Genomic DNA, 143,445 nt, shown 5'->3' with positions numbered 1-143,445 from the left:
AGGTATCTCCCTTGGAAATAAATCTATTCATTTTAGAAAGTGATACGCTTCACAGAAAAAAAAGTAGGTACATAATAATAAAAATTATACAAGGATCTCAAAAGCAATGAAGAAGGGACGCAGATGATAATAGCGGGTAACACAGGATTAAACTGGGCCGTTTGCTTCTTAGGATAAGGGACCTTGACTCCTCCCATCCTCACAGTGGTGAGTGGGAAATCTCACTGTTGGACTGGTTTTTGCCAGAACTCTGTGAGTTAAAGTGTGTCGGTCCATTTCATGGTCTGGGAGACTGAGGCCCCACCAGCCTTGCCCAATGCCAGGAAGGAGGCTGTGAAGACGAGCCATCACTCTCTGGTCTCTGCTTACCACAAACTTGGAGACTTTCCTCTCCTCGATGCGGGCAGAGGCGATCTCGAAGAGCAGTTTGACGTGCTTCCAGCAACATTTCTGGGTCCGCCAGTACTCCTGCAGCTCCCGCGTGGTCATGCTGGAGTTGGAGCTCGGGCTGCCCTGGGTGTCTGGAAGCATGAGCACTTAAGGACTAGTACAGGTTGGTGCGCTTTAGGGGCAAGGATTGGGGGAGGAGACTGGGTCTGCCTGGGATGAGCAGAAGGAGTCCAGAAGCGCTGTGAATATCCCCCTTCGTCATCCCAAGTCTGGCATCAGCCAGCTTCCTGCGCCCAACCCGGCTGAATTCATCCTACCACGGACAACCTGGAGCGGCCCATCATCCCAAGTGGCTTCTTGTTGTGAAACACAATGTGTCTGCGTTGTATCATCTCCTTCCAGCTGTCACGAGACCCCACGCTCCACATCCAGCAGGGATGTGGCTGGTTGGTTTCCATCCTCCCCACAGCCCTGGCTGACGCTGTGGTCCTTGCCAGCCTGCTGAGCACACCCCAGCAGATGGTGCGGGGAGCTGTGAGGCTGCCTGGCTCCAGGCTCAGCTTAGCTGACCCTCTCCCTCCTCTCTCATCTCATTTCCCACACTCCCTGCTTTTTCTTGCACTTGCCACTTCTTCTGCCGCAAATGCCATCCTCTTTCCCTGCCCGGGAAATAACGGTGTGTCTTAGATCTCACTTGAGCATTGGGCCATCCTGAGAATCTTGGGAAAGACTGGGATCCTTCCTCCCCGCTAAAAGCACAAGTCACTGTGCATTTTATTTCAAGGGGCACGTGTCCCAGGAGCCCTTTTCCAAACTGTGTCTTTCAAGACCCAGCCCAGGTGTTGCTTCAATGGCCCTTTGCTGTTAGAATAAGAGCTTCCCACCTTGTCCATGTAGCCTTTTTGGAGCATCTTAAATTATTTTCTACAGATCTATTTCCTTACTAAACTTGAAGGCCAGCGAGGTGTTTGACTGATCCTGTTTCCCTCGTGCCTGCATAGGGCCAGGAGCAGAGCTGGCATTCACTGGGCATGTGCTAAAGGGTTGCATGAATATGGCAGGTGTTTCCTCCAGGAGGTGGCGCTATAGCAGACACTGTCAGTGCCCGGCCACGCCCCCTTGGTACTCACTATTCAGGAACACTGCACTGGCTTCTATTGGAAGCACTTAGGATTTCCCCTGAGGGCTTCCTTGGGCCATTGCAGTGTGTTGTGGAGCATCGTTTGTCGATGAAGGATGGGGCCAGTGAACAGCAGCCTGGCCTCCTTGCCTCCAGGTGGGACAGCTCTGAGGTGTGCTCCATACGGTCTCCCAGATGACCCCCACTGGGAGTCACCCACAGTGGTAACCTTTTCACCATGCCATGTACTGGTTCCCTATACCCTTCCTCGCCTCCCCACTCCCCTGCCAACCTCCTGGATAAACCACTTGCACCAAATCCTTGTCTCAGGGGGTACTTCGTGATAACCCAAGTTAAGTGAGCTTCCCTGTTTCTTGTAGCCTCCACTGAAGTACCCACATTTGTATTTCAAATGTCTTCAAATGTCTATGCCCTCCAACAAGCCCCAAGCTTCAAGCTCACCTAAGTGGTCCTCAGGTCCTAGACGTGGGAAGTCTGGGTGGGTGGCTGATGCTTTCGGCGTGGTACCTGCCATGTCCTGGGATATGGGTCCTATCCACCCAGGGCTCCCAGGATGCTTGTGACTTGCCATGCTCCAAGGCTGCCAGGAAAACAAGAGAGAACAGTGAGTGCCCACTCCTGTTGGGGGTCCTTGTGTGTATTGGAGTGCCACTTCTGAGCCCTCCACTGCCCACCTAGCCCTCTGACCAACTGACAGGTGCTAAACCTAGGTCAGGCCTTTTCCTGGACAGATCAGTCCAAGGCTGAGCAGAACCTTCTTCTATTGTCCTTACACTATCAAGTTACTCTGAATTTTAAATGATGTGATTTCAAGCAAAGGTAATGGCTTTGATGACAAATCAAGAGAAAGACACTGGCTTGTCCAGAGAAATGTGCCAATACTCCATTTTATGTTACATGTACAAATGAAATCTGTGTCCAAAACAGGGAGACTGGCATATATCCTTCCCTTCTCTCTCTCTCTATTTTTAAGCAAACATTTACTAACAACTTGTTATACTTACTTCATACACACACAGGCTCTTCACATCCACTGTCTGATTTAATACCCACAATAATCTGTCATGGGGTTTCCCGGGTGGCTCTGATGGTAAAGAATCTGCCTGCAATGCAGGAGACCTAGGTTCGATCCCTGGGTTGGGACGATCCCCTGGAGAAGGGAACAACTACCCATTCCAGCATTCTTGCCTGGAGAAGCCCATGGACAGAGGAGCCTGGCAGCCTACAGTCCATGGGGTCACAAAGAGTCGGACACAACTGAGCGACTAACACAACACAAAATAATCTTGTCATGACTTCAGTAAGAGATGAGGAAACTGAGGTTTAGTCTAAGGTCATGTAGTTGGTAAGTGTGCCCAACCAGCAAAGCCTCATGCTTGTGACATGCAGGCTTCACACCCTGCACTCAATACCCACTCACTTCATCTGAATCTGTTCATGTTATGATTAAGGAACTGAGACTTAAGAGTTGCCAGAATCAAGGGCTGGTAAATGGTGGGCAGGATACCAATGCAGGCTGGTTTGCCATCAGAATCCTCTCCCTGGTACTCAGAGGAGTGTGGGCAGCGGGAGTCCTGGAGTTTAGTTTATGCATAACTCTTGTCTGGAACCCAGGTAAGTGAGCAAGATGAGCTGGTACCTGGAAGCTATTTAACTTTTCTGGGCCTCAGCTACCTATGAAAGGGGCATAATAACCTTCATGAGGCTGGTGTGAGGGCTAAGTCGGGCACACCATGCAAAGCTTCAGCTCGGGGCTGTGTGGGTCCCAGGCACCACATAACGGTCTCTCTTAGTGTCTGACATGTGATAGATGCTCTGGGAAATATTTGAGAAATAAAGGACTCTGAATTAAGATGTAAGTTGGAATAGAATTTAAAATGTCTGAGATGAATTAGAAAAGGGGACAATTAAAACATCAGCTCAGATGGAGTAGCTGGGGTACCACTTAGGCCACAGAAATTCCAAACAGAAGGGTGCAGGTGGCCTCATCGCTTGGATCCCTTAATACGCTCAGTGTCCCTTAACCCTCGGGCGTTCTCCAGCAAGGTCTGTGCTGGTGTCCAGTGAGTAGCTCTCTAGAACCCTCCATCCAGCCTCACCCTAAACAGACAGGAAACTGGAGCACAGAGAAGGGCACGGTTGACCCACGGCTGCACGTGTTTGAGTACCTTATAGTTTTTTCCCCTTAAGAAGTCTTGACCAACTGTGGATCCTTAGGTAAGTTATTTAACTCCAGGCCTCAGTTTCCCCATCTGAGAGGTATGACTACCACCCCTGTCTTTCTGACAAGATGGTGAAGAACAGGTTCTCTATATTCTGGTAGGTACCCAGGCAAGATAGCAGATGGTCCACACTCTCTCTTATCTAAGGAGCTTTTGGTACCCAGGACTCTGTGGGGCTCAGTGATTCCTGTGGGCACTCCTATGCACCTGCCTCAGTTAGCTCATCTGTAAAATGGGTGATGGCAAGGAAAACTGGCCTCAGTGGTCCCTGATCTAGCTCTGCTGTCTTGATCAAGGAGCTGGTGCCAGGTCAGAAGCACTGTTTGCCCAGAGACCCTGTGAGATCCCAGGAATGATGGCCTTGGCGGGGCATTCCGCAAAAGACCTGGGAAAGCTGAGCATGAACACAGGGCTTAGAATAAAAATCAAATTCAGCAGCCAAAGCCAACTCCTGGAGGTTTCCTTTTATGGGATGGGCTGAGACCGGAAAGTGGCAAGGAGAAAGTTGTCACTGCTGCACATGGAGGCTCTAGTCCTCAGTTCCCTCATCTGTGAAGTGGGGAAAGCAGTCCTGTCACTCCAAAAGCTCTTCGGGGGACAGCTGCACGTGGGGTTCTGTGGGCCCTTCCCTCCCATCTCCCCACCCCGCAGAGCAAAGATGTCTAGACTTTACAATAAAATATGACAAGTGTTGGTGCTCTTGGCTTGGGGGCCTGTCCATGGCCCAGCAGACAGCAGAGTCCCAGCCCCCTCCACCATCCAGCTCCAGGAGCGGTCTCCCTGCTCCTTCCCTCCCAGGCACCCTGAGCATCTCTTCTCCCTCCAAGGACCACCCGCCAGGCCGGGTCTTCTTCTGATGCTGATGGACACACAGGGCCCCCTTCAGAGCCCACACTGCCTCTCTGAGGGCCTGCAGGGGACTTCCTGTCAGGGTTGAGAGGTCAGCAGAGTAAAGCACCCTGGTCTGGCCCAGGAAGCAGAAGATCCTGGACCTTAGACGGGCACACTCACAAATGTGAGCATGCATCACAATCACAACTTCCTTGCGGGTGGGGATGGGGGTGGAGGTGTCAAGCGCTTGTAAAAAGCAGACTTCCTGTCCCCTGTGTCAGAGAGTCCCATCTAGCAGGTCCTGGGGTGCGCCCTGGATTCTGCATTTTGATCCAGATCTGATGGCTGTGCTGAGACAGGGGTTCCCTGGCACCACATTTTGAGAAACACAGGTGTGGTGGGGTATTCCCCAGGCTCAAGAAGGGGTGCAGAGGCACCTGGCACTTTTAAAGGAATTGAGGCGATGGAGGGTCGAGGAGTTGCTCCAGTATGCTAAGGGGAGCCCCTCATATCTGAGGGGAGCCCCGTGTATCTGTCACTAGCCCTTCTCCCTCCCACCCTGCCCCCCAGAGGTACCGAGGGCTGGTCACGGGGGAAGGGGCTCAGGTCACAAGCAGGCAGAGGCCCGCTGAACTTGGGATCAGACACTGACCTGAGGCGTCTGGTCCTGTGCGTGTCCAGGGGTCCTGGAGACGTGTCACACGGCCCCCTTCAGCTCTCCATTCCAAGCTCGGGGTGAGCAGGTCAGTGGCTGCCGCTCTGCTAAGTTCCCCCGTCTGAAAACAGGAAATAGGCTGTGTGACCCGCTCCCGGTCGCCACAGCTGATTGGCTGATGAGAGCCGGTAGGTAATGAACTTGGCTGATAGACAGAGCTGCCCCTCTGGGCAGGATCTGGGAGGGCGCGGTGGGCCTGCATCTCAGTTCCCACAGCCTTGCAGCAGCTTGGCAGACCCTCAGGGTCCTCGACAACCTCTACCATTTGGACAGAAGCTCTTTAATGTTCATTATCCTACCCTAGTGGAGAAGGAAATGGCGAGCCACTCCAGTATTCTTGCCTGGAGAATCCCACTGACCGAGGAGCCTGGCGGACTGCAGTCCATGGGGTTGCTGCACAGAGTCAGATACAACTGAAGCAACTTAGCACTTAGCACATCCTACCCTAGTGAGCTAGGCACGGCGCGGGCCATCCTCCTTCACGGACAGATGGGGAAACTGAGGCTTGGAGCAGAGAACTGGTGGGGCGTGGAGCAGGGCCAGATGAAGGGCGTGGGGGGTTAGATTCAGAGTGCCTGTCTCGGGCAGAAGATGCATCCCACATACCAGACGGAAAGTACCAGGGAGGCCAAACCTCTGGGCAGTGGTGTGATTTATGGCCACAGTGCTGTGGCCAGAGGGCAGGAGGCTGGGGCCAGACAAAAAAAAAATAAAGGCTTTCCAGCACCTCCCCCAGCCTCTAAGTCCACCATGGGTCTCTTCCTCCCCCTCCCCGGTCCTGATTCTGATGGGGGTAAATTTCTTGCTTTTCTTTGTAATTTATCACCTACCAACAGATCCCCAAACAATAAAGTTTCATTTTACTCATTTTATTTATATATCACCTGTGCTTGGTTTTCACTGCTGCGCGGGCTTCTCACTGCTGTGGCTTCTCTTGTTGCAGAGCACGGGCTCTAGGGTGCACAGGCTTCAGTAGTTGTGGTTACCAGGCTCTAGAGCACAGGCTCAAATAGTTATAACACACGGGCTTCGTTGCTCCGCAGCAGGTGGGATCTTCCCAGACTAGGGATCAAACCTGTGTCCCCTGCATTGGCTGCTGCTGCTGCTGCTAAGTCACTTCAGTCGTGTCCGACTCTGTGTGACCCCGTAGACGGCAGCCCACCAGGCTCCGCCATCCCTGGGGTTCTCCAGGCAAGAATACTGGAATGGGTTGCCATTTCCTTCTCCAGTGCATGAATAGGAAAAGTGAAAGTGAAGTCGCTCAGTCGTGTCCGACTCTTAGCGACCCCATGGACCGTAGCCTACAGGGGGATTCTTGATCACCAACACACTAGACAAGTCCCCATTTTACTAATTTTTTGAGTTAAAAACTGAACCACACATACTGTTTATAGGCTTTGGTGCCTTGCTTCTTTCATTCAGCATTTCTGTGGATAAGATTCATTAGCCTGTGTGTGTTTAGCTGAAGGTTTTTTTTTTTTTTTTCATTTTCCCTGCTATATTGCTACGTTATTTGACTACCTCAGTATTTATCCTTTTTTTTTTTTCCTGCAGATGCACATTTGAGTGGTTGCTAGTTTAGCCCATCATGATCAGTGCTACTGGGAATATCCTTGCACATTCATCCAAGTGCAGGTTTATCTAAATTGAAGTTACTGGGTCTCAGAGTATAAATGGCTTCAAGTGTACGCAGTTATACCAAACCCTTTTCCTGAGTGGTTGCGTCATTCTGCAGTCACACCAGCAGTGTAGGAATATTCTAGAAGTTTCACATCCTCACCTACACTTAGTGTGGTCAGTTTTGGGTTTTTTTCCCAGTCATTCCAGTGGGTGTGCAGTGGTATCTCATCATGGTTTTCCCTTAATGACTGGTGAGTGTGAGCATCTTTTCATGGGCTAATTTGCCATCTTTCCATTGTCTTTGGTGAAAGGCCTGTTCAAGTCCATTGCTCATTTTTTTGATTGGATTGTTTTCCTCGTGGTCCCTGATATTCTTTATGTGATGATTAGGTGCATGTGCTTCTCAGTATCTTTTCCCATCCTAAGGTTGGCATTTGTACTCTCTATAATGAGGTCTCTTGAGAAATAGAAATTGCAAACTTTAAAGCGTTCAACCATATCAATCTTTTGTTTCAATGTTATACCTTGGATGTTGTTCAAGCAGCGGACTTGAACAGACCTTGGACATTGCTCTTTTATTGTTCTTTATGGTTATTTCTGCCACAACTGTGAAGCTTAAGATGACCTACTTAAGATGCACAACGCACTTAGGACAATGCTGGTACCTAGCAAGTAATATACAAATACAAGCAATTCTTGTTATTCTACAAACATTTCTAGTTCACCTTTCTCGTTTAGCGCTGTTTAATACCCTTAGAGCAAGTAGATTTTGTGTGTGTGGTGTGAGGTAGGAGGTCCAATGTGGTTTTTTTTCCCCCTCATGTTCACCTGCTGGCCTTGTTTATTGAAATAAACTGCTCTGCAGCGCCATCCCTGTTATACAAAGAGTATCCACACATGGCAGGGTCTCAGGAGTTGGGTCATCAATAGTGTGCCTCTGGCCTGCTAGCTGGCGAGCCCCATGGGTGCAGGGGCCATTTCTCCCTCACCTGCACCATGCACTGCCCCATGGAATGCCTGGTGTGTCATGGCCATGCAGGCTCTGTATAGAACGAGGCTGGAACTCCATCTCTTCTCCTCTCTGAGTCCAGTTCTAGGCCTGGGATCTTTGAGATGCCAGGGTAGACTCTGAGCCCTTCTCTACAGCACTGTGAGCCTCCCACCCAGCAACCAGCAACCATGGGGAGAAGTGTGTAGAAGCCATTGCTTCCTCTTCTGGGGGCGGAGGATGCTCTTTGGAAACCACAAGCCATGCAGGGGTGTCTGACCTGTGTAGGAAGGACCTAGGTGGATCAGAGTGACCAGGAGAGGCCATGCCTGGCCACCTGCCAGGGGTTGGCTTTTCTTTGAAGGACAGGGCTCTACAAGGTAGAGGACCTCTGTGTGTCTACAAGGACAGACAAGATCCCACTGTCATGAGGGTGGGAGGGGCGGCAGGAATTGGCATCCCCCCACCGCAGTTCTGCAACCAGATGGTGAAGAGGGAACACGGAGAGGCCCTGGGGACTCAGGAAGGGAAGTGCTGGTATCTCAGGGTCTAGGTGTCTCTGCCAGAATTCACACTGCTTGGACCTTTCACTTGTGTCTCCCACCACATCCCCCCCTAAACCAGGACCCTCTGTGATCTGCTGGCTGCTCCCTTCTTGACCTCATTCACAACCCCACCCCCCAGCATTACATACCACATGGCTACCCGGACTGCTTTCTGTTCCTCAAACGTGTTGCACAGCCTCTGTCCTTGCAATTCCTTTAGCCAGCAATGCCTGCTCTCAGTTCCTTCCATGATGGGCTCTTCTCTTTTTCATCTCCAGGGGGCAGCTCCATTGTCTCTCCTTTGTGCAGTCCTCCTTGGCTCCTCTGTCTAGACCCATCATTGCTTGGCTTACTTGTTTAGTGCGCATCTCGAATGCTTTGATTGTGGTGACTTGGTCTGTGTCAGCATTCTGTCCCTAGTACCCACCGCAGCATCTGCCACTTAATGGGTGCTCAGTAATTGTGTGAATGAATGAATGAGTGGGCAGAGATTGGTCTGTGACTCCTGACTCATTGTGAAACCTGGGCAGGCCACTGACCTCTCTGAATGTCAGTTGCTCTAACTGCAACATGAGATTAAATTAATGATCTCTCAGCACCAAAGCATTCCACATTGGGCAAATAATTGAGCACTGTAACCTACTACTCACTGCTGCTCTGGGTGTGTGACAAGCTTGGGACTCCCAACACAGAAACACTGATCTCAGAGAAGCAGCAATGAGCTGTGGCCTGAAGCAAGATCTTAGTTCCTTGCCCCGGAATTGAACCTGGGTAGCCTGGATGAGAACCAGCCCAGCAAGTGCTAGAGGCTGGAAGCAAATTTTCCCTGGCTGTTGCCTCCATTTGAAAGCAAGAATATTTCAAGGAAGCAAAAACTGTAAAAACAGGTGCAAAGTTAATTAGTGGCAAGCACAACAAGTGGGAGAGCACACAGAGAAACAGTTTGTTAAGAAACAAGCAAGGCAGAGATACATACCCGGAGAGAAAGGTTGTGGCTGTCCCCCGAAATGAGGAAGAGTGCAGTGAAGAGACTGTTAAACCATTTATATAAGACAGTTCTTCCAGGTCTTGGCTTATCTTTGGCCAATTATCTGGTTTCTTTTTCCACACCTGCCCTGCCCTAGGACCCTTCCCAACATGTGTGTGCAACATTTTTCCAAAATGGATTCCAGCACAGAGGCCTATGGGGGTTAGGGTTGGAGTATCTCCTATTAATGGAGAAGGAACTGGCAACCTACTCCAGTATTCTTGCCTGGAGAATCCCAGGGACAGAGGAGCCAGGTGAGCTACCGTCTGTGGGGTCGCACAGAGTCGGACACGACTGAAGAGACTTAGCAGCAGCAGCAGCAGCAGCATCACCGATTAAAAGGCTTCCCTGATGGGTCAATGGTAAAGAATCTGCCTGTCTATGCAGGAGACATAGGAGGCGCAGGTTTGATCCCTAAGTTAGGAAGATCTCTGGAGAAGGAAATGTAAAACCCCTCCAGTATGCTTCCTGGGAAATACTTGCCATGGACAGAGGAGCCTGGCGAGTTACAATCCACAGGGTTGCAAAAGAGTCAGACAGGATTTAGTGACTTAACAACAGAAACGGTCATGTATTACGGCCTGGTGCCCTCTCCTGTTTGACTCCCAAAGAGCCTTTGTGCGCATGTGCAGTGTCTCCTTTGCCCCAGGGATGGGAAATATGTGACCTCTTGATCTTTTAATCAAACAGGGTTTAGCCCCTCTTTCTCCCTGCCATAACTGTTATCTTAAAGGGTCCGCAGGAGACAAAGTCCAGCCATTTATGCTGTTCCTGTTGCTATTTCCATCTCGAAGTGCAAACAGGAGACTGGTTGTAAATATCTAGCCTAGAGTTCACATGCCTCCTTCCTCAGGAAACGTAAACAGGAGGCTAGTTGTAACGTCTAGCCAGGAGCCCATCTATCTCCTGCCTCAACACCACTTTTGAGAAATTCAATAGGAATTGATCCATCACAGGCATAACTTCACGTGTTTGGCAATGAACACCCAAACTGGTGAGGTGTTTGTTCATAGGTGATGAAAAACCTGGTCATGTCAATCTTGTTTTTTTCCATAGCTAGGTATACATGCATTAGCCTTTACAAAATCTCAAAAGTTCTTAATATTGCTGCTGCTGCTGCTAAGTCACCTCAGTCGTGTCCGACTCTGTGCGATCCCATAGATGGCAGCCCAGCAGGCTCCGCTGTCCCTGGGATTCTCCAGGCAAAAACACTGGAGTGGGTTGCCATTTCCTTCTCCAATGCATGAAAGTGAAAAGTGAAAGTGAAGTCGCTCAGTCGTGTCCGACTCTCGCGACTTCATGGACTGCAGCCTACCAGGCTCCTCCGTCCATGGGATTTTCCAGGCAAGAGTACTGGAGTGGGGTGCCATTGCCTTCTCCGCTTAATATTGCAGAGTTTTTAAATAAGGCCACAGACAGAGTGGGCTGTGGGGCACCACTATGGTTATACGAAGACATAGCATGGTGGGGGCTGGGGTGTGGGCACCAGTTAGTTGTAAGGGAAACTGAGGCCAAGGTTAAATAACTGATCAAAGGACATAGAGTTGGGATTCAAAGCCATGTTCACTTGAGTCCAATGTCTATGCTGTTCAACCTGTTGCCTCCCACTGGGGCAGAGAGTGAGCAAAACTCTAGTGTGAGAACCAAACTATTAATGTAAGGACATTAGTGCCTCATTTGGGCCTGATTGTAGAAAAGTTTGGATGCTGGCAGATGGGTGGCTGCTTGGAACAGCAGACTGAAATGGAGACTGGGGTTCAGTGTGAGGCTGGGATGGAAGAGAGACTAACTGGAATCGTGGGGAATGGCTGGGCACTCTTGCCATAACCCAGGTGAGAATTACAGTAATTTGGACTCAAGTGGTCATGGTGGATATAGTAAGAAGTGGTTGTATTCTGAATATGTTTTGAAGGTCAAGTTGACAAATTTGATCCCAGGATGGGTATGGGACATGAGATAAGATAAATCAGGTAAGTTTTCCAGGTTCAGTTGCTCTGTCACTTTTCTTTATAACTGGGCATTTAGGAGGCTTCTGGTTTTTGACTGTTACAGATAAGATGGTGACAAACATCCTTGGAGGGTTTTCCAGGGGGCACAGTGGTAAAAAATCCACCTGCCAATGCAAGAGACACGGGAGACTTATGTTTAATCCATGGGTCGGGAAGATCCTCTGGAAATGGCAACCCACTCCAGTATTCTTGCCTGTAAAATCCCATGGACAGAGGACCCTGGTGGGCTACAGTTCAAGGGGTTGCACAGAGTCAGACACAACTGAACTACTGAACACAGGCACGAACATCCTTGTAGGTGGATCTGTACACCATCTGGAAGGATTTTCCTGGGGGTAGATTCAGTCCTAACTCAGCCAACTGTGTACCACCTGTGCAGGCATTTACCTGGAGGCAGAGTGGGGTGGTGGTTTGAGCATGAACTTTGATGTCAGACATTTGGGAGCAAATCTGGGCTCTGCTGTCAGGACTTGGATCAATTGATCAACTCTTCTGTGTCTCAGTTTCTTCCTTTATGGATCAGAGTAATGATAGCCAATATCCTACATCATGCGAAATGCTGGGCTGCATGAAGCACAAGCTGGAATCAAGATTGCTGGAAGAAATATCAATAACCTCAGATATGCAGATGACACCATCCTGATGGCAGAAAGTGAAGAAGAACTAAAGAGCCTCCTGATGACAGTGAAAGAGGAGAGTGAAAAGATTGGCTTAAAACTCAACATTCAGAAAACTAAGATCATGGCATCCAGTCCCATTGCTTCACGGCAAATAGATGGGGAAACAATGGAAACAGAGACAGACTTTATTTTCTTGGGCTCCGAAATCACTGCAGATAGTGACTGCAGCCATGAAATTAAAAGACAATTGCTCCTTGGAAGAAAAGCTATGAGCAACCTATACAGCATATTAAAAAGCAAAGACATTACTTTACCAACAAAGGTCCGTCTAGTCAAGGCTATGGTTTTTCCAGTGGTCATGTATGGATGTGAGAGTTGGACTATAAAGAAAGCTGAGCACTGAAGAATTGATGCTTTTGAATTGTGGTGTTAGAGAAGACTCTTGAGAGTCTCTTGGACTGCAAGGAGATCCAACAAGTCCATCCTAAAGGAAATCAGTCCTGAATATTCATTGCAAGGACTGATGCTGAAGCTGAAACTCCAATACTTTGGCCACCTGATGCGAAGACCCAACTCACTGGAAAAGACCCTGATGCTGGAAAAGATTCAAGGCAGGAGGAGAAGGGGAGAACGGAGAATGAGATGGTTGAATGGCATCACTGACTCAATGGACGTGAATTTGAGTAAACTCTGGGAGCTGGTGATGGACAGGAAAGCCTGGCGTGCTGCAATCCACGGGGTCACAAAGAGGTGGACACGAGTGACTGAACTGAACTGAGCCAATATCCTGTAGGTAGGATTAACTCAATGTCTGTAAAGCACTACTTCAGTGTCAGTTTGTTTTCCCTTGAAATTGACTTCACATTTAAAAATTTCCAAGTACAAATGTTTTAAAGGGACCGTTTATACTAATTGTTGTTGTTGTTTAGTCACGTCCAATTCTTTTCTGACCCTGTGGACTGTAGCCGGCCACTCTACTCTGTCCATGGGATTTCTCTGGCAAGAATACTGGAGTGTGTTGCCATTTCCTTCTCTAAGGGATCTTCCTGACCCAGGAATTGAACCCACATCTCCTTCACTGCCAGGCAAGTTATTTGCCATTGAGCCACCTGGGTGAAGCAATACGTTCAATGAAAAAGCAGAAATCACTTCCCAGAAATAAGAAATCATAAAATAAAATAAATTTAATGTAAAAAAGAGTTCTGGTAAATTCTAGTTAGGTAACGTCACAGAGCCAACTCAACCAGGCAGTGTTAGGGAGGTGTTCAAGCCCTGTTATTACTAAACTGAGATGGTTTGTCTCAACTTGGAAGAATTGAAAGAAAAATGTAAAAAGAGGAAGTTTAAATGCCCTGTCCACTGTTACCTAACATGTAACCATCATACTCGGGAGAACTCTGTCCTGGGACTTCACAATAGGAAGGCTTTAGATGACTAAACCTCAGATAGGCAGATGACACAACCCTTAGTGCAGGAAGCAAAGAGGAACTAAAGAGCTTCTTGATGAAGGTGAAAGAGGAGAGTGAAAAAGCTAGCTTAAAACTCAGCATTCATAAAGCTAAGATCATGGCATCCAGTCCCATTGCTTCACGGCAAATAGATGGGGAAACAATGGAAACAGAAAGATTTTATTTCTTGGGCTCCAAAATCACTGTGGGCAGTGACTGTAGCCATTAAATTAAAAGACACTTGCTCCTTGGAAGAAAAGCTATGAGAAACCTATACAGCATATTAAAAAGCAAAGACATTACTTTGCCAACAAAGTTCCATGTAGTCAAAGCTATGGTTTTTTCAGTAGTCATGTATGGTTGTGAGAATTGGATCATAAAGAAGTCTGAGCCGAAGTATTGATGCTTTTGAACTGTGGTGTTGGAGAAGACTCTTGAGAGTCTCTTGGACTGCAAGGAGATCCAACAAGTCCATCCTAAAGGAAATCAGTCCTGAATATTCATTGCAAGGACTGATGCTGAAGCTGAAACTCCAGTATTTTGGCTACCTGATGCGAAGACTCGACTCATTGGAAAAGACCCTGATGCTGGGAAAGATTCAAGGCGGGAGGAGAAGGGAAGGACAGAGGATGAGATGGTTGGATGGCATCACCGACTTGATGGACATGAGTTTGAGCAAGATCCGGAAGATGGTGAAAGACAGGGAAGCCTGGCGTGCTGCAGTCCAAGCGGTGGCAGAGTCGGACGCCACTGAGCGACTGAACAAAAACAACAAGACGACTATCGACTTACTGACCCGCAAAGCGGAGGCAGGTAATACTGACCCCAACAGCTTACCTAGCTTTTCAATTCATAGTATATCTCTGCGTGTGTATGTGTGTGCCTTATGTGCTCAGGCCGCCTGAGGTCCCTCTGGCTCTGGACTTCCAGGATGTGGGGGGCGGGGCCGGGAGCTGTGGGGCTGCCGGGCAGAGGGGGCGGGGCAAGTCGGGGGCGTGGCGGGGAGGGGCGTTCCCGGGTGGGGCGGGGCCTGAATGGGGGCGGGGCCGAACGCCAGCGCGACCTAGTCTCGCCGGTGCGGAGCAGGCGGGTGGAGACTCAAGCTGCACTGAGGAACCCGGTTGCCAGGGGTGAGTGCTCCTGAGCCCAGCGCAAGGGACAGCGGGCGCCGAGGGTCCCGTTCCTGGGATTGGGACACCTGACTGCCGTCCAGTCCGCCAGGCTCGCGAGGAAGCTGCCTCGGTTTCCCCTTCGGGAGTCCCGGGGTCTAGAAGGAAAGGGGCCGTCTGGAGGTTGAGGAGCCTCCTGGCGGACTGTGACTACGAACGTGAGGAGGCTAGAGGGGGAGCGGCGTGGGTAGAACTTCCTTCCCGGAGCCTCTGAGTTCTATAGAGAGGTGTGATTTGGGGGTCGAGGTTGTGTGTAGGGAGAACGTCCACCATGAAGTTGTGAGACGCCGGCCGGCCAGGCTTCAGGTTTCTGAACGGGACCTACTTTCTGTCCAGCCTCCTCCTCTCTCCCTCAGTTTCCCCAATTTCACCTTGCTTGTGAGTGGATGGGTATAAATGAGAGTGTCCGGATGCTCTCTAACCCTGCCTGTGGCCTGGTAACTGTCGTGGGAATCTCCTGCCTCCACCTCCCCACTGGTGGGTGTAGGGAGCCCTGCCCATCCCCAATCCTATCTCTGCCCAGACCCACCCACACCGGGGCCTGCCAGCGCCACATCTTTTGTGCTGTTCATCCTCTCCTTTTCTCCTCCTGTTGAGGAACAGCCATCTGGTCCTCCTTGCTTTGCAACAAACTCAAACGCCTCCTCCATCTCCTCCAGGAGAGCTCCCCCAGCTGAACCCTTGGCTCCAAGTCTGTTCTTGCTTCTCTCCCTCTGTTTCAAGCTCTTGGGCTTCTCCCAGTGGTGGCCTCCATCTCCCCACAGGCTGTTCTCTGGGCACAGGGTCCTTGTTCCATAGAGGGGAGATGACCCCATTGGTGAAGACCAGAGTGACATTCCCGTTGCTTCACTCTCCTAATCACTCTGCTCCTAAGTTGACTGGTTACTCAGATCCCCTTCACCAATCAGCATTCTGAGATCTGAGGCCAGAAGGGACCCCATCTAGCCTGCTAACCTCCTACCCAGTGCACGATGCCTCAACTACATATGCTCAGTGTTGAGGAGCTCATTTCTTAAGAAAAGCTGTTCAGTGTCCTGCAGCTCAGGCTTCATTTAGTCAAAAATCTGTGGCTTGCAGATTCTACCCCTTGGCTCCACTTCTGCCTCCTAGAACCATGCAGAGGAAATCCATTTTTCTTCATTCATTCACACAGTCTTGATCACTTCACTGGATGAGACACTAGGGGTACAGCAAAGAAAACATCAGATAAAATTCCCTGCCCTCATGGGGTTCGTTTTCTGGAAGGGAGTTGGACAGCAGTCAATAAGTAAATATGACATGTCAGGTAGTAAGAAGTGCTATAGAGAGAAAGAAAGCAGGCAAGAGGGATGAGGTATGGGGCCAGGTGGCGCTAGTGGTAAAGAACTCGCCTGCCAATGCAGAAGAGCTGGGTCTCCAGGAAGATCCCCTGGAGGAGGGCACGACAACCCACCCCAGTATTCTTGTCTGGAGAACCCCATGGACAGAGGAGCTGGCAGGCTACAGCCCATAGAGTTGCAAAGAGTCAGACGCGACTTAGCACTCATGCATTGTGGTTTTATACAGCTTAGTCAAGGAGGGCCTTTCAGAGAGTGACAACTGAGCAAAGCCTTACAGGAGGTGAGGAGGAAGCTATGTGAATAACTGGGGGAAAGGACAGTGTGCCCACAGAGGGAAGAGCATATGCAAAAGCCCTTGGGCAGAAGTATGAGAGGTGGAAGCAGGTCTGGCTTGTTCTAGGAACAAGGTCAGTGTAGCTGGAGCAGGGTAGGTGAGGAGCCAGTGAAGTATGAGTAGGAAATGAGTGCAGAGAGGTAAGGAGTGGGGAGGTGGGGATCCTTACTTAGGGTGGGGTCTTGAAGGCCACCTTGAAGGCTTTGGTTTTCTCTCTGAGTGCACTGGGAACCACTGGAGGTCTTTGTGCAGAGCATCACCTGCTCTGACTTAGGGATTGGCAGGTTCATCTGGCTGTGGGCAGGAGAGAGGCTGTAGAGTGGTGAAGGCAGAAGGGTAGCGAGACCACTGAGGAGACCACTGTTGTCATTCTGGGGAGAGACCATGGGGGGCTTGTACCCATGGCAGAAAAGTGGTGAAAAATATCAAATTTTCAGATATGGAATATATTTGAAGGTAGGGGGTGATAGAATTTGGGATTTGAGAGAAAGGGGGAGTCTAAGGTGGCTGGGAGAGTTGGGGGCTGAGCATAGACTGAAATAGGGTTTCCCTGGAAACAATGTGGGAGACCGAGGTTTGATCCCTGGGTCAGGAAGATCCCCTGGAGAAGAAAATGGCTACCCACTCCAGTATCCTTGCCTGGAGAATTCTATGGACAGAGGAGCCTGGCAGGCTATAGTCCATGGGGTCACAAAGAGTCAGTTGGACACGACTGAGTGACTAACACTTTCTTTTCTTTTTCATAAACTGAAATGGGACCTGTTTAGGGGGAAGATCTGGAGTTTGGTTCTGTGCTTATAAAGTTTGAGATGCCCATCGGACATACCATTAGGCAGTTGGAAAAACTTAGTGGGGAGGTTGGAGCTGGAAATAAAATTTAGAGCATCATCACCAGATAGCTGGTGTTTAAAGCCACAAGCTCACTTAGGGAGAGAGTCATTCAGAGAAAAGAGGTCCCACCAGGGAGTTCTGTGGCTCGCAGCCTTAGCAATTACCCAAGGAGACAAAAGAACAGCCAGTGAGGTGGGAGGAAAAATCAGAGAGTGGGGGTGTTCTGGAGGGAACACAGAAGATGCTTTAGGGAGAAGAGAGGGAGTGATGATGACGAATGCCTTTGACAGAGCCAGCAAGGTGAGGGTTGAGAATCCGGCAACCTGGAGGTCACCAGTGACCATGACAAAAGCAGCTGGGGGCCAAAGGGGACAGGAGGGGAGAACTTGAGGATAGCAGTACAGAAGAAGGCTCAGGAGTCCTGCTGTGAAGGGGGCAGAGGAATGGGGTTAGGTGGAGAAATTACACTATGTCTATGTGCTGCTGAGAACAGCTCTCCCGGTGAGAAGCTTGGTGAAGGGGGCAAGAATGGAGCATGCTGCAGTAAGTGAGGGGGCGATAGGTCCAGTGCCCCAGGGGAGGCATGGCCCCTGATGAGAGCTGGACAGCTCAGAAATTGAATTTCTGGGGCAGAGGAGCCAGACTGGCTGTGTCTCAGAAAGGGAGGAGGGCTTGCCCTCGGCTTGGGGATAAGCAGGGGCCCCGTGTAGGTTGCCCCTTCCACTTGCCCCTCTGTTTCAGCAAGGAAGTGCCTCTTTCTTTGCATAGACCATACCTTCCTCGAGAAAAGACTGTAATGACCTCAAAGTTGCAGTAATTGAAGTGGAGAAGAAAAGGTAACGGAGAGAGGCTGATTGATTTAGTCTGAAGAAGGGAAGTCTGGGCAGGGAATAAAGGGGCAAGAGGTAGGATTTTAGGGACAGTTTTTATGAAATAGGTGTTGAGTGGACATCTGTTTTCCATCGTTCACAATTTAAACTGATGCAGGAAAGATTTTGGTTAGACAAGATGAGGAACTTTCTGTGCTGGTTAGTGAGGACAGAAACGGGCCAGGTCTTTTGCCCTGGATGTTTAGGATGAGAAAGGACAATACCTTCTTAGACACAGAGTGCTGGCCAGATTGATCCTTGGAGTTTCTCCCAGCTCTGAGGTTTCTGGAAGAAGGCCAGGACAGAGATGGGACTTTCCAGCTCTTCGTGGGAGGATAGACTGCCAAACCTTCTGGCTAGGGCCTGCCTCCTTCTCCGGGTACTCTGACATCACAAGTCTGACATACATGCCTGAAGCATCTGTCGGCTGATCCAGACTTGGAGTGCTTGCTGAGGGCGCCGGCCTAGCTGTAGCTTGTCCCCTTGTGGGTGAAAGTATTTGTGGGTGTGTCAAAGATCATTAGGCTTGGTGAGGTCTCTCTGTGCAGGTCATGGTGGAGGCCGAAAGCTTTGTGCCAGAACTGCTGAGAATTACGTAATTCTTCACATCTGCTTGGCCAACTCTGACCTCTGCCCATCTTGTAGGGGGTTTCCCCAGGAAAGACGTGGAGTCTGTGGACAAATCGAGACCTGCCAGTCCTGTGCCACTTAAGGCCCGCCTGCAGATGACTTGGCCATGCCTACTGTAAGCCATGGACTGAGGAGCCTGGAGGGCTACAATCTATAGGGTCGCAAAGAGTGGAACATGACTGAAGTGACTGAGCATGCACTCTAAGCCTAATGATCTTTGGGGGTTGGGGGTTGTGGGTTGAGTGATCCAGATTCTCCCGATGCAGAGGAGAGAGTCACTGTTCCTCCTTAGGCCTCCTCGGGTTGAGAGCGGCAGGCAATGTCCTTTCTCATCTGAACTCTTCAGCTTCCTTAATTCCAGGCTGCACACACATCTTCTAGGCATTGGGTCCAAGGTGAAGTGCTGACCCCATTTCTGGGCTGTTTCCGGAGGACCTGGGCAGGCATGATGATGGAGCTGGTGTTTTCATAGCCGAGAACCACTCCAGCGTCAAGCCCAGAGTTCATCCTATGCCATCCTGTTCTCTCCTCTCCCTTCTCCCCACTTCCACCTTCTTGACTCCTCTGCTTGGCACGGGATACTGGGAGGAGGCCTGCTTGGCCAGAGACGACTGTGTTCCTTTCTGGTTTACAGTGGCCTCCGCATTGGGGATTCACAGCCCCCGAAGCTGCCAGACATGTGGGCCACCTGGCTGCCTCAGTTTCCTCATCTGGCCAGCACAGGAATTCCAGCCTACATGTTGGCAGGATTCTGAGCTGCAATCTCTCCTTTCCCTTCCTTTGGCTGGCATATGAGGACGGGTACAGAATGTTCCAGCCCCACCCCTTCCCTCAGTGGATTTTTGATTCATGAACATTCCCACTGTACTTCCCCATGGCCCAGCTCCATGCCAAGCTTGGAGATGCCAGGATGAGTAAAACCCAGTCTTCCACTTGGGCCAAGAAGGGAGTTAGGCACATTAAGAACCAATAGGGAAGAGGCAGACTTTCCAAGCCCCTTGGCGTCTGCTCCCTTGAGTCTCCTGGAATGTCCCTGTTTTGTAGACAGACGCTGGAGTTCCTCTTCGGTTCCCATGCCTACGTCCTTTCACTTTCACTTTCTGTGGGCACTGCACCAGCCCGCATCCCTGGACTCAGTGACCATCACAGAAGGGAACCTGCTGAGAGATTTTCTCTGCTGCATGGGGACCCTGCCAGAGCTTGGAGCTCTGTGAGATCACTCCCCACGGATTCCCAGGACTCAGAGTCTGAAGGCTGAGCCCAGAGTCAGACATCGACAGAGGTGACAGCACACACTGTGTGTGGGGGGAGGAGAGGGCCTGGGCATTTGGGGAGGGGGCAGTAGACTGGCGTCAGTGCATCCACAGGCTTTGAAATGTACCACGAGTTTCACTTCACCTGGGTTGGCATCTTTACAGCAGTGTTCTGGGTCTGCCCCTGAGGGTCGCCGTGGGTTATGTACACAGGCCTGGGCTCTGGCCTCTGTAGGGAACTCAAATACAAGGGAATGAAAGGCATGCCTTCTAGAGTTGCTCTGCTTGGGTTCAGATCCTCGCTATACCTCATCTGGCTTTCAACCCTCGTGCAAGTCACCAAGCTTCTCTGTGACTCAGTTTCTTCACCTGTAAAGTGGGGCTGATCCTAATACTAAATTCAGAGTGGTTGGCAGGGTTAATCAAAAGCACTTAGAATGGTGTGTGACACGTCATATGTGGTTAATTAATAAACATTAGCCATTATTGAAGAGAGAGATATGGTGGTGTGAATCCAACCAACATAGAAGGGACCTCTCGTTGAGAAGTGATTCCCTGATTCCTCGGGAGACATTGCTCCTAATATTAACTGAATCTTTTTAAAATTTTTTTAAAAAATTTTATTTATTTTTGGCAGAGCACCAAAAATTCTTCACTACTGCCCATGGGGTTTCTCTGGTTGTGGTGAGTGGGGGCTATTTTGTATGGGCTTCTCAGTGCAGTGGCTTCTCTTGTTAAAGAGCACAGGCTTTATTTAGGGCACATGGTCTTCAGTAGTTGCAGCATGCGGGCTCTATGGTGCGGGCTCAGTAATTGTGGCACACAGGCTTAGTTGCCCTGCAGCATTTGGAATCTTCCCGCACCAGGGTTCAAACCATGTCCTTTGCATTGGCAGGCGGATTCTAAACCACTGAACCACCAGGGAAGTCGTAAACTTCTTAAACCAGGGATGAAGCATAGATGTGGGAGCCAGGGGCCTTAATTTAACTTCTGGCTGCTTCAGACCCTCTGTGAGACCACAAGCCAGTTTGCCTTCTCTGGGCCTCAGTTTGTACATCTGTACAATGGGGAGCTTGCCTTGGTAGTGTCCGAGGGTACAGCTGTGGTTGGCTTGGCCTCAGGGTGGGGCAGACTTGCCCTCTCCACTACCCTCCGCCTGCTTTCTGAGAAGCCCTGCACTGACCTCATTCTCCTCCCAGATTGTGAAATGTGCGCACAAGATGCTTTTCAGTCACAGAGAAGCCGACTGGTGGAACTGCTGGTCTCGGGGTCTCTGGAGTGCTTTGAGAGCATTCTGGACCGGCTGCTTTCCCGGGAAGTCCTCTCCTGGGAGGATTATGAGGGGCTCAGCCTCGTGGGCCAGCCCATCTCCCACTTGGCCAGGCGCCTCCTGGACACCATCTGGAATAAGGGTGCTTGGGGCTGTGAACAACTGACTGCAGCTGTGCGGGAGGCCCAGGCCAACAGCCAGCCCCCCGAGCTTCCCAGCTCCTGGGACCTCCACTCACCCCACCCAGCCCGTGACCTGCAGAGTCACCGACCAGCCATTGTCAGGAGACTTTATGGCCACGTGGAGGGTGTGCTGGACCTGACACAGCAGCGGGGTTTCATCACCCAGTACGAAACTGATGAAATCAGGCGACCCATCTTCACATCATCCCAGCGGGTAAGCACTTCCCTCTTGGCTCATCAGAATTCAGAGAAAAAGTGTGCTTAGTTATTGAGACTAGTTCGTGAAATCAGGCCTATGGAGACATGTGGGTCATAGTCCTCCTCCTTTAAAGGTGCGTGTGTGTGTGCACGCGTGTGTGTGTGTGTGTGTGTGCTCAGTTTTGTCCAGACTCTTTGTGACCCCATGGACTGTAGCCCACCAGGCTTTTCTGTCCGTGGGATTTTTCAGGCAGGAATACTGGAGCAGGTTGCCATTTCCTTCTCCAGGGGATCTTCCCAACCCAAGAATCGAACCCAAGTCTCCTTTGTCTCCTGCACTAACGTACGGATTCTTTACCGCTGTGCCACCTGGGAGCCAGCAGTCCTCCTGGCCGTTCAGCGGCTAAGACTCCACATTTCCACTGCAGGCTGCACCAATTTGATCCCTGGTCAGAGAACCAAGATCCCACATGTTGCATGATATGGCAAAAGTTAATCAATAAAAATAAATAAATAAAGGTAGCTGGGAAGGTAAAAGTTGCTGTGGATTTTTGGTATCATGCCACTTCTGATGCGAGATGCTGTTATGTGGTGGCAAGCATCTTGGATTCTGAAGTCAGGATGATGCAGGCTCAAGGCCTGTGACTTCAGATTTCTCTGTGGAAACTCTCATTCCTTAATCTCTCCTGTCTCAGATTCCTCATCTGGGAAACATTAGTAAGGTCTTGGGAGAATTCAATGAGGTGAGCTACATAACTCTTAGAATAGTACCTAGCACATAGTAAGCACTCATTGTGGAGAAGGAAATGGCAACCTACTCCAGTATTCTTGCCTGGGAAATCCCATGGACAGAGGAGCCTGGCGGGCTACAGTCCATGGGGTCACAGGAGTTGGACATGACTTAGCAACTAAACCATCACCAGACACTCATTAGCTTGCTGTTTTCTACTATCAGTTCTATAACTGGTAATGTTCTGTACTTGTTCACTTTTAGCGCTGTCTGCTTTAAATTAACAGCTCAACAGATCACAAACGTCTATTAAGTTAAATCTGTGTCTAATAATTAATACAACACACTATGCACTTATGTAGTTTAAATGCCCACATAGGACTTCTATATGAAATTGCATTAGATCATAAACATTCGGCGTTATGATAACTGCCTCTGAAAATGCCATTCCACAAGAACAGAAAAATGTCTTTGGGGTATTTCTGAAGCTCTTTGTTTTCCCCCAAAGAGTGATGCAGATGGAACAGTCATTAACAGCCCACTTTATGGATTGGGAAATTGAGTTTCAGAAAAGTGAGAAAAAGCTCACAGTAGTTAATGAGAGGGCCAGTGCTAAACCCAGGGCTTTGACTAATTAATTGAATTAATTAATTAGAATTGGATTAATTAATTAATTAGAATCATATGAATCTATTTTGATGCCTACTATGTACCAGTTTCTGTCTCAAAGCTTATTGTGCTGAGAACCTTGTACATAGTAGGCACTCAAGAAATATTTGTTGATGAAATAATGAATTATTGAGTGAATGAATGAACTGGAATACATTGCAGTGTTAGGATGGAGTGGGTTTGTTTCATTTTTTATTATGTAATAATGTTATTTTAAAAGCTTTATTGGAGTATAGTTCATTTACAATGTTGTCTGCTTTCTCATTTGAATTTTAAACATTTGCTTGAAAAATTATTTCACATCAATTTTTGCTTCTTTGGGAAAGCTTTTGTGTGTAATTTATTGATAGCAGCTCTGAAGAGCAAAATCATTGATGATGTTTGAGCAATGTTTCAGATGATGGAGGAGCCATAAGATTGCTCTAAGTGAAGGAATGTGTATGGTCTCAAAATGTCAAGGGGACTTTCTGGTGTTTATTTTTGTCTGCTTTTGAAGTATGTGTTTGGTGTCCAAGTGAGTTTAGGTAAAGCTGATTGAGACGGCTGGAATAAGCCTGCTCAAGGCTGCTTTAAAGTGTTCAGAGTATCTATGTTCAAGTGTCTTAGAACAGCTGTGTTTGGTCCTCTATCACTGGTGCACCTGAAACCTACCATTGTACCTTGCACTGTAGTCCCTGTGCGGATTACAGAGACTCGAAGAAATCACCACTCATTCAAGTGATTTCCGTCTTCCAAGAGTTCTTTTTCCTATTCTTGTAGGTTTATAGATCTATGATTGGATGTGTGTTCAAGTGTTCACTTCACCACCTAACCCTGCATTGACTTCTTTAAACGCGTCTTATTGTACAGATGTTTTTCCGGCCTTTCATTGTGGTGGAAGACAGAGGCACATGGCATTGCCATAGTTGGTAGAGACCTTCTCACACCTCTCCATTTGCCTTTCTGGATAAATAATGACTTTTGCTTTCCCCACAGGCAAGAAGGCTCCTTGATCTCGCCACAGTGAAGGCGAATGGGTTGGCTGCCTTTCTTCTACAGTGTATTCAGGAATTACCGGTCCCATTGGCCCTGCCTTTTGAAGGTATTTATGTGTTTTCTCAGTTATCAGAAAGGGAAAGGAAGACTTTCAGATTCATGGTGAAGAGCAAAAACATCAGCATGAGACTTCTCAGCTAGAATCTCACTTACTGGCTGTGCAAACCTCCCTAAGACTCAGCGTCTCATTTTAAGGGTAACATCACCACTGTTTTGGGGCATCCGTGGTGGCCCAGTGGTAAAGAATCCACCTGCCAATGCAAGAGATGGAGGTTCGATCCCTGGGATGGGAAGATCTAAAGGAAATGGCTACCCACTCTAGTATTCTTGCCTGGGCGATCCCATGGACAGAGGAGCCTGGTGGGCTACAATCTATGGGGTTGCAAAAGAGTTAGACATGACTTAGTGATTAAACAACAATAACAACAACAACACTGTCTCATTGGGATGTTGGGAAGATTAATGTATGTACTATTAGGGTTTGCTTTTATTTCTTTTTATCCTGCAGAGTGATCACTGGAGCAACCTTGTCTTGAGGGCTAACACTGGCCTTTCTTACTGGCCCTTCTCTCGTTACTTGTATTGGAAAGATGCAGAAACACTTTTGATGGCTGGTATCTCTTGATCTCTGCAGTTTAGCTACTCATCATCAGAAACTTAGGAGCCAAATAGGTTTAGATAAGGTGATATCTCTCATCTCACATGGTCACCGACCCAACTCAGGAATGGGAGAGGCTTGGATAGCACAGGTCGAACATCCCAGGCATCCTGCCAAGTGCTTTATTTATGATGTCTGTCCTTGGCAACAACCCTGAGAAGTAGGTATTTTTTCCTCCACTTAGCAGATATGGAAACTGGGGCAGGGAGGTTGAGTGACAAGGTAGGGGAAGATGGATCTGGTTTTAGACCATCTGCACCTATACTTCCTCTTTTCTTGGGAGAAGAGCTCATTGGTTATAAAGAGAGGATGCAAGCCTCGTGTGTCTTATTCCCATATCACTGTCAGGAAAGCTCATTACCATCAAGGCCCCCTGACTTGTGCATGGTGCTGACAGATGGATTTATCACCTCGGGCTCCGCCCCGTGAAGGAAGGCTGCCCGGAAGCCTGTGCTTGGCACCTGGGTCTGCACCCTCTCACCTGAGAACAGAACGCGGACATCAGTACACGATAGGGGATGCACAGCTCCGAGCATGGTACTCTGCTTAGCTCTTGATTAATGTTTGCTATTGGTATCATCAACCTCAGCTGGCTGTTCACGCGTGGTTAACACTGTGCCATGGTGCAAGATTCCCAAAGGTGACGATTCCAAAGGTGACAATTGACAAGTGTTTGTTTTTAAAATGAGAAATATTTTTCCTCTGGAGAATTTTGATATGATCGTTGGCAGCTGGAAATCCTGCATGCGAAATCAGAGTATTAGGAAAATATATATATTTTACAGCCTCCATTCAGCGCTCCTAGTTTATCCAGGTGGCATTAAGGGCAAAGACAGTCATCAGCTTTGGGAACAGGAGAGGAAACAACAATCACAGGGCCTGTCTTTTGAATGACCATAAATACAGCTTCAATGTGCTCAGAGCGCTCTGTGAGAACTCCCTTTTAGCCTTTGAGTTGAGAACAAATGGGTCAGTACCTGGTTGGGGGCAGCGAGGCGGTGATACTCTAAGGCTCTACCACCTGGGGCTCTGGACCATCACTTCTCAATTTCCTATAAAAAGAACTAACCCCTGACCCTAGGAGTGGTTTGTTCATGTTGGTATAATATGAGGATGATGAAGGCAAAAGGCGAAGAGGCCAGCAGAGGATGAAATGCATCACCAACTCAATGGACATGACTATGAGCAAACTCTGGGAGATAGTGAAGGACAGGGAAGCCTGGCGTGTTGCAGTGCATGGGGTCCCCAAAAGTCGGATATAACTTAGCGACTGAACAACAACAAAAGGAAAAATAGCACCCCTGTGGACACATCCTAGACACAGAACTTGTGTTGCAGACGGTTGTATGAAGAGGATGGGGAAGTAGATCTTGATTAGGGAATATTGTCCAGGTCCTTGATCTGGGCACCCCAGTGGCCCAGATACCATCCACCACTGGCTCCACTCACCTAAACTAGGATAAGCTTCCCATCACAAGGTCTTTAGTTTGATCACATGTGTCTAGTCCCTTTTGCAAGTAAGTTAACATATTCACACATGCTGTGAATTAGAATGTGGGTGCCTTTAGAGGGGCCACTGATGTGCCTACTGCTTCCAGTAATCATAATGATAATAAACACCATTCTGTGAGAGTTAACTGTATGTTATCTCCTTTTTCTCCTTTCTTCCTAAAACAATCCTTCAAGGTGTGGATTTTTCCCAGTTTTAAAGATAAGAATGCTAAAGCCAGAAAGGATGAGATACTTGCCCAAGTTGATGGTAGACCCAGATTTCAAACTCAGGTATATCTGACTTCAAAGCCTTCTGTTTCCCTTTCGAAAGAACAGCCAAGGCTGAGTGGTGAGGGGACTTGTCTAAGTCTACCGAACCAATATGGTGGGACAGACATCAAAATACAGGCATTCTGATCCCAGCCCGGTGCTCCTGATCTTCTCTTCAGCTCTTTGCAATGTCAGTAATGATAATGGTGCTAGGCGATGTCTTTTGAGCACTTCGTGTTGGACACTGAACAAAGAACTGATGTGCATTATCTTCGGTGATCCATGAGTTTTTACATGGGTCCCTACCTGCGAAACGTAGGGACCAGCACTCCTCCTGTCCCGCAGAAGAGAAAACTGAGTCTCGGGAAGGTTACATGACCAACCTCAAAGTCCATGGCTTGTGAGTGGAGAGCCATGACGGGCACTGCCCATGCATCACATCCCATTTCCCCAAGGCAGCCCACCCCTCATCAGGTCCCATTCTCACCATGGTCCCAGCTCCTCTGTTTCTTCTTCTGTCTTCCAGATGCTGCCTGTAAAAAGTACATGTCCAAGCTGAGGACCGTTATATCAGCTCAGTCTCGCTTCCTGAGCACCTACGATGGAGCAGAGAATCTTTGCCTGGAAGAAGTGTATACAGAGAATGTTCTGGAAATCCAGATGGAGGGGGGCATGGCTGGACCTTCGCAGCAGAGCCCTACCACCCTAGGCCTGGAGGAACTCTTCAGCACCCACTACCATTTCAACAAAGAGGCAGACACTGTGCTGGTGGTGGGCGAGGCGGGCAGCGGCAAAAGCACGCTCTTGCAGCAGCTGCATCTGCTCTGGGCTTCAGGGCAGGCCTTCCAGGAATTTCTCTTCATCTTCCCGTTCAGCTGTCGGCAGCTGCAGTGCCTGGCGAAACCGCTGTCCATGCGGACGCTGCTCTTCGAACACTGCTGTTGGCCTGACCTTGGCCCCCAGGACGTCTTCCAGGTCCTCCTTGACCACCCCGAGCGCATCCTCTTAACCTTCGATGGCTTTGACGAGTTCAGGTTCAGGTTCACGGATCGGGAGCGTCACTGCTGTCCGACCGCCCCCACGTCAGTCCAGAGTCTGCTCTTCAACCTACTGCAGGGCAACTTGCTAAAGAATGCCCGCAAGGTGTTGACCAGCCGTCCAGGCGCGGTATCGGCGAGCCTCCGAAAGCACGTGTGCACGGAACTCAGCCTCAAGGGCTTCTCAGAAGAGGGCATCGAACTGTACCTGAGGAAGCGGCATCGTGAGCCTGGGGTGGCCGACCGCCTCCTCTGCCTGCTCAGAGCCACCTCAGCCCTGCATGGTCTGTGCCACCTGCCTGTCTTCTCCTGGATGGTGTCCAAGTGCCACGAGGAGCTGTTGCTGCAGGGCCGGGGGTCCCCAAAGACCACCACGGATATGTACCTGCTGATCCTGCGGCACTTTCTGCTGCATGCCTCCCCCCCGCCCTTAGCCGCCCATGGCCTGGGACCCAGCCTGATTCAGGGCAGGCTCCCCATGCTCCTACACCTCGGCCGCCTGGCTCTCTGGGGCCTGGGCACGTGCTGCTATGTGTTCTCAGCCAAACAGCTGCAGGTGGTACACATCGACGGGGAGGACCTTGCTCTTGGCTTCCTGGTGCGCGCCAAGAGGGTTGTACCCGGGAGTACGGCCCCCCTGGAATTCCTGCATATCACTTTCCAGTGCTTTTTCGCTGCATTCTACCTCGCCCTCAGTGCCGACACCCCGCCATCCTCGCTCAGACATCTCTTCCAAGGTCACAGGCCTGGAAGCTTGCCACTGGCCAGGGTGCTGCCCAAATTGTTCCTCCGGGGCTCCCGATGCAAAGAGGGCAGCGTGGCCACTTTGCTGCAGGGGGCCGAGCCGCACAACCTCCAGATCACAGGGGCCTTTCTGGCGGGCCTGTTGTCCCAGGAGCACCGGAACCTGTTGGCTGAATGCCAAGCATCTGAGACGGCCCTGCTCCGGCGCCGGGACTGTGTCCGGCGGTGTCTGACCTGCAGCCTCCACGAGCACTTCCGCTCCATCCCACCCGCCGTGCCGGGTGAGGCCAAGAGCATGCATGCCCTGCCCGGCTTCCTCTGGCTCATCCGGAGCCTGTATGAGATGCAGGAGGAGCGGCTGGCGCGGGAAGCCGTGCACAGGCTGAACGTCGGGCACCTCAAACTGACCTTCTGCCGTGTGGGCCCAGCTGAGTGTGCTGCCCTGGCCTTTGTGCTGCGCCACCTCCGGTGGCCTGTGGCCCTGCAGCTGGACCACAACTCTGTGGGTGACATCGGCGTGGAGCAGCTGCTGCCTTGCCTGGGCGTCTGCAAAGCTCTTTAGTGAGTGATGCTGGGTGATGCTGGCTGGGCTCTGTGGGAATGCTCCCATCCTGGTGTAGGTAGGGGAGCCCCCTTATGCTGGGAGCCAGGAGTCCAGGCCCAGCCCCTTTTGTGCAAAGACCCAGCCGAGACCCCTCCCCACTCTGCACCTTAGATTCAACTTATGATCACGATAGTCAAAATTCATGGAATGGCCCGTGTGCCAGGCACTGTATTACAGTTTCCCCAGAATTACCTCCTTTAATTTATTTTTAAATATTTTTTTTACTCTGTGAGGCATGTGGGATCTTAGTTCCCTGATCAGGGATCAAACCCACATCCCCTGCATAAAACGCATGGGGTCTTAACCACAGGACTGCCAGGGAAGTTCCAGAATTATCTCCTTTAACCCCTACAACCACCCTGGGCTCTAAGAAGGAATGTTATTATCCCCATGCTGTGCGTCCTTAGTTGCTTCAGTTGTATCTGATTCTATGACCCCATGAACTGTAGCCTGCCAGACTCCCCTGTCCATGGGATTCTCCAGGCAAGAATACTGGAGTGGGTTGCCATGCCCTCCTCCAGGGGATCTTCGCGACCCAGGGGTTGAACCCACATCTTATGTCTCCTGCATTGGCACTGATGCCACCTGGGAAGCCCTTATTATCCCCGGCATCCTTGATTTGAGGCTCTGAGAAGCAAGGTAACTTGTCCAAGACACAGGAAATGGCAGAACTGGGATTCACAGTTGACAGCTTTCTTGTTACCAGTCTCAGCTCCCTACAAGCAACCTGTGTTTGGATGGGCTTCAGAGGCACCGTGGCAGCCTTGAAGTCACAGGCAAAGATTGGTGTAATATGTGTCTGTATTAGGAACTACCTTCAAATCAGAGGTGACTACACCCCATGAGAGATTTCATTTTGATTTTTAAAAATTTATTTATTAATTTATTCTTAATTGAAGTATAGTTGATTTATAGTATTGTATTTGTTTTAGGTATACAGCAAAGTAATTACTTACATACACACACATATGTATATGTCTACATATTTTCCTGTTCTTTTCCATTCTAGTTTGTTACGAGATATTGAATATAGTTCTCTGTGGTATGCAGTAAATCCTTATTGTTTATTTTATATTTGGTAGGGTACTTCCCTGGTGGCTCAGATGGTAAAGAATCCGCCTAGAATGCAGGAAACCCAGGTTCGATCCCTGGGTTGGGAAGGTCCCCTGGAGGAGGGCATGGCAACCCACTCTAGTATTCCTGCCCGGAGAATCCCATGGACAGAGGAGCCTGGTGGGCTACGGTCCATGGAGTTGCAAAGAGTTGGGCACGACTGAGCGACTAAGCACAGCACACCTGTTAATCCCATACTCCCTTGAGAGTCTTCCAAATCCCAAGAGATGGAAATTTGGAGACCCAAGAGATAGACAGTGGCCACAGAGTTTCACTTGCTTTTTAATTCTTTATGTAGTGGAGAGATTTTAACCTGGCCCTACTGCTCTTAGCCCCCATCTGAAGTTGTGAGCTTTCCTGCTTAGGAACATCTGTGCCCTGCACCCGTGGGCCTCTCTCCACCCACGGGCCAGATGAGGGCAGAGAGGTGCCCAGGTCAGGTGGCCAGCATGCTGCAGGCTCCCAACTTCCCTTCCCGCCTTGAAAGGGGATTTCTGCTCCCTGTTTTAAACCTCTGAAAAAGCAGAAGTTGTAGCTTAAACTTAAAATCAACTCGCAGCCTCTCCAGGGCTTTATGTCTACTCTCGGGGACCTTATATTTACCCTGAGCAAGGAACAAACCTCTCCTTGACTATATTAGGGTGACATACCTTTCCCTGTACCAAAGCAGGGAGACTTTTTTCTCTGTGGAGCAAGTACATGGATATCTATTAGAAACTGTGTGGTGGCTTTTGTTATCAGGACATAGATTTCTAAATATAATAATAATGTAGCATATAACATATCACAGAGAGTTGATATGTATATGTGTGGTGCTGTCCTCAGTTGGTTCAGCTGTGTCTGACTCTTTTTGGCTCTCTGTAGCCCACCAGGCTCCTCTGTCCATGGGATTCTCCAGGCAAGAATACTGAAATGAGTTGTCATGCCCTCCTTCAGGGTATCTTCCCAACCCGGGGATTGAAGTCGCGTCTCTTAAGTCTCCTGCATTGGACAAGCAGGTTTTTTTTTTTTTTTTTTTTATCACTATCGCCACCTGGGAAGCCCCTAATATGTATATGATACAGAGTTAATATATGTGATAAATATGAATATATAGAGAGGAAGCTGTTGGGTGATTTGAGGAGAGTTTAATAAAGGGAAGCTTACAAAAGCCTGGGCAGGAGTTAGGAAGAGCAGAGAGGGATGATGCAGGCTCCTGGGGCTGGGGGTGAGGTAGGGACAGGGCTGTTAGACTCCTTAGGCCTGAATGCGAAGAGCCGACTCATTAGAAAAGACCCTGATGCTGGGAAAGATTGAGGGCAGGAGGAGAAGGGGATGACAGAGGATGAGATGGTTGGATGGCATCACCGACTTGATGGACATGAGTTTGAGCAAGGTCTGGGAGTTGGTGATGGACAGGGAGACCTGGCGTGCTGCAGTCCATGGGGTTGCAAAGAGTCGGACACGACTGAGCGACTGAGCAAACAACAAGGCCTGAAGGGGTGGGGGTGGGCGGGTGGTTATTAGCTGAGAGGCTGAGAGGCGGGCATGGAGAGGGCTGCCTGGAAGGATGGAGGCGGCAGCAGCCTGGAAGGGCGAGGGCTGGAGGTAAACGCTGGCCCTCCCTCTCCTCCTCACTCTTGCTTTAACCCACAGGGAGCCCCCAGTCAGGGTGTCTGTAGGAATCAGCCCCCAGGACTGACAGCCAGGTGGAGAAGGGGAGGGTGGGTCTGGCTGGGTAGACAGAACATGGCAGCACAGTTCTCTAGTTCCCCACGAAGGAGGAATCATAGTACTTTTCTTTTCACTCAGGAATTTTGAGACCTGTCTGTGGGAGCTGTTTTCTTGATAGAAATATGAACGAGCATTTTTATGGATAGTGGACCCATAGTTCTCGAAGGGCTCCTTGAACCGCAAGAGGTCAAGAACCCCTGGTCTGGATGATCCTCAGTAGATGGATCCCGAGAATGAATGGACCCCTTCTCCTTGGCTGGGAAACGTGACTCCCACATGGCCTGGAAGGGTTGGGTGGAGACTGGGGACCTGCCTCTATTTTCAGAGAAAGATGAGGATGGGCTGGTTCTAGTGCTCAGACCAGAGTGCGCAAAGGGGCCCTGGGGCAATGCAGGTTCTTGAGCCTGTTCCCAGAATTCCCACTCTGTAGGTCTGAGGTGGGGGCCCTGGCATTTAAGTTTTTCACAGAGTGATTCTGCTACAAGAGGCTCAGAGGCCACACTGTGAAGACTGCTGGCCTGTGGGAACCAGCTTGAATTTCCATTAACAGTGAAAGTCCCTGACCAAGTTCCACCTCGCTGTGCCCCGCTCACGCTCAAGTACTGAAACCGCCATTGCTACGGGGGAGGGGCGGGCAGCGCCTGTGAGCCTGCTGAGTGGGCATTTCCTGTGTGTTGAGGGACAGACAGACAGAGACAGAGAGGGACTGAGGGAGGGGGGCAGAGAGGGGGAAAGAGACAGAGACAGGAGGGAAGGAAGCAGGGAAGAGAGAGAAAGGGAGAGAGAGGGAGGTTTCTCTCCCACGGTGCCAAACTGTGTCTCTCCCTCTCCAAGTTGTTTCCATGCCAACCGACACCCTCAGGCTCCAAGAAGCCCCACACACAAGATGCCCCGCGTGTGAAGATTTCTTGAGACCCTGGTTCTGACTCTAGGGCCCTGGCTTTCAAAGTTTTTGGACCATGACCCCACGGTGAGGGAGAGTGTAAGCAAGCACCCAGATGTGTCAAACTGAAATTTCACAAAATGACTTTCTCTTACTAACCCTGGTACACGTTGCTCTCTTTTTCCTTCCTGTTCTGTTGCCAGTTTAAGAAGGCTGCTCCAGACCTTCAGAGTTGATCTCATGACCCACCCATGCATGAATCTGACCTTAGAGCCCCGAGCAGGCCATAAGGGAGAGGCCGTATGATGTTGTGGTTTACAGGAGACTGTGGAGCCAGAGCGACTGAACACACACACACACACACACACACACACACACACACACACACGCATGGAGCTGGAACACCTAGGCTCCAATCTTCTAGACCCTGTGCAACCTTGGTGAAGTCATGTTGCTTGCTGGGCCTCAGCAAGTTTTCTTCTCTCTCATGAGCATCATGATAGTACCTACTTCATCAGATTAAAGAGGATTAAACATCAGTACTATTGGGAAGTGCTCCCTATGTATGAGTGATCAGATTACAAGTAGCTTTTACCACGTGCCAGGTGATCACAGGGCTTTATGTGCACTGTCTCTTTAAACCCCCACCAGAGCCCAGTGAGGCTTGCTTTACCTTCCTTTTTCACAGGTGAAGACACCAGCAAATAGATAGTCAAGTGACTGTCCAGGATCAGAACTTTCTTTGAGGGACTCCAGAGAGTCTGAGGTGTTAACCTTTAAGTCAGGCCCCAAGCTGACCAAAAGATGCAGAATCATGGGCACAGTGAATAAAATACACAGGTCCCTGAGCCCTGCCCCACACTTGCAGACTCACCAGCTCTGGGGAAGGGGCCAGAGAGTCTATTTTAGGAGCACTATATGATTGATCTTGTGATTAGGTGAGCTTTGGGGAACACCGTTCCCAAAGAGAAATTTTGGAAGGGACTTGCCAGGCAGAGGCTGGCTTGCAGGAGTATTGACATAGGGTGCGTGCTCGTTTCCAAAGTTTTAGCTGCTCTTGTCCGATCTTCCATCTGGTCTCCTGGATGGTGGTAACCACCATGACCCCCAGCGGTGGCCTGTCTAGTTCCCTGTGCCTTCCCCATGCTCCTTCTCACCTTGGAACTTTCACGAGGCTCCTTTCTCTTTTACAGAGCTGGAAACAGCGCCTGCAATTAGGTAGTGCCTTCCTAAGGATTCCGGTATTCATTAGTAGAGACTCTGGGTCCCCACTTCCAAAGCCCTCCACCCCACCGAGTGCATGACACTAGCACCCTGGCCAGACACGGGGGAGTGTCCACTTTTCTGGGGTGCTCTCTCCTTGCGGCATTTCCCAGAAGCTCAGAGGCTGGCACTTCAGGGTTAAGCAAAAGTCTCTTTGGGGGTTTTGTTCATTTTTTTCCCTCTCTCATTGGCTCTGTGTTAAGATTTCTTTATTCTGTCTTTGTTTAGCTTGCGAGATAACAACATCTCAGACCGAGGCATCTGCAAGCTGGTTGAACATGCTCTTCGCTGTGAGCAGCTGCAGAAGTTAGCGTAAGTCAGGCTGTGGACGTTGCACCCCGTGTCCCCAGACTCAGCCCAAGCCGTGTTACCTGGGCAGCAGTTGTGAGCGAGTGACAGGCTGGGATGTTTGCGTGGCCAGAGGGCACAGGGGCCTCCCGAGGGAGCCAGCGACCCGGGGTTGGAGTGTCACTGTCCACTATGCTTTATCTCCTTGTCTTTTCTCTCTCGGAACTTTCTAGTCTGTTCAGCAACAAATTGACCGATGGCTGTGCACACTCCATGGCCAGGCTTCTTGCGTGCAAGCAGAACTTCTTGGCTTTGAGGTGAGCCTGGGGCTTCCCTACTCCTGGAGACTTTCGTCCCCATAGCTGAGTCAGTTTGGTCTGGTCTCACCCCATAATGGGCATATGACCTCAACCTCGCTGAAAACAAGGGCAGTGTCTCATTCTGAACAGGGCTTCACTGATGTTGTGACCTCCCCAGCAAACTCTGGACCAGTGGTTCTGAGGCTTCCTGCCCTTTGACCTTTAGCCCCCAGGACTGAAGAGGGTTTCCAGGACCTTTTTTCTTCCCCGTGTCTCAGTGTCACTGGTTCTTGGGGGTGACCATGTTCCCTGATGTACATTGAGCACGTTCTGGGTGGGGGAAGAAATGCAGCGGTCACTTGCTACCATAGAGGCAGCCAGTTGCCAAAAAGTTCTCAGAAAGTCCTTTTATTGGTGGGTCCAGTGCTGGGCTTCCTTGGTGGCTCACACAGTAAAGAATATGCCTGCACTGCAGGAGACATGGCTCCAGTCCCTGTGTTGGAAAGATCTCCTGGAGTAGGAAATGGCTATCCACTCCAGAATTCTTGCCTAGAAAATTCCGTGGACAGAGGAGTCTGGTGCTACAGTCTGTGGGACCACAAAGAGTTGGACAGGACTGAGCAACTAACACTTTCACTTTCTAGTCTATAAAGTCCAAGTTTCTGCTGCTCCCCACCCTCTCGGCCTCAACTGGAATCTCTTTCTCATCTGACACTGTTGCGTCATCCCCCCTAGCTGGTCCATGTGTTGGCCCAGCTTCTTTTTCTTTCTGAGATGTTCTTGCCTCCTGGGTTTATGAAGCAGGGTTATTGTTGTTCATTCGCTAAGCTGTGTCTGACTCTTTGTGACCCCATGGACTGCAGCACGCCAGGCTTCTCTGTCCTTCACTATCTCTCGGAGTTTGCTCAAACTCATGTCCATTGAGTCTGTGATGTCATCCAACCATCTCATCCTCTGTCACCCACTTCTCCTCCTGCCCTCAATCTTTCCCAGCATCAGGGTCTTTTCCAGTGAGTCAGCTCTTAACATCAAGTGGCCAAAGTATTGGAGTTGCAACTTCAAAGTGAAGAACTGCTTCATGCATTTGGGGATGAGCTGCCATTTTAAAATGGCACATTTTAAAATGGTTGACTCAGTCTCGGGCCGGGCTGCTGAGGCTAACACCAGAGGTGCCATTCTGTACTGAGGACTCTTCTGCCTCCACCACCTGCTACCCTCAGCTCAGGAAGCCGAGATTGGCTGTGGCCAGAGCTGGGCTGGTGCAACCTCCGGGGAGGGCTGTAGGGTAGCAAAAGCTGCTGCTCCTGGAACTTAAGAGATCTGTGTTTTGGGTTAATACAGAATCTCAGTTGAGAGCACCGGGCTCTGGAGCCAGACTGACCAAGGTTTGGATCCAGCATCTGTGAGATTTAAATCCTCATTAACACACAGTGACCTCTGTTTTCTCTTCTATAAAATGGAGAAAATAATTATAGCTCATAGCTCATGGGTAGTTGTGATGATTAGAAACTGAAAGTCACTCAGTCATGTCCAACTCTTTCCGACCCCATGGACTGTAGTCCATGGAATTCTCCAGGCCAGAATACTGGAGTGGGTAGCCTTTCCTTTCTCCAGTGGATCTTCCCAACCCAGGAATCGAACCGGAGTCTCCTGCGTTGCAGGCAAATTCTTTACCAGCTGGGCTACCAGGGAAGCCCTGTGATGATTAAGTAAGTTAATATACATAGAAAGCTGGCACAGTATCCCAGGTTCTTTCCATAGTGAGCTTAGTGCCTGAGAGATGGTGGATAAATCATATAAGTTCTCAGCATGTTGATCCTGTTTGTCCAGTCCTCCAAGGAGGGATTAGATACACAACAAATCTGCTGGGGGAAATGCCTATTGGGGGGGAAATTGGGGAAGGGAGCTGGAGGAGGAGGCTGGGAGAGCCTCGGGTCTGACCCTGAGGGAGGGAGAGAGGGAAGGAAGTGTTGTCAGGGGGAAGCATCTTAGACCCTAGTGCAGTTTGGAGAGAAGACAGAGGCTGCTGGGGAGTCCTCCAGCCAGTGTGCCCGACAGAGGGAGCTCAGGTCTCCCAGTCCTTGGCTGGGAGCAACCCGTGGGAAGCAGGCCTTGGGGCAGAGGGGGCACTGGACTTGCCAGCATAGCAACTGGGGCCCTTGGTTACCCAGGAAGGTCAGAGATCTGTCAGCTTAAAGTGAGCGAAACTTCTTTGAAAGATGAAACCCGGCGGTATTATTCCAGGAAGCCTGGAGCTGTGGGTGAGGGTTCTGGGGACCTCCCTGAAACTCTCTGAGGTGCCCGAATTTTGCTGAAATCCCCTCCTCCACCCCTGCCCCGAAGGCTTAGCAGGATCCCTTTCTTTCTTTCAGCCACCTGAGCCCCTGCCCCAGGCACTTTCAAAACAGGTAGATGCCACCTGCAGCCACCGTGGATGGGGCAGGCTGTGGGAGGAAAACAGGATCTAGCGCCTGCCCGCAGTCAGAGGAGAGGGTGGAAGAGTGAGTCTCTCTCCCTCCCTGGGGAAGCTGCCTTCCTGGACTGTTGTGGTTCTTGCTCCTACCTGTCACAGTGCTTTGCAAAACAAGCCCTTCCATGCCTCTCCCTTTGCTGGTGGAAAATGAAGTCGCAGGAGCATTCAGTGAGCCCCTGAGCATCTCCAGCTGGAGCTGGAGGACTGGTTCCTGCGCCCTTCAGAGAGGTCCCCCACCCTTTCTTCCCTGTTTCTCCGTCTGGGCTACACTCCCTGTGCACGCCCCTCCCCAGACCCGCGTCTGGGGGGGCAGTAAGGGTCCTCCTGTCCTGCTGTCTGTCTCAATCTCTCCTCTGTCTTCCCTTCCAGGCTGGGAAACAACCACATCACAGCCGCGGGAGCCGAGGTGCTCGCCCAGGGGCTCAGAAATAACAACTCTTTGCAGTTTTTGGGGTAGGTGGGATTCTGGGGCAGAGGGGCAGCACGCAGGGGTTGGGGGCTTGTGAGGATTTAGGAGCCGGTGAAACCAACTCTTCAGCCCCAAGATCTCCGAGACAACCTCCTCCACCCCCCCACCCCCCCACCCACCCCCACCCCGCCCAGGCTGCAGTGGGGAGGGAGAGCGTGGGTGGCCCTTGTTGCCTCTGCCTTGACTTTTGCTCAATAAACAGGAAGTTCAGGATGTCAGAGTTGGGGGAGGGCAGAGCCCACGAGCAGTGGCAGGAAGCCCTCTGGCCCTCCAGGGCGCTGGAGCTGTGTCTCTCACCTTGGTCTATACGCGGGAACCACTTGGGAGCTCCTGAGGAAGCCCACTATCTGCCCCAGGCTAATTACATGAATTATCTAGACTCACGGTCTGGAATCAGTAATGTAAAAAAGCTCCCCAGATGATGTGCAGACTGGGCTGAGAACCAAGGAAAGAGAAGGAAGTGTGGAAGTTTGGACCCTGGACCTTGGATGGGAGGAGGCTGCACCAGGTCCTACAGAGACCTGGCTTCCTGTGGGGTCATGCCAAGCAGGGGAGAGGAGTCAGACACCGGTGGGAAGGGCAGTCCGCAGATCTTAGGGGCCCCCAAGTGGGGCTTTCTCTGTTTGCTGGGCAGACAGGGTTGTACCTGTCCAGTCCCATGGAGCCTCTTTCCCGTCCTGTCTTGCCCTGGTGTAAACTAGGGTCTATTTGAAAACAAAACAAAACAAACAAGCAAACGAACAAACAAAAAATGGGGATTTTAGAACCCAAGACTGTAGGAAGAATGACTTTAGGGCCTGGGTGTTCCAACCCGTTTTACAAGCAGGCAAGTTGCCCACCACCTCTGTTTGAGCCCCGAGTGGGACTGTGTTGCTGGAGAGAGAAGACCGTGTCCAAAACGCATTAGTAGCATCACCGAGTCTAGGAGAGGGTGGCCTCAGCCCCAGTGAGCTCCTTCCTTCTTGAGATCACATCTAAGGTGTTTAGCTTTCAACACCTATTTATGAAGGTACCTGTCTGGGCTTGGTCTTGTGCTAAAACCCCCAAGCATTATCACATGATACAAACTGTTATGTAACTTGCTTTTTTATTTCCTCAACACTGTATTATTACAGGTGTTTTGTTCATATCACATGACCTCACTTTTAAAAAGAATAGCTGCTTAGTGTTCCAGTGGTTTGATGTCGTGATGTGTTTAGTTGGTTTCATGCACACTTTAGGTTGTGGGCAGGGTTTTTGCCATTACAGTGTCACACCCTGGAGTGCAGAGCAGTGCTGGCACCGGGCCAGAGCTCAGTAAATGTTCACCTAATGAGTGAAAGTGCAGTGAGCATCCCAGCCCTCTCTGCCCACGTGGGCACCTCCGGGTCCATCCTAACTTCCCACATGGGAAATGGCCGGGTGCCAAAGTATGAGGTGGGCTCTGTCTTTGAAGGGGGTGTTTCCCAATTAGGGAGGGTCTGAGGAGGAGGAGCCAGAAGGTGAAGGAGCTGGAGGCTGTGAAGGAACTGGGAATGTGACAAAGGAGCAAGAGATGAAGAACTGGTGTGTGGAAGAAGAGTTTGCCTTGTTCTGGGTGGTCCTAGAGGTAGCTAGGGACTCGTGGGTGGCAGTGAGCAGACACAGGTCTGGCCCAATGTCAGGCAAAATGTCACAACTGTGAACTGGCATTGAGAATGAGTTCCCCATCCCTGAGAATATGCACTGCGTGGGCCTTTAACTATTTTGAAAGTCTAATTTAAAGGAACTAAAAAGTCTAATTGAAGTTTGGCCATACCTCCAAAAAGATACAGGCAGGCTCACTTTGCTAGGATCTGAGTCCCCCTGAGACCTTTCTGGGACTGGGGAGTCCTGCCCTTTGCCTGGGACTGCAGAGAGGAGGGACACGTGTCTCGAACACAAAGCAGGTTCTCACTGACACTCTCTGTTGACTCTGTTGAACCTTTCAGGTTCTGGGGCAACCAGGTGGGTGACGAAGGGGCCCAGGCCTTGGCTGCAGCCTTGGGTGATCACCAGAGCTTGAAGTGGCTCAGGTAAGCCTCAGAGTTTGTCCTGCAGTTGATGAGGGAAGCCAGTGTGAGGAGGGAGGAGCTTGGGCCAGTTTTGAAGGTCTGTGAACTTCATTTTCACCTGCTGTGTTAAGACAATGGGATGAGAAAGAAAGAGCACTAAAGTTGAAGTCAGGACACCTGATGAGTCTTTCTGGGTGACTTTGGGTCCCTTTTCCTCTCCGAGGTCTTGATTCCCTGTCTGTACTCAGAAGATCTTGGGCTGAATCAGATAGTTTAGTTGCCCAGTCATGTCCGACTCTTTGTGATCCCATGGTCTGTAGTCTGCCAGGCTCCTCTGACCATGGGATTCTCCAGGCAAGAATACTGGAGTGGGTTGCCATTTCCTCCTCCAGGGAATCTTCCCAACCCAGGGATTGAACCTGGGTCTCCCACATCTCCTGTGTCTCCTGCATTGCAAGCGGATTCTTTACCCACTGAGCCACTGGGGAATCCCTGGATCAGATACACTTTTTAAAAATCACTTTTTTTTTTTACTTAAGCTGTGCTGGATCTTTGTTGCTTTGTTGCTTTTCTCTAGTTGTAAAGGGCAGGGGCTACTCTCTAGTTGCAGTATGTGGGCTTATTATGGTGGCTTCTCTTGCTGTGGAGCACGGGCTCTAGGGCACACGGGCTTCAGTAGTTGCAGCACGTGGACTCAGTGGTTGCGGCTCCCAGGCTCTAGAGCACAGCCTCAATAGTGGCACAAGGGCATATGGGATTTTCCTAGACCAGGCATTGAACCCGTGTCTCCTGCATTGGCTGGTGGATTCTTTACCACTGAACCACCAGGGAAGCCCTGGATCAGCTACACTTTATCTCAAGAGTCAACTCCAGTCTGTTAAGGGGAGCTGCTCAGTAAACCACGTTGGGAAGGATTCTAAAGCTGCTTCTGAACTTAATGAAAAAGAGCACTGTAATCGATTAGTCTGAACTGGAGCAGACCAGGACTTGTGGCAGTGTGTGCCAGGCATTTTGCCCTTCTTGAATTATCTTTGAAGTCTATCACTGCTCTGACATATTTTTGTTTTTTGACTACATCCAGCCTGGTGGGGAACAACATTGGCAGCGCGGGTGCTCAAGCCTTAGCATTGATGTTGGAAAAGAATATGGCCCTGGAAGAACTCTGGTGAGTTGAGGGGATTCATCTCTCTAGGGAGGCAGATATTAGCTTTTTTTCATTCTCTGGCCTCATCTGTGGAAGCTGATGTGTGTGTAAGACAAAGATGGGTGACTGAGTGATTGGGTGATTGTGTTTGTCTTTGTCCTAAGTGGCACGAGGCTTATAGAGCCTGGCTAATTCTTTTCATTGAATTTTTCAAACCAATATGATTGGTTTGTTGGTTTGTGTGCTTCCTCCATTGCACATAATAGTTCAGAGCACAGACTCTGGAATCCAGCAGGCTGAGCTTCAAGTCCTGCTATGATCTTAAGCAAGTTAAGTAACAGTCTCTGAATCTCAGGTTTCTTACCTGTAAAATGAGAGTATGGATGCTTTCAACCATTAAATACTTTTGGAAGAACTAAATGAGATAACACCTGTAAATAGTTTTGTACAGTGTCTGGTGTATGTGTAAGCGCTCCATAAATGTGAAATTGTAATAGGATACTGTCTTAATGGACATGAACTTGAGCAAGTTCCAGGAGATGATGAAGGACAGGGAAGCCTGGCATGCTGCAGTCCATAGGGTTGTAGAGAGTCAGACCCGACTTAGCAACTGAACAACAGCAAATGTTTCTACTACTCTTGCTGCTACTGCTAACAATGATTGCTGCTGCTGCTGCTGCTACTAGTGTTTTGTTATTTTAAGGTGAATGTGAGTGCCTAAGAACCCTGGATATGAGAGTCAGGGTCATGTGCAAGGTGGAGTAGTTTGGGGGAGGTTAATAGATGAACCATGAATCATATTTATCCTGATTCCAAGCTTTCCACCCTTTAGATGCTACTAGTCTAGCCTTCTTATGACATATTCTGGGCAGTTCCAAATTGTATCAAGGAGATAAAATGCTGAATGTTTGATTTTTTTTCCAGGAAGCATAAAGGTACTGAAACCTATTGAGCATTGCCACAAAATGGATATTGCTGATGGTCCTTGACTGTCAGTAGGGCTCACTAGCTTGGCCAATGTACCATTGAGTATATCCTGATTAGATTCCACAGCTTGGGAATCCTTGTTAGAGAATTGCCTCACTGTGAATGTATTGGTTATGACTACATTAGGCTGCAAGAGATGGAAAACCTTCATCTAAAGTGGCTTAAATCAGTAAAGAATTGACTATTTTTTATGTACATGCAGTTTGGACGTAGGCAGCATACAGCTGTTATGGCAGCTACATATGGCCAGCAGGAGTCTGGACTCTCTCTAATTTTGATCTACTACATCCTCAGCATGTGGCTTTGTTCTCGTGGTTGGTTGCCTCGTGGTTACAAGGTGGCTGCTGCAGCACCTGCAGCACTCCTGTATTTCAGTTTCAGCCTCTATATCTAGAAAGGACAAAAGCCTGGGTCTCTCCACTTTAAAGAGCATTCACAGAGCCCCCATCTGTCAACTTCTCCTTATGTGTTGATGGACATGTGGATGTCCCTTAGCCAACTCTGGCTGCAGTGGAGAGTGGGAAGTGTAGTTCTTCCACCAAGCACAGGGCTGCTCCAAATGAAATTAAGCTTCCATTAATAAGAAAGAAGCAGAAAATGGATCTTGAGTCACTAGGACATAAGGAAACTTCTGTGGAGGAGCCCTGGGGCAAATTCTCTCCCAGAGATGTCCCAGAAATTGAGGACCCTTACACTTTGCTTGACCTGTTTTTACTTTATTGGTAAATGTGGGTTTTCAGATGTTGGATATTCTTAATTGGCAGGGGTGGGGACATGGGTTCATCTTTATTGGCATCATCTTGTATAATAAACGTCGCCAGTCAACTGGGTTTTCTCCTTTATTCTTGCCAGCCTGGAGGAGAACCACGTCCAGGATGAAGGTGTGTGTTTCCTCGCCAAAGGACTTGCAAGAAACTCAAGTTTGAAAGTCCTGAAGTAAGGAATCTGTAAGCAGGAGCTAGACAGTAATGATCGGCCTTGAGAGGGGGTGTTTCTGAATATGAAATGTAGATGGCTTCCCAGCCTGGCTAATTCACATGAGGTGGCCCCCTAGAAAACAGTCTTTCGGGGTCCTCCCAAATGCAGGCACGGGGTAGTGAAGTGAAGCTGGGGAGGGAGAGTAACCAGAAAAGGGTGTCATCAAGCTGGTGATCACTGGGGACCAGTGGGGTGCAATCCTGTGGGCACGAGGCAGCAGGGGTATTTATCCACCAACTGTCTCTCCTTCATGTATTGAGGTGTACTTGTGGGGATATTTGTTTTCTGGTGCTTCTGGCTTGCCCTGACCATGGTTAAGCATGCTCCTGGGGTCTGCAGAAAGATCTCCTATATAGGGTGGAGGTCTCCCAAGCAAGCAGCCCTCAGAGTTAGAGGTGAGAGCTGAGGGAATATGGGTGGGTTGCCCACAGCATCTGCTCCGTGGCTTACAGGACAGGCCCTTTTCCCTCTCCAGGGGTCTTCTCTTACTCAGACAGGAGATTTCTGGTGGTCATCTCCAGTGGTTCCTCTTGGTGTGTGATTAATGTATAGACAGGCATTTTTGCTTTTACTCATATGTGCATGCATCCATTTATATATTGATCCAAGAAATGTTTCTGGAGCACCCACTCTATGCCAAGCTCTGTTTGAGGCACTGAGGATAGAGGGATAAAAAGGCCCTGCTAACACAGCTCTTAAATTTGAATAGGAGACACAGATAATGAGCAAGTAAACAAATACATGAGATCATTTCTGTTAGTAATATGTGCTCTCAAGAGAATCAAGAGAGAGATGACAGGAGAGGGCAAAGTAGCTGCTGCTGGGCAGGGCCTCTAAGAAGGTGACATAAGGCCAGAACCTGAATAATAAGAAGGGTCCTGCCATGCTGAGATCTTAGGGATGTGCATTCCAGGTGGGCAGAACAGCAAGTGCAAAGGCCCTGTGGCAGAAACAGGCTTGGTGGTTTTGAGAATAGAAGGAGGACCTGTGAGGTTGGACTATAGTGGCTGGCAGAGTGAGGTGGAGGTGGGAGGAGCCAGCCACAGCAGCCTTAGAACCCTGGGAAAGAGCTCAGAGTTTATTCTGAGGGTGTTGAGGAGCCTTCAGGGGGGTTTAATGAGGACAGTCATGTAATCTGATTCATATCATCCAAAGATCATGCTTGTTGCTTTGTGCAGAACAGGTGGAGGGAAGGTAAGATGGAGGCAGGGAGACCAGCCAGGAGACCCCTGCATTCTTCCAGGCCAGAGATGGAGACTGGGTCAGGGTGAGGGCAGTGAGAGAAGCAGGGCACAGGAGCTTGGGGAGGTCCCTTGGGGGACCGGGGAAGTGGTGGCAGGACCACTGGTGGTGGACTCGGTGGGCAGGGGTGCATGCCACAAGGAGAGGGATGGCAGATGTGAGCAGGAGCCCGGCCAGTGGTCACCACAGGCTCGTGGAACGCCACACCAGCCGTGCTGCCAAGGGTCTCATTTCTCAGGGACATCAGGGCACCAACAGATGGCTCCTTTCTGTAGAGGAGAGTGGCCTCTGCCCTGGCAGACATGGCCCGGGGGAAACACTCGCCTCCCGAGACAGGCAGACAGCTGCCTCTGGGAGGGCGGCTGCTTTGCTGCCAGCCCGCCATCCATTCTGGCAGCTCCTGTTTGTGTTGCTCCACAGGGGCTAAGATGTTGCCAAATGTTTGGGGAAAGCACTTCCACTCATCACGTGGGTGACGCTGGGGCTCGGGGGGCCCGGGTGAAGCCCGGGTTCATCTGAGCTGGGATGCCAGGCTTTGCACACGGCGAGGGGCCCTTGGAGATACCTGGTTGATTATTGACCAGGTGTGGATGAGGCAAACTTGTCCTCTGTCACTGTCACAGGCTTACCCCACTTGACCCCCACAGGTGCCAGGCAATGGCATCCGCCAGGCCCCACGCTGCCTCTGTGGGAGTCTTATACTTCAGCATCGCTGAACTGTATCCTCCTCCACTGTTTCCCCATAAAAATCGAGCTTCTCACCGATCTTAAAAAAGCAAAGCAAAGCCTACATCCTTCTTCTTCTAGGCGTAATTTCTGCCAAGCGTTGGTTAAGAGCACAGGTTCTGGAACCTAATGGCCGGGATTTGGCCCCAGCTACACCATTACCAGCTGTTCCTACTTGGACTGGTAACTCAGTTGCCTCAAGGGTAGACAGGGTAATAATTGAACCTTCCTCACAGGGTTCTGAGCATGCGCAGAGGTGATGTAGGTTATGAGCAGCACATAGTAAGAGCTCAACAGATATTGGCTGATGTTATTATTAACCCTGCCTTAGGTCAGCATCTCGGAAGTTCCTGACATTGTTGAGGGGGAAGCCATGTAGTGCAGATTATCCGGAAGGACAGCTATGAGCAAGAAGACAGGGCAGGGACCCTTGAGCTCTCTGTGTGATACAGCAGCATCCCACTAGCTATCTGTTTAGTTCCTGTACTCCACAGTTGCCTTAACAATGTTGTGTAAGTTTCTGCTGTACAACAATGTGAATCAGCTGTATGTATACACAGGGCTTCCTGGTAGCTCAGCTGGTAAAGAAGCCGCCTGCAATTCAGGAGACCTGGGTTCCATCCCTGGGTTGGGAAGATCCCCTGGAGGAGGGCATGGCAACCCACTCCTGTATTCTTGCCTGGAGAATCCCCATGGACAGAGGAGCCTGGTGGGCTGCAGTCCATGGGGTCGCAAAGAGTCAGACGAGACTGAACGGCTAGGTACAGCACAGCATGTGAAGTTGCTCAGTTGTCTCCAACTCTTTGCCACCCCATGGACTGTAGCCTGCTAGGCTCCTCCGTCCATGGGATTCTCCAGGCAAGAGTACTGGAGTGGGTTGCCATTTCCTACTCCAGGGGATCTTCCCAACACAGGGATCGAACCCAGGTCTCCCGCACTGCAGGCAGGCTTTTTACCATCTGAGCCACCAAGGGCTCCACAGCACAGCATATGTATACATATACTTCCCCTCCTCTTGAGCCTCACTCCACTCCCCCATCCCACCCTGTAGGTCATCACAGAGCCCTGAGCTGAGCTCCCTGTGCTATACTGCAGCTTCCCACTTAGCTATCTGTTTAATTCTTATACTTCATGAGGTGGGTACTCTTTTAGGTCCCTTTTACAGATGAGGAAATTGGGACTCATCTGCTTGAAATGAAAAAAAGAAATAGCGTAAGGTGGATTTGAACCCTGGCACTAAAATGCATGTATTTTTTATTACCGTGTTAGCTCCTTCCTAAGGGAGCAGCTACTTAATACTCATCTGGTGAATGGAGGAGAGAGGGGTACATTTCACTTTGTGGATGAATTCATTGGGAATCTCAAACAGGAAAGGGACGTGCTGAAAGGGCAGGTGGGCTTCAGGAGTCCAGCTCCCAAAGCCTCCTTTAACTGGATAGACTAGCCAAAAACCAAGCAACCTCAAAGTTCACCATTCTGTCTTCCTCTCTAGGCTGTCTAACAACCACATCACCTCCCTTGGGGCAGAGGCCCTCCTGCGGGCCCTTGAAAAGAATGACACCATTCTGGAAGTCTGGTAAGACCCCTGGCAGGCCTCTTTAACCTCTCTGAGCCTTGGTTTTCCAATGTACAAATTGAGATGAAGGGAGAGAGGAACTTTAGAATTTCTAAGATCCCTTATGACTCAGACCTTCAGTCCTGTTCTGCATGGGATGAATCTGGTTCCCTGGGAAAGATGTCTTGTTGTTTCTAAGCAGGGACCAACTGTCTCGGTTTTAAATTGTGTTTGTTCAGAAACGTCTCTGTTCTCGGCAATCGTGTGGGATTTGGGGTGTGGTTGAAAAGGGAAGCAGAGAAAGGAACTCCGTTCCTGCCCCTCACCGGCTATTACATCTGACTTCATGGGTCAGGGCTGCTGTATGATACCCTCTGCAGTTCTAAGTGGATGTTACACAGTGTTTCCAAGTCTTTATTTGTACCAAAAAGCCATGTTCCTTCATGTATTTGAAAAAAATTTTGCATCACAACTTCAAAGATTTCTCCTTCTTCTTCCCAGGGATCTATTTATCGCTCAGATAAGATTTCCCCTGGTTTAACATTTTATGAGTGAATGTGGCTATATATGTTTCAGGCACTGAGCTAGAAATCAATATTTAAAAATGAGGACATTTCCCTATAATCTGTCTTTCAGAGGTTTCTCAAAAGAGCTGGCAACTCTGGGCCCCGATTTAGAATGGCAGTAATTAAGCAGAGTAGAGACGAACTGACCCCATTCAGCCAGGCAGACCTTCTTAGGCTCACCCCCAACCCCATCAAGTTAATTGTCTCGGACCAGTCCCCTTTGGCTGCTGTGTATTATATGCCTCGTCCCTGAAAGCTCTTGAACCCTGCTTTAAATATGCAGATTTGTCCCTCTCTCAAAAAGCAGATCAAGGCAGTAGCAACTGTAGCTATCAAATGATGAAGTTAAAAATAAAGGCTTCTAAAAATCTGTCCTGCGATAGAGAAACTTTCTTTTCTGTGTGATTGTGTAATCCCTCTAGGCTGTGAGGTCCTCGATCTTGGGTAGAGAGTGGGTTGTTTTTTTTTTTTTAAACCATTGCACAATTCTGAGAAATGTCACATTCTGTGTCCAGGGGGAGCAAACTGACATGAGGTTGATATTTTAAGGGTTCTGATGTTACTGGCAGAGCTTGGGAGGACATTGGGACTTGCTCATTGCATTCTTGACAGCTTCTGCTGTTGCCTTAAAAAGAATGGCCGGCCTTGAAGAGTCAGGGCTGGCTGGGCCCAGTGTGGACTCTGCAGAGTCATAGAGGCTTGTTAAATCATGCACAGTGATTCATGAGCTGCCCTGGCTGACAGAGAGTAAAACCTGCACAGACAGCTCTCCCAGGAGAGCTGCAGCTGGGCGGTGGCAGGGGTAGCGGGTGGGGAGGGGCAGGCCATCCAGGCACAGGTTTACAGATTTACAAAGCAGCAGCTTCCTGATTGAAAGTACGGCTCTGGTCTGGTCCTCACTCAAACCTCTCTTGGCTTTATCCCCTTCAGGCTCCGAGGAAACACTTTCTCTCTGGAGGAAATTGAGAAACTCAGCCACCGGGATACCAGACTCTTGCTCTGATGTCTCCAGGCCAGCATTCAGCTCAGTGTGTTTGGGAGGAGGCCATGGGTTTGGATCCCAGGATGGGACGACATCTGAGAACAACAGCCCACTCAGATGGAACCTGGACCTGCCCACGGCCAACCCAATAGGTCACCTTTGTTCTCGCACAGGAAAGCGCATCAGTGCCCTGTGGAGTAGACTTCACTGAAGCCCACCTTTGCCATCAACTTCTTGCCAAGATTCAATCCTGGGATGTTGAAGAGGGGCAGCCCGCCTGTGAAGGATGGGGCTGGTCTCAAGTCAAGCTGACATGGGTCAGTGAGGCCCACAGATGCCGCTGAGTATTTATGGTTTAGAGAGCTCCCTGTGAGGAGGGATATTCAGGAATATTCAGGGATATTCACTATTCATTTTGTCTCAACTCATGGTCATCCATCAGGTTGTTCTCTACATCTGGTTTGTCCACTCATCCTGGACCCTACACATGGCACCTCCTCTGTGGTTGAGATTCAGAATATAGGCATTCTCACCTTTGATCTTTCCCTTGTACCCTGGCCCTGCCCCCACCCTCCCATCCCCGTCAACCCTCCCCCCATCCAAGGTGGGAGGGGCTACAACTTACCCTGGTACTTAAGACAGTATTGAGAGGGGACAGGTGACATGCATGTATTCCTCAAGACATTCTAGAGTTTCGAGAAAAATATGACTGCCCAACAACTGGACTTTTATTTCCGATGAAATCAGTTACTCTTCAGTTAAACCTTAGAGAACAACTCCTTATCCAAATGCAACTTCTAAAATTAACCTAGGCCACAATTTTGAACAGCCCCACCAGGTCTCCGATGCCTGTGCACTGATCTCTGGCAGCAGACTTCCAAAATATATTCATAAGAGATGGTTTGGTTTTGTTTGTGCCAGGCCGCTTTAGGATATAAAGTTATAGATCAAAAGTTTACAGGGAAAATCAAAGGCCTTTCCTTATAAAACAAATGTTTTTCTCTGAATGTTTCAGAAGCTTCTGTAAACTGTCAGGTGCTGTGCAAGTGTTATTATTTTCAACACTGTTATTTGTGAAAAACTGGTTAATATTTATAAACCACTTTGTTTTATTCTCCCTAGTTCATGATTTTGTAAAAAATAAAACACGACCATGAATGTTATGCTGTAAATAATCACAGAGGATAAAACTATTGAGTCACCAAAGCTATCTTCATTGTGACCAAACACAATGAAGTATTTAAAAATACTCTGAACATTATCACATATTAAAGCACAATTTTCTCCTTGAAGGGAGGAGACATGATGTTTCAACCAGATAATTGATTGCTTAAGGCACAAGCAATGTTTAGAAATAGCCTTGCAATCAAAACACATTTGGCTTCAGTTTAGAGAAGTCTAGCCCAGCATGGAGTTTTAAGCTATAGAGGAACCTCACAGTGTCCCAGCAGAAACACTAATGTGAGAGATGCAGGCAGGCCCCTGGGCCTCCCTCCATTCTCTCCAAGGGTCTCCAGGGGAGAGGGATGGAGAAGATTGGGGAACAGTTCTCCTCTGCAAGCAGCCTCGTGGGTAGGCCTTGGTGAAATAATTCTTAGCTGAATTTAATTAGCAAGGACTCAGGTGGCTGCTCATCAAGGTGAAATCGGCTTCCTTGAATGGTTTCCTGTGTGTCTGGTTGGTAAAATACTGTGGCATCTCCCTGGGCCCCTCCCCAGTAAGAGTATGTGTGTGGGTTCTCTTTGTTTGAATTTATTTTATTGAGGTATGTTTGATTTACAACATTGTGTCAATTTCTTTTGGAGAAGGAAATGGCAACCCACTCCAGTACTCTTGCCTGGAAAATCCAATGGACGGAGGAGCCTGGTAGTCTACAGTCCATGGGGTTGCAAAGAGTTGGACACGACTATACAGCTGAATGCTTCCCTTATACATATATGTGCATACTCTTTTTCCATTATGGTTTTTCACAGGATAAACTATTAATAGTTCCTTGTGCTATACATTAGGACTTTGTTATTTATCCATTCAACATATAATAGCTTACATTTGCTAACCTCAATCTCTCACTCCATCCCTACCCCACCCTCTTCCCCCTTGGCAACCACAATTCTGATCTCTGTGTCCATGAGTCTGTTTATGTTTCGTAGATATGTTCATTTGTATTATATTCCAGATTCCATTAATAAGTGATCTCATATGGTATTTGTCTTTCTCTTTCTGACTTACTATGATAATCTCTAGGTCCATCCATGTTGCTGCAAATGGCATTATTTCTTTTTTTGTGGCTAACATTCCACTGTGTATGCATGTGTATATATCACATTTTCTTTATCCATTCATCTGTCAATGGACATTGAGGTTGTTTCCACGTCTTGGCTATTGTAAACAGTGCTGCTGTGAACATAGAGGTGGGTTCTCTTTGTTGGTGGCGCCAGGTTTTGCCCAGACCATTCTTTCAAATAGAGAAGATCAGGAGGAAGATGGAGGGGTCCCGCTTTCTCAGAGGATTAGACAGAGCAGCCCGTTTGCATGTCACCATCTTGGGTTACAAATTCATCTGAACAAAACAGACAAACACCATGCCTATCCTCTAGGCACTGATGGGGAGGGGAAAGGGAGAGGCAGGCAGAAAACAAATAAGCTGGAAAATATATAAAATAAGGTCTACTGTGGCAAGTGCTAGGAAAGAGGTTCAGGATAGAGGGAACCCTTCAGATTGAGGGTTGGTCAGAGCCAGGTCCTGGGAGGAGGTGACAGGTAAGGTGACAGGCCCCCCGATAAGAAGAAACTGGCTATGCAAAGAGGGAGGGGGCCAGGGGGAGCATTCCAGCCACAGGGAACAAGCCGTGCAAAGACCCTGTCATGGGAGAGAGCTTGTTGCGTGGTAGGCTGAATAATGCCCCTCCTCCCAATAGCCAGGTCCTAATCCCTGGAACCTGAAAATGTTGCTTTATGTGGCAAAGGGACTTAAAAAATGTCATTAAGTTACAGAACTTGAGATAGGGAGATTATTCTAGATTATCCGGGTAGACCTTAAATGCAACCACAAGTGTCTTCATGTGAGATGCAAAGGCAGACTTGACCCAGAAGAAGGCAAGGTGACCACTGAAGTAAGATGCTATACTGCTGGCTTTGAAGATGGAGGAAAGGGCCTCTTGGGCCAAGGATTGCAGTTTGAGAAGCGGGAAAAGACAAGAGTGAGTGAGTGAAAGTGTTAGTCATTCAGTCGTGTCCAGCTCTTTGTGACCCTGTGGACGGTAGCCGGCCAGGCTCCTCTGTCCATGGAATTCTTCAAGCAAGAATACTGGAGTGGGTAGCCATTCCCTTCTCCAGGGGATCTTCCTGATCCAGGGATCAAACTCAGGTTTCCTGCTTTGCAGGCAGATTCTTTACCATCTGAGCCACCAGGGAAGCCCTTAGGAAAAGACAAGGACACACATTTCCCCCCAGAAACTCTGAAAGGAGTGTGGTCCTGCCGCTACCTTGGTTCTAGCCCCATTTTGAACTTCTGACCTCCAGGATTGGTGGTGGTGGTTTAGTTGCTAAGTTGTGTCCTCCTCTTGCTATCTTGTGGACTGTAGCCTGTCAGTCTCCTCTGTCCATGGGATTCTCCAGGCAAGAATACTGTAGTGGGTTGCCATTTCCTTCTCCAGGGGATCTTCCCGACCCAGGAATCGAACCCAGGTCTCCTGAATTGCAGGCAGATGATTTACCAACTGAGCTATGTGACCTCCAGGATGAAACAGAATTAATATGTGTCATCTTTTTAAAGATTGATAAATTTTTTTGCCGGTATGGGTCTTCATTGCTGCACATGGGCTTTCTCTAGTTGTGGCAAGCAGGGGTTATTCTTTGTTTTAGTGTGTGGGCTTTTCATTATGGTGGTTTCTCTTGTTGCAGAGCACAGGCTTTAGGGAGCATGGGCTCAGAACTTGTGGTATGCAGGCTTAGTTGCCCTGTGGCACATGGGATTCTCCACCAGGGTTTGAACCCGTGTCCCTGCATTGGAAAGCGAATTCTTAACCACTGGACCATGTATGTGTTAGTCACTCAGTCGTGTCTGACTCTTTGCGACCCTATGGACTGTAGTTTGCCAGGCTCCTCTGTCCATGGAATTCTCCGGGTAAGAATGCTGGAGTGGGTTGCCATTCCCTTCTCCAGGGAATCTTCCCAACCCAAGTGATCAAGAAAGCCAGATAAGGGTGGTACTGAGATCTTGACATGTGACTACTATCAAAGCTCAGAGTTGATGTTTCCTAACTTGCAAAAGGCCAGTAGATCCATCCAAAGCATTCTAGGCCAGACAACTTGCGAATTAGGACTCAAAATTCTCCAAAAGGGAGGTTACCTGAAAGATGTGTGCTTGTGGCCAGTGGCTTATTCTTGAGCAGACAGATTCCAGATTTATAGCTCAGAATATATAATTCTTCCATGCAGGAAAAAAAAAAAAAAAAGGTACCAGAGCAACAGAATTTTTTAAAGAGCTTGAGACTTTAATTAGATTCACTATCAACTTAGAAGAAAAAAAAAAACGTCAATCTGAGTGTTTTTTTTTTTCCCAAAACCTATAGTGCCAAAACCAGATGCTGAAATGAATACACCCCACAGAAATGTGGGAGGCGGAATCCCATTCCAAGAGGGCTGAGTTGAGATTACATACAGTATCATTATTGCACCAACATCTTCACGCCTCCTTTCCTGCTTGGGAGATTGGTGCAGCCAGTGTGTGAGGCACATGGTGGTCAGGCACATAGCTGGGTACAGCCTGCACCAGAGAGGACTCGGGGCCTCGGGCCCTGGGCGGCAGGTTACCAGTGAGCAGCAAGGTCGTTAACAAGGCTGGGGACTGACCTGAGCCGTTGCCCTCCAAGAATTACATGGCAGGAGACCGCAGTTGGGCACGCTGGCAATCCAAGCTCTTTGGAGTCCCCAAGATTTCCCTCTGTTTCTCTCTAAATTTAATCCTACTTATAATCACTTCCAGAACAATCCATAAATCCAAGCCCTAAGTGCTGCCTATCCCCCTGTCAATCATCTGAAAATCCTTTCTCGTGGGAAGGTTGCAATCCACCCCCTGGCAGTAGAAGCGGGGAGTCCTGACCACTGGACTGCCAGGGAATTCCCTGCATCTCTTCTTTATCTGGATCTTCTTTCTTGACACCTTTAGTTCTTCATCTTCCTCCTCCCCACCTGCTCTCTCCCACCCCTAGGAAGCAAGGGGCTTCTTTGGGGCCCACCTTTGCCTGATAACTCACTGGTCTCTCTGCTTTGACCCTTGTCCCTTGGAGTGAACCCATTAAAACATAAGTTAGAGGAGCCAGGGTTCTCATCTAAACTCCTCAGGATTTCCCACTGGGTGCCGGGTCAAAGTCAAGGTCTTCTGATGGCCTGGACCACCCCTGAGCTTTCTCTGGCCTCACCCCTGTTACTCACACCCCTATTCTCTGCACTCCAGCCACACTGGCCTCTCAACTGTTCCCTGACAACGCCAAGTGCACTGCGGCTCCCAGACCTTCACGCTTGCCTATTCCCCACTAAGGGAACATTCTTCCCTAGACAGCAGCATGGCTGGCTTCCTCATTTACTTCGGGTCTTTGTTCACATGCCACTTCATCAAGGGAGCTGTTCCCTGAACAATCTACCTAAAATAGCAGTCTCCGACCCCCTCATCTCCCCTGTTCTGCTTAACCCTGTCTTCTCAGCATCACCAGCTCATCACCCTGGTTTCTTCCTTCCTCTAGAATGTCAGCTCCGTGAGAACTCAGGCCATGTTCACTGCAGCGTCCTCAGAATCTAGAATGGTGCCTAGCACATTGTAGGTGCTCATATATTTCTTTTCATTTTTGGCTGTGCTATGTCTTGGTTGCTGTATTCAGGCTTTCTCTAGTTGCAGCGAGTGTGGGATACTCTCTAGTTGCAGTGCGAGGGTTTCTCATTGGGGTGGCTTCTCTTGTTGTGGAGCATGGGCTCGAGGGCGCTCAGGCTTCAGGAGTTGCGACTCTTGGGCTCTAGAGCACAGGCTCAATAGTTGTGGCACACGGGCTTAGCTGTTCTGTGGCCTGTGGGATCTTCTTGGCCCAGGGATGGAACCGTGTCTCCTTGGCAGGCGATTGGCAGGCGATTCTTTACCACTGAGCCACCAGGGAAGTCCTCAAATATTTGTTGAATGAGGGGAGAATTCATTTGCTTAAAAGAAGCAGAAATAGAAGGTAGATCATAATAATGAGTCACTTTTTCCCCCGACACTTCTAGTGTCTCCTTCCTAAGGCTGCCTGGGACCTGAGATTATTCCTGATGTGTCTGCTGCTCAAAATGAGATTCTAGATGCAGCACAAAGATCCCAGGGGAGAGCATGAAACTCTTTCACCCTCTGCGTGCAAATCACACAGAACTCATTTGTTATCGATAACAGCAAATAACTCTGACGGGAAGCATGGATTTATAGTTCGGTTGGATTTGTTTAAAGATGATTAAAGCATTTTAATCTCTTTTATCTTATGAGAGAGCTTTTAGGTGACTGGAGTAAAAGCCCCCAGACAGAATGTTCAGTTGCAGCGGTCCCCAACATTTTTGGCACCAGGGACTGGTTTTGTGGGAGATGATACTTCCACGGACTGGAATGGGGGGAGGGCTGGTTTCAGGATGATTCAAGAGCATTACGTTTATTGTGTACTTTATTATTATTACTGCATTGTGATATATAATGAAATAATGACATACCTCACCATACCGCAGAATCAGTGGGAAACTTGGGCTTGGTTTTCCTGCAACTAGATGGTCCCACCTGGGGAAGATGGGAGACAGTGACACACCCTAAGTGTGTTGCTTATGTCCAGACGAAGCTTTGCTTGCTCTCCCGCCGCTCATCTCCTGCTGTGCGGCCCAGTTCCTAACAGGCCACAGGCCTGTACTGGGGGTTGGGACCCCTGCTCAGGTGTGTCTAGAGTCTGCCCTCACTAAGAGAGAAGCACATCCCTGAGATGGAGGGCTCTCGACTCAGCCATGATTGCAACACCATGCTGGTCTATCACGGAGAAAGCACTGGTAGGGTGTCTTTGCTGTGGGGACACCTGGTCCCACTTAGCCTCATGGTTTGTTGCTGTTGCTGTTCCATCGCTCAGTCGTGTCTGACTCTTTGTGACCCCGTGGACTGCAGCACGCCAGGCTTTCCTGTCCTTCAGTATCTCCTGGGGTTTGCTCAAACTCATGTCCATTGAGTCGGTGATGCCATCCAACCATCTCATCCTCTGTTGCCCCCTTCTTCTCTTGCCCTAAATCTTTCCCAGCATCAGGATCTATTCCAATGAGTCTGCTCTTCGCATCAGGTGGCCAAAGTATTGGAGCGTCAGCTTCAGCATCAGTCCTTCCAATGAATACTCACGGTTGATTTCCTTTGGGATTGACTGCTTTGATCTCCTTTCTGTCCAAGGGACTCTCAAGAGTCTTCTCCAACACCACAGTTCAAAAGCATCAATTTTTCAGTGCTCAGCTTTCTTTATGGTCCAACTCTTACATCCATACATGACTACTGGAAAAACCATAGCTTTGACTAGGTGGACCTTTGTTGGCAAAGTGATGTCTCTTGCACATGTTCACAGGAGTGGTGGGGAAAGGACTGGACACATGGGAGGCTGGATGAAAAACTGGCAGTTTCCATTTACTGAGATGGGGGAGATGGAAGGATTACTGTGGGAGTGAGGAATATCAAGAGTTCGCCTTGGATTGTGCAAGTAGGCTGTAAAGTTTACACTGAATTTGATGAGGCTGGAAGTAGAGGGTAGCCTGTGGGCAGCAATTTGGGGCAAATCTCATGAATCACCATGACCAGTGCGTGAGAAGGTTTTGTTGAGTCCTGACTGGGTGTTACTCTTAGTCATAGGTCCCTGCCAGGTGACCAGGAGGGTCCCAGCTCCTGGGGGAGAGAGCTCCATTCAATCCAATGGCTTTTTGTTGGGTCCTGCTGGGTGCAATAGGGAATTGTGCAAGATAGTGTAGAATTACAGTTGTTGTTCAGTTGCTAAGTCATGTCCGACTCTTTGTGACTCCATAAACTGCAGCATGCCAGGCTTCCCTGTCCTTCACTATCTCTCGGAGCTTGCTCAAACTCATGTCCATTGAATCGATGATGCCATCCAACCATCTCATCCTCTGTCGTTCCCTTTTCCTGCCTTCAATCTTTCGCAGCATCAGGATCTTTTCAAGTTACAGTTACCACCCTGCTTAACACCCTTCCAAGGGCTCCCAATGCTCTTGAGTTAAAGACTAGCTACCCCTTGGTCATGGCTCACTAGGTCCTGCCTGACTGGCTCTTTCTTGTCCACACTTTCCGTGCTCTGCCCCTCCCAGTTCCTCTAATATGTCATGTAACATGGTCCCTTTGCTTGGGGTGCTTGCCTCACCTCGACTACTAGTCATCTTTCCTACTTTATCTTTTTAAATTTTTTAACTTATTTTTATTTTGGCTACACTGGTCTTTGTTGCGGTGTGGGGGCTTCTCATTGTGGGGGCTTCTCCTGCTGCAGAGCACAGGCTATAGGCCCGGGGGCTTCAGTAGTTGCGGCACACAGGCTCAGTAGTTGCAGCTCTTGGGCTCTAGAATGTGGGCTCACTAGTGCAGCACACGAGTTTAGTTGCTCTGCTCTCTGTGGAATCATCCTGGACCAGGGATCGAACCTGTGTCCGCTGCATTGGCAGGCAGAGTTTTACCCACTATGCCACCAGGAAAGTCCCCCACCTCGTCTTAAAAATGACTTCCTCAAACCGGTCTTCCCTGAGTGCCCAGTCACCTGTGATGTGTGCTTAGAGCAGTTCTCCTGAGGTTTCCTCTAGTCTCCCTAATTAAGTGATTGTGTAATTATTCCTTTAAGGTCTATCTTCCTTGCCAAAGGGCAAGTGAGGGTGGCATCTCTCTCTTACACTATTGTGTCTCCTGCTCCCGGCTCAGTAACTCAACCACCAGTTGCCTGAAGCCAGGGCCAGGCTGAGTGGAAGAGGCTGCAGGTGGTGGGTAGATGACAGAGGGGATCAGTGGGGTCTGGAGCCATTGGCAAAGACCCTGGGAAGCAGGTGGATTCTGACTAAGCCTTAAATGAAGGACGATTTGGAAGGCAGAGAGGATGGGCATGTCAGTTGGAGAATCTATTTAAATACAGAGAGAAAGAGCCCTGGCTTGCAATTAGGAGAATCAGGGTCCCAGCTCATCTCATGGGTGACTGTTGACATGTTGTTTTCTCCCATCTGCAAAATGTGAGGCTGGCTTATCAAGGACTGCAAATAATAGCACGATGACACCATTCTCCATTTCATCTCCTGGCAGGCCTTTCTCTTCCCTGTGAGCCTGAATACAGCTTAAGAATTATTTTCAACACAATATTCTAGAGGTCATTACCAATTGCTGGGAGACGGTAACTGGGATAAGCCCTGTTTATCTGGTCTGGCTTAGAAGACTGTCTCTTGGATGAATTTGAACTCTGCCAGTGTCTGATTCAGGGAATCTGTGATAGGAGGGCTGACCACTGCTGGTAGGGAAGAAAGCCTTCCTGAAGCTTCCTAGGGCTCAGCAGCATCAACTGCCATCATCAGGACGTGAAGGGCTTCCCTAATGGCTCAGTGGTTAAAGAATTAAGCTGCCAATTCAGGAGACATGAGTTCGATCCCTGGTATGGCATATCCCACATGTCTCAGAGCAACTAAACCCTTGAGCCACAACTACTGAGCCTGTGTTCTAGAGCCCGGGAGCTGCAACTACTGAGACTGGCATGCCCTAGAACCCATGCTCCACAACAAAAGAGGCCACCACAGTGAGAAACCCGTGCACTGCAAATAGAGAGTAGCCCCTGCTCTCCGAAACTAGAGAAAAGCCCACGCAGCAACGTAGACTTTGCACAGCCAAAAATAAATAAAATTTTTTAAATAAAAGGACACAAAAATGTTCTAGGCCAGGAGCAGCAAATCCAAATGCCTTTAGGAGCTGGCAGAAAATATAAGTGCCAGCAGGATCAAATAGGGAGTGGTGAGGAGTGTGGCAAACTGGAGAAAGGGTGAGTGCTTGCCCTGTCTAAAAGGATTCATCTTTCTTCACTGCCTCCACTGCCTCCTCCTCACTGTATGGATAAAGCAAAAACAGCCCCCAGGCTGTATTTTTTTCCCAGACAGCCAGACTGTGACTTCTGAGTGCTATTGACTTTTTTTTTTTTTGGAGAAACTCGATCTAGAAGGGAACAGTGTTGCCTGAAGCCACGCTTAAGAGTTAAACCTCTTGATTCCCGTTTTATTGCTTTTTCCTGCAGTGTGATCATGTGGATGTACAAGGATGGACCAAGGAGGGACAAGAGTGGATTGAGGTTTTCAAAAGATGTCCATTTCATTCTGGGTGCTTATGGCAAGAGATATGGGTCGCCTGTTTGCCAGTACTGTTAGTAATCACTCATGTGACTTCTTTTAGGGACTCACTGGTTTAAATTCCCCAGATCTTCAGAAATGTCACTTTCCACTGAGGAAATTTTCCCTCTCATGATTAAACACATAGACACACTCAAACACACACCCCACATGTCTTCCTTCCTCAATATTAATCACCTTCTCCTATAATTGCTACTTAAAATGTCAAAGGAGAAGAAATTAATTAACAGGAGTATCCAGTGCAGCAAGGCATGCTACAGAGCTCTGGGACTGATTATAAAAAGCACTTCCTTAAATATTTTGAGCACTTTTGGGATTCAGAAACCTCCCTTCTAATTGAAGGATTTTTAACTACACCCCAAGTCCTGGCTGATGGCCAGGGGTGCAGAGCCACAGGAGGCCGCGGGTGGAAATTCTTTCTTCATCACCTCGGGGAGACTTCCCTCCATATTAGGATAGGTGGCAACGTGGGTTCAGAAACAGCAGGGGCCGCAGGAGAATCTGAGAGGAAAAGGTTTAACATTACTGAGTTCCTGCTGTGTCAGGAACTTTACATACGATTTTTCACAACCATCCTGTAAGACAGGCAATCCAATTATCTCCATTTTACAGATGGGGAAATTGAGGCTCAGAGTGGTTGTGAGTTCCCCGTGTTAAGCGGCTACCAACTGAAAGCGCAAAGGATTCAAACTTAGGTCTCATTCTAAAGCTTTGCTTTTTCATGGAATCCTGAAATCCTATTCCTAGCTCGCTTCTGTGCTGCTTCCCACTCTGGTTACAAACTCTGAACCTATAACAGGAGTTTTGACAGCTAAGCCAAAGCCAAGACCCAGACCCGGGAGGTGGAGCCAGGAGATGCCCAGCGCCCCGCCCCGGATCCAGTGTCAGCCAATGGTGCTGCGGCCCCAGAAGTCTTTCGTCCAATCAGTCAGAGGTCCCCGCCCCCACCCCCCGCTTCTCTTCCCCTCCCCTCCACTTTCCCTTTGGCTCGACCGAGCTTGACGGAGCGGAAAGTCCCTTCAGTACGCTCCGGGCCGGCAGCCATTGGAGGAAGGTCTATCATAGGGCGGCCCAATCAGGGCGTGCGCAGGAATGCAGTTCGGGCTGCGATTGGCTGGAGCGGCTGTTGCCCCTCCGCCCCCGCTCCCTCCCTCCCTCCCTGGGCGGTTCAGAGGCGGGGCAAGTGGGGGCGGGCCCAGGTAGCAGGTTTGGCTGCGCGGGGGCTCTCGCGTCTGAGGTAAATACTAGGACGGTGGGTGTGGGACGGCAGGGCCAGCCGGGGAAGCGGGCTAGAGAGACTGGGGAAGGGGCGACGCCTCGCCCCGGGAGGTGAGTGAGTGACAGAGCGGCTGAGCGGGCGAGCGACGGGTGGGTGACCCGGCGCCTCGGGCGCCCCTCGCCGGCCTCTGGGCGCCTCGAGCTGCCGCCGCGGCCGTCGGGCCCTGGTCGCCGACCCGTTACCTGCCCCGGCCCTTAGTCGGCCAGGCCCGCGGGGTGCTGAGCCAGCTGACGTCAGCCTGGGCTTCCCCACCCCAGGGGCTTCCCCACCTCCCCAGGCCTTCCTGAAAGGGCTACTGAGTCGTGGGAGCGTGGTCACCGCCTCCGGGACCTCTCGAGAAGAGAGGACTTGGTGTGGGAGCAGCGCAGGAATCTCTCTGCCCTTTTGAGCCTCCCATTTACAGATCGGGAAACTGAGGCATCCGACGGCCCTGGTTGGCATCGAGAGCGCGGGGTTGTAATCTTACCATCGGTGCCTTGGGGGTGTATCGGTCGATCGGTTTTGGAGTGTTTGTGGCTCCCGTCCAGGAAGAGCAGTCGGGGTTCTGGCCTCGTTAATGGCGTGTTATGCTTTTTCTTTCAGTTTCCCCCTTTCCAGGGTGAGGATGCTTGTACACAACAACCTGGAGTTCTTTAGTTGAAAGGTGCGCTCAGTTGAAGCAAGGTATTCATTCTTTTCCTTCTTCTCCCGAGCCCCCCCCCCCCCATTGTCATATTAACGATCTCTGGGGAAATCGTGAAGTCCTGACGGAAGATGGTGTTCCTGGGTTTGGTTCTCAGCCGGGTCAGCTGCCCAGTTATTCATGTACTTGGCATCTTTTCTATTCCGCCCCGTGGCATTTGCATGTTTTAGGATGATTGTCGTCTTCCAGCCGCCAAGCCTTTCAGTCTCTCGGCCCCCATCCCTCCTGCCCCCATCCTCTCCCCATGTTCCCTGGAAAGTTATATGGTTAGCTTAACTAAGGGGCATTCCCTACCTTGCTTTTGATTTAGAGCTAATAGGGATCTTAATAAGATTGTTCCTTTTGCAGTCTTTGGCTCCTGGAGAAAAATCCAGGCCTTGAGAGAAGGTGTTCATTCAAGCGTTGGTTTTCTGCACACCCCCTCACGCCCCGAGGAGACTGAATGGTTTAAGAATTTAGCTTGCCAGTTCCCTACTGGGTAGTGGGTGGATTTGAACTAGCACAATATTAGGTGAAAATGATTTGCTGGAAATTCTTGTGGAAATTCATATACTGTGAATGTTGATAATACCCAGAACATTCTCTAATGTTCTGCTACAAAATTTTACAGTACTCTTTGGAAGAAGCCTTTCTTTGGAGGGTAACTTTTGTGAAGAGCTGGTAAGATCAGGGCGCTTGTTATATAAAACAACAGACATGCTACAGGAATGATTTCTTGTGATCTGACTGCTTGAACTGTGATTTTGTTTAAGAAAGTCTTTACATATGAAGACAGGAGTAGTTATCCTATTTATCAAACTTTCAGTATTTTGTTCCTTGTTTTCACTAGGTGATCTTAAATTTGTCAGCGTATTTTCTTTGGTTTTACAGAATTGTACAACCACATGTAGACATCAGACATGGTATGAAGATCTAGGAACCCAGTTTCATATGAACCTCAAAACAAGTTCTCCTATTTGTGGATTTTTCCTTATTTATTTCCACTTAAGTGTATAACAATGAAGTGGCATAAAGACTGACCATTCCTTCCTCGAGTCAGAGAATTAGAATTATTTATCTAGGAGATTAGGTAAAAACCATTAAATACTCAACTCCTGAGTCTTCTTTTAAAAGAAGCTTTTAATCACTTAAATGATTAAGATGAGGAAATGGAAATTTGGCTTTCACTATTATCACCTGAGTTAACCAAATCATTAATTCGTTTCTCCTGTACTGAATGTCTAACATACTGTCAGGCCTTTGTTTGGGCAGTGGAAATATAAAGATGAAGAACTTAGCGAATTCACAGTTTGGAAGTGCAGTGGCCAGGTTTAACTGTGGTGAGACCAGAGTGTTCCTGGTTCTTTTGACATGAATATGTAGATGTGGGAGGCAGACTTTGTTTTAAACCTCATAAATCCCACTTGTTTTAGGGACTGAATGTGTGTTCTTGGGTCACAAGTTAAACTATGAGGAAAACTGACTCTTTTTCTGGAATCTCTGCTGTTTAGGAATGTACAAACTTATTCTTTCAGTGAGAAAGATTCTCTTTTAAAGTGATAATTATTCTAGTTATCTAGAAGAATTTGGAAAAAGTCCTGTATATCTTCTTTTTTGGAGGGTATTCACACTAACCTCTATACTTCTTTGCCATTTATAATTATGGGCAGCTTTTGGTATTGCGATTTTTATTCTGATTTATATAGCCCTTTGTGGTTTTTAAAACAAGTCCAGGTATCTCAGGAGATGCAGAATGTTATTGAATTGTATGTTTTTGTTTTCTTTAGTGGAGTTCTTTGAACAGTAACCTGATAACTTGAGACTCAAAATGACATTGTTTCTTCTAGATAAATTTGCTGTTGTCAGTTTTATGTAGCTAACATTGTTCATCTGTGCTGTATATTATCTTTTAAGAAATAATTTGGACCTTTAATATTTTCATATAAAACTTATTTCTTGATCATCTTTTCATTGCGTTTGATAGGAAACTGATATTTGTGCCTTTTCACCATCATCTTGGTTTAATGACTTTATTGTAATGCAATTAAATGCTCCTCTATTCAAGATCCAGGCCCATCAACAAGCTTAGGTAACCACATATATTTTCAAATCTGTGTGACCTGAACCTCATCTGAAATGTCAAAAGAAAGTCCTATTCAGTATGGCGTCAGGGTTAAAAATATTACTGTATTACAACTCTTTGAGAATGTTCATTCAGCACTTATAGTATTTATCAGGATATTTGTAATTACTCAGTTTTCCAGCCTGAAATAAGTACGATGGTATTAAGATGAATTGTTTGTGGTATATCTACACTCAACGTGAAGTACAGTATATTGTTAGAGGTAATTTTTAAACAATTAGGCCTGAAAAGTAATAAGAGAACAAAAATGAGGGCAGCCGTCATATCTTAAATCTTCTGTATTTTTCAGTTTCGAACACTGTGCTGAGTGCATAAAAATACTAAGCTAACAAACCTTGATTGATAAAGAACTCACTGACAACGTGATTTAAATCTTATGTGGTCTTGAGTCAGTTTTTACTGCTTGGGGTTCTTAAGACTTAAGTGTTGTGCTTGTCCCAGTGAAAGAAGAATGTTGGCATCATATTCATTTCTATAGTGGGAGGACAGTCTCTATTAGCATGTTCTGCTATAATGCCAGTATCATGCTTGTGCTCAGCTATGTCTGACTCTTTGTGATACCCCATATACCGCAGTTGGCCAGACTCCTCTGTCCATGGGATTTCCCAGGAAAAAATACTGGAATGGGTTGCCATTTCCTTCTCCAGTTAGTGCCAGTTTACTGAGATATTAATGATCATTAAATTTGTCCTATATACCTCTAGTAGAGCCATAAAATTTCCTGTTTAACTTTATCAGTTACAATCAGGAGAATCAGTTTTTAGTATGATAGTTCCAAACTTATTCTTTCTTCATGTATTCTTTAAAAGAGGAAAAACCACATCCTTTTTATTTTTGGATAATGCTTTTTAAATATTTTATAACTTTCACTTTGGCTGGTCTGGTTGTCTAACATGACAACTACTATTAATGAGTTTAAGTTCACTCTTACTTGTGCTAATGCAAGTCAGAAAAAAGTTACTGCGCCTTGTGTAGTTCACTTTAAAATATGGTTCATAATAACTGTTGTTAAATTGCCCACAACCTTCTTATAAACCAAAGTAGTTGGTTTAACTGTCTACTGTCTCTGAAATGATTTGCAAAAGACCTTTTGTAATCAAATTGATTTGAAATATGGTGTCCTAATGCCTTCCATATAGTAATTTAGTTTTGTCTTGGAATATTCCATTAGCACTGGTAGTTTTTATTTTAAATTGTGACGTGGATTGTTAAGCTGGAGAATCAATCCAGCAGGACTTGTTGGTGTATACTAATAATTAAGATTCAAAGAATTTTTTAATTTTAATATCTGAAGGCATAATTTGTTGGAACTAAAAAAAAAATTCTTTTCAAAACAGAATTGCCATACTTTAAAAATAATTCTGACCAGAAATATTTAAATACATTTGAAAAAGAACAGTGCAACTTCACTTTTTTAGGAGTTGCTTTTTGACCATCTCATCCTACCTGGAGCAACAGAAATAATGCCTGTGAAATAAAGCCTATGTGCTTTACTCCTAAAGACCTGTTCAGAATTTATGTATGCCTCTTTTTGTTATTGTTTATCTTTTTAAACACACAACCATATTTCATCACCTGGCTTCTCCGAACTGATTAGAAATAATAAGCTGGAAAGCTGTAAAAGAAGTCAAGTGCATGTTGCAGGAAACCACAGAAAATGGCTGATGGCAAGGGAAAATGGTAGAGTGTAAATCTAGAGAAGACAGATGCAAGAACTCAGAAAAAGCATAATATAAAACCTCTTAGCAAAGAGACAAACATCTTTTCATAGTGACAGCCACATACAATGATTTACATTTATGTCGATAACTCAGTGCTCAAGATAAAAATAAGACTATTTCCTTGTTGAAAAATGCTGACATTTAAAAAGAATTTTAGTCTTCAATAACAAATACGGCATTTGGGAACTTTTAAGGAATAGAGCCAAATTAAGGTTTGGGTCACTGTTTGGGTAGCTCACCTCAGGAGTTTTGTTTATATGGTGCCAAGATAAGGGTTTCCACAGGTGTCTTATATAAGTGGCAAATGTAAATCGATACTGTTTCTGCTGAAGTAGTGCCCTCAAGTGGAATTAAGACAAACACATTATAGAAAAAGAGAGAACCACTTTATGCTACGTGCCCTCACTAAATGTTGTGCATATATTTCAGTGATGTTGATTTGAAGAACAGCAGAGCCCTTTACCCTGTCTTGGGCAGTCTTCATGCCTCATTCTAGCTTGTAGAGGGTCTTTTTATTAATAAAAACTTTACATTATAGAAAAATCTCATTAACTACTGATGTGTTATAAAAGAAATATTATTCTGTGTGCAGATTTGCCAGGTTATGTATTTAATCATTAAGTTAAATGGCTAAACTTAAAATTTGGTTCTTTAGTTTTAGAAATATTTATTTTTTAATGCCAAGAATAAAATAGATGAATATGATATTGCTGTCACCTGCTGCTGTTATCCTGAATAATGGAAATGGATATCACCTCCTCATGGGAGGATGGAATAAATACTGTATTTAGAAACCCAATAGCCACATGCATGTGACAGAGAATACCTAAGAACCATTGTTTTCAGTAAGATTAACATAATGAATTAAAGTCTTTACTTGAATTGATGAAATTGTATAGTTTTAAACCTGTGATTCAAGTAGGGTTGAGAAGGCTATTTTAATTGTGAAAGATGAGTATCCTTGTAAAAATTTCAAATGAAAATTTAAAAGTGAAAAAGAAACAATCTTTTCTTCCTAGTCTACATAGTTAAACTTGTGGTATAAAATCATTTTATGCTTGATACTATGCTGCAGTTATATTTCTTCCTTATGTAGTAGTGCAAGTTTTGATGGCTACAAAATTGATTTTTAAGACATTGTTAATATAAGCAGATTTGTAATATCTGATGTTTATGATTGAGAGAGATTAAATGATAACTATGATTAATATGATTAACATTTGCCTATTAAGGACAAAATGTGAAAGATTAAGAAAATGAAGCTGAGTTAGATAAAATGTTCCATTATCAAAATATGGCACACAGATAAATGAATTGTGGTTGAAGTTTCAGAATGTGATTTGATGATATTTTTATTGATAAAAATGTTCAGCATAATAATTGTGATGGGTAACTTTTTACTTAAACTACTTGTGTAGAAATAATAGCCTTTTTGATTTGTTTGTTTTGCCCATACAGCAGCTTATTCATTTAAGTTAGGCAGAGTCTATTAATTTTACTTTTTAAAGTTTAAAAATAACAATATTTATATAAGATTATATTTTACTAGAATCTGAGTTCATAAATTTCAGTACCTTGGAAACAAACACTATTGTATTGTCTTTGGAGATAATTTACAATCTAATCTCCTTTATTAAATATGCAAGATTACAGTAGATACAAGTAATATAATATGTCTTTTAACCTCTTAAGATATTTTTGAAAGTATATCATTATGTGTATGTGTGTGTTTTTAATAGCTGAATGAAGAATTTAAAAAGTCTTTGACCTTAATTTTAGGTCATGTAGAGTGAAGTGTAAAGTTTCTCTTTGCTTGTCCTCCAGGCATTTTGATTTGCTGTCTTTTTACAGCATGGACACCAAATTGCTAAAAACATGCTTTGGGACTGCCAATGAATTTATCTTTTGTGGTTTTACTACACACTTAGTAATTCCCTTTTTTTTGAGTTAATATTTTGGAGTTAATATCACAATGAGTTCGGGCTTATGGAGCCAAGAAAAAGTTACTTCACCCTACTGGGAAGACCGGATCTTTTATTTGCTTCTTCAAGAATGCAGTGTTACAGACAAACAAACACAAAAACTCCTTAAAGTACCAAAGGGAAGTATAGGACAGTATATCCAAGACCGTTCTGTGGGGCTTTCGAGGATTCCTTCTGCCAAAGGCAAGAAAAATCAGATTGGATTAAAAATTCTAGAGCAACCACATGCAGTTCTGTTTGTTGATGATAAGGATGTTGTAGAAATAAATGAGAAATTCACAGAGTTACTTTTGGCAATTACCAATTGTGAAGAGAGGTTCAGCTTGTTTAAAAACAGAAACAGACTAAGTAAAGGCCTCCAAATAGATGTGGGCTGCCCTGTGAAAGTCCAGCTGAGATCTGGGGAAGAAAAATTTCCTGGAGTTGTGCGCTTCAGAGGACCTTTATTAGCAGAGAGGACAGTATCGGGAATATTCTTTGGAGTAGAATTACTGGTAAGTTTGATAAGTCATTTCAGTGGGCTGTGTATTTATGTGTGTATGTGTCAGTGTCTGTGTGCACATACATTTTTCTTTTTCCTTTTTTGAATACAAAATAAGTTTTCCCAGAATTCTGTATTTTTTAATGTTGGTAATCCTAAGGATTTACTTTCTAATGGTAGACTGAGATGATACAAAGATGATGCTTTGAAAACTTTGAAAAACTACCTATAGTAGGAAATATACAAATAGATCATGTAGTTATTGAAGACTTTCATACCTTAGAGATTTTAACATTGAATGTTAAAAATGAACTCTTAGTAATTATAAACAAATTACTTAAAATTGTTAATTATCCTGTGTCATTATCATCTGTAGGTTTCTTAGCTTTTCTTAAAGTGTACTATTAAGTAACAAAATTTGGATATATAAGTTGCAGCAATTTCAACTGGGCTTATAGTTGTCCCTGATAATATATATGAAAATCACCTTGACATTTGTTTCCACTGAATTTCCACTGAGAAGAAAACCAAGAACTCTGTGATAATGTTTCCAAAATTAATATTCTCAAGAATTTAAATGTTAGTTACATTTTGACATTCTTGCAAATACAATTTCATGCCTCATTTGCTTTTTAAATATTTTAAGCAGCAATTGTAAAACAATTGGAGAATTGAATCCTAGCTGTGCTATTTACTAGCTGAGTTACTGGGTTATATAACCAAACTGCTTTCTAAATCTGCATCCTCATCTGTGAAATAGTGATATTAACACACAACTTGCAGTGTTTTTGTGATATATTGATTCAGGATTTAACATGGTGACTGGCACATAGTACGTGCTCAATAAATGGAGATAACATTACTGTTAAAGTAAGTTTTTCTTTTTATGACAAAATTTTTGTTAAAACCACAATGTGAAATCCAGCCCAAGCTCTCTCACAGTAGAGTTATGATTTAAAATTATCATGTAATTTTGTTTCAGCATCAGATACAGTTTCTTCCTTATTTTTTGAAGACCTATATTCAGTGGCAACTGCTAATAATTATATTTCTTATATGTGTCACTTAGAATTTGTTCAGTGATTTCTCTGAAGTCCACAGAGTGCATCTTTTTTCCTGGGGATCATCTTTCTCTATCAGTCACTTTTTTTTTCTCTCATTTAAAAACTAGGAAGAAGGTCGTGGCCAAGGTTTCACTGATGGGGTATATCAAGGGAAGCAGCTTTTTCAGTGTGATGAAGATTGCGGAGTATTTGTTGCGTTGGACAAGCTAGAACTCATAGAAGATGATGACACTGGATTGGAAAGTGATTATGCAGGTCCAGTGGACACAATGCAAGTTGAACCTCCCCCCCTGGAAATAAACTCCAGAGTTTCTTTGAAGCTTGGAGAAACTATAGAATCTGGAACGGTCATATTCTGTGATGTTTTGCCAGGCAAAGAAAGCTTAGGATATTTTGTTGGTGTGGACATGGTAAGACATTTTGAATTATATTGTCTTTGTTCTATATATCTGTTAGTTTTATAACCAATTTAGGTACGGATTAAACACTTTGAATACTTAATATGGACTAATTTGTAGTAATTAAAAGAGCATGTTCTAATTTATCTTTAGTAAAGGAATGTTGATATGGGACAGGAGTCTAGTTGTAGAATTATAGTTACTCATTTTTCCAGTCTGAATAAATGGAAGTAGTATTTTCAGTCTTTAAATTTGCTGTGTAATAAACAGAAAAAACCCCCACCAGAATATATTGCATTATGTCTTAGTTTTCTTTATTTTGAAAAGGCTTTTTTTGGTAATCTGTGTTTCTCTTTTTGTAATATTTTGCTGAATTTTATTGACTGATCTGATTTTAATGATTTATGTGTAAAAGTCACTTATGGAAAATGCCTGAATAGAGGAACAGCACATTGCTTTAGAGGAAAAGACAATTGAGTGCCTTCATAGGATATTTCACTCACCTTCATAGGGTGTATTTCACTCAAAAAAGTTTTTTTTTTTTAATTGTGGTAAAATTTATGTAACATAAAATTTACCAATTTAACCATTTAAAAATGACATTAAGTACATTCGCATTGTTGTGCACCCATCACCGCTATTCATCTCCAGAACATTTTCTTCAACCCAAAATGAAACTCTGTACCTATTAAACAATAACACTCTATTACTCACTCCTCTCAGCCAGTGTTCTTCTGACAACCAGACTTCTTTCTGTCTTTGTGTATTTGCTTATTCTCTGTGCCTCATATAAGTGGAATCATACAGTATTTGTCTTTTCATTTGTGTCACTCATTGTTAATGTTACCTTACAGTCATAATTGTTAATAATGAATACATCTGAATATGGCAAATTGGACAGTACCTGTGGGATTAAGAGAAGGAGAAGAAAAAGGCTTGAGAACATTTTTTATCATAGACTGAAAATATGGACAAGAATTTGTTAGGTATAATGAAGAAAATTCGTACGGAATTATTAAACACCAGCAAGAATTGGGAGAGGTTGTGAGTAACAGACTCTTGTACTCATGGTGCTTTTAGTGATTATTTTTATGTATTCAGTTATACTTTGGGTAGGATAGGAATGCTCTAGTGTAAGTTTCTCTTACACTTTGCTTGGAAATTCCATTTGATACCCATTAGTTAGACAAACCTCACTCTGTCGTTTAGACAAACACTTACTGAACATTTACCATGTGAAAAGTTAGAGCCAGAGTTAAATACATAGGTCCCTCGGGATAGCTAGAAATAAAACAGATTTTAAACCATTATTCTTTAAATATTCAGAACTTGTTGAGAAAAGAGAGTGTGGGCTGAGTAGGGGGAAGGTTGGAGAAAGAGGGCCACAGGTCATTAGAGTTAGTTTCCTTTTGCTTTAGGTCATTTAGGCCTAAAACTTGGAAAAAGCCATTTAGGCCTTCTTCTCCTTAGATGGCAGTCAAGGAAGCATCTTGTTTACTTGGGGCGTCTGCCGAGCCGTTGCACCACCAGCTTCTCCCCCTGCCTCTGTCTTCCAGTTGGCTTGTGTAAGCATTCGTTCCAAACCCCTCTAGTGCAGTCCTTGAAAGGAAAGTTCTAGCTAATGCAATAGTGTTCATCTCCTTCTATTTCCAATGCCATTTAGAATGCTGTCCACACTGGTGCTTAGGGCAGTTGTCTGACTGGACTGTCTTCTTAATCTAGCTCCATGAACAGCACTGGACAAGTTGGTGCTACACTGGAATATAAAGTAATTAATAGAAAGATCTCTATTTTTGGAGAGAATTCTTGCATACCCATAAAATGACAAAAGAACAATTGAAAAAACAGACTTTCTGTCTATAGAAAAGAATTCCTATCTATACAGGAATTCAAATTGAACATTTAAGTAAGTGCTCAGGGAATGTGAAGGAGTGATTAGAGCAAGCTAGGGTTAATTAGGGGCAGCTTTCTGGGTGAAACAGTGTATGATTATTGCATCTACCAGTGCAGATGTATGTTATATAGACTATTTATTGTCCAGCCAAGTATGATGAACACTTTTGATCCCTTGCTCACCAGGTGAGTTTCTATGGCTTGATTATTCTTGGATTTCATTTTTTAGAGGATCTTCTTGTGGAAAATATGCTTTCATATTTGTTTTATTTAGGAGGATTTTAAAGTTTATTCTGTTAATTTCTAGGATAATCCTATTGGCAACTGGGATGGAAGATTTGATGGAGTGCAGCTTTGTAGTTTTGCAAGTGTTGAAAGTACACTTCTCTTGCATATCAATGACATCATCCCAGGTATGTTTTCTTTGTGTTTTATATATTGTTAAGGCAGAGCTTCTAAGACATATTTAGTTATGAGGATATAAATATAAGCTTCAAGATGCATTTTTGGAACTTGACTTTTATGTTATGGAATTGTTATTACATAGGATATCTTTCCTTACCCCCAAATAAAAATACTTAAAGATTTTTGTTTCTAAAAGTATGTGAGTGTGGGGTACCTTTTATTTGTTATCATTCATTTTTTCATTACTTGTCTCTTTTAACCCTTTCTGATAATTGCAAAAGTCAGAAAATATAATAAACTGCTACCTGTTTGAGTGAGAGCCTGGTTTCAACTAGAAGCCTTTTAGTAGAAGTTGGTCATTTTAATATAATCTAATAACTTGTGGAGAGGATTCTTGCTGGACACCTCATGAGATCTCTTCCAGTTTCAAGGTGGTATAATTGATCTGACTTCATGACTCTGTAATCAGAAACAGATCACTCAACTTTTACATCTTAAAAATAATCTTGAGCAACCTTTATTTTACCTCAAACAAGTAGCACCTAATGGCTGCTGTCAACTAATTGATAAATTCTTATAGTTAGCAGCATCAGCATCACATTTTCCCTGCTCTTAGTAGAAGTCCAGTTAGAAGCTAGTCTACTGGTAGTATGTTAATGATGAAACATACAGAGGCAATCCAAGTTGGTGATTCTCATTGAACATTATGCAACTATGAATTGTTAGAAAGCCTGCATTCAATAGCCATAAATTATGAATTTCTTAATTAGATGACATGACTTCTACATTCTTGACAAAGTAGTAAGGTAGGTCTTAATTATCCCCATTTTGCTGATTGAAAAAAGCTGGGGCTTAGATAGGGCTAAGATTTTCTAGGATGAACTAAGATCCTACTTGATTTTGGTAGAGCCAGAATTCAAATCCAGGCTTGTCTAATTATAAAGCTCTGCCCTTTTCAGTACCTCCTCACCCCAAGTCCTGTGTGTTGACTTTGGATATGAAGATTTGTATAGAAGAACATACTTGTCAGCCTCACATGTATACTTGGGAATATTGTTTCTATGGAGATGTATTTTGTCTCTGAGTCTTAAAAGCTGACTTTTACTCTATCAAGAATCACAACTGAACAAAATGGTTTGGTTTTTTTTTGCTACCAGTGTTATTGCTGATTTTGACATAGGACACTTTTGAGTACCCCACAGGTCATTTCAGGTCCTCAGTTTCTTTTTTTGTAAAAATGAAAGGGTTAATTAATACTAGATGATTCTTGAGATTCCTTCTAGCCTGTATTCTTTGCCACTCCTAATTCCCTGTTGACTTGGCAAGTAATAAATGCTTGTTTTGCTGAGTTAGGAAATGCTTTCTACGTTAGATTTTAGCCTTGCAGCAAGAATATATTAATTTAGTTGGAGAAATGAGATTCAAATGATACCTTTGTTTCAGTTTTGCTTTGTAAAAGTCTGACATACTTTATTTTACTTGATTTCTTTAAAATCAGGTTTTAATTTCTTACACAAAGCTATTTCTTTGCCTCCCTTTGGGAATGAATGCTTTATATTCAAGGGGAAGCATACATGTGCTTGATAGTTTATCTAGTAATATTTAATTTACCTTTTCTTGCCTGCTTATAGAAAAACATAATTTGTGATATTATAAATTGAAATACCTTTTTATGTTTCAATAAATGTTTATTGTCTAAAATCAGTTTTCCAAAGGCTTATTCCTTCATCAAATATTATTAGACCCTTACTTAGGATTTTTTTTTTTTTTTTGATGTTGAGGATATAGTAGGAAACAAAACAGATAAAAGTTCTTCTGAAATGGAGCTTTTATTGTAGAGAGTGAAGACAGATAATGAATGAGATATATGGTCAATTAGGGGCTTCCCAAGTGGCTCAGTGGTAAAGAATCCACCTGCAAATGCAGGAGATGCTGGAGACGTGGGTTCCATTGCTGGGTCAGGAAGATCCCCTGGAGAAGGAAATGGCAACCCACTGCAGTATTCTTGTCTGGGAAATCCCATGGACAGAGGAGCCTGGCAGGCTACAGTCCATGGGGTCACAAAGTTTCAGACATGACTTAGCGACTAAATAACCACAGTGGTCAATTAGATGCTGAATGAGTGGAGAATAGTAAGCAAGGTAAGGAGAAAGGGTGTGCTGGGGTGTGAAGGGTGGGATTTTGTTTTTACTTTATATAGAATAATCCCTTGGAGGTGGGGTGTCTCTTCATGGCTGCTCCAGCAAAGGGCAGCCGCTGCTCCTTACCTTGGATGTGGGGTATCTCCTCAGGGCCTCCACTCCTGACCTTGGACCAAAGAAAAGCAAAAAGAGATAAGAAAGCCTTCCTCAGTGATCAGTGCAAAGAAATAGAGGAAAATAATAGAACGGGAAAGACTAGAAATCTCTTCAGGAAAATTAGAAGATACCAAAGGAACATTTCATGCGAAGATGGGCTCAATAAAGGACAGAAATGGTAGGGACCTAACAGAAGCAGAAGATATTAGGAAGAGGTGGCAAGAATACACAGAAGAACTGTACAAAAAAGATCTTCACGACCCAGATAATCACGATGGTGTGATCACTCACCTAGAGCCAGACATCCTGGAATGTGAAGTCAAGTGGGCCTTAGGAAGCATGACTATAAACAAAGCTAGTGGAGGTGATGGAATTCCAGTTGAGCTCTTTCAAATCCTCAAAGATGATGCTGTGAAAGTGCTGCACTCAATATGCCAGCAAATTTGGAAAACTCAGCAGTGGCCACAGGATTGGAAAAGGTCAGTTTTCATTCCAATCCCAAAGAAAGGCAATGCCAAAGAATGTTCAGACTTCCACACAATTGCACTCATCTTACACGCTAGCAAAGTAATGCTCAAAATTCTCCAAGCCAGGCTTTAACAGTACATGAACCATGAACTTCCAGATGTTCGAGCTGGTTTTAGAAAAGGCAGAGGAACCAGAGATCAAATTGCCAACATCTGCTGGATCATTGAAAAAGCAAGAGAGTTCCAGAAAAACATCTACTTCTGCTTTATTGACTATGCCAAAGCCTTTGACTGTGTGGATCACAATAAACTGGAAAATTCTTCAAGAGATGGAAATACCAGACCACCTGACCTGCCTCTTGAGAAATCTTTATGCAGGTCGGGAAGCAATAGTTAGAACTGAACATGGAACAACAGACTGGTTCCAAATAGGAAAAGGAGTACGTCAAGGCTGTATATTGTCACCTTGCTTATTTAACTTATATGCAGAGTATATCATGAGAAATGCTGGGCTGGATGAAGCACAAGCTGGAATCAAGATTGCCGGGAGAAATATCAATAACCTCAGATATGCAGATGACACCACCCTTATGGCAGAAAGTGAAGAACTAAAGAGCCTCTTGATGAAAGTGAAAGAGGAGAGTGAAAAAGTTGGCTTAAAGCTCAACATTCAGAAAATTAAGATCATGGCATCCGGTCCCATCACTTCATGGCCAATAGATAGGGAAACAGTGGAAACAGTGGCTGACTTTATTTTTCTGGACTCCAAAATCTCTGCAGATGGTGACTGCAGCCGTGAAATTAAAAGACGCTTACTCCTTGGAAGGAAAGTTATGACATATTAAAAAGCATATTAAAAAGCAGAGACATTACTTTGCCAACAAAGGTCCGTCTAGTCAAGGCTATGGTTTTTCCGTTGGTCATGTATGGATGTGAGAGTTGGACTATAAAGAAAGCTGAGCACCAAAGAATTGATGCTTTTGAACTGTGGTGCTGGAGAAGACTCTTGAGAGGGCCTTGGACAGCAAGGAGATCCAACCTGTCCATCCTAAAGGAGATCAGTCTTGGGTGTTCATTGGAAGGACTGATGTTGAAGCTGAAACTCCAATTCTTGGGCCACCTGATGTGACTCATTGGAAAAGACCCTGATGCTGGGAAAGATTGAGGGCAGGAGGAGAAGGGGATGACAGAGGATGAGATGGTTGGATGGCATCACCAACTCAACGGACATGAGTTTGAGTAAACTCTGGGAGTTGGTGATGAACAGGGAGGCCTGGCATGTTGCAGTCTATGGGTCGCAAAGAGTCGGACACGGCTGAGCGTCTAAACTGAACTGAACTGAGAGTAGTCCCAGTGAGCCTCTCTAATGTGTCGACATTTGAGCTCTTGACATGAAGGAGATTTGAGGGCTTGGCCAGCTTGAGGAATAGCAAGGGGTTCATTGTGGCTTGAATGAGGGACAGTGATAGGAGAGGTAGTGAAGCTGGACCATGCAGGGCCAAGTGGACTGGTGTATGGATTCTTGGCTTTACTCTAGGGAGTTGGGGAGCGAACGTGGATTTTGCGCGAAGGACATCTTACATAACTTCCATTTAAAAATGACCGCCCTGGCTGCAAATTAGAAGGCAGAAACAGGGAAATCAGGAGGGGGCTGTTGCAATTATCCGTATGAGAGACAGAAGACGGTGGCTTTGATTGGATTGGTGTGTAATAGCTTGTTTAGTTTAGCCTGTTTTTAAACTTAGAATAAATAGATCATAATGATTGTATTCTTTAATGATTGCATTATTTACTTAAAGTATGTTTTGAGATTCTTTCTGGTGAATGATGGTATTAGTAGACTGTTTACCCTTACTGCTTCATAGTATATTTCATTGTGTGAATACTTCATGATTTAATAACCCATTCTAATGCCAATGGTTGTTTGGGTTTTGAGTATTTCCATATCCTCTTTAACACTTGGTACCCATTAAAATTTTTGCCAATCTGATGCCTTTGAGAAATGGTATCTTAGGGTGGTTTTAATCGTAGTTCCCTCATCACAAGAAGGGTTGAATAATTTTCATGTTTATGGAAAATTTATGTCCTTTATTAAATACCTGGTTATGTCTTTCCTTAGTTTTCTGTTGATTTGTCTGTTTATTGATTTGTGAGTTCTTTATTTTAAAATTTTAATAAAATATTTTTTCAACATTTTATTATGAAATTTCAAACATAGAAAAGTTGGAAGAATTTTATACTGAACATCCCTATTCCTACCACCTAGTTTCTACAATTAACATTTGTTTAATGCTTGCTTTATCATATTTATGCATCCCTCTATCCATGCACTTCTCCATCTTTTTTTTGTAATGCATTGCAAAATAAGTTACAGACCTCAGTACACTTCATCCTGAATACTTCAGTATGCATATAATTAACTAGAGATAAGTATTTTTTTCCTTTTGAGATGAAAGACCATATGGTAATAAAATATACATTGTATCGTTGGAGTTTTGACCAATGCAAAAACCCTTGAGTTTAGTAACTATCAAGTTACTGAAATAATTTTTAATAAGAAATGCATTTGCATATCTCAATTCACAATAATGAAAGAGTATAGTAGGATGTCTCGTTTCCGTTCTGTCTCCTCTGCTCTAGTTGCCTGCTCAGTCCACTCCTTGCCACCCACCAGTAGCTATTTTTATTAGTTTCTTGTATATCTTTCAAGAGTTTCTTTATACAGTATAAATACATATTCTTCCTTCCCTTTTTAGGCGTGAAGGATAATATTTATTCTGCACGTGCTTTATTCTCTTTACTTTTTATCTTGGAAGTCTTTGTATATCTGAGGTTGTCATTATTTATAGTACATATTTCCCATTGGTATTGTGGTTCCCTAATTTATTGATTCTTATTGATAGATATTTGTATTGTTTCTAAACTTATACTATTATACACAATGCTGCACTAACCTCATACATATGTATTTTCTACATGTGCTAGCTTACCTGTAGGATAAGTTCCCAGAAATGGGTTTGTTTACTGAAAAGCTGCATTTGTATTGTTCTAGATACTGCTAAATTGCTTTTGGTAGTCGATGTAACTGTTGGTATTCCTGCCAACAGAGTGTAAGGGTGATTTATTTTTTATTTGCTTTTTACTTATTTATTTGTTACTGAATAGTTGATTTACAGTGTTATGTTTCTGGAATACAACAGAATGATTCAGTTTTACATATGTTTTTGTGTATGTGTGTGTGTACACACTCATATTCTTTTCATTATGTATTATTACAGGATAATGAATATAGTTCCCTGTGCTCTACAGTAGGACCTTGTTGTTTATCTGTTTTATATAGTAATGTGTATATGTTAATCCCAAACTCCTAATTTATCCCTTTCTCACCCCCTTTCCCCTTTGGTAACCATAAGTTTGTTTTCTATGTCTGGGGGTCTGTTTCTGTTTTGCATTTGTGTCATATTTTAGATTCTGTGTATAAGTGATACCATATCGTAGGTGTCTTTTTCTTTCTGATTTGTTAGGCTGATACAAACGTAATTGAGGTTTCAGACTGAATTTCAAATCATTACGCTGCTGCTAAGTCGCTTCAGTCGTGTCCAACTCTGTGCGACCCCATAGACCGAAGCCCACCAGCCACCCCCGTCCCTAGGATTCTCCAGGCAAGAACACTGGAGTGGGTTGTCATTTCTGTCTCCAATGCATGAAAGTGAAAAGTGAAAGTGAAGTCGCTCAGTCGTGTCCGACTCTTAGCGATCCCGTGGACTGCAGCCTACCAGGCTCCTCTGTCCGTGGGATTTTCCAGGCAAGAGTACTGGAGTCGGTTGCCACATTATAACTAGCTTCAAACACATCTCTTTTAATCAAAGTAGGAACCTTTACAATCAACACATTTTTGCCAACAAGAAGTAAGTTTGCTTACTCCTGTAGCATAAAAATCTGAGCTTCAGGATTTGAGGAACTCTTGAAAAGCATTTTCTGTCTCCTGCTGGCTGTGGAAGCATTTTGCCAGCAAAAAGTTGTCAACATGATTGAAAAAGTGGTAGTTGGTTGGCGAGAAGTCAGGTGAATATGGCAGATGAGGCAAAACTTTATAGCCCAATTGGTTCAACTTTTGAAGCACTGGTTGTGTGACATGCGGTCAGGCATTGTTGTGGAGAAGAACTGGGCCCTTTCTGTTGACCAATACTGGCTGCAGACATTGTATTTTTTGGTGCATCTCATTGATTTGCTGAGCATACTTCTCAGATGTAATGGTTTTGCTGGAATTCAGAAAGTTGTAGTGGATCAGATCCATAACAGACCACCAAACAGTGACCTTGACCTTTTTTCGTGCAATTTGGCTTTGCAAAGTGCTTTGAAGCTTTTTCTCGGTCTAACCACTGAGCTGTACTTTCTATTCTGTCTGTTAATGCTTCAGCACCACATTATTGTAATGATTCTTCACATTTTCATTGCTCTTCTCAGTTTTCTAGATTGTCTTCTAAAACTTTAATAATTTTTCTTTTCACCTTTAAGTTGATAATATACCTAGATATGATCTTGTGTAGGATATGAGGTTTGTATTCCTAATTTTCTCTACCGTGCTTGCTGAGTATAAATGAAGTTTATCATATATATACACACACACACACATATATATAGGGATCTTTCTGTGTCATAGCTTTAGAAGAAATCTAATAGCTGTTAAGAGTATATTTCCCTTTTTGTTCCTTTTCTTCGTGAGTGTCGTGGTTGTTTTTGGTCCTTGAGTCTTCAATGTATATTTAACAGTCAGCTTCTCAAATAGTACAAGAGAGTTCTGTTGGGATTTTGATTGGAGTTGCACTTAAACTGTGGAACAATTTGAGGAAAATTGACATTTCTGTTATATTGAAACTTTTGATACGTGAACATTGTATAGCCTTTCATTTATTTAATCTTTTTAGTAAAATTTTATAATTTTCTTCATTTCTTGCATGTATGCTGATACATTATCAAGTAAAACATATTTTCTAATAGTTTTTTGATGATATGTAGAAATTAGTTATAAAAACAGTTGTATTGAGATATAATTCACTAGTTTAAACCATACAACTCAGCGTATTTTAGTGTATTTACAGATGTGTGCAGTTATCATAGCAATCAACAGGGGAACATTTTATCAGCTTACAAAGAAACCTTGTACCTTTTAGCCATAACTACCTAATCTCTTCATCCTCCTCTGTCCTAAGCAACTGCCAGTCTACTTTTGTTTCTGTATGTTTGCCTATTGTAGACATTTCATATAAACAGAATAACATAAGATGTAACTTTGTTCACTTAGCATAATATTTTCAGCGTTCATCCATGTTATAGCATATATCAGGACTTCATTCTTCTTAATGCCTGAATAATATTCCATTGTATTAATATATCACAGTTTATCCATTCATCTGTCAATGGACATTTGGGTTCCCTCCATCTTTTGGCTATAATGTATTGGTATAATGCTGCTACACACATTCCTGTACAGGTTTTTGTGTGGATGTATGCTTTTATTTCTCCTGGGTATATATCTAGGAATGGAATTGCTGGGTCGTGTATAGCTCATGTTTAATCATGTATGTAATTGCCAGACTGTTTTCCAAAGCGGCCACACACCATTTTACAATTTATAGTGTTGTATGAGGATTCTGTATGACGACTTCCCTGATGGCTCAGTCAGTAAAGAATTTGCCTGCATGGGGGAGACCTGGGTTCAGTCCCTGGGTTGGGAACATCCCCTGGTGGAGGGCATGGTAACCCACTCCAGTATTCTTGCGTGAAGAATCCCTATGGACAGAGGAGCCTGGTGGGCTGCAGTCTGTGGGGTCTCAAAGAGTTGGACACAACTGAGTGACTAAACACAGCACACAGGAGGATTCTGATTTCTTCATGTCTTTGTTGTTATTTAACCTTTTGATTCTAGCCATCCCATTGGTTATGAAGTGGTATCTCAGGTGACTTTTGTGTGCTGAGTTTTGTTATAAACAATCTCATCAAGATCTTTTATTCACAGTTTATCTGTAGATTAATTTTTTAGTAGTAAGTTATCTGCAAATACTGTTTTACCTCTTCCTTTTAATCCTTATATCTTTCATATTTAAAATATAGTTTGTTATTCTAGTATCCCTGTCAGTACAGTATTGAATGGCATCTTCACCTTGCTCTTGATCTTAAAATGAATGCTTCCAGCATTTCACTGTGACGTATGATGCTTATCACAGGATTTTATTGTTGTTACAGTCGTTTATCAGGTTATAGAAGTTACCCACAATTCCCCAAGAGTTTTATCATGAGGGGATATTGAATTTTATCAAACTTTCTTCTTTATCTATTGAGATAGTCCTATGTTGCTTTTCTTTTAATCAGCTAATTTCCAGTTTGCTAATTTTTTCATGCTTTAAAATTTTAGAAATATTTGCATTGCATGTTTAAAACTTTTTTTACATGGTACCGTGGAATAGGCTTGTCCCAAGAAGGACCTGTTCCTTGGAAAGTGTTGGGGTAAAATTAAAAAAAAATTAAAAATGCACATTTAAATTAAAAAAATTTTGTTTGATAAAGTACATATAACATAAAATTACCATCTTAATCATTTTTACCTGTACAGCTGTTCGGTGGTATTAAATGCATTCATAATTTTGTGTAACAATTATCACTATCTGTCTCCTTAACACTTTTCATCTTGTAAAACTCTATACCCATTAAACAATAAACCCCCATCTCTCCCCTACCCTTAACCTCTGGCAGCCACTTTTCTCTTTCTGTCTCTATGATTTGGACTTCTTTAAGTACCTCTCATTTAAGTGGAATCATACAGTATTTGTCTTTTAATGATTGGTCACTCCACCTCCCACTCTGTGATAACTACCGCTCTACTCTCTGTTTTTCTTAGTTTGTCCTTTTCAGATTCCATATATAAATGAGAATCATACGGTATTTGCTTTTCTTTTCAAAAAGTTAAAAATAGAATTATCATGCAATCTAGCAAGCCCACTTCTAGAGGTATATCCGAAGGAAATGAAACAGAATCTCAAAAAGATAACTACACTTCCGTATTCATTACAACATTATTCACAGTAGCCAAGATTTGGAAGCAACCTAAATGTTCATCAGCAGATAAATGGATGAAGAAGATGTTGTGGAATATTATTTGGTCAGAAGAAGGAAGGAAACCCTGCCATTTAGAACAGTGCGAATGGACTGTGAGGGCATTATGCTAAGTGAAATAAGGCAGAGAAAAAAGTCTTAACAGGGGATTCTCACTATCATTTACTCAAAAAGCCATATTTTGCCAGACCCCCCAGCCGCTGCCACTCCCAAGTGGCCACTGTGGCAAGCGGCACAGCACGTGGGCAGAACCCCCCTCTCCCTCTCCTTGCAGGAGGGAGTGTACCCACACCGCACTGGGGCCAAGCGCGCTCTTTGGGGCTTCCCTGGTGGCTCACATGGTAGAGATTCTGCCAGCAATACAGGAGACCTGGGTTCAATCCCTGGGTTGAGAAGATCCTCTGGAGAAAAAAATGGCAACCCACTCCAGTATTCTTGCCTGAAGAATTCCATGGACAGAGGAGCCTGGCAGGCTACACAGTACATGGGGTCACAAAGAGTCGGACAAGACTGAGTGACTAACACTTTCACTTTCAACTCTTTCTAGATATATCGATTTTCCATTTTAGTAGTTTTAAAAATTATTTTTTCTTTGACTTTTTGTGGATTTATTCAGTTTTTTTAAACCATTACATTCAAATGCCTAGCTTATTAATTTTTAGTATAAAGCATCTAAGGCAATAGATTCTTTGTACTCAGCTACCTACATTCCATAAAATTTGATATGTAGTTATCTTGTTACCATTAAATTTGAAGTATTTTGTAATTTCCTTCATGATTTTTTAATGTAATTCATCAACTCTTTTAAAATGTACTTTAAAAATTTTCAGATGTCTTGCTTTTTGTTTTTGTTGTTATTCCTTTTCAATTTCATTGCATATGGTAAGAGCATATGATACTAATACTTTGACATTTGTTGAGGCTGACTTTATGGACTGGTACATGATCCCAAGTTTCAGAAATGTTCTCTGTATACTTGAAAAGAATGTGTTTTCTTCAATTGTAGTTGCATGTATTTCATGCATATTTTATGTGTACCTTAGGTCAAGCTAATTTATTATGCCATTCAAATTTTATGTATCATTACTGAGTTTTTAATTGTGAAGTCTAACAGTTACAGAACAAGGCATGTTAAAATGTCTAAATATGATGATGGATTTGTTAATTTCTTCTTAATTCTAAGTGTTTGCTTTAGTTTTGAAATTGTTATTAGCTGCATACCAGTTGAGGATTTATAGGTACCTAGAATTTACAATTGTTACACCTTCCAGGTAATTTGAGCTATTTCTCATTGTATGGTGACCATTTCCATTTCTAGTAAGTTTTTTCTTTTGCCTTAAATTCTGTTTTGTGTGATATAGATAGGTTTTCTTTTGGTGAGTGTTTTCCAGATACGTTTCTTTTTTTGGTATGTCTCTTATAACCACATATAGTTGATTCCTTAATATAGTTTGACAGTTTTTATATTTTAACTGAAGATTTTAATCTATTAATATTTATCATTATGACAATTGGATTTATTTCTACTGTCTTATGAGTTTTGTGTTGGTCCTACTTTATCTGCCTTATCCCTAACATGTTTTTTTGGATCAAGATGTTTCCCCCACCCCACCTTCTTTACTTCATTTTCCCACTCTATCCCACTTGGTTGGTTTTTATGCATGTCGTTTTTTTAAAAATCCAGTCTGATGATCTCTGTCTTTTCGTTGTTGTGTTTAATCTATTAACACTTAAAGTAATTATTGTTGTTATGGGTTTCAAACTCAATAATATTTTATTATCTGTTTTCTATTTGTCCCTCTGTTTTTCATTCTTCTTATAGTAATTTTCTACCTTTTTAGTAGATTATTTGAAAATTTTAAAGAATTATATGATAATTAATCTATTGGCCTTTAAGCTATATTTCATTGTAATATTGCTTTTAGTGGTTTCTCCAAGGATTGTAATATATATTCTTAATGTTTAAGTCTAGTTACAGGTAATATTGCATCACTTATATACACTTATATAAGATGTAGAAACCTTGTAACCATGTAAATCTAGTTACCTCTTATTCTTTGTGTTACTAATCATCATGTACACTATATCTATGTACTTAAAAAGTGCACAGGAAACAGTTTTTGTTGAAATAATCACTTATATTTTAAAGAATTAAAAGATCTGTATATCTGTTTGTCATTTTCATTCATCCTGAAGAACTTCCTTGTGGTGTTTGTTGAAGTGAAGTCTTGTAGAAATGAATTGTTCTTAATTTTCTTTTGTCTGAGAATGTCTTTATCTTGTCTTCATATTGAAGGATATTTTGGGTATATATAGAATTCTGCTTTAAATTTGACTTTCTAGCCTCCATAGTTTCTGATGAAAATCATCAATAGCTTGAATCATTGTGCCTCTGTATGTAATATAGTATGTTATTTTTCTCTGGGTATTCTGAAGACTTTATATTTGGTTTACAGTATTTAACTGTGATGTGCTTAGCATGGTTTTATTCATCTTTATTCTGGTTGGCATTTGCTAAATTTCTTAGATTTGTAAATTTATATTGTTTAACAAAGTGGGGAACATCTAGCCATTTTTCCTTCAAATGTTTTTTTCTGTTCCTTTGAATCCTCTCCCTTTCTGTACCTACCTTCAGTTAGATATATGTCATAATTTTTGATACTGACCCTTATGCTTGAGTTTCTGTTAACTTTTTTTTTTCAAATTTTAGTCCCTCTGTTCTTTAGACAGTTCTGTTGTTCTACTTTCAGTTTTATTCAGTTCCCCTTCTTTTATCCCCATTGTTTTCCAGCATATTCAATACATTATTTATTGAGACACTTGTATTTTTAAGTTTTTAAAAGTATTTTAAGAGTTTTCTATCCAGTTTCTTGTTTTGTTTCTCTGATGGGATATTCCTGTCTTCTCCTTCACTGTAAGCATATTTCTCTTTACTTCAATAGGCATGATTTTAATAGCCTCTTTAAAATTCTTTTCTACCAGTTCCAACATGAGAATCATCTATGGATTGGTATCCATTGTGGTTTTTTCTTTTGAGACTGTCATGGGTTCCTCCCTGCGCCCCCACCCCTGGTATGTTAAGTAATTTTTAAAGTTTTTTTGTTTTACTTTTAGTGTTAGTACAAAGCCTTCCTAAAGTCATTTTAGTTCTTCTAAGTCAGTAGTTCTCAACCTGGGGTGACTTTACCTCCAGAAGACATTTTGCTCTGTCTGGAGACATTTATGATCATCACATCTGGAGTAGGAATACTGCTTGAATCTAGAGAACAGAGACAGAGATGCTGCCAAACATCCTACGATGCAGAGAGCAGCACCTCTGATCTTCACAAAAAAGATCTGGTCCAAAAAGTCAGCTTTGCTCAGGTTGAGAAACCCTGTCCTAAACAAATTCTGTGAGTGATGCTAATTTTATAATGTTAGCTTGCTGAATAGCTAAGGGGAATCCCTTGTAAAATCAATTTTCTTTCATTGTTTATTCTTACAAGGATAACCAATTCTGTGCTAATACTGTTTTTCCAGAACCACATGGATAGGTGTAATTTAAACTTGTCTTACCAAATCAAATATCTCCATAGGTATTCTTTTTCTTTCTTTCTTCCTTTTTTTCTTTAATTTCCAAAGATTACATTTGAGAGCTAAAAATCCTATTAGTATAACCATCCTTTTTACCTACTTTATTGAGTTTCTTTGAATTTTACATTTTACAAGTAAATATAATCCGTTAAATCAAGTAAGTTGAGAGGCTGGGGAAATCATTAGGTTAGTATTATATTTTAAGAAAGAAAAAGTACCTGAAATATGACATTGGCTTATGTATAATTGATTGTGTTTTTCTGTTTGCTGTAGAATAACGATTTGAAATGCCCCCACCCCCCTTTTTTAAACTCTAGAGCTATATTTCTTTCTGTATACTTTTTCCATATCTCGATTTGGTTTGAAATGTAAATGAACTTGGGTTATATAGTAGCACTTAAGAAGAAAAGAAAAGAAAAAGCTACTATTTCTGTTTTTCATGTGATGGAATTATATATAACCTGACAAGGAATTCATCTTTAGTAGTATTTATCTTCAAAAGCATTTACAATTTTATTTTATATAATTAGTGACGTAGGATTAAAATAATCAAAATTACTTACATGAATCTCTTGGAAATCACTTGTCAGGCAAACTCTAATCTTACAGATCAGTGGCTATCATTGTCATTGTTACTGGCTCTCAGAGCAGTGACAAGCAAGGCAAATAATGCTTTTTTCCCCTTTTAAAGCTTGGTTTTCATGAACCCTGAATAGAAGATAATTAAGAATGATACCAGCTTTTATTACATAATACACCAATTATACTTTTTTGCCAACAAAATAAAGCTTGCAAATAGACTTTAGAAAGCAAAGTTGGCTAAATGAGAATTAGTTTCATTTATTTAACTAGGTCTTCATCTATATTTCATGTCATCATTAACACCCATTTCTTTAGAGAGAAAAAAATAGTCATAATGTCTCATTTAGTTCCTTATTTTTTTCTTGCCCAATTACCTTCATTTGTAGGACAAAGTTATTTTCAGCCTTAAAAAAAGTTTTTGGAAGTAGTTTAACAGTTGATGAGATTAGGAAAGAATTCATCCTATTCAATTGCTTGTTACAGTAGGCTTCTGAAAAATATCTTTGACTAAAAATGCAGGCATCTTCAACTTGTAGAGCTTTTCCTCTCTCTGTTACTGTTTTAAATGTTGAAAACCTCTAACATAATCTATACTCAACCCAAAAACGATACCCAACTGTGGATGTGACTGGTGATAGACGCAAAGTCCGATGCTGTAAAGAGCAATATTGCATAGGAACCTGGAATGTTAGGTCCATGAATCAAGGCAAACGGGAAGTGGTCAAACAGGAGATGGCAAGAGTGAACGTCGACATTCTAGGAATCAGCGAACTAAGATGGACTGGAATGGGTGAATTTAACTCAGATGACCATTATATCTACTACTGTGGGCAAGAATCCCTTAGAAGAAATGGAGTAGCCATCATGGTCAACAAAAGAGTCCAAAATGCAGTACTTGGATGCAATCTCAAAAACAACAGAATGATCTCTGTTCGTTTCCAAGGCAAACCATTCAATATCACGGTAATCCAAGTCTATGCCCCGACCAGTAACGCCGAAGAAGCTGAAGTTGAACGGTTCTATGAAGACCTACAAGACCTTCTAGAACTAACACCCAAAAAAGATGTCCTTTTCATTATAGGGGGCTGGAATGCAAAAGTAGGAAGTCAAGAAACACCTGGCGTAACAGGCAAGTTTGGCCTTGGAGTACAGAATGAAGCAGGGCAAAGGCTAATAGAGTTTTGCCACGAGAACGCACTGGTAATAGCAAACACCCTATTCCAACAACACAAGAGAAGACTCTACACATGGACATCACCAGATGGTCAACACCGAAATCAGATTGATTATATTCTTTGCAGCCAAAGATGGAGAAGCTCTATACAGTCAGCAAAAACAAGACCAGGAGCAGACTGTGGCTCAGATCATGAACTGCTTATTGCCAAATTCAGACTTAAATTGAAGAAAGTAGGGAAAACCACTAGACCATTCGGGTATGACCTAGATCAAATCCCTTATGAGTATACAGTGGAAGTGACAAATAGATTTAAGGGACTAGACCTGATAGACAGAGTGCCTGATGAACTATGGACAGAGGTTCGTGACATTGTACAGGAGACAGGGATCAAGAAAATCCCCATGGAAAAGAAATGCAAAAAAGCAAAATGGCTGTCTGAGGAGGCCTTACAGATAGCTGGGAAGAGAAGAGAAGCGAAAAGCAAAGGAGAAAAGGAAAGATATTCCCATCTGAATGCAGAGTTCCAAAGAATAGCAAGGAGAGATAAGAAAGCCTTCCTCAGCGATCAGTGCAAAGAAATAGAGGAAAACAACAGAATGGGAAAGACTAGAGATCTCTTCAAGAAAATTAGAGATACCAAAGGAACATTTCATGCAAAGATAGGCTCGATAAAGGACAGAAATGGTATGGACCTAACAGAAGCAGAAGATATTAAGAAGAGGTGGCAAGAATACACAGAAGAACTGTACAAAAAAGATCTTCACGACCCAGATAATCACGATGGTGTGATCACTCACCTAGAGCCAGACATCCTGGAATGTGAAGTCAAGTGGGCCTTAGAAAGCATCACTACGAACAAAGCTAGTGGAGGTGATGGAATTCCAGTTGAGCTATTTCAAATCCTCAAAGGTGATGCTGTGAAAGTGCTGCACTCGATATGCCAGCAAATTTGGAAAACTCAGCGGTGGCCACAGGACTGGAAAATGTCAGTTTTCATTCCAATCCCAAAGAAATGCAATGCCAAAGAATGCTCAAACTACCACACAATTGCACTCATCTCACATGCTAGTAAAGTAATGCTCAAAATTCTCCAAGCCAGGCTTCAGCAATACGTGAACTGTGAACTTCCAGATGTTCAAGCTGGTTTTGGAAAAGATAGAGGAACCAGAGATCAAATTGCCAATATCTGCTGGATCATCGAAAAAGCGAGAGAGTTCCAGAAAAACATCTATTTCTGCTTTATTGACTATGCCAAAGCCTTTGACTGTGTGGATCACAATAAACTGTGGAAAATTCTGAAAGAGTTGGGAATACCAGACCATCTGACCTGTCTCTTGAGAAACCTGTATGCAGATCAGGAAGCAACAGTTAGCACGGGACACAGAACAACAGACTGGTTCCAAATAGGAAAAGGAGTACGTCAAGGCTGTATATTGTCACCCTGCTTATTTAACTGATACGCAGAGTACATCATGAGAAACGCTGGGCTGGAAGAAACACAAGCTGGAATCAAGATTGCCAGGAGAAATATCAATAACCTCAGATATGCGGATGGTATGGCAGAAAGTGAAGAAGAACTAAAGAGCCTCTTGATGAAGGTGAAGGAGGAGAGTGAAAAAGTTGGCTTAAAGCTCAACATTCAGAAAACTAAGATCATGGCATCTGGTCCCATCACTCCATGGGAAATAGATGGGGAAACAGTGGAAACAGTGTCAGACTTTATTTTTTTGGGCTCCAGAATCACTGCTGATGGTGACTGCAGCCATGAAATTAAAAGACGCTTACTCCTTGGAAGGAAGGTTATGGCCAACCTAGATAGCATATTTTAAAGCAGAGACATTGCTTTGCCAACAAAAGTCCGTCTAGTCAAGGCTATGGTTTTTCCAGTGGTCATGTATGGATGTGAGAGTTGGACGGTGAAGAAAGCTGAGCGCCGCAGAATTGATGCTTTTGAACTGTGGTGTTGGAGAAGACTCTTGAGAGTCCCTTGGACTGCAAGGAGATCCAATCAATCCATCCTAAAAGAGATCAATCCTGGGTGTTCATTGGAAGGTCTGATGTTGAAGCTGAAACTCCAATACTTTGGTCACCTCATGCGAAGGGTTGACTCATTGGAAAAGACCCTAATGCTGGGTAGGATTGGGGGCGGGAGGAGAAGGGGACGACAGAGGATGAGATGGTTGGATGGCATCACTGACTTGATGAACATGGGTTTGGGTAGACTCCGGGAGTTGGTGATGGACAGAGAGGCCTGGCGTGCTGCAATTCATGGGGTCGCAGAGAGTCGGACACGACTGAGCGACTGAACTGAACTGAACTGAACATAATCTAATTTGATGTTATATTCAGGTTCTTAAATCTGTTGTGATGAAGCATATCAGTTAGTTCAGTTCAATCCAGTTGCTCAGTCATGTCTGACTCTTTGCGACCCCATGGACTGCAGCACGCCAGGCCTCCCTGTCCATCACCAACTCCCAGACTTTGCTCAAACTCATGTCCATCGAGTTGGTGCTGCCATCCATTTCATCCTCTGTTATCCCCTTCTCCTCCTGCCTTCAGTCTTTCCCAGCATCAGGGTCTTTTCCAGTGAGTCAGTTCTTCATATCAGGTGGCCAAAGTATTAGAGCTTCAGCTTCCACATCTGTCCTTCCAGTGACTATTCAGGACTGATTTCCTTTAGGATGGCCTGGTTGGATCTCCTTGCAGTCCAAGGGACTCTCAAGAGTCTTCCAACACCACAGTTCAAAAGCATCAATTTCTTCGGCGCTCAGCTTTACTTATGGTCCAACTCTCACATCCATACATGACTACTGGAAAAACCATAGTTTTGACTAGATGGACCTTTGTTGGCAAAGTAATGACTGCTTTTTAATATGCTGGCTAGGTTGATCATAACTTTTCTTCCAACGAGCAAGCGTCTTTTAATTTCGTGGCTGAAGTCACCATCTGCAGTGATTTTGGAGCTCCCCAAAATGAAGTCTGTCACTGTTTCCATTGTTTCCCCATCTATTTGCCATGAAATGATGGGACTGGTTGCCATGATCGTAGTTTTTTGAATGTTGAGTTTTAAGCCAGCTTTTTCACTCTCCTCTTTCACTTTCATCAAGAGGCTCTTAAGTTCTTTGCCTTCTGCCATAACGGTGGTGTCATCTGCATATCTGAGGTTATTGATATTTCCCTTGACAGTCTTGATTCCAGCTTGTGCTTCATCCAGCCCGGCATTTCGCATGATGTACTCTGCATATAAGTTAAATAAGCAGGGTGACAGTATACAGCCTTGATGTACTCCTTTCCCAATTTGGAAGCAGTCTGTTTTTCCATGTCCGGTTCTAAGTGTATCAGTCAGTTAGTGCCAATCAATATCAATTAGTGCCTCCCCTAAATTTATGCTTTTACTAGTCCATTCTGTGTTGTCTTTTTTAGTTTTGGGGGTTGGGAACGTAAGGCTAATTTTATTTTTTAGATTATGTAGTACATTCACATTTGCACAGCAGTTTCAAAGGGTATATGAAACTTCTTCCTCTTAACATTGCCCCCCTACTACCTATTTTTCTTCTGTATTTTTCTTGGTTAATTTGTTTCTTTGTTGTTCAGTATTTGCATATTTTATGCATTTTTGGGTACCTTGTTTTTATTATCTTAACAATTTTAATGAGTTTTAATTGACATTTACTGAAATGCACATATTTTAAGTATATAGTTTGATATGTTTTTCTCTATGTCTAGACCTGTGAGACCTTTACCACAATCAAGATAGTGAGCATGTCCATCACCCCAAGGTGCCCCTTTGCTTCCTTCCACCTCTGCCTGTTCCCTCCTCCAAAATCCATGTAATCATTGGATCTGTTTTCTGTCAGTATGCATTTGTCACATTTCCTAGAATTTTATGTAGATGGAGAATTCAGGATGTACTCTCTTTTTTTGGGGGGGTTTGGCTTATTTCATTCAGTGCAATTATTTATTGACTCATCCATATGTCTTTCTTGTTGCTGAGAAGTATTCCATTCTATGATGTAAAATAGTATATACACATCTTTCTGTGCCCCTGATTCTTGCTAATGTTTGGTCTTTGACCCAGGTTCCTTACACAGGGCTCCTAAAGCTCCTGTAATTTCCTGAATGGTAGGAGTGTCTGACACAGAGCTTCTAAAATCCTTTGGAATTTCCAGGGTGATAGAAGTGTCTTTGGTTCTTATGAAGTGATTTTTGGTGGGCTTCTAGATGGGGGACTGGTCACTGCAGACATGAAGCTGTATTTAGAACTTTCAGCTGGAATCCCATCCTCTGGAGAGGGGAGATGAGCTGGAAACTGAGTAAATAATCAAGCATGCCTATCTGATGAAGTCTCTACAAGCATCCCCATAGTATGGGGTTTTGAGAGCTTGCAGGTTACTGAACCCATAGAGGTCTGGGAGGGTGGCATGCCCAAAGAGGGCATGGAAGCTTTCTGCCTCTTCCCTATTTTTTGTCTGTGTGTATCTTCACCTGGCTCTTCACCTATATCATTTATTATACCCTTTATAGTAAACTGATGAATGTGTTTCCCAACCCAGGGATCAAACCCAGGTCTCCCACATTGTAGGTGGATTCTTTATTGACTAAGCCACCAGGGAATCCCAAGATTACTGGAGTGGATAGCCTATCCTTTCTCCAGGGGATCTTCCCAACTCAGGAATCAAACCAGGGTCTCCTGCATTGCAGGTGAATTCTTTACCAGCTGAGCTACCTGGGAAGCCATATCATTCATTAGATTCTTTTAAATAAACTGGTGAATGTATTTTCCTGAGTTCTGTGACCCCTTCTAGAAAATTGTTGAACTCAAGGAAGGGGTTATGGGAACCCTGATTTATAGCTGGTGGGTCAGTATTACTGGGGACAACCTGTTACTTGCAATTTGTGTCTAAATTGGGGGCAGTCTTCTGGGATTGAGTCCTTAACTTGTGGGGTTTGCCACTAATGTAAAGAATCTGCCTGCAGTGTGGGAGACCTGGGTCGATCCTTGGTTGGGTAGATACACTGGCGGAGGGCATGGCAACCCACTCCAGTATTCTTGCCTGGAGGATCCCTGTGGACCGGGGAGCCTGGCTGGCTACAGTTCATAGGGTCGCAAAGAGTCGGACACAACTGAGTGAGCACCAGGTGGATCGTGTCAGAACCAAATTGAATTGTAGGACACCCCGCTGGTGTCACAGCTTAGTGTGGGAAAACTCCTCACACAAAACTCCTCACACACTTTTTGGCCAAAAGTGTCAAAATTGTTGTGAGAGTGAGAGCAAAGGAAAAGATGATATATTTTCCCTAATAGCATAAGGATATACCAATTTGTTTCTTCATTCACTTGTTGACGGGTATTTGGCTTGTTTACAGTTTGTGGATATTGTAAATAATGCTGCTATGAAAATTCACATGTAAGTCTTTGTATGGACATAGGCATTCATTTCTCTTGGGTCAATATCCAGATGTGGAATGGCTGGTACTATCCTAGGTGATTGTTTAACTTTAAAAATAAAACAAAACAACAGCAACCTGCCAAGCCTTCTTTCCAAAGTGATTGTACTATTTTATATGCCTAGCAGAAGTGTATGAGAATTCCAGCTTTGGCATGTCCTTGCCAGCCCTTGGTATGGCCAGTCTGACAAATTTTAGCTATTCTAATATGCATGTAGTGGCACTAACTGTAGCTTTAATTTCCACTTTCCTGATGACCAGTGATGTTGAACTTCTTTTCATGTGCTTATTTGTCATTTGTTTATCTTCCTTGGTAGAATATCTGTGCAAATCTTTGACCAATTTCTTATTTATTTATTTTGGGGTTTTGAAAATTCTTATAAATCAGAATATAAACCCTTTGTTAGATATATGATTTGAAAATATTTCAGATTATTATAGATTTGCATTTCAGGTTATTACAGATTTGCATGCAATTTTAAGACATAATACAGAGGGATCTTGTGTATCCCTTACATAGTTTTCCCCAGAGGTAACATTTTATAGAATTAGAGATCACAACCAGGGTGTTGACATGGATATGGTCAAGATACAGAACATTTCCATTACCACAAGGATCCTTTATGTTGCTTTTTTATTGTCACTCTGCCTCTCTTGTCTCTACCCTCTCCTTAATTCTGGCATCTGCTAATTTGTTCTTCAGTTCTACAGTTTTGTCAATTCCAAGAATATTATATGAATAGAATTGTACAGTATTAACCTTGTGAGACTGTCTTTTTTCACTCAGCATAATTTTCTAGAGATTCAGCCATGTTGCGTGTATCACTGACTTACTCCTTTTTATTGCTGAGTTATATTCTGTTATGGCTATACCACTGTTTGTTTAACAATTTACCTATTGAAGAACATCTGATTTGTTTCCAGTTTTTAGCAGTTATAAATAATGCTTATAAATATTTGTGTAGAGGGAACACAAGTAAACATAAAGTCTTCATTTCTCTTGTATGATGTCCAGGTGTGCAACTACTGGCCATGTGGTATTTGCATGTTTTGTTTTTTTTTTTCAGCATGACTGTACCATTTCACATCCAACAATCTATGAGTGATCCAGTTTTTCATGAGCATTTGGTGTTGTCACTATTTTTTATTTTAGCAATTCTGAGATGTGTGTAATCATATCTCACTGTGGTTTTAATTGAATTTCCCTGGTGGCTTATGATTGTTGATTATCTACTTTCCTGTATCAGTTGCCATCTATGTATCTTTAGTGAATTGTGTTTTCATCTCTTGTCCATGTTTTCATTGAATTTTTGCTTTTCCACCGTTCAATTTTGAGATTATGTATATTCTAGATACTAGTTCTTTGTTGGATATGTGGTTTGCAAGTATATTTTTCCCCAATCTGTAGCTTATCTCTTCATCCTCTTAGTAGAGTCTTTCACAAAGCAAAAGATTTTGATTTCTGTGAAGTCTGCTGTTTCTGGCTGTTTTTTTTTTTAACTTCTTTCCTGTTCCCTTCTGCTTCTCTTGCTCTCTTCCTTTGTGGTTTGATGACTTGGCTTAGTGGTATGCTAATATTCCTTTCTCTTTATCATTTATATAAAGAGGTTTCTGTTTTTCATTTTTTTCCCAAGTGTGTTTGTAATTTCTTATTGAAGCATTTTTATCATGATTGCTTTACAGATCTTTGTCAGATGATCATCTGTCATCTCAGTGTTGGCTTTTATTGACTCTCTTTTCAAATTTTTCTTGGCATCTTCCTGGTTCTTGGTCGAGTGAATGATTTTTATTTGAAACTTGGACAGTTGGGTATTATATTCTGAGTGCCTAGATCATATTTAATCTTTGTTTTTGCTAATTCAGGGTACACGTGTCTCTTTATTATAGTCAAGCAGAGGCAGAAGTCCAGATTCCCCACTTGGCCTTTGTTGGAGTGGATGGGGCCACTGTATTTATTTGGCTGCAGTGCAGTGATTATTGTCTATAAGTTTCTGTCTTACTAGGATTTGTCTTTTCTCATTCTTTGACTAGTGGGAGTACATCTTTGTTGGGTTTTTTGTTTTTTTGTTTTTTTTGTCTGTGCCTGTTGGCGTTTCCAGGTTGCTAGCTTCTTCAGCTCTAAGTCTGAGTTGTATGAGGCAATAAGAAAACCCAGGGAAATCTTGTGTCATTTCTTAGGTCCTGTGCTGCCTAGCTGATCTGCCTTCTCTTCTTTGCCTTTCAGAAACTTCTCAGTTTTGCTTTATATGTTACATCCAGAGTTTTTTAGTTGTACTTATCAGGAGAAATAGAAAAAAGTCCATCTACTTATCTTTCCAGAGGAGTAAATTGCACCTTAAAAAAAAAGCTAACATTAGAATTTAGGGATTATTTCATATTAGTACATCACTTGCATGCTTAATAATTTGCTTAAATTATTGCATTGTATTTCATTTTTTAATCATAATTTTTTAACCAGTCCTCTCCTGATGGGCATTAATGCTGTTTTCAGTCTTTTGCTTATATAAATAGTGCTTCAGTGAATAATGTCATATGTATGTCACATATATGTATCAGTTTGCATGTATCCACTATAGTTGATCTATATCTATAGTTATCTTATAGATAACTCATCATCCATATCATCTTAGGGAGTTATGTGTTCATTTGATAGAAGAGTCACTTTGTCCTGGAAGGAATTAGAGTTTTTCATTTTAGACAGATCTGAGTGTGAAAAAGTCACTCCTTGAATGATACATGCTATATCTGTCTTCCTACAATTTCCCTTGTGAATTCTAGTTCTAACTGGGGATGAAGTTAGGACAAACCCAACTCCCTTTCCTTATAACAGCCCTCAGATATTCAAAGATGAATGTCTTTGACACCTACATCTTCTGTTCTCCAGCCTAAATTGAAGATACCCTCACACTTGGACACCTAGAGGTGAAAAAAAATACCATCATCTGTATGTGGATTAATCATTGCAATAGAACAGGACTTATGCAGAAAAGATTTGGGGACAGCCCTGTCATAGTTTGAATTATATTTTCAGAGATACCATACCTGGTATATTTTCAGGCATACCATGACTTCACTTTCACTTTTCCCATTCATGCACTGGAGAGGGAAATGGCAACCCACTCCAGTATTCTTGCCTGGAGAATCCCAGGGATGGCGGAGCCTGGTGGGCTGCCGTCTATGGGGTCGCACAGAGTTGGACACGACTGAAGCGACTTAGCAGCAGCAGCAGCAGCAGCATACCATGCCTTCCTTGCCTGGAGTTGGTAGTATTTCTTAACTGAATGAACATACTAGAAACAAATGAATTAATGATTCCTGAACTTATGCTTGACTTAAACCCCCAGTTTTGTTCACATTTACTTCTGCTTCTGATTCTATTATTTGTTTAATTTGGGGGACAGACGGCAGGACTTTACATTTGTCCCTATTTGACTTCATGTCGTTAGAGCTATCCAGTCTTCCAACATTTTCAGATCATTTAGGGTACTAATTCTGTCCTTTTGTGTTTTGTCTCTCAGTATCATATCATCTGTAGATTTTTCTCGTGTGCTGCCAATATGCTTATCTGAGTATTTAAATGGGATATGTTATATTTAGGTTTACATAAAAATATTCATAAAATCTTTAAAAAAGATAACTTCCTGGAAGTAAACTTGCCTGGATCCGAGGGTATATGTACTTTACATTTGATAGATTGCTAAGTGGCCTTTCGTAGAGATTGTCAGTCTGAATCATCCTGAATATTGTCTACACAGGCAGGACTCCTCTCATATGAGACAATTAGAGCCTGAAAGGTTATTTTGAAGCACTAGATCATAGCACGCAACTCTGATGTTATCTTACGGACCTTCCAGGATTTCAAGAACAGTTTTTTGTAAAAAATTATCTAAAATATAAGGAAAATATTTATTTTGATCAGTAATCTCACCTTAAGGAAGTTTTTTGTGTAGTTGCTGTGTATGGTATTAATATGTTTGTTAATTGGGTTTTATAATTCTTCATTCTACCCAAGTAAGCTTACATTTTCTTCAGTAGACTTTTCTGTCTATATTAAATTCTCATTTGGGTTTAAATTATGCTCTTGTGGCTGCTAGTGTTGAGCAGTACATCAGTTAAGCAGTTTTTCTCAATTTAGTGGGTCATTCAACTTCGCAGACATTTCTTGTGCTTTGGTTGTTATTGGTTAGTTGATTGTTATGATTTTCAACCCAAGTTTCCCCCAAGGGATTTTTCTTTTTCTGATAAATCAACAAGAGTGACAGGCAGGCTACTAATTTTATCATTCTGAATATACTCCTGCTGTGTGTATGTGTGTATACATGCATACACACCACACACACACACACACACATACACATATATAAAATGGATACTTTTGGCTTCATTTCTTTTCTCAACACAATGTCCGTGTTGTTGTGTATTCTTTTTTTATTGCTGTGTAATGTTCCATTGTGTGAACAGACTAGTTTATCTATTTTTCTGTAGAATGCACTGTTCCAGTTTTAGGTTATTATGAATAAGGCTCCTATGAACATTTTATACATGCCATTTGGTGAACATAGCATTCTATCTCTTAATCTCTTATAATCAAGATTATATTAATCTTGCAAATTGCCTGCCAAATGTATGCCTCACTTTATTTACCTTTTCATACTTATCTTTTCCTGAGATGATAATCTGTGAAAATTTATTTGAGGTAAATGGCTTTTATTTTGGATCATGAATATAAATGTGACAAAGAAATCAGAATTTGTCGTTTGTTGTTCATTTGCTCAGTTGTGTCCGACTCTTTGTGACCCCGTGGACTGCACCATGCCAGGCTTCCCTGTCTTTTACTATCCTTCAGAGTTTGCTCAAACTCACGTCCACTGAGTTGGTGTTGCCATCCAACCATCTCATCCTCTTGTTGCCCCCTTCTCCTCTGGTCTTCACTCTTTTCCAGCATAAGAGTCTTTTTAAGTGAGTCAGCTCCTCACATCAGGTAGCCAAAGTATTGGAGCTTCAGCTTCAGCATCAGACCTTCCAGTGAATATTCAGGGTTGATTTCCTTTAGGATTCACTGGTTTGATTTACTTGCTGTCCAAAAGACTCTCAAGAGTCCTCTCCAAAACCACAGTACGAAGGCATCAATTCTTTAGCACTCAGCCTTCTTTATGGTCCAACTCTCACATCCATACAAGACTACTAGAAGAACCTATAGCTTTGACCATATGGACCTTTGTTGGCAAAGTGATGTCTCTGCTTTTTAATATGCTGTCTAGGTTTGTCATAGCTTTTCTTCCAAGGAGCAAGCATCTTTTAGTTTCATGGCTTCAGTCAACATATGCAGTGATTTTGGAGCCCAGGAAAATAAAGTCTGTCACTGTTTCCATTGTTTCCCCATCTGTTTGTCATGAAGTGATGGGACTGGATGCCATGATCTTAGCTTTTTGAATGTTGAGTTTTAAGCCAACTTTTTCACTCTCCTCTTTTACCTTCATCGAGAGCCTCTTTAGTTCCTCTTCGCTTTCTGCCATAAGGGTGGTGTCATCTGCATATCTGAGGTTATTGATACTTCTGGCAATCTTCATTCTACCTTATGCATCATCTAGCCTAGCATTTTGCATGATGTTAGTTGATACGTAATTGCTGGAGGTCAGTTGTTAAATATGGCACGTACCGTTTATCTGCATAGAATTCTGTAGGATTGTCCTATTCCTCAAAATTGATATTTGAACTCCTCCCTCCCCCCAGACAAAGTCTTTGGCAGAAGATAACCACTGTTTCCAATTCCAGTGCCCTGCATATTCCTAATCTTTGGAGCCCTCCCCTAGCATCACCAGCAAAGTTGTCACAGTGGCTCTTCCATTTGGCCCTTCGGTACTGCCAGGTGGCCTTAGTTAAGACCATTTTCTGTCTTTGTTATAATCACTGCTAACTGTATATAGATTAGATAGATTATGGTATACATGTGAATATCTTTTTAAAATGAATTTGCATGTAGTTATTTAATAATTACAGTTAATATGAGTGTATCTTTATATATATCTGAGAAAAGAAGAGAAGCTAAAGGCAAAGGAGAAAAGGAAAGATATACCCATTTGAATGCAGAGTTCCAAAAAATAGTAAGGAGAGATAAGAAAACCTTCCTCAGTGATCAATGCAAAGAAATAGAGGAAAACAATAGAATAGGAAAGACTAGAGATCTCTTCAAGAAAATTAGAGATACCAAAGGAACATTTCATGCAAAGATGGGCACAATAAAGGACAGAAACAGTATGAATCTAACAGAAACAGAAGATATTAAGAAGAGGTGTCAAGAATACACAGAAGAACTATTCAAAAAAGATCTTCATGACCCAGATAACCACAATGGTGTGATCACTCACCTAGAGCCAGATATCCTGGAATATGAAGTCAGATGGGCCTTAGGAAGCATCCCTACGAACAAAGTTAGTGGAGGTGATGGAATTCCAGCTGAGCTCTTTCAAATCCTAAAAGATGATGCTGTGAAAGTGCTGCACTCAATATACCAACAAATTTGGAAAATTCAGCAGTGGCCACAGGACTGGAAAAGGTCAGTTTTCATTCCAATCTCAAAGAAAGGCAATGCCAAAGAATGTTCAAACCACCATGCAGTTGCACTCATCTCACACGGTAGCAAAGTAATGCTGAAAATTTTCCAAGCCAAACTTCAACAGTACGTGAACCATAAACTTGCAGATGTTCAAGCTGGATTTAGAAAAGGCAGAGGAACCAGAGATCAAATTGCCAACATCTACTGGATCATCGAAAAAGCGAGAGAGTTCCAGAAAAACATCTCCTTTTTCTTTACTGACTATGCCAAAGCCTTTGACTGTGTGGATCACAACAAACTGTGGAAAATTCTTAAAGAGATGGAAATGCCAGACCACCTTACCTACCTCCTGAGAAATCTGTGTGCAGTTCAAGAAGCAATAGTTAGAACCGAACATGGAACAACAGACTGGGTCCAAATTGGGAAAGGAGTTCGTTAAGGCTGTATATTATCACCTTGCTTATTTAACTTATTTGCAGAGAACATCATGCAGAATGCTGGGCTGGTTGAAGCACAAGCTGGAATCAAGATTGCCAGGAGATATACCAATAACCTCAGATATGCAGATGATACTACCCTTATGGTAGAAAGCGAAGAAGAACTAAAGAGGCTCTTGATGAAAGTGAAAGAAGAGAGTGAAAAAGTTGGCTTAAGGCTCAACATTCAGAAAACTAAGATCATGGCATCCGGTCCCATCACTTCATGGCAAATAGATGGGGAAACAATGAAACAGTGGCAGACTTTATTTTCTTGGGCTCCAAAATCACTGCAGATGGTGACTGCAGCCATGAAATCAAAAGATGCTTGGATGTCCCTTGGAAGAAAAACTATGACTAACCTAGACAGCATATTAAAAAGAAGAGACATTACTTAGCCGACAAAGGTCCATCTAGTCAAAGCTATGGTTTTCCCAGTAGTCATGTATGAATGTGAGAGTTGGACCATAAAGAAGGCTGAGTGCTAAAGAATTGATGCTTTTCAACTGTGGTGTTGGAGAAGACTCTTGAGAGTCCCTTGGACTGCAAGGAGATCCAACCAGTCCATCCTAAAGGAAAGCAGTCCTGAATATTCATTGGAAGGACTGATGCTGAAGGTGAAACTCCAATTCTTTAGCCACCTGATGCAAAGAACTGACTCGTTGGAAAAGACCCTGATGCTGGCAAAGATTGAAGGCAGGAGGAGAAGAGGACAACAGAGGATGAGATGGTTGGATGGCATTACTAACTCAATGGACATGAGTGAGCAAGCTCTGGGAGTTGGTGATGGACAGGGACGCCCGGCATGCTGCAGTCCACAGGGTCGCAAAGAGTCAGACACGACTGAGTGACCGAACTAAACTATTAATATTGGAATTAGTTTTCTGTAGTCAGTGTGTATGTTGTAGTTTGGAAACTTCTGCGAATGACTAAGAAATTTTACTTTTCACAGTAGCTCTCATATGTGGTATTTGAAGATATTTGAATGGCACCATAATAAAAATATTAGTAAGTAGCCTTTCTTTTACTATATCACTTGGTTAAACACATGGTTATTCAGTTTAATTTTTGAATTAAAATAATATTCCATTTGATCACATTATGAGACAGTTAAGATATAGTTTAATAATGCAGTCTTCTTCCTCTCCAACTGTGGAAAAAAGTTACAAAGCATCATTTATATATAATTAATTCAGTATTATTTCCTTTTTTCTTACAAAAAGAAAAAGACCCTTTCCTTGTGCATATAATGTAAAGCTTTTCTTATTTTCTACTTTCATTTCTCAAAAATCCACTCTGGGTTACATTGCTTTTGCTGATTCATAGCTTTATCGGGTAGGACTCCTGAGTGTCATGTTGGCCTCCACGGATACATTGAACTTTCCATGAAAACGCTTTCCAGCCTGACTTTCTACATTTGCTTGATCATTGTCTGTGAATATCTTATGAAAATCACTGACCTTAAGATTTAAAGTAGTCTTTGTATCAACAAGTATGCCAGAATTATTGCACTTATATTTCAAAAATGTTTTAAGTGTTTTCTTCAGTAATATTTTTGCTATTTATCTCTGGCTTTCTGCATTATTCATTTGTATATAGTTATCTCTGTTCTTTCTCTTTATGTGTATGTACTATATTAACATATATATGTTTTTAAAACTGATATATATACCTAACCAGACTTTTTCCAATCTGTGTTCCATGAAATATATTGATCTGGGATGCTAAGTAGAGTGATACAAAAGGTGTTATCCAGTAAGTTTACTGTATCTCTCTTTGAGAGATCACCCTGCATATTAGCATATTAAAGGTTCTGGGGTGATGCAGTAAATAAGTCTATTTCAACATCTTCTAGAGATAGTTGAATGTGGGACACTTCCCCACACACAGGGCTGTTCTGGGGATACCAATCTGGGAAATCCTGCAAAAAACTCAGTATTAAATTTTCTTGACATATGAAATAAAACTGATTAAAAGTGGTTAAATTTTCAAGAAGTTAAAGCACTGTACTTGAGAGTGTATTATTTTGCAGAGATTACATTTTGAAATAATAGCAATAATTTGTTTTTGGTATGATCTTTCTACTTTCTATCTGTTCAGTTGCTCAGTTGTGTCTGACTCTTTACAACCCCATGGACTGCAGCACGCCAGGCTTCCCTGTCCATCACCAACTCCCAGAGCTTGCTCAGATTCATGTCATCGAGTCAGTAATGCCATCCACCATCTGATTCTCTGTTACCCCTTCTCCTCCTGCCTTCAGTGTTTCCCAGCATCAGGGTCTTTTCCAATGAGTCAGTTCTTCGCATCAGGTGGCCAAAGTATTGGAGTTTCAGCTTCAGCATCAGTTCTTTCAATGAATATTCAGGGCTGATTTCCTTTAGGATGGACTGGTTGGATCTCCTTGCAGTCCAAGAGACTCTCAAGAGTCTTCTCCAACACCACAGTTGAAAAGCATCAATTCTTCGGTGCTCAGCTTTCTTTACAGTCCAACTCGCACATCCATACATGACTACTGAAAAAACCATAGCTTTGTCTGGACGGGCCTTTGTCGGCAGAGTAGTCTCTGCTTTTTAATATGCTGTCTAGGTTTTTCATAGCTTTTCTTCCAAGGAGCAAGTGTCTTTTAATTTCATGGCTGAAATCACCATCTGCAGTGATTTTGGAGCCCCCAAAATGAAGTCTGTCACTGTTTCTGTTATTTCTCCATCTATTTGCCATGAAGTGATGGGACTGGATGCCATGATCTTAGCTTTTTGAATGTTGAGTTTTAAGCCAGCTTTTTCACTCTGCTCTTTCACTTTCATCAAGAGGCTTTCTATTTTCTACTTTCTATGGCCTTAATGAATTTGTAAGACTACTGTGAAAATGCTACATTTTTGTTGGAAAGGGATTGTTGTTAAACTGTCATTGTTTGCTTGATTGTTATTCTTTTATAAGAATTTCCTTTTATCATTTTTAAAAGGTATGTTTAATGTTTCAGAGAGCGTGACACAGGAAAGGAGGCCTCCCAAACTTGCCTTTATGTCAAGAGGTGTTGGAGACAAAGGTTCATCCAGTCATAATAAACCAAAGCCTACAGGTATGGGTTGATAAAATACAGTTGTTAGTTATTTACATGATTTTTGATTTGCTGTAGATTAAAAAATGTTAAAAAGTATTACTCCTTAATGTATGTGTATACTTTCTTCTTTCAGATATCTTTAGTAGTTTACTAAACAAGTTTATAGATGGTGTTGCTTAAGCCAGAGTTCCCAACCTTTTTTAATTAATGAAAAATTTCCTGTGAGGACCTGTGTCTTTTTCTGGTCCATATAAGCTGATTTTTGGAATTCCTTACTTGTAACATTTGTATATATAGCTTATGTGTGTGCTCAGTCACTTAGTCATGTCTGACTCTTTGCAACACTATGGACTATAGCCCTCCAGGCTTCTCTGTCCATGGAATTCTTCAGGCAAGAATACATTCCCTTTTCCAGGGGATCTTTCTGACCCAGGGATCAAACTCAGGTCTCTTGCATTGCAGGTGGATTCTTTACTGTTTGAGCCATCAGGGACGCCCCTATATATAGTTTGTAGTTGCACTGTACAAAATAATCTTTTATGGGTAATGTTATATAGGATAAAGTATACTATGGATTATGTGGATTTTGCTAATAGAGGTGGCACAAGTTAAATTCCAAACTGCTAGGCAAAAATTTTTGTCTTTCTCCCAGAAACTCCCTCACAGTACATGTGGAGTTCTTAGTTGTTTTTTGTTTAGCTTCCACATAGGTCATAGATTTATTAGGTGATAATTATATAAGCCAAACATGTCATTTAAAAGCTGGCAAGAACTGTTCTAAACCCAGATATAGCTTAGGAAAAGAATATTTTTTCCTCGGTTTCAGTTCATTAAAAGGAAATTGTACTCTAAGAAGTATTTTATGTGGCATTAGACCCTGAGAGACTTTGAGTTAAATATAATATATAGGCCGTAGTATTTTTTATGTTAACCTATGAGTCTAGATAGGTAGTCCAACTTGCTGCTCTCACTTAAATATAAATAGCCTAAAGATTTTAAGACAAGTGTGCTACTTTTGTTGCAGCAGATTTTAGATACAGATATGAAGTATAGAGTTATCTGCTTTAAATTGAAAAAGAAATCAGATTTATATGGGTTCTAAAGACCCCACTGCTCTCAACTATAGCATGTCCTCTTAGTACTAGGACAGGGGAATGTCCTGCCCTGTCTGTAAATAGCTACACTAATGTTTTCTTACATTTAATAAGTCTAATGCATAAGAAATAATAGTGCTTTACTTTTCCAGAGACATGAAGAAACCCAGCAAGGGATTTGTTGAAAAACAATTCTAAAATAGTTAAACCTTAAATCTTTTAAACTTAATAAGTGCAACTGATTTATATACATTTGAATAACTTTTGAGGGCAGCTGTTTTAGAATAAGAGGTTAAATTTGTGAATGAAGAGATTTGTCAAATGAAACTGGGGAATGATGATTTTGACATTTGGAAAAAAGCCATAGTACATGAGGTGATTTTTTAAAGTAGTTTTTTTTTTTTTTTTTTAAGGTAGGCTTTTCTTTTATATTGCCTACTCTTATATTGTCTCTTGCACTGAAGAATCTTTTTGATGTTGCAAAAATGGTTACCAAATTTTTCAAAGCCGAAGACACTAATAAAATATATTGTGTTTGCATACATCTGTTGGTTGTATAATTGTGACACCATATGCATCTTGATTTCTCTTCTGGAAAAACTTTCAAACATATTGGCTTTATTTTTAAAAGAAGCTTTTCTTGTTCCATAGGATCTACCTCAGACCCTGGAACTAGAAACAGATCTGAATTATTTTATACCTTAAATGGGTCTTCTGTTGACTCACAACCACAATCCAAATCAAAAAATTCATGGTACATTGATGAAGGTAATCTGTAATTTTAGTTTTCTTTATAATGATTCTGTCCTTTTAACTCACCAGAGAAAAAATAGCTTTTCACCAATATATGTAGTTTTTGGAAACAAAGTGAGTAGACCATAAAACTTTCTTTATTAATAGCGCTGAATTAAAATATTGTACACGTTTGAATGACACTGCTGTTAAGGTTATTGCAATATTTAGAAAATGTATCAGCAGCTTCTTTTCTTCACTTCACTCGTCTGTTTAAGGTAGAAGATCTCTAGAATCAATTGAATTGTTTAAAGACTTCTTGCTATCTTGATATCCTTAAACACTGCTTTTAAAAATCCCTACTTTCCCGTGGTTCCAGGACATCACTTTCTTCTGGTTTATTCTTTTTGTTGTTGTTGTTGTGCATCTGTTCAACAAATATTTATTGAATGCTTTCTGTGTTCCAGAAACAGATATAGAATTTCAATCTTGATGAGCATAATAAAAACATATGATGCATCCTTAAATTAGAAAATAGAAATAATGTAGTTGTAAAGGAACATTGTTTCTATCATTGTTTTACTTATATAGTTTAAAAGCTATTCTCTGCAGCATTTGATTCGTTTATTCTCTTTTTTTTAAAAAAAATAGTATTTTCTTATCTTAGTGACTGTGAATCCAGCCATGGAAAAGACTAACAAAGTTCCCAGTTGTAGGCAGCTTATATTCTAGTTGGTATAATAGACGATAGATGTATAGACACATAAGGTAATAATCAACTGTGGTGTGTGCCATGAAGGAGACACACAAGGTGATAGCAGGTGATAGGAAGCCAGCTCCCAGAGGGTGGTTTGGAAAAGACTCTTTGAGGAAGATATTTATGTGAGATCTGGATGGTGTGAATGAACCTTCCAGAGAAAGAGCTTGAGAAGAGCATTCTAGGCAGAGGAAATAGCAGAGGACCTGAAGTGAGAAATTTTTATATCTGGGGAACAGGAAGTAGGGGTAGGCCAGAGTGGCTGCAGCAGGGTAAGCAAGGAGAAGAGGCATATGAAACGAATCTGGAGATGCAGGTAGGAGCCAGATCATGTAGAACCTATTAAGTATTGGTGAGAAGCTTAGTATTTATTGAAAGAATACTGGAAAGCCATTGAAGGTTTTAAACAGGGGAATAACACATGATCACGTAAGATCTTTAAATTTTAAAAAGATCTCACTAGTTGTTGTGTGGTAATTATATTGGCAAGTAGAGGGCGGAGAGACCAGGTAACACTGGCTGCAGCGTTAGAGATGATGGTGGCCTCGACTGTGGAGATGATGGTAGAGGGTAATAGTGTTGGACACATTGGAGATATATTTTGGAGACAGAAACAAGACTTTGCTTTATGGAACTGAGTGTTGGGCTTGGAGGGTTGAGAGTTTAGAAAAGAAAGGAATAACTTGAAAATAGGTTAAATATCATGAGTAAAGAATCTTAAATGAGTTTAAGTGTTAAGTATAGTAAACACCTTCGTAGTCACTACTCACTTTAAGAGAAAGAACACATTATCATTCCCTTTGAAATCTCCTTGCTACCTCTTCCTAGTGTCACCCCCTGCACTCTCCTCTGAGCTACCATCATCTTTAATTTAGTGGTTATCATTCTCTTGGTTTTCATGATCTCTTTATGAGTTTGTCTATCTAAATAGACATGTTCTGCATGGTTTTGAATTTTATATGCAAGGAATCAGACTGCATGGATATTATGTTATTGTCTTCCTCAACATTATGTTCTTAAGAGTCATCCAAGTTGTAGTATGTGATTATGATTTATTAATTTTCATTGCTGTATATCATTCCATTCCATTTCATTGCTGTGAAATATTTAAATATACCACAATGTAATTATCTATTCAGCCATCGATGGACATTTGAGTTGATTTTATTTTCTTGCTATTATTAACAACTCTGCTATTAAAACATTCTTATCCATGTCTAGGGTATGTTCCTAGGAATGGAATTACTATATGTGCATGGAATATGCACATCTTTCCTTTACTAAATAATGCCAAAGTGTTTCCCAGCATAGTTATGCCAATTCACACTCACGTAAGCTGTGTGTAAGGGTATCATTTACTCGTCATTCTCACCAACAGTTAATGTTCTAAGATCTTTGCCTTTTGAAATGATATCTCATGTTGGTTTTGACTTTCTTTTATTGTGTTTCCTAGTGAAGACAAAAGTCTTTTCATTGATTTGTTGGTGATTTAAGTTTCTTTTTCTGTGAGTTGCCTTTACGAGTCTTTCTTGAAAAGATAATTTTTTTCTGGTCTTTCTTAAAAAATTGATTTATAGACCCTTTACAAATACTAATCCTTTGTCAGAAATAAGGATTACAAATATTTTCTCCTTATTTGTGGCTCTTATTTTTATTCTTGCTACAATGCCTTTTAGTGAACAAGTAGCTCTTAATATTACTGTGGTCATGCTTGTCAGTCTTTTCCTTTATGATTTTGTATACTCACATTTAAGATATTTTTCTCTACCCTAAAGTCACAAAGAACATTCTTCTTTATTCTCTTCCAAAATTTGTAGTTTTGCCTTTGATGTCTTTAAGCCATTTGGACATGGTTTTTGTGTCGAGTATGACAGAGGAGTTTCAATTTAATTTTTTAAAAAATATGGATAATTGATTATCTCAGCACTGTTTATTAAGACGTTTGTTCTTTCAACACTGATTGGCAGTGCCTACTTGGCAATTGTGTTAGTTATTTTAATGAAGCAGCTTTTGACTTTGGTCTTTTAATTCATTGATTTCTGTTTTTGTGTTTATTCTTTCTCCTTGACTACTTTTTGGGAGGTTATTCTGTTGTTTTTCTAACTTCCTAAGTTCTATGCTGAGTTTATTAAAATTACCTCATCTTTTTGCTAAAATAAACTACTGAGTCTCTACATTTCATTTATAAGTATTACTTTAATTGTATTCTACCAGTGTTCATTTTTTCTCTTCCTTTTTTCCTTTATTTTAAAAACTTACTTTATTATTTCTTCTTTGATTCATTAGTTAGAAACATCTTTCTTAAATTTTTTGCTGTCTTTTTTATATTAGTTTTTGTAACTTGATTGTATTTTGGACAAAGAATGTAACTTATACAGTTCCAATCAATGATATACTTTTTTGGTTTGAGTAATTGGAAGCCATTCACTGAGGCAGAAAAATTTGGAGGTGGGGAAGGAGAATCAAGAGCGCTGACTTGGAGATAGTAAGTTCGCAATGCTTATGAGAATCATACTAGAAGAGGTCTGGGGGGCAGTTGGACTTATGTGTGTACATTTAAAGATGTAGGGCATATTTAATATTCTTGAATACATTTATCTAATTAAGACTATTTTTTATAGTTGCTGAAGACCCTGCAAAATCACTTACAGAGATTCCTCCAGACTTTGGACACGCTTCACCACCACTGCAACCTCCTTCCATGAATTCACTCTCCAGCGAGAACAGATTTCATTCTTTACCGTTTAGTCTGACAAAGATGCCCAACACCAATGGAAGTATTAGCCACAGTCCACTCTCTCTGTCAGTTCAATCTGTGATGGGCGAGCTGAACAATGCCCCTGTGCAGGAGAGTCCACCCTTGGCCGTATCTTCTGGTAACTCACATGGCCTGGAAGTGGGCTCGCTGGCTGAGGTCAAGGAGAATCCTCCTTTCTATGGGGTAATCCGCTGGATTGGTCAGCCACCAGGCCTCAATGAAGTACTAGCTGGACTGGAACTGGTAATTTAATTTGACCTAAAAATTATATTTCTTTTCCATCTGGGGTTTTGTACAGATTTTTCCATATTTTATATGTATATATATATATATATATATATATATTTGGTGAAATATTTTATTTGTCAAAAAGCCATCACTAGAGAAAAATTTTATTACCGAATTGCCTGACATCCTTTGCCCCCTGTTAAGCATCTGATCCTCTTGTTCCTGATAGTTTGATGTATGTTCAAGGAATGAAAATAGATTTTTACGCTAATGTGTTTAGGCTCATTATATTAAACAGAATATGGTAAGGAAAGCTAATTTTTATCAGTTTTTCTTTTTTTTTTCTTAGCCTTCCTTCTACAATCAGTTCCAATGTTTATATCATTGACTTTAAGATTAATCACCATTTTTAGTGACATTTTGAAATCTTTGGTTGTGGGAAAGATTTTGGAAATTAGAAAGAATATTGTTTGACATTTCATAATCAGGAAAGAGAATTTGAGTACACTTAGGTTTTATTTAAAAATATTTCTTATTTTTTAATTTGTTGGTTTGCAGGCTAGTGAATGCTAATTTTTCTTTTTTAGTGGTTAAAATAAATAGCTTCTTTTGCCTTTCTCTCCCCACTAGTTTTAATGCTTTTGGAAATGGTGCAGGAAAGTCAGTGAACCAGGGAAGGTTTAAGCATGTATTCAAAAGGGAAATACATTGAGGATTTTATGCTGGAATAAGGCATTAATTTCTCAAATTGTTAGTTGTGGGCTGAAACACTGATTAGTCAACCCCCTTTTTCTGATGAAGTTCTCAGGACAGGTGTGACAAGGGAGTTCTAAGGAAAGGTTAAATTAATTAACTCTAAGGTAAACAAGTCTTAGTTTTTTGTATACCATCTTTGCAAGATGCAGAATAATGCATGTCTAAGCTTTTTCTTTTTTTCAGGAAGATGAGTGTGCGGGTTGTACAGATGGAACCTTCAGGGGCACTCGCTATTTCACCTGTGCCCTTAAGAAGGCGCTGTTTGTTAAACTGAAGAGCTGCAGGCCCGACTCGAGGTTTGCATCCCTGCAGCCAGTTTCCAATCAGATCGAACGCTGTAACTCTTTAGGTATTTGCCTTTCATTTATTTACCAATCTGGAATGACTCTAGTTCTAATCTCATGTCATTTTGCAGTAGTTGGTAGTAACAGTGTTTCTTTCTTTCTTGCCAGTGTTCATCAGGCTTTTAAATCAGAAAAAAAAAAGATTATTTGGTCTATAAGAAAGTTACATTTATTCTAAGAGGGGCCATTTAAAAAAAGTAATAGCCAGGAAATTGTGCTTGAGACTTTAAAAACTGAGAAATAGTGGGATTTATTTTCCCTTTCTGTTTATTACAGACATTTAATTTTCAACAACCAGGAGGTAGAGATGGAAATGAGGCCTTTTGTATGGCACTGATTTTTGTCTCTCTGTATTGTTCAAGTACATTAGTCAGCATATCTTATCAAGAATGACTTTCTTCTCAGTGTATTGTCTAAATGTCTCAACAATCACATCAAGAAGTCAGTATTATTAGAAGAAGTAGTTTTGATTGCTTGATGAAGGGCTGATCCTCTCATCACTTATAGTAGTGGCAGTTTCCTGATACTAACCCTTTCCAGTTTTGTATCGTCATGGTGAAGCATCTTGAGGGTTAAACAAGTAAAAATAAGAAAACAATTTTTATGAAAAACATGTTTTCTTTCAGTAGAAATAGTGCTTTGAAATTTTTTGTTTTCTTTTCCAACTTGAAAAATGAAACATCTTCAGACAAAATATTTGGGAAACAAAATATTTTACTTGGCAAAGATGCTTTTTTACATTGCTTGATACTCTAAAGTGTTTTTTAAATTGTAGAAGAAGTAAGGTTGAAAATGAAGTTAGCATTTTTTATAAACCAGGCTGAATAACAATTAAACAAAACCTAACTTTAGCTTAGTTTTAAATTGGGTAATAAATTGTGTGTCAAAATACAAAAAGATACTTTAAAGTGAGGAAATATGTATGGAAGTATGTACTATATTAGCTTAAAAGAGTTGTTTTCATTTTTATCTTTGCAGCATTTGGAGGGTACTTAAGTGAAGTAGTAGAAGAAAATACTCCACCAAAAATGGAAAAAGAAGGTTTAGAGATAATGATTGGAAAGAAGAAAGGTATCCAGGGTCATTACAATTCTTGTTACTTAGACTCCACCTTATTCTGGTAAGTTTAAAATTAATACACTAGGAATATAAATGCCATGGGGGCAGGTATGTGTGTGTGTGAGAGAGAGAGGGAGGGAGAATGAGGGAGAGAGACAGAGGAACTGCCAGCTGGCTCTGAGTGGAGAAACTGGGGGCTGGGGTTCAGGAAAGAAAGGGAGATTTGCATTTCACTATACGCTCCTGAGAAACTACCGAGTATTGTCTTATGTGCCTGTATCCAAAATATGAGTACAAGAAGTCATGCAGTGAATGATGGATAAGAGGAAATGGTAGTGTTACAGGTGGAACAGATATTCTGAGTGTATGTGGGAAAGCAAAGGACTGAAGAGAATAAGTACAGGATCTTTGTGCACAAATCAAATAACAGGACTTGCCATAAGCCATTGACTGATTTGTGTGTTTGGTTTTACTAGGTAGAGGCAATCATAAATCTGCTTTAAAGAATTATTTTCAGTAGAAGCAGTTGCCCTTGTATATGTAGTTTATTCCAAAGTTGAACAATTTAACATGGCAAAAATTTATGCTCTGAGGATTGAACCAAGTGCACTGCTAGTTAAATTGAATATAACCTGCCAGCTTGGTACAGCCATGTTGTAAGAAGTAGGAAGTTAATAAGATGTTAAAATTTTAAAGGCAGGAAGAAGAATAAAAGTGGAGGGCCGTTTTGGGGGCAGAATATTTTCAATCTCTCTGAAGTGTTGACAAAAGCAAGAATTGATGTAATATTCTTCAGATTTTCTGATAAAACTCTGTGTTAGCCAAATTTTCTTTTTTCTTTGATGTTATCACGTAACTGCTATTAGTCCCAATTGATTTTGACATTTAAAGTAATTTAGGTCTCTGCAAAAGGGTGTGGCGAGAAAGAAGTATAATATCTTGAATGGGTTGTGTATTGGCGATGTTTTTACCTTGGGAGGTTAGTTTCTAGACTTTCTTCTCTGTTGTCTATTTGTTAACTCAGATTTGTAGGCTTTCTTTCAGTTTTTGCAAAGAACTTTTTCCCAGTAGGTATATTTTTATCTTTTAACATTGTCAATAAATAGTTACCTTCTTTTTTTTTTTTAAATAAATGAAGCAGCAGTATTTCTGTTTTAAAGGTTTATTTATTTTATATTTTGGCTGTGGTGGGTCTGTGTTGCTGCATGCAGACTTTCTCTAGTTGTGGCAAGCAGGGGCTCATTGTAGTGCATGGGTTTCTCATTGTGCTAGCTTCTTTTGTGGTGGAGTGCAGGCTGTAGGTGCACAGGCTTCTGTAGTTGTAGTGTGTGTGCTCAGTAGCGTTGGCTTGAGGGCTCCAGAGCACAGGCTCAGTAGTTGTGGCAGAGGGTCTTAGTTATTGCACCGCATGTGGGATCCTCCTAGACCACAGGTCAAACCGGCATCCTCTGCACTGCAAGGTGGGTTCTTAACTACTGGACCACCAGGGAAGCACTATAGTTGACCTTCTTGATATTAGTATTCTTATCCTGGGAGGATTTCTAGGCCGCAATGAGTGAGCCATAGGAAACCTGACAGGGGTTTTGGTTGCCTGTATTAATGAAAAACACTGATTTGTATGTTATATGTATTCTTTCTTGTGATTTTTCTCTTCATATTCTTTTTAGTATGTGTTTCTCAAAAAGGAGTACACTTCCAGCATGAGGAAAAGTATTCTTTTTTATTTTGCAGCTTATTTGCTTTCAGTTCTGTTCTGGATACTGTGTTACTTAGACCCAAAGAAAAGAATGATGTAGAATACTATAGTGAAACTCAAGAACTCCTGAGGACAGAAATTGTTAATCCTCTGAGAATGTAAGTAGTAGATACATAGTTATTTTTCCCTTTAGGTGGTGTCCTATTGGCTGCTTTTTGGTACAGTAATTAATTTATTCTCTGCTTTCATTTAATGAGAAATGGGAGAGAATTAGTTCTCTTGATGAAGTATTAACTTTTTAAAAAACTTTTGGCCCTTGTACTATACTTCTTTAACATCTGACCAAAGTGTGGCACATAGTACATGCCATGAAATGATGAAACCATTTGGTAGCATACACTCAGAAAAGCTGCTATAAGGTACTTGGGACTTTTACCTTCTCCAACACAATTCCTAAAAAGTTCCCTGATAGTTCAGCTGGTAAAGAATCTACCTGCAATGTAGGAGACCCCGGTTCGATTCCTGGGTTGGGAAGATCTCCTAGAGAAGGGATAGGCTTCCCACTCCAGTATTCATGGACTTTCCCGGTGGCTCAGATGGTAAAGAATCCGCGTGCAATGCAGGAGACATGGGTTTGATCCCTGGGTTGGGAAGATCCCCTGAAGGAGGGCATGGCAACCCACTCCAGTATTCTTGTCTGGAGAATCCCCACTGACAGAGGAGCCTCGTGGGCTACAGTCCATGGGATTGCACAGTCAGACACGACTGAGTGACTGAGCACAGTCATGCTTATTAGCTTAATTGGTATGATCTGGCTTCTTAAACTTAATGTTATCTAAATGAATAGCAGCAAGGGAAATTTTTTATTTATACAGTAGTGAATATTTAATAGTTTTATATTAGAAATAGATGAGATATATTTTACTGACATATTTCTCGGTTAAAGGAGAAAGAAATATCACCTTAAAAAGGTGATATTTTTGGTCATTTCCTAGTTTAAGAATTAAAAATATGTCTTTCTTTGGCCACAGAAAGCAATTTGTAATGGTAGAAGTACAAGACGTCTAGTAAGAGCTTTTGAAAGTAGTAGGAGGAATGTGGGATGATGTCACATTATAAAATTTAAACTATGAAGAATCAGGGCTGTAGATCACAAAATAAATCCGTTCTTTCAGGAATACAGAGAGAAAGCTTGTAAAGTCCATATTAAGGTAAACTTAAATTTTGTGACATTTTTCTTAACAATGGAAATTAATAAATATCTTGATATAAGATTGCAAAATGCAGAACACTGAAATATAATGAGCATTCAGAAAGACCTATTATATAACATGACTAGGAAAGTATATTTATAGGTGAATAATTTTTCCACTTGTATTTTTTGTTTACCTTAAATTCTATTATGATGAAAAAACTGTAGTTTTCACTTAAGATAATTATGTCTTGATTTTTACATCAATTATTTTGTATTATATTTGTATAAATACAAATTTTTAAAATACTATCTATTCCTCCCCCCAGTGATTGATACTAGAACAAGACAGATTAAATCCAAAACTAAGGCATGTGGCCACTTCCTTACTTCCTTCTAAAACACCATAAGTCCGTTAATAAACATTCTTCGAATATTGTTGTCCAACCAGTTAAGAATAATGGTTAATCAGACTTTGTCACCCTGTCCACAGCAAGAAACTTGTCAAATGCCCTGTTTTGATCAAGATTCTTTTTGTCTACAGCAGTCATATCTAGGTTATAGCTATTTTACTTGGGACTGAACCTGTGCCTTCTCTATTTCAAGCTTCTCACAGGCAGATACCCTGTTTTTTTTTCACCTTACTCATTTTTGTATTCCCGGTGACCAAAAGGTTAGATTACGGTGTAAGTGGTAGGTGCTCAATATATGTTGGCTGCAAAGAGCTAATGAGTGAGTGAATAGTAGATAGGAAAATGGCTATAAGATTATCTGGTACTGACTTACCTTTTATTAAGCCCATGGTCGCCTCTAAGGTGTCTTCTGAAGCCGTTTTTAGAATTAGAATTTTGTCAAAGATTGAGTTTCCTGTCTTCAGACAAAGATGAGAGAAAATGTAATTATGATAATTGGTTTGACTGCAGATTTTAGAATTTCAGTTTCTAATCAGTGCCCTTTTCCATTTCCCTTGGTAGCTATTTCATCCTTTAGTATTAAAAGGACTTTCTCTCAAAATTGTATATTCTATTTTGTAAAGTAAATGTTTTAATTCCTTAAGGACATAGAGAAAACGGTCATCATAAATTAAAATTATTTTTTATTTTATTACTGTATGATAGTTATATCAAAAAACTTTAAACCTCAAGAAGCTTATAATTGTATTTTTAAAAATACTTATAAGCATATTGATTTATGACACTAGAGTCATATAAGAAATACATGATTATCAAAATGTGTTATGCTCATTGTAAACCAACTATATACTTCAATAAAATGTTATATTAATTTAATATGTATGCTAGAATTAATTAATAGTTTTTTACTAACAGTTACGGATATGTATGTGCAACAAAGATTATGAAACTGAGGAAGATACTTGAAAAAGTTGAGGCTGCATCAGGATTTACCTCTGAAGAAAAAGGTGACTTTTAATTTATAGGATTTGCTTTAAAAATAACTTGAAGGCATAAATGCCAAATTATTGGCTGAAATGGTATGTCTATGTAGTTTTGGGGGTTTTGTTTTAAAATATTTTTTCTTTGTGATGTACAATTTTTTTGCAAATACTTTCTCTCTTCTAAAATGAGTGATATGTGGAATAATGAACCCCTTTAAGAAGCTGGCTGGTTTTAGTATGTTATGAATACATAAGGAGAGCTTTCCATCCAGCAACGATACTCGGAGTTGTTTTCTTTTCGGTAGTGAAGAGTTGCGCTGAATTACCCACAATTCCCACTTAGCTTTCCTTGTTATTAGGTGAGTTACAAATGACGGATTAGAACTAAGATTATGGTCAGAGACAATGTTTAATCTCTTCATTAGCTAATGAATTTCCTCAGAGGTTCAACTCCTGACTTTGAATGTGTTAACAGTATATTGTAACCAACTATAATATTTACAGTCTTGATAATTATTTAAATAGCAGAAAAAATAAAGTCATACTTAAGGTTAAGTTCCTCCCAAAGAAATTAAAATTATTTCCCTATATATGAATTTTTATTTGAAATGCAATAAAGTTATAACAAACTTGGCACATAATACTTTCTCATAACATTTAAATAGCCTTTGTATTTTTTTGTTAGGAAAACTTGAGAACTATTCTTTTAATTGAAATAATATTGATTATGAAATTGACTTCTGTATAGGAATATGACTGTTTCAAATAAAAATAGAATGGTTTAAAAATTTTGTCTGTGATTTGATTTTTTATCCTCTCCTAGATCCTGAAGAATTCCTGAATATCCTGTTTCATCATATTTTAAGAGTAGAACCATTGTTAAAAATCAGGTAATTTTAAATTGTTACGTAAGCATTGGAAAAAAAGACAATCCTCATTTCCACTGCCATCATTCAGTAGAATTGATTTTCTTAGTGATTACTTAATATTGTATTTGTTTAGTGATTCTAATATGTTAGGTTCCTACAATGCAAATTAATTTAAATCATTGTCTTCTGCATAGTATCATACTTAACTGGAAGATCAAATCCAATATAAATTTATGCTTTTAATTTTAACCCCAGTAATAAATGCTATTGTAAGTCCTTTTCTTATAAAACTGTATATAAATATGTTTGTAATTTAAATTAATGAATCCTTTAAGGAGAATCTTATTTGAATTCAGTCAAACATGATGGGCGCACTGTTTTTGGCTACACCACTCAATTAATTTATCCTTAAATTAGCTCATTTGTTTCCAGTTTTATAGCTTGGTCCTTTCCCCCGCATCTTGAATGAAAGTCTTGAATCTCATGCAGTGAAGTTCTTCATGAGATATTCTAAGTGGGTGAATTTTCCAGGTTGAATGCTGGACCTTTTTACATTTTAGCGTGGGTTAGTTTGTTGAAGAATCTTGCTAATATGCTATTTTGTTGTTCTTGTTCAGTTGCTAAGTCATGTCTGACTTTGCAACCCCATAACTGCAGCACACCAGGCTTCCCTGTCCACCACTATCTCCTGGAGTATGCTCAAATTCATGTCCATTGAGTTGGTGGTGCTGTCTAACCTTCTCATCCTCTGCTGGCCCCTTCTCCTTTTGCTTCAATCTTTCCCAGCCTCAGGGTCTTTTCCAGTGAGTCGGCTCTTCTCACCAGGTAGTCAAAATATTGGAGTTTTGACTTTAGCATTAGTCTTTCCAATGAATATTCAGGGTTGATTTCCTTTAGAATTGACTGTTTTGATCTCCTTGCTGTCCAGGGGACTCTTCAGGAGTCTTCTCAGCACCACAGTTCAAAATCAACTCAAAAGCATCAGTTCTTCAGTGCTCCGCCTTCTTTGTGGTCCAGTTTTCACATCCATACATGACTATTGGAAAAACCATAACTTTGACTGAATGGATCACTGTCAGCAAAGTGATGTCTCTGCTTTTCATTACACTGTCTAGGTTTGTCATAGCTTTCCTTCAGGGAACAAGCATCTTTTAATTTCGTGGTTGCAGTCACCATCTGCAGTGATTTTGGAGCCCAAGGAAAGAAAATCTATAACTGCTTCCACATTTCCCCCTTCTCTTTGCCATGAAGTTTTGGCAGATGCCATGATGTTAGTTTTTTGAATATTGAGTTTTAAGCCAGCTTTTTCAGTCTCCTCTTTCACCTTCATCAAGAGACCCTTTAGTTCCTCATTACTTTCGGTCAATAGACTGGTATTACCTGCATATCTGAGGTTGTTGATGATGCTTTTGAACTGTGGTATTGGAGAAGACTCTTGAGAGTCCCTTGGACTGTAAGGAGATCCAACCAGTCCATCCTAAAGGAAATCAGTCTTGAATATTTTTTGGAAGGACTCATGCTGAAGCTGGAACTCCAATACTTTGGCCATCTGATGCAAAGAATTGATTCATTTGAAAAGACCATGATGCTGGGAAAGATTGAAGGCAGGAGGAAAAGGGGGCAACAGAGAATGAGATGGTTGAATGGCATCACCGACTCAATGAACATGAGTTTGAGTAAGCTCTGGGAGTTGGTGATGGATAGGGAGGCCTGGCGTGCTACAATCCATGGGGTCACAGAGTCGGACACAACTGAGTGACTGAATTGAACTGAGCTTGTTGATATTTCTCCTGACAATCTTGATTCCAACTTGTGATTCATCCAGCTCAGTATTTCGCATAATGTACTCTGCATATAAGTTAAATAAGTGGGGGCAATATATAGCCTTGTCATACTCCTTTCTCTATTTTGAACCAGTCTGTTCCATATTCAGTTCTAACTATTGCTTCTTGACCTGCATACAGGTTTCTCAGGAGACTGGTAAGGTGGTCTTGTATATCCATCTGTTTGAGAATTTTTCACAGTTTATTGTGATCCACACAGTCACAGGCTTTAGCATGGTCAATGAAGCAGACATAAATGTTTTTGTGGAATTCCCCTGCTTTCTCTATGAGCCAACAAATGTTGGCATTTTGATCTCTGGTTCTTCTGCCTTTTCTGAATCCAGCTTGTACATATGAAAGTTCTTGGTTCACATACTGTTGAAACTGCTTGAAGGATTTTGAGCATACCTTACTAGCATGTGAAATGAGTGCAATTGTACAGTAGTGTGAACATTCTTTGGCATTGCCTTTCTTTGGGATTGGAATGAAAACTGACCTTTTCCAGTCCTGTGGCCACTGCTGAGTTTTCCAAATCTGCTGACATATTGAGTGCAGCACTTTAACAGCATCATCTTTTGGGATTTGAAATAGCTCAGCTGGAATTCCATCACCTCTATGAGCTTTGATCGTACAAACACTACCTAAGTCCCATGTAATTTCACACTCCAGATGTCTGGCTATAGGTGAGTGATCACACCATCTTGGTTGTCCAGGTCATTAAGACCTTTATGTATAGTTCTTCTTTGGGATGGTTTTGGTCACCGCCTCTTGTACAGTGTTACGAACTTCTGTCCGTAGTTCTTCAGGCACTCTGTTTACCAGATCTAATCCCTTGAATCTATTCGTCACCTCCAGTATATAATCATAATGGATTTGACTTAGGTCATACTTGAATGGCCTAGTGGTTTTCCCTACCTTTCTTCAGTTTAAGCCTGAATTTTGCAATAAGGAGCTGGTGATCAGAGCCATAGTCAGCTCCAGGTCTTGTTTTTGCTGACGGCATAGAGCTCCTCCATCTTCAGCTGCAAAAAATTTAATCAGTCTGATTTCGATATTGACCATCTGGTGATGTCCATGTGTAGAGTCGTCTCTTGTGTTGTTGGAAAAGGGTGTTTGCTATAACTAGTGTGTTCCCTTGACAAAACTCTGTTATCCTTTGCCCTGCTTCATCTTGTACCCCAATGCCAAACTTGCCTGTTAACTCTAAGATATCTCTTGACTTGCTCCTTTTGCATTTCAATTGCCTATGATAAAAAGGACATCTTTTTTTGGTGTTAGTTCTAGAAGGTCTTGTAGGTCTTCATAGAACCGTTTGACTTCAGCTTCTTTGGCATTACTGCTTGGGGCATAGACTTGGATTACTGTGATGTTAAACAGTTTGCTTTGGAAATGAGCTGAGATCATTCTGTCGTTTCTGAGGTTGCACTTCCTTAAAAGCTAACACAGACAAGGATTCTTACTCATCCCAATGTCTCAAGTGATTTTCTTTGATGCCAGTGTTGAGTTAATGAGTAAAAAGAAAGGAAGTAAGGGTGGATGACAATACTGAAGTTATAATTTGATAATGTTTTGGAAGTTCTAGCTAATGAAATAAGACAGGATACATTTATCATCTATTCAAATATGGTGATAGCTGTATGTATACCTGGGCTTCCCAGGTGGTGCTAGTGGTAAAGAACCTGCCTGCCAATGCAGAAGATACAAGAGATGCAGGTTTGATCCCTGGGTTGGGAGGATCCCCTGGAGGGGGGCATGGCAACCCACTCTAGTATTCTTGCCTGGAGAATCCCATGGACAGAGGAGCCTGTCAGGCTAGAGTCCATAAGGTCACAAGAGTTGGACATGATTGAAGTGACTTAGCATGCACATATGTATACCTAGAAAATCCTAGAGAATTGTTTACAAACTATAGTATTAATACAAAAATTTGCAATATGGCCATGTAGAATAAAATCATGGAGAAATCAGTTGTATTTGTTTATCACTAGCAGATATGAAGAAGGGATAATTTCATGCTTCATGAAAGTATAAAATCTAAGAAATCAATTTTATTGAGATAGGTTTTTAAAAAAGTTGTCCAGAGCTAAAAAGTGATTTGATTAATTAATGAGAAAGATTATATTTAAGTAGAAAGATTAAATAAGTTTAACATGTTAATTTTTACAAAATAATTTGTACATAATCAAGATCTTAACTTTTTGTCCCCCTTTGGAATGCTGTAAAACAATTTTAGAATTCTCTACAAGATGTGAAAACACGGTAGTTTTTTAAAAAAACAATTCTATTATAAGTTATAAAGATAGCACAACAGACATTAAAGCAGTGTGATACTGGTACACAATTAGAAACTGAATAGATAGAACTGAATACAAAGCCCAGATACAGAATTAACTGTATGTGGTATTTCAGTATGTCAGCCTTCAAATACAGATTAGGAAGGAAATATATGTTTAATACATAATGTAGGAAATTTAGCAAGCAATTTGGGAGGAAAAAAATCACTTCTGTTTTTCATCTTGAAGAGATAAATTTCAGATGATTAAAACAGTTGTCATTTTTTTTTTCCATAGCCCATCACACACACCTTGGGGAGGTAGTGGATTCCTGGTAATAACACAGGATGAACACTGCAGTGATTCTCAGAGTGAGTGAGGAGGGGTCAGGTACATACAGAAATATATCTCAGTGTCTAAGGTATTGTGGAGTTTCAAGAGGGCCCTGGGAAGCTCTGCCTCTCCTCCCCCTTCAGCAGCCTCTTCATATTGAGAATCACTAAAGATTATAAAAATATGAAAAAAGATACTTTAAAAGTTAGCAGTTTTCTCCCAAGTGTCCTTCTTCCCCTCCATGAACCCATCTTTCTGACTGAGGGAGAGTCAGCTGATGTAACAGATGAGTTACCTTAGAGACTATTCTAAAATGATATTCTTAGTATGAAATATTTTTAAATGGTGAAGAGAATAAAGAAGGAATTAGATATCTATAGAGGATAAGTATAGATTTGATGACAAAGAAAAATAAAAAAAGATAAAATTACCATAAATAGAATAAAAAACTATATGTATAGTTTATATGTGTGTGTATATATATGTGTGTGTGTACAGTTTATATATGTATAGTTTATATATGTGTGTGTGTGTGTGTGTGTGCGCTCAGTCATGTCTGACTCTTTGCAACTCCATGGACTATAGCTCACTAGACTCCTCTATCTGTGGAATTTTCCAGTCATGAAAACTAGAGTGGGTTGCCATTTCCTACTTTAGTATAGCCATATATATATGGCTGGGAGAGGATACCTCACTGAATGCAGTATGTACAGCTAAAGAGAGAATTGCTCATTTAGAAGATAGATCTGAAGAAATTACCTAGAATGTAGCCCAAAGGGACAGAGTTATAAAAAATAAAGGATAAAAAGGAAGAAGAGAGACATGAAAGACAAATTCCAATTGTAGTTCTCGGAGGAAGCACTAGAGAGATTACTGCTGCTGCTGCTAAGTCGCGGCAGTCGTGTCCAACTCTGTGCGACCCCATAGACGGCAGCCCTCCAGGCTCCTCCGTCCCTGGGATTCTCCAGGCAAGAATACTGGAGTGTGTTGCCATTTCCTCCTCCAGTGCATGAAAGTGAAAAGTGAAAGTGAAGTCGCTCAGTTGTGTCCGACTCTTCGCGACCTCATGGGCTGCAGCCTACCAGGCTCCTCCGTCCATGGGGTTTCCCAGGCAAGAGTACTGGAGTGGGGTGCCATTGCCTTCTCCGTAGAGAGATTAAGGAAGCAGCAATAGTTCGAGATAATAGCTGAAGATTTTACAGAACTTTTGACAGACTTAAATTCTAAGAAAAAAGATGCACAAAATTCCTAAGCAGGAAGAACCAGGACTAAATTACCAGTCAGAGACTTATTACAAAGTATACTTTAGTAACATAAAACCAAATTTAGAATAAAGGAATGTTATGCAAGAAACAAGGAAGTCAAGCAAGAAATTGGTAAATGTAGGTATTATCAAGCTTGCATACTTAAAAACAGTAGCAATGACTAATTGTGTGTGAGGTGCTAGAGTGAAACTGAAGTCATAGCCACCAAGGGGAGACGCTAGTGGATGGAGGTGAAGCACTCCAGGAAAAATAATGGAAAAAATCAGCATCAGGAAGCAGATATAAGGGAATATTCAGGTTGTACTACTGAGTACCTCTTGCTATATAGAACCATAGAACTGGGGATTCTTCTTTTATTTTTTAAATTTTTGATTGGAGTATAATTGCTTTACAGTGTTGTGTTGGTTTCTGCCATACAACGTGAATCAACTATGTGTGTGTGCTAAGTTACTTCAGTAATGTCTGACTCCTTGTGACCCTATTGACTGTGGCCTGCAGGCTCCTTTGTCCATGGGATTCTCCAGGCAAGAATACTGGAGTGGGTTGCCATGCCCTCCTCCAGTGGATCGTCCTATATAATCAACTATAGGTATACATATATCCCCTCCTTCCTGAGCCTCCCTCCGACCCCCTCCACCACCGCCCATCCCTCTAGGTCATCACAGAGCATCAGGTTGAGCTCCCTGTATTATACAGCAACTTCTGAACTGGGAATTCTTATTACATGGATATGTTATGTTCCATAGTACTAAATAATCCAGAATCTGTCAAAAATTTTAGTCGACTACCCACTATGGTCTGTGTTACAAAGACAGATCTACAAACCCATGAATACTTTTATCTCCTCCCTAGACATCTGCTTTCTTTTAAAGTTAATACATTTGTATCCTTCTACTCTTAGTTTTTTTTGGGGGGGAGTGATAAACAGAAATGTAAGGTGTGTGGTTTTGTACAATAGCATCAGTTTTGCTCTAATTCTTATATATGTGTGTCTCAGTGATGAGCTAATCATCCTAGGATATGATTAGCCTTTTAGAACTTCAGTTATGAGGTGTGAGTGGTTGCTGCTCCCCTCCCCCTCTCCAGTTTTCTGTCCAAATAACACAACGCTGTTGGTATTACATCCTCATTTTTGATTCCCATCTCATGTTTGCCGCTCTGTGCTCCCTCCAACCACCATCCCTCTCATCTATCACTATTAATACTTCTGAGTTTTGCAACTGCTCACCTCTACTACTTCTGCTTTTTTTGTTTCCAGTCTTATTTTTTCTGTTACCTGTTGATTCTTTTTAATGCTTTTTGACTTTCACAGAAAAATGCTGGCATTTTATTGTCATCAATAATAGATTAAAATATTGGTGCAATATAACCTTCAGGTTTTTTGGTTATCTTTTTTTTTTTTTTTTTGTCATGGGTTCTCAAGAATTTCTGCTTTGTTACCAAATAAGTTGTCTTTATTTCAGGGTATAAGTTGCTTTGGGAAACTGAGGGTTTCGGAGGTTAGTGTCTATGTTAATATTTTTCCCTAAAAATCTTGAAATCTACTTATAAATCTAATTATAAACTGCCTGATTCTATGCCCAGAAATTCTGCTAAAAAGGGTAAGTAGTAAATTTAAAGATTATTGATTCTTTTAGTACAGTTAGTCTTGAATTTTCATGCATTCTAGTAAAATATTTAGAAGGGAAAATATGTAAGGGTAACACTGAGATTTGCATACAATGGGTCCTGACTTGGTGCTTGTTGAATAAAAGAGTGACCATCTAAAGAGAACATGCTTGAGTTTAAAGAATAGTGAGCAGTTGTTAGAACACCTGGGTTTTACACCTGGCTCTGCTTTTGACTTGCTGGGAAGGGTGATCCTTCGCCAGATCTCAGGGCCTTCATTTTAGAAGTTAAAAGTTTCTAAAGGTCTGGAAGGTCTCTAAGGGTTTGTCCCATTCAGCCATGTATGAACTGACTTGCCTGTTAAAGGCATTAAATGCAATTTACTGTTTTTTAGCTTTGGACAGTAAAGTTGAACCAATGATATTAGCTTCTGGTTGTTATTATTCACAAGTGCTTTTTGATTGCAGATGTTATTGCATTATTTTTCTCCTAATCACTAAAGGAACTTTTAGTATGAAAACTAAAATAAGAAATCATTTGTAAGTTCTTATGCACAAGTACATTTAATTATTATATCCAAATGATTGTCTTTTGTCCCTGTTGTTCTGACTGTCAGAGTTGCAGATTTCTGTTCTCAATAGATTTTGTGTTCTCAAATGCCCCTAGAACCACTTCACTTTCTGATGCATTTCATAACTAAATTATCTGGCTTTTTCTGCATATTTTTAGATCAGCAGGTCAAAAAGTACAAGATTGTTACTTCTATCAAATTTTTATGGAAAAAAATGAGAAAGTTGGAGTTCCAACAATTCAGCAATTATTAGAATGGTCTTTTATCAACAGTAACCTGAAATTTGCTGAGGTACGTGATAATTACTTACTGTATTTTATATTCAAGTCCTTAGGGTTCGTAAGAAAACTATAACTTCAATAACGATTACTTTTAACCCACTGAGAACAGTTATAAATACAAACTGTTAACAAAACACAAATTTGAAAATTATGCCATGCTTCAACTTTGTCCTTCTAGAAAATACTTTAAATTGAACTTAGTAGAAAATACTAAGATTGAACCCTTTAGATTTTTGGTGCCAAAGAAAATATCAATCTGATTTGTAACTTGAAAACATTTAAGTAGCTTAGAGCAAAAAAGATTGTGAGGGTTTCTGTTGTCATTTCACCCAATTTCACATTTTATCCAATTTAAAAGTTTACCCAAGCATATCATCCAAAGGAATGTTTACTTTTCCTCCTTCAAGGAAAGACAAAACTCACTGTAAGTGAACAAGTGATATAAATGGCTTTTCTTTTACTGAGTATCTTCATGATCTTAGTAGCACATGCTGTGGCTCATTTTCATTGTATCCATTTTTAAAGGGATGTTCTGATAAAACCTTAATAGCTACCATTATTTATTTGTTGAAATATAAGGAATAGTGCCCTTCAGTGATGATTTCTTAATTATACTTGCAAAAACAATTTTTCTGAAACCTTTTGAAAAATATAAACCCAAAGTGGAATGTTACTTTGCACAGTCATCATATTCTTTGAGATCCCAGGTGGTTGAACTGCTTGACCTCTGTGTCCATGTGTCCATACATCTTGGACTACTTGGGCTTGTGGCTCTTTGGTGCTCTGCCTTCATACTCTGTGTTCACATGCAGATCCCATTTTACAGGCCATCCATGTTATGGTGGAACCACTGCTTGGTTTGACAACCATGACTATTTTGGGGAAATTTCAGGGAAATTTATCAGTGTTTTGATTTTAAAATTATATATCTTTTTTTTTTTAAAGGCACCGTCATGTCTGATTATTCAGATGCCTCGATTTGGAAAAGACTTTAAACTATTTAAAAAAATTTTTCCTTCTCTGGAACTAAATATAACAGATTTACTTGAAGACAGTAAGTATAAGATTTTTTAGTTTGTTTTTCAGCAATAGTCTATCAGGTCATTCACATTAATTGTGAATAAGAGTCTAACAGGATACAAGTTTTCTTAAAGACAATTTGCTGTCTGAAGAGCTTGGGAATATTACACTAGAAATTTATTCTGAAAAAAATCAGACATGTAAATCAAGATTTCATATGCAAATATGTTTATGAATAAGAAATCAGAAGCACTCTATATGTTAACTAGAGAGTAGTTAAGTGAATTATAGTGTATCTGTACAACATAAGTACTGCTATTCAAATTCATGTTTTTGAAGACCAGTGTTATATGAAAGTGGTCATGATGTAATGTTAAGTGAAAAGGTATGTTGATATTGTCTACAAGAGGAGCTACACACACACACACAGACACACACGCACACTGAGTTATGTTAAGTATGCAGATATAAAATTATAAGAGAAATTACAAGAGTGGTTATCTCTTGCTAACTGAAATTGTAGATGCTTTCAGTTTTCTTCTGTATGTTTTCTTATATCTTAGCACATTCATCAGTAGAAGTTTTATGATCAGGAGGAACACTCTAGAGTGTATTATTTTTTTAAAGTCACTTGGTCAGAGAAAATGTCTTTAAAGATATCCTGAATCCAAGGAAATTCAATTTAAACTATGGGGGTGGGGAGGGATAGACTTTATTGAGTCCATGAGCATTATCCTTTTTAAAACTTAATTTTTCTTTTTAATCTTTTTAAATAAAAGAATGCATTGTAAAAGACCCCTTAACTCCCCCACACCCCACTCTTTTCAGCCCCCAGGCAGTGCCGGATATGTGGAGGGCTTGCAATGTATGAGTGTAGAGAATGCTATGATGACCCTGACATCTCAGCTGGCAAAATCAAGCAGTTTTGTAAAACCTGCAATGCTCAAGTAAGTTTGACTTCACTTAATGGATATTCTCTTAATAAATAGTAAATCATTTGTAGTTGAACCAGATTTCAGGTTTTGAAAAATTTTCAAAATCATAATTAACTTAAAAAAATTCATAATTAAAGGGTATGCTTCTTCTGTTTATTTGATGGATTTCCATGGGGTACTCAATTGCTATTTATAGCGACATATTCCATTAGAGTAAGTGGAGTCCATTCCCTTCAAACATTGAGTTTGGCTCCTTAATGGCTTTCTCTTCATGTTCTGTTTTAGGTTCACCTTCATCCCAAGAGGCTGAATCATAAATACAACCCAGTGTCACTTCCCAAAGATCTGCCTGACTGGGACTGGAGACACGGCTGTATCCCCTGCCAGAAGATGGAGTTATTTGCTGTCCTCTGCATAGAAACAAGCCACTATGTCGCTTTTGTGAAGTACGGGAAAGACGACTCTGCCTGGCTCTTCTTTGACAGCATGGCTGATCGGGATGGTACTTTACAGACTTTTCTTCCACACGTGGTGATATTTGAGTTTGTAGTGGGATAGTTGTAGTGGGCTAGCCTGGTCTGAGTAACAAAACAGTGTTGGGAAAAGCTGTTCAGGAATATCTTAGTGATGCATTAACAGCCTTGCTACAAAACTAAGGAATAGTATTGTTGTGATTGTTTGACATGCATAGCGTCTTTAAAAAAAAAAAAAAAGAAATCAGATTTTTTTTCTCTAAGGCTGAGTGTTTTTATTTCTACTTTGTTGTCCTTGACTTTTGAGCTCCTCTCATTTTCTGTACTGTAGTCATCATTTCTTAAGTACTTCTGTGCCAAGCTCTCTGGGAGGGACTTTAAGTCATTTACCTAAATCTTTGCGAAATGGGAGTGGTTCCTATTTTTATCTTACTAAAGCTGAAATTTAAGGTGCCTAAGGTCTCAGAGCATGTATTTAATTCAGTCTTTCTAAATTCGGTGCTTATGTTCTTTTATATACTAAACCATGTGTCTTCTAAATGACAGCTAAGAATAGAAGTAAATGTCTTCTTTGGAAAAATAAGCTTATTCTATGTATAATGTCTTTCTTCCTGAACTGGGGAATATACTGCACCTTCTAGGCTGCTTTCTAGGATGTTTAGTCATTATTTAACAAATACCTAATGAGTGCATGTGAAGTGCTCAGGGCTCTAGTAGGTTTCAAAAATGAAGCAGTTGTCAAAACAGCTGTACTCCTGCCTGTATAGAGTTTACAGATTAGGATCAGACCTAGGCAAAGTTGTGGGAATATGACTTCCATATCCCTCCAGTTCTTCCATAACCCGTTTTTCCTTCAGCCATTCTCACACTCCAGGCCCCAGGTCTTCTGGTGTGGTCCCCTAGTGCCCTAGGACACCCCCTTGTGGCAGCCTCTTGATCAGATGCCCAAGCTCTGCCTCATGGGTTCTCAACATTTTCTCAGCATTCAGACATTTGATATAACACAGCTCTATCTGTAAATATGTCCCTAGCCCAGTTAAAATTTGCATTTAAGCATGAAATTCAAAAGCACAGGGGTGCCAAAAAAAATGGCTTTTTAGAAAAGCCAGTGGGACGCTAAAGCAGAAGAACCTTTCCTGGGGTCCCTAAGACCACACCTTATATCCTCATGCTGTCTAATGAAACGTAAAACAGAACCTTGTGCTGCTGCTGCTGCTGCTAAGTCGCTCCAGTCATGTCCGACTCTGTGCGACCCCATAGATGCAGCCCACCAGGCTCCCCCGTCCCTGGGATTCTCCAGGCAAGAACACCGGAGTGGGTTGCCATTTCCTTCTCCAATGCATGAAAGTGAAAAGTGAAAGTGAAGTCGCTCAGTCTGACTCTTCACGACCCCATGGACTGCAGCCTACCAGGCTCCTCTATCCATGGGATTTTCCAGTCGAGTACTGGAGTGGGGTGCCATTGCCTGCTCTGTTAAACTTAGGAGAATAAAATAGTATTCATTTTACTAGATCTACTTTAAACTACTAGATCTGCTCTAAACTGGACAGGTTCATGGTAAAGCAAACAGGAGTGCTTGTGTCCAGGAAGGGATTTGGGAATGTGAAGGGTTGAATGTGTGTGCACATGTGTATGTGACATTATTCCTTGACTGAATGCACCGAGAAACCTGGGAAGTAGATTTTGGACTTTGCTACGGATATATATCTTTTGACCAATTATATTCACTGTTGGTCCCAGAATCCTTTCAGAAACCAAGAAGTGAGACTGTCAAGAGTTAAACAGAGGACTTCTAGAAATCAGAAGTAAAATGACGTCTTTCTGATCCTGGAAATTAGCGTTAACTAAATTACGGAATTATAAAGTTACTTTGCTGGGGCAGGGCAGCAAAAGTGTTTATAATTTCACTGCCCTCAATACGGCTCTTCCTCTTCTCCACAGGTGGTCAGAATGGCTTCAACATTCCTCAAGTTACCCCATGCCCAGAAGTAGGAGAGTACTTGAAAATGTCTCTCGACGATCTGCATTCCTTGGACTCCAGAAGAATCCAAGGCTGTGCACGAAGACTTCTCTGTGATGCATACATGTGCATGTACCAGAGTCCAACCATGAGTCTGTACAAATAAACAGGATCGTCTGGATGGGTGCAGAAATCAAACGCACAGTTTTCATGTTGCATCTCACTTGAGCTGGCAGTTCTGTTCAGCGTCCATTGCCGGCAATGGATGTCTTTGTGGTGATGATCCTTCAACGCAGGATTCCTGCGTTTAAAAACAAATTGCTTTTGTGTTACTAAAGTATTTAATAAGCATTTTGCACTCTAGAAGGTATGTTTGTGTTGGTTTTTTAAGAAGTCTAAATGAAGTTATTAATACCTGAAGCTTTAAGTTAAGTGCATTGATCATAAGATATTTTTGGAAGCATAAAATTTTAATTGTGACAGTTTAAAACCTCTTTTAGTCCATTGAGAATGTAAATAAATGTGTCTTCTTTATGGACCAAGGATATGAAATCATTTTTCCTTTGTAGCTAATGGTTGCCTTGAGGAGGATATACTTTGGTTTTATTGAGTCTACTTTCAATCCAGTGGTTAAAGTTGTCTGAGTTTGATTTGTTAATTCTTCCCTCTTTAGTGCCGATTCCTGCATGTCTGCAATCTGCTGAGTTTCTGTGTTTCTGTGGTAGTGGTCACAAAAGTATTTAAATTTCTTCAATGGTGTTTTCTATTTGTTCTGGTTTTGAGATAAATGAGTGATTTTTGTCATGAAATGTCCATTTTTGATGTAATTTTCCTGGGGGATTCACATATACAGCAATTGAAGCTCTTCATTCATAGTAGTAACTGTCAGCTAACAGCTTTCTGTTCTTTTTTAAAGACTCTCTTATGCAGTGGGGCACAATAAATTTTATTAAAGAGTTGGGATGATAAATATATTCCTATACAAATATAAGGTTAATAGGAAAATGATTTGGTCATATAGAATCACTCATTGAAATTTCCCTCAAGAGATGTATTGGCTGTCTCAACCTCTACTGTCTTAGATAAGACCGTCTAGAACTTAGATCAGTCCCCGCATGAAGTTCAGTCTGATATCCCTTGAGATAATGACAGTTACGAACCAGATATTTTATTGAAATGTTAGCAGCAGCTTTGCCTTCCTCCTGATTCAATAAGTAGAAAATGGATGTTTTCGTAGCTAATACCTGTAGTGTGTGTCTGTTGTAGACTAGCAGCATAGGTTGTCCATGTCAGTGCTGTGGGACATGCTGTGTGCCGATGGTGTCTCTGTGGAATGACTTCCTAACTGCATGGAAAGGCAGAGGTTGTCATGTGTGTCTAGCATATGACTGCATAAAACACTGAATGTCCAAAAGAAGGGGAAGAATCTTTGCAAACCCTGCAATTATTTCTTTTTAAAGTCACATTTACCCTTTGGTTTTGTCATTCCGTTTTCCTAGTATTTATTAGCTAGGATTCATTATTATGGATCATAATGTACAGAAAATTATGTCATAATTTTTTCATTTTTGGAATGAAAAAAGTACATAACTTTGGCATGAAGTTTTGCTCAGTACCTGGGTGACTGGTGATCTGGATACTAGGTCCAGAGAGATTGATTGGGAGCAGCCCTGCCCCATCACCCTGGGGTTGATGAGGAGCCTGGGGGGCAAGATGCCTAAGGTTCCGTCTAGCCCTGACTTTCCACAAGTCCGGTCACCCCTTAATCAGTATGTGTTGGATGACTACATGGATGTAGGAGCTTATCAATGTGATTTTAAAAGTCTCTCTAGAGAAATGATTAGGACTCTATATCTAGGTAAGACTGGATTTAACAGTTAAAAAGAAAAAAGAGAAGACAGTTCCTTCCCTGTAAAAATTAAAACACAAGTTGAAGGTCAGTCCTGCTCAGCTCCTCGTGGCAGAAGACATGAAGAGGACTTATGGGGTCGTATGTTTATTTCCCATGGGTAGAGGGTGGAGGCGCTTTCTAGTGGGAGGGACCTCTTCCATAAACCATTTCTGGGACTGTTTCCTGAAGTAGAGCTTCCTGTTCTTTTAACACTAGCTGGGGAGGGAGCACCCAGTAGAGAGATGCAGGGCCCACTGTGATGGTTCCTCTAGAGGCAGGGTCCCTCCAGGCCCTCTCCAGCACCCCCCCACCCCATCAGCAGTCCTTTCTTGTTGCTGCTCCCGCAGAGCCCTGTGTGTCACGTGGGCACAGAGAGGGCTGGGCTGTGTGCACCAGTGACCCGTGTGCCTGTTGACTTACTTAATTTTTAGCCTTAAATTTTCTTTCATATTTTTCCATTGGTCTCTTAAATGTTTCTGTTATCCTTTCTTCCATATCATATGTACAATCAAGATGGCAATATAGTAAAATCATCTTATTTATAAAACAAGTCATGTTCCCCCACCTCCATTGAATACACACGTGTTTGTGTTTGTGTGTGAGAATTTATATATATGGGAGGGGAGGAGGGACAGCAACCATTTCATAATGCGTTTAGCGCATCGCTATCAGCTTTACAAAGGAGATTGACTCCATCCACGAAAGAAGGTTTTGTAAAACTGGAAATACACATTGCAAACCAAGAGAGACAGAAACAAACCTCAATAACATAAAACTGTTACAATTGCTTAAGGATAATTTCCTTAGAATAGTTTAGGATTCATATGTAATTCATATTTGCCAAAAGTTGTAGGTAAATAGCTTCTTTCTGTTCCATGGATTCACTTTTTTTTTTTCCTTTTCACCTAATTCACGTCATTCAGGAACAAGGGAAAGACGTGGCAATTATCTTATGGAACTTGCGTTGTCATTCAAATTCCTGTTGTGTGAACATGGCACCTTCATAAATTCAGAGATATTACCGCCCTCCTCAGATGGATCTCGATATCCAGCTAGATGACTTTGCATCTGTGTCGATGATTGTAGACAGAAGTGTGGGAGAAGACAGAATTAGGCCTTAGCTGAGGGACTGCCTGCCAACAAGTATTTCTTAGATACTTATTACCTAAGATTGTGTCAAAAGGAACATAAGACATGGCACCTGCCCTCAAGCAGCTTACCACCTACTTGTAACAACAGAATGTCTACTAAAGGCTTCTTAGCCTGAGTGTGAGGGCTCTGGGTTGGGAGAGGCAGTGAGATGTGACAGAAGAAGTGGTGGACGAGGGCACAAGACCTGGTCCAGCCCTTTCTCTGTTTCTTGCTTTATTAGTCTTGGGCAACGTCTTGACTTCTCTGGGCCTCAGTGTCTTCCCCTGTATAGCAAGAGGGTGGGGCTATTGAATCTTACAGGAAAGAAAGACAAATTTCAGGGTCCTCGGCCATGCCTGCTGGATCTGACTCTTCACAAATGGTAGACCCCATTTCCTAGACCCGAAGTGTCAATCCCCCTGACAGGTGACCCTGAGAGTGATCATCAGCCAGATTTGAAAAACACTGAACTGAAAGATCTCACAAATATCTTTTCTTTATGTGGTCGTGTGGTCATAGAATGTTATTGTGTTAATTACTCCACATACACGTGGATAATTGTACATTTGTCATATTGTTTCTCTGTGTTTACATGTGAATTCATATAAGAAATGCATTTTAGTATCTATGCCTCAGCCCACTGTTTCCTAGAGGTCTTAGCCATCTTAGGAACCCTCTTGAGACTGAAGAGGATGTTATTTACCTGGACATTTACCCTTCATTTAATTTCTGTAGGGGAAATTGAGGCTCTGGAAACCAAAGAAATGGAAAAAAAAAATGTTATGCAAAGTTAAAAAAAAGTAGACTGCTGCTACTTTATAATGAAAATTTTAACCCTAATTTGGGAAGATTTTTTTATCATAAAGTAAAATGTCCTTGTTCAAGTAGGGGGACTGTAGGTTCATAGTGAAGAATTAAGACTGCCTTTTCTAGGGGGTTGGTGATGTTAACACACTTACAGTTCTCCTTCAATGAAAATAATACTTGAATTCCCCAAGGCAAGTGAGGGTGGAGAAGGAGAGCATATTAAGATGGAAATATTCAGATGCATACCAAGATGCAAGAGAGGGAGGGTGGAGGATGGGAGGCCAACCTGAGAGCAGGTGTGGTGCCCACCAAGGGCTGTAAAGGTGGGTTCTCTGTACCTCCCAGGCTGTGTCACTGCTTGGAGACTGGGGCTTCAGAGAGCCAGGCTTCTTGCAGCAAGTCAGCGTTGCATTGTCTAGTTGCCTTTCAGAAGCTTTATTGGAGGAAAAAAAGAGGGGGAAAAACAAAGACTCTTCATCTTAGTCTAAATCCTGAGAGAGCCGAAGGGTCTCTCTTGAGTCTGAAAGTGGTGGTAAAAAGCTAACCACATATGGCCAAGGATAATGAAAAGGGGGAAAAGAAAGACATTCCTTCTTCCTGCTCACAATAAATGTCAGTATTTGGAGCAGGTCATTCAAGATATCCATTTGCTTTCCTGACTCTCTTTCTTGTCAGCGATGCCATTTTTGTTTACTATATCTGAAAGTCTTCCTATAACATAGGTTGCGGGGAAAGGCCAGGTCCAGAGCCATCCTCCTTTGGAGCTCCACGGCCTCAGATGTAATTCTCTTGCACTTTAAAATCCTCTCCACTTCCACTTTCTATTTTTCCAAGAGATTGTGTTGGAGACTCAACTGTTCTTGGTTTTATTTTAAAAAACAGCCTATAGTACTCCAGAAAGTCTTAGTATCCTGTCATAAACATTCATTAAAAAAAATAAATCCCATCTGGAACTTCCCGGGGAAGTCATGGTTGTTAGGAAGTTGGTATAAAGGAGCACATTTTATTTTGCATTTCCCATATTTGGTATCTTGTTTAACATTTTTTTTTTTTTGGCCTGATGAACATTCTATATTTATGAAGACATTCTTTAAAAGTAAAACCACATAAAATATCCCTTTATTATCAGATTGCTCTGATTTAGCCTTAATTTTGTTAAATTTTTTAGAGATGATTGAAGTGCTGCTGTGGAAAGAAATGTACTATATACTATTTCTGTATCATTAAAATTAAATTTTTATGGTTGTTTTTCCTTGATTTCTTTGGGAAAGGGTTTTGGGTTATGGGAAGACTGGAATTGAGGAAGATTGCTTTAGGAAAATGCGATACCAGGCACACCTGTGTCTTCATCAAGTCTCTGTCATCATTGTGCTTGTTTTAGAAAACATAGACTTTTCCTGGGATATGTGCCAGTGGTCTCTGGGTTCCCTCCTGGCATCATGATTTTGTGTAGTTTCTTGAAATAACTTGGCACCACCAAGCTCTGAGCCTAATTAAAGCTCAGTTCTCCCAGTCTCTCATCCAACCAAGAGCTGTTCATCTCTTAAATTGGGCCAAAGATGTTGACTATAGAATGGTGTGTCTTGATTCCTCACAGCTGCCAAGGAGGCAATTAAACACTTTACTTTTCTGTATAATCCAGAGAAATGATTACATGATGCTATATTAGGTAACTGATATAACAAGCTTTTTTCAGGAATTACTGCTTGTAGAGTTTCAGTCCCTTGTTATGCCATGGTAGGAAAGCTAGAATGGTCCGAGCTGGCAATATTTGTATTAATACAGTACATTCAAGAACTTTCCTACTTAGAAACCCACAGCCAAATGACATATTGGTGATAATGAAACTTGGCCATTTGAACATCACTCATTTTCCTTTGTTCAAACTCAAGGGTTGGCATGCGTTTTCATAGATCCCATCCTTTCTGATTCTCTGTGGGTGTGTTAGTGCAACAGTGAGCATTCATATACTTGTGCCCACCTGTGGATGTGGACAATCAAGACCAGACCTTGCTGGAGGTGGGGTGACAGGCTGGCAGAGGACCATTGCCTCTCCAGGCCTCTTCTCCTGGGGCCTGGTCCCTGCTCCTTTCCTGACTTGCTGAGGCCAGTTGTCACTTGTCTTCCTGAGGAAGGGATGTGTGGCCTACAGCAGCAGTTCTCAGTCCTGGCTGCACACTGAATTCACTCATGGATGGAGACTTTTCAGATGCCTCATGCCTGTGCCCACCCAAGCCACTGGGATCTGCAGATGGTGCTCCTGAACCCAATTTCCTGTGTCTGATGCCCAGTGAGGCCAAACAAACCGAAACACAGGAGTTTGGAGCAGAAAAAGGTTCATTGCAGGGCCATGCAAGGAGAATGGGTGGCTTGTGCCCCCACAAAACCCCAAACTCCTGGAAGTGTTTCAGCAAAGCAATTTTAAAAGCCATGTAAGAGAGGGGCAGGTCACAGGGTGTGCAATCAGCTCATGCACAATTCTCTTATTGGGTGATGGTGAGGTAACAGGGAGGGTAACATCATCAATCCTTAGGCACCAGAAGGTCTGGGGGCTATGTGCTCATGAGCATCAGGTAGTTAATTTTTTTCATTTGACAGTGGTTTTAGCACCTGAAAAACTCAGAAAGGAAGCATCAGATGCTGTTATCTGGGTACTTCATAGAGGAGCTAAAGCAGAGCATATGGGGAGGGGTCTGTCCCAGGAAGTTTCCACAGTGTCCTACTCAGTGACACCACCAGGCGCATGGTATTTTTCACCGCTCCTTATGTTAGTCCAACATGCCGCTGGGATCTGGAGCCACTTGTCAGGACCAGTGGAGGTCTCTGAGGAAACATAACCCACTTACCATTCTCCAATGAAACTTCTACTCTGATAAAGGGGATTATGGACGTGGACAAGCTCCAAAGGGGAAGGAGGAAATCTGTTCCAAAGCTCCTGACCCCGACTGTTGAGGAAGAGCCTTGGGAGTCTACGTGGGACGTATTCTGGAGGCCAGAGAAAGGATTCGGAAACAGGGTGAACCTCACTATACCTGAAGAGGGCTTGAATGAAGATATCCTTCAAGAGGCATAAGAAAGATGCCGTTCTGCTCAGGAAGTATTCCAAGGTGTCTATAAATGTAAATGTCATAAAAAAGAAAGCCCACCAGTCTGATTAGGTAAGAGGTTGAGTTCTTAGAAAGGGATTAATTTTTTTGGGGGGGATGGGGTTGGGTACTGCCTTCACACTGTGGACAGTCAGGTCTGTGTGAGTTCCGCTTTTGAAGGTTTGGATTTTATTGGAAGAGGGGAGTAGTTTGAGATCTAACTGAAATAATTCGGTGTGTGAATATTGAACTGGACATCATAAACATAGAGTAATTCACCTAGCAGTGACCTCCATCTTAAAAGCGCCACTGAAATTTGCAGGGTTGGTCCACTGCTTTACCTCTTGCCTAGGAGTTTATAAAAACTTAATTCTATACATCAAACCACTCCCTTAGAAACAGGACTCAGGTTTGTTTCAAATACTGCCTTTTCCAAAGCAATTTGAGGTTGAACTCAGGTTTTAGGAGTTGGATGGAAACTGACTTCCCCACGGAGGACTCCCAAGTTCCTCTCTGCCATCCTGCCCCACTTGTGAAACACTGAATGTGACCTCTGAGGTCAAACTTTGTGGGTCCTATTTGAGGCAGGCAGGGTCTCACCAGCATGTGGAATAACTGAGGCCAGGCCTTGGGCCATGATGTGTGGTTTTTAGCTATGTCTCCTACACACTTGAAGACAGACAGGCAAGGCTGCTCCATAGAGTGTGCCTTGATGGGGTTATTGATATTGGAATCTCTATATTTCATTTGTTTTAATTTAATTTTTAATTGGAGGATAATAACTTTACAATCCCAAAGAAAGGCAATGCCAAAGAATGTTCAAACTACCGCACAATTGCACTCATCTCACATGGTAGCAAAGTAATGTTCAAAATTCTCCAAGCCAGACTTCAACAGTACATGAACCATGAACTTCCAGATGTGCAAGCTGGATTTAGAAAAGGCAGAGGAACCAGAGATCAAATTGCCAACATCTACTGGATCATTGAAAAAGCAAGAGAATTCCAGAAAAACATCTATTTCTGCTTTATTGACTATGCCAAAGCCTTTGACTGTGTAGATCACAACAAACTGTGGAAAATTCTTAAAGAGATGGGAATACCAGACCACCTGACCTGCTTCCTGAGAAATCTGTATGCAGGTCAAGAAGCAACAGTTAGAACTAGACATGGAACAACAGACTGGTTCCAAATCGGGAAAGGAGTATGTCAAGGCTGTATATTGTCACCCTGCTTATTTAACTTATATGCAGAGTACATCATGAGAAACTCTGGCCTGGATGAAGCACAAGCTGGAATCAAGATTGTCGGGAGAAATATCAATAACCTCAGATATGCAGATGACACCATACTTGTAGCAGAAAGCGAAGAAGAACTAAAGTGCCTCTTGATGAAAGTGAAAGAGGAGAGTGAAAAAGTTGACTTAAAGCTCAACATTCAGAAAACTAAGATCATGGCACCCTGGTCCCATCACTTCATGGCAAATAGATGGGGAAACAGTGGAAACAGTGACAGACTTTGTTTTTCTGGGTTCCAAAATCACTGCAGATAATGACTGCAGCCATGAAATTAAAAGATGTCTGCTCCTTGAAAGAAAAGTTATGATCGACCTAGACAGCATATTAAAAAGCAGAGACTACTTTGCCGACAAAGGTCCGTCTAGTCAAGGCTATGTATGGTTTTTTCAGTAGTCATCTATGGGTGTTAGAGTTAGACTATAAAGAAGGCTGAGTGCCAAAGAATTGATGCTTTTCAACTGTGGTGTTGGAGAAGACTCTTGAGAGTCCCTTGGACTGCAAGGAGATCCAACCAGTCCATCCTAAAGGAGATCAGTCCTGAATATTCATTGGCAGGACTGATGCTGAAGCTGAAACTCCAATACTTTGGCCACCTGATGCGAAGAACTGATTCATTTGAAAAGACCCTAATGCTGGGAATGATTGAAGGCGGGAGGAGAAGAGGATGACAGAGGATGAGATGGTTGGATGGCATCACCGACTAAATGGACATGAGTTTGAGTAAACTCCAGGAGTTGGTGATGGACAGGGAAGCCTGGTGTGCTGCAGTTAATGGTGTCACAAAGAGTCGGACACGACTGAGGGACTGAACTGAACTGAATTTTACAATATTGTGATAGTTTCTGCCATACACTAACTTGAATCAGCCATAGGCATACATACGTCACTTCCCTCTTAAACCTCCCTCCCCATCCCATCTCTCTAGGTTGTCACAGAAAACACCTTTGGGTTCCCTGCATCATATAGCAAATTCCCACTGGCCATCTATTTTACATATGGTAATGTATACGCTTCAATACTACTCCTTCAAGCTATCCCACCCTCTCCCTCCCTCGTCTGTTCTTTATGTCCGTGTCTCTATTTGCTGCCCTGCAAATAGAATTATCAGCTGCCCTGCAAATAGAATTATCAGTACTACCTTTCTGGATTCCATGTATATGCATTAATATACAGTATTTGTCTTTCTCTTTCTGACTTACTTCACTCTGTATAATAGGCTCTAGGTTTATCCACCTCATTAGAACTGACTCAAATGTGTTCTTTTTTATAGCTGAGTAATGGAATCTCTGTATTTTAAACAAGTGTGTGTTTTTTTCTTTCTGACCTTCTCTGCGAACTTTAGACTGTTTTGTTGAGATCTGCTTCCAATCTACGCCCTGTATGTTACCCCTGGTGACTGGGATGGGCAGCCGCAGGACAGAAAGACTTTAGTCCAGTTTCAGGTTTCTGTGCAAGAGGTCATGTCCCCAGAGAGGCCTTCTCAGACCACACTGGCCTCTGGTGCGCTGGTAAGTGTTTAACAGCCAGCTCTCTAGGGAGAAAAAAACCCTGGATCTGTAGTGTTTGCCAATTTTGAGGTGTAAATACTCTCAGCGTGGCCGACTGCAAGCTGCCAGTGTGACATCCCTGAAGGTGGTGCTTAGAAGAGATGCAGCCAGGATTAGCACACAAGGATATAGCGCTTCCACCGTGTAAACAGAAATAGCTGAGCGCAGACCTCAGTACTGCTGAGTATGGCGGGGGGACAAAACCCAGCCCCCTGCTTGTTACTTTCTCCTGGCTGTGCTAGGTCTTTGTGGCTGCTCGGGCTTTTCTCTAGTTGCTGCACGTGGAGGCTGCTCCCTAGTTGTGGTGTGCTGGCTTCTCATTGCAGTGGCTTCTCTTGTTGTGGAGCATGGTCTCTAGGGTACTTGGATGTCAGCAGTTGCGGCACGTGGACTCAGCAGTTGTGGCTTCCAGGCTCCAGAGCACAGGCTCAGTAGTTGTGGCTCATGTGGTTAGTTGCAGGTGGGGTCTTCCTGGATGAGGGATCGGACCCATGTCTCCTGCACTGGCAGGCAGACTCTCACCGCTGAGCCACCAGGGAAGTTCCCATTGCCTGTTTCTGATAACATTTTATTGCAAGACAGTCATGCCCATTCATATGACATACCTGTGGCTGCGTTCATGCTCCAGTGGTAGAGTTCAGTAGTTACGACAGGCCCTGTATGCCTCGCACGGTCTAAAGTATGTACTATCTGGTCCTTTAGGAAAGTATGTACTTATCAATAGATAACTGTAACATGTAAAATAATTAGGAAGGAATGAGTTTTAAATATGACTTAATTAATGGTAACTTTAAAATATAACTTAGTTGTAAGTTAATATAATTTAACACTAATAATGGGTGTGTTAGGAGAGAGTGAGATGTATGGAGAGAGTAACATGGAAACTTACAATACCATGTGTAAAATAGATAGCCAACGGGAAATGACTCAGGGAACTCAAACAGGGGCTCTGTATCAACCTAGAGAGCTGGTATGGGGAGGGAAATAGGAGGGAATTTCAAGAGGGAGGGGACATTTATATCCCTATGGCTGATTCACGTTGATGTTCGACAGGAAATAAAATTCTGTAAAGCAACTATCCTTCAATTAAAAAATAAATTAAAAAAAAAAAAGAACTGACTCATGGAATTCCTGAAAATTGAATGACTGGTTCCATGGGCCGGTGGGACCCAGGTCCAGCTCAGCACCAACATCCTCTAAAATGCCCCTGCAGGCACTTTTTGGCCCTTGAGGCACCTCTCCTGGGACCTAGTGGTTTGTCAAAGTCTGTTTTTGCACTAGAAGCAGGGTTTTTTCTCCAGTTTCTTCAGTTCTCTTTCCTTAGCACCTTGAATAGGGCATGGCACGAGCAGGTACTCAGCTATTTGCTCAATGAAAGAAGGAACTTTCAGCCTTTTATGCATAGAAGCCATTCCATTCACTATTGTTGATGTGGCCAGAATCAGATCAGTGTCTTCGTCTCTTTTGAGAAAATACAAGAGGTCTCGGCTTCTGGTTCCCCACATAATGCTTCCTCTCAGAAGTGGAGACATCGTGAAACTTCCCTCATAAGGCTTGATGAACTCGAAACTGTGTCTACATGCAGAGCGCCTATCACAGCCTGGTAGCGGTAACCCCTCAGTAAACGGCAGCCGCTGGAAGCAGCAGCTGTAGTGAGGATTATCATAATAGTGAACTTGAGAGACAAGTTGCAATCTAACCAACATGTCTCTTCCTCTCTTTTCCCTCCACGATCTTATTTTCACGACATATTCTCAGGTCTTCATTGCCTTGTAAGATTTAACTGTTCCTATGCATCTGGGCCTCCTGGCGCGGCACCGCCATCTTGTGGTCATAGTAGGTTATGTCAACGTCCTGGATCTTAACTCCCAGCTAACTCCGCAGCCAGCTCCCAGGTTTGGGAAGCAGCAGGTGATGTTTTGTTTGTTTGTTTAAACAAATGTGCCAGTCAAGGCTACACACCAGATTACAAATTACATCCAGGAGGCTCTAAGCTCTCTCTTTGATGTTTCTTCTTGTGACTGTCCTCTGTCTCTGTCTTGCCTTTACTCTGCCTCTCCATCTATCTTGAGCGTTCAGTCTCCTTTTACAAACGGTATTTAAAATGAGTTAGTGCCATCTGCTGGGGGAACGACGTAAGGTCTGGTGTGAGCGCTTCTCTCGGGGACCTGCCGAGAAATAGCCTACCAATCCCCTGCTTTATGGAAAGAAAGTAAGTAAATCATAGGGTCCTGGTGTCAAGCCCCTAGATTGGTATGCGTTTCTCTTTTTGTTAGAAACATTCTTCTGTGGGGGTTCGGGGTGCGGGGAAAGACTGTCAGGGTGAGCCGCACAGCTACTGAACTAGCTTTGCGACAGTGGAAATTCTCAGGGTCTCAGCATGAAAATCAACCACACTCTCATCAGTGTTTCCTAAAAGTGGTCTGTGGACCACCTGCATCCGAGTCATCGGGGGACTTAAGAATGCAGGTGCAGAGGCCCCGCACAGAACTACAGGATCACACTCTCAGCGGGCGGCCCTGGAATCTGCACTTTGAACACTTCCCCCTCAGCCCCACTAAGTGAGTCTTGTACTCACTAGATTCCGCCCCCGTGGAAAAGACTTTTCTTTTCCCAGCAAAATCCAGAAAGGGTTTGCATTTAGATGACGTCTTGCATAAACTGCTTTTTGTGTGAGCGAGAGGGGAAATCGCTGGCAAAACTGTAGCTCCTTCCTCACTCAGTTTGTCATGTGGATTTACTGATCACAGACCCAAAGGCCTGAACCACCTCCTCGCGTGTTGCTGTAAGTCTCATCTCTCAAGCTGGCACCCACCGTCTCTGCAACTCTGCTTGGCAGGTGGGATAAGACCAGTCCACACTCCCTCACTCAGGCACAGCCTCATCACCTTGATGTGCCCTTCCCCAGCAGGGTCACTTTACAGAAAGCACAGGGCTGTGTTGGAAAGATTCCAGAACCGGGGTCGCCACCTCTCTGGTTGCCTTTCTCTGGCCTGCTTCTCCATTCCTTAATATAGGGGAACTGGGCTATGGTCTCTGCTGTCCTCTGACACTCAGGGGCTCCACAACTTTCTAAGCCCCACCCCCATGTTCACATCTAAGGATGTCTACGTCTGCTGCATGCGAAGATCTCTCCTCAGCCCAGTGACTTCTCTTGCTTTGGTTCCTCTTCAGTCCCCTGGCCCTAAACAATTACACACAGGTTGTGAGTCATGTAGGGGTTCAATCCACATGTGCTTAATTTTTCAAAAGCCTGAATGTTTTCCTTCTACCTGGCAATTCTATTGCTCGGCCATTTTTCTCAGGATGTGATCACCAGGATGCCTAAGTTCGCTCTTAAGACCACAAATGCTCTGCTTATAATGTGGCTACACTTGAGACGCTTAAGTGTGTAGGGCTCCGATCAATTTCTGGTATAGATATTTGGAGTATTTGGCAGTCGTTGATGATGCTTCTTTCTAGAACATTATTTTTTTTTAATGACATGAGCCAAATTCCACAATGTATTAGGAGAAAAAAGTAGATGATGAAACATGTTTCATAATCTAATTTTGTTTATACAAAAGTCTGTATGAATGTACTAAAAAGTTTGTTAGCGGTGAATATACTGACTGCATAGATTACCACGACCGCAAAAGATTCTGACATTTTCATCTTTTCCTTTATCAGTATCATCCACATCAAAACCCGTGTTTGACTGCATGACAGGATACGCAGGGAGGTGGCTAGGAAGGGGCCACATATCAGAAGGAGATAGCAGACGTGAGAACGTCTGTGAGCTGTTAATCAAATACTGCTGGGGCATTTGGGAGCTTGGGTGGTGATTCTGGAAGCCATTGGCTCAGTGGTAAAGTATCTGCCTGCAATGCCAGAGACATGCAGGAGACATGAGTTTGATTTCTGGGTCGGGAAGATCCTCTGGAGTAGGAAATGGCAACCCGCTTGTGTATTCTTGCCTGGAAAATTCTATGGACAGAGGAGACTGGTGGGTTACAGTCCATAGGGTTGCAAAGAGTTGGACACGACTGAGAACACGCATGTAGCGTGATGAAGATAGTTGCGTGTCCACCAGTTTTCAAGTTCTCTTCTGGCAGTCCTAGAGAGAAAAGACTGCTCTTGGGGAACGGGAAGGGAGGCTGGAGGGGCCATGGAGGTCCGAAGGCATTAGGACCCCACAGAGTGTGAGGCAGTGAGAGGCCAACGACTGGATCAAAACAGAAGCTATTCCCAGACCAGGAGGACCATTCTGGGCGAGGAGGTCTTGAAGGGAAGACAAGGAACCGCGAGGATCACGCTGGGGAGACCGAGGCAGCCACTCAGGCATTAAGTGGCCAAGGAAGAAAACAGTGTTCAGGGTGGCTTGGTGTAAACAGATTTGGCTGAAACCGGGCCCCACCCTTTCCACTCCATCCTCTGTTTGGTGTTCAGACCTTCATGTCGCTGCCAGGACACTCACGGCCTTCATCTTCATCCCCTAAATGCACAGGATGGAGAGGTTCACTTTACCCGTAGAGAATCTGAGACCCAAGGAGCTGGGGATTTGGTAGGAGTTACAGGTTGAAGTAGACTTCTACTGTGGTGCTCCTGAAAATATAAGCTGGCTTCTACCAGGACCCTGCAGGAACAGGTGTAGGTAGGCTGGGTTCCTCCTCAGAGCCTGCTGCCTGGTCAACTTGGAAAAGAGGGAAGGGAGAATGAGGGAGCCCCGCCCTCCCCAAAGTCACGCCCCTTCTGGCCTTCTGTGCTGGGGGTCTGGACCAGCAGGGCTGGGGAGGCTGGGGGAGGCTGAGATGGGGTTGTTTGGCCAACACGAAGGGCAGTAGTGGGCGGGAAAGAACCACAAGGACTGGACGTGTCCCTGTTGGTGGCAGAACAGCCTGGAGGGAGTTGGGGCTGGAGGAGGAGCCACCACAGAGCCCTGCAGCCACGGGGTCCAGACACCCCCATCGAGACGAGTCTGTCTGCTCCCTGAGTCTCAGTTTCCCCATCTGGTGAACATCAGGTCCTGGATTAGGTGCTTCCTATCGGTACTCTCCCGTTCTTACAAGAATCTTACCCCCAGTTCCCAAATGAGGAAACTGAGGCCCAGACAGAGCCAGTGGGACTTGAATTCAGGGCTGCCTGGCTTCAGAGGCAGGTGTGGCCCAGCGATTGGAGTCCTGCTCCGGCCCGCCTGCAGAGAGCACACCATTGTCCCCACCACGGAGGGGTGCTTGGGGGCACGGAGCTGAGATATGGGATTTATTAGAGGATCTGATGGAGGGAGGCTGAGGATGCCCCACCCACCGTGGGCATGACCGCGTGGGGCTGCGGCCTTTTTTCTTCTTTCTTATTGAGATGCACCTTGTTTAAGCACATGTCTTCTGCGCAGGGCTCCACGGATTTCAAAAATCCATACAGGCGTCAGGTCAACCTCGAGGGGTTTTCTAACGTGCGGTCTCTTTGCTCCTCCTGGGCAGTTCCTGCCCACCTGCCCAGCAACAACCACTGTTTTAACTTCTGTCACCTTGATTCGTTTTGCCAGGTTTTGGACTCCACCTAAAGGGAGAGAGGATCCTCTACACTCAGTGTAGTGCCTGTGATTTTCATCCATTTGTGTGTATCCGTGGTTCTCTGTCATGGCCCTGTAGGGCTCTTTGCGAAAATACACCATAATTTGTTTATTGGTTCTCCTGCTCATGGATGTTTGGGTGGTTTCCAATTTGGGGATGTTGTGAATAACACTGCTATGAGCCTCTTGAGCATGTTTTTGGTATGTGCTTGGAAGCCCTTCTCCTGGAAATATCTAGAAACAGGTGAGTTGAACTTAAGACTGTTTCCAAAGCAGTTTTGATTTCCACTCCCACCTTGTTTTCTTTATAAAACCACTGTAAATGTAATTAAACAAGGAGGCCATTGGTTTGGGGTGGCTCTTCTGCCTTGCCACCTAAACAAATCTAAGCCAGGGTGGTGAGCTCTAAGTCAGAAGATGAAAGCCAAGGACCACCAATCACAAACAGTCAATAAGGACAACCAATCAAAAATAGCCAATGCGCTTGGCTTTCCCAAACAAGGCACCTGTGATGCTGTCATCAATCAAATCATTTCTTTGCTTTGTTGGCTTCTCTGTAGAATCCTGTTCCCAGCTCCTAACCCCTTTTTGTTTGATGCTGATTCCAATGCTCAAATAAGCTGAAAAAATTTTTTCACATGCCTCAGTTTGCCTCTTAAAACCAACTTCACCAAAGTCTAATTTACATATAAAATTTTCGGTAAACTCTTGGATGAGTTTTGACAAACATTTTTTCATTAAAGTTTAGTAACTTTAATAGTCACTTCCAGCTCAAAAGGAGTGTATGTGTGTCTGTGTGTGTATGTGCACTCTGCTTTGTTTTGAAACTCAGGCTCAGTGCAGGATGAGAAAACCCTCCACAAGGACAGGTCTGCAAGCAGGCCTTTCCTGCAGTCTGCTGGCCGCAGGGGCCTGGGTCACTGGCGTGATGAAGAATGGATCAGACCCTTCATTTTATAGTTGGATGCCCTGCAACCTTCAAAGAAAGGGCGTGCCCAGGGTCATGTGATGAATTAGGACAGAGCTGGATTGGACCCCAGGTCTGGGCCAGTCCTCCCCGGGTGGGCCACTGTCTGCTGAGCTGAGCTGAGTTGTGGGGAGCAGCTGAGTGGGGGTTGTGCTGGGTCCCCAGCCCTGCAGACCTTGGGGGAGGTGAGCTTTCTCCTGCCATGAGTGCTGGGCCTTCCCTAAGTTGCAGGGAGAGAGTGTGTGTGTGTGTGTTAGTCACTCAGTCATGTCTGACTCTTTGTGACGCCATGGCCTGTCTATGAAATTCTCTAGGTAAGCATACTGGAGTGAGTGGCCATTTCCTTCTCCAGGGGATCTTCCCGACCCAGGGATTGAACCCAGGTCTCCTGCATTGTAGGCAGGTTTTTAACCATCTAATCCACCAGGGAAGCCCTGCGCAGGGAGTGGGTTGGTCCAAAGGCTGACCTTCTGACAGAAGCGGCCTCAGGCTCTCACCTCTAGCTCCTGGGTTGTTATGTGAGACTTCTCAGTTTCCTCACCAACAAGGCCTCTGAGGCCCAAGACCTGCCTTATTCCTTCCTCTCACTCCTCAACAACCTACCTCTTCCTGCCTCAGGTTGACAGAGGAAGAATTCAAGACTTTCCCTACAGAAATGCTATTCGCATCTGCCTGAGTGCAGAGGAAGGCCCAGCCTCGCCTCTAGAGCTTCCTCCTCCCTTATTCTCAAGGGGCCCCCTCCCCAGGCACCCCCAGGACTCCTGGGACTTCACCAAGTTTGTTCTCATCTGCTGGCTCCAGTAGGAGGGCGACCAGAGGGTGACAGGCATCTTGTCACCTTGCCTTCTCAGTGTCCTTCCCAGGAGGACCCAGTGGGAAGCCCGTTACGTCCCCTGGAAGGCTGGATGGTTCACATGAAGGTCATTTTCACAGGCATCTCCAAGCTGACTGTTCTTTTGTACACATGCTGTTTTAGTTGTCAGGACTTTCCTCTTCTGGTCATCTCTTTCAGCCATGTGCCT

General features: G+C 42.9%; 3 protein-coding genes and 1 long non-coding RNA gene across 59 annotated transcripts in view; 2 read left to right on the top strand and 2 right to left on the bottom strand.

The window, feature by feature from the left end:
* SNX20 (sorting nexin 20) overlaps positions 1–5,358 on the bottom strand; it is an 8,396-nt gene extending 3,038 nt beyond the window's left edge. The window contains exons 1-3 of the mRNA XM_081511393.1: positions 5,237–5,358; positions 1,973–2,111; positions 370–521 (exon numbers count right to left, since the gene is read on the bottom strand). Of these exons, the coding sequence (XP_081367519.1) occupies positions 370–521; positions 1,973–2,102 (282 nt within the window). The 5' untranslated portion in view covers positions 2,103–2,111; positions 5,237–5,358. The remainder of the gene's footprint in view (positions 1–369; positions 522–1,972; positions 2,112–5,236) is intronic.
* A 9,290-nt stretch (positions 5,359–14,648) lies between these two features.
* On the top strand, positions 14,649–48,714 carry NOD2 (nucleotide binding oligomerization domain containing 2). 7 transcript variants are annotated; one of them, XM_081511338.1, is made up of 13 exons: positions 14,649–14,686; positions 21,479–21,627; positions 23,986–24,091; positions 26,390–26,485; positions 26,991–28,806; positions 34,050–34,133; positions 34,343–34,426; positions 37,251–37,334; positions 39,300–39,383; positions 40,444–40,527; positions 42,346–42,429; positions 45,932–46,015; positions 47,491–48,714. In XM_081511338.1, exons 5-13 carry the CDS (start codon positions 27,011–27,013, stop codon positions 47,561–47,563), a joined length of 2,457 nt encoding a protein of 818 aa, XP_081367464.1. In that variant the 5' UTR covers positions 14,649–14,686; positions 21,479–21,627; positions 23,986–24,091; positions 26,390–26,485; positions 26,991–27,010; the 3' UTR covers positions 47,564–48,714. The 7 variants fall into 7 exon arrangements, with proteins under 7 accessions (XP_081367464.1, XP_081367458.1, XP_081367457.1 ...); XM_081511332.1 differs by lacking the exon at positions 26,390–26,485 and adding an exon at positions 19,753–19,990 and having other exon boundaries at positions 21,161–21,627; XM_081511331.1 differs by lacking the exon at positions 26,390–26,485 and having other exon boundaries at positions 21,161–21,627.
* Positions 48,715–52,017: 3,303 nt separating this feature from the next.
* LOC145514179 (uncharacterized) lies at positions 52,018–57,365 on the bottom strand. Its single transcript, XR_014059898.1, has 2 exons — positions 54,266–57,365; positions 52,018–53,731 (listed from the first exon to the last, which is right to left on the bottom strand). It is a non-coding gene; the product is annotated as an uncharacterized LOC145514179 (long non-coding RNA).
* Positions 57,366–59,122: 1,757 nt separating this feature from the next.
* CYLD (CYLD lysine 63 deubiquitinase) lies at positions 59,123–126,688 on the top strand. 50 transcript variants are annotated; one of them, XM_081511341.1, is made up of 19 exons: positions 59,123–59,183; positions 59,808–59,888; positions 65,575–66,226; positions 67,385–67,687; positions 69,876–69,981; positions 100,643–100,741; positions 102,469–102,585; positions 105,928–106,307; positions 107,232–107,397; positions 108,371–108,512; positions 110,183–110,305; positions 111,323–111,358; positions 112,668–112,759; positions 113,559–113,625; positions 121,636–121,768; positions 122,704–122,812; positions 123,607–123,725; positions 123,999–124,215; positions 126,128–126,688. In XM_081511341.1, exons 3-19 carry the CDS (start codon positions 65,723–65,725, stop codon positions 126,310–126,312), a joined length of 2,898 nt encoding a protein of 965 aa, XP_081367467.1. In that variant the 5' UTR covers positions 59,123–59,183; positions 59,808–59,888; positions 65,575–65,722; the 3' UTR covers positions 126,313–126,688. The 50 variants fall into 50 exon arrangements, with proteins under 50 accessions (XP_081367467.1, XP_081367480.1, XP_081367469.1 ...); XM_081511354.1 differs by lacking the exon at positions 111,323–111,358 and adding an exon at positions 61,871–61,975; XM_081511387.1 differs by lacking the exons at positions 59,123–59,183; positions 102,469–102,585 and adding exons at positions 59,215–59,275; positions 61,871–61,975 and having other exon boundaries at positions 59,808–59,868.
* Positions 126,689–143,445: the final 16,757 nt, after the last annotated feature.

This window comes from Giraffa tippelskirchi, chromosome 7, assembly GCF_054371585.1.
Source record: "Giraffa tippelskirchi isolate mGirTip1 chromosome 7, T2T-mGirTip1v1.2.pri, whole genome shotgun sequence".
NCBI lineage: Eukaryota > Metazoa > Chordata > Mammalia > Artiodactyla > Giraffidae > Giraffa > Giraffa tippelskirchi.
This window is presented reverse-complemented; position numbering and strand designations above follow the sequence as displayed.

Coding starts and splice junctions, on each gene's coding strand:
- NOD2 (XM_081511331.1), top strand. CDS start 21,169: ATGTGCGCACAAGATGCTTTTCAGTCACAGAGAAGCCGACTGGTGGAA. Junction 34,134..34,342: donor GAGCAGCTGCAGAAGTTAGC/GTAAGTCAGGCT, acceptor GGAACTTTCTAG/TCTGTTCAGCAACAAATTGA. Junction 39,384..40,443: donor CAGAGCTTGAAGTGGCTCAG/GTAAGCCTCAGA, acceptor GACTACATCCAG/CCTGGTGGGGAACAACATTG.
- CYLD (XM_081511339.1), top strand. CDS start 65,723: ATGAGTTCGGGCTTATGGAGCCAAGAAAAAGTTACTTCACCCTACTGG. Junction 67,688..69,875: donor ATTTTGTTGGTGTGGACATG/GTAAGACATTTT, acceptor GTTAATTTCTAG/GATAATCCTATTGGCAACTG. Junction 69,982..100,624: donor TATCAATGACATCATCCCAG/GTATGTTTTCTT, acceptor CATTTTTAAAAG/GTATGTTTAATGTTTCAGAG.